The following is a 144,179-nucleotide window of genomic DNA, read 5'->3' as shown; positions in this document are numbered from 1 at the left end:
CCACAAAGAATAAGGCACTCCTGATGTGGTGCTGTCCAGTCCGATATCAAGATAAGAATGGACTCGAAAGCAACACATCATGAATGGAATCAAGAACATAGAATCAAGAACACAAACATAAGGTGCAAGAAATTAAAGGTACAGAGATACAACACATCCTATTGTGCTGCAGCGGTAATTGTCTTGAAATCCAGGGTCAAGGGTTGTGTGTTCCACCCTATTGTGATGCGGCGGCAATCGCCTACGAAACCCAGAGTCTAGGGATATGTGTTCTGCCCTATTATGATGCGGCAGCAATCGCCTTGAAACCCAGGGTCTAGGGTTATGTGTACAGCCCTATTGTGACGTGGCGGCGATCGTCTTCAGACCCAGGATATAGTGATATGTGTTCCGCCCTATTGTGAGGCAGTGGCGTTCGCCTTGAAACTAGGGGTGGGTGGCAAATTCCGTTCTGCTCGCGGAACTTGCGAAATTTCGTCATTTTTGCATTCTGCGCAGAATGCGAAAATGTCGAAACTTCCACGATCCGCAGCCGAACGGAATTCGGGGGGCATGACATGGGCTGTTCCTCATCATAAAACTGTGGTGGGTCCTTGTGGCTATTTCTTTCCCTCATCTCTACCTTGATCTCAATCCTACTAACTTGGTGGCAAACTTCCTCTATTTGTTCCCCAGTGAAATGGATCCAAAATCGAATGAAACTCTGTTGCTGGAAAAGCAGTCTGTTTCTTTCATTTTTCTCTTTCAAAGTACAGAATCTGGATGGAGACACTTGCAGAAGCCCGAGTGTCCATTTCTCTGCCTTCCACCTCCCTCCCTCTATCCGTCCCTCCCACTCTATCTTTTCTCCCCTCCATCTCTACCTTGATTTCGATCCTACTGACTTGCTGACAAGCTTCCTCCATTTGTTCCCCAGTGAAATGGATCCAAAATCGCATGAAACTCTGTCGCTGGAAAAGCATTCTGTTTTTTTCTTTTTTCGCTTTCAAAGTGCAGTGTCTGGTTGGAAAAGGTGAAAAGGGCGGGGAAAAAAATGGCGGCTGGTGAAGCCAACTTCTAATCACGGTGGCCAAGAATGTAAGTAGTAAAGGCAGTTATAAAAGATCTCTTGTGAAGTACTTTCATGACGTGTCAAGCAACCACGAACCCCCAAAGTGGCATGAGGGTCAAAACAATGAAAACACTGTTATGTGTTGTATTGGTATTATTCATAAATCACTTTTCTACTTCATGCAATGCCAAAAAATGGTCGAACACAGTACGGTTTAGTAAGGTTTTCTTAAAAATTGTTTGAAGTGCCATAGGTTTCTACAAATAATTTGGGTCTGTAAATCTGACAAGACATTCTACCATTTTTTAAACACAGTAGCGCCACTTTACAGGCGATAATTTAGCTCCCTACCCTTTATAAACAAGAGGCATGTAAACTCCTAAACTGAACAGCAAAATTTCCGCGAGCACGCAAACTTTTGCGAGCTCGCAGGGATTTCTGCCGTTTCGCGGAATTTTGTGAAAGGCATCTACGTAAATTTCGCCCACCCGTAATTAATAGTAGCGTATTCTATGTTGCCAAAAATCTCGGGGTGTTCCTGGACAATGAACTTCCGCTTGATGGGCAGGCCTAACATACAGTTATCACTGACTTCTGGCTAATAAGAAGATTGTAGAAAACCTTCACGTTTATTCCCTTTTCGGCCTGGAAGTAGGTCGCTCTGACGTAGGTAATTCCAGAATTGACCACTGCAACTCCCTCTACCTGGATACGAATAGGTGCACCGTGGCAAAATTGCAGCTAGCGCAGAATGCTCTCCCCAGGGCCCTCCTCGAGATTCCCAGGCATCCGTCGGCCTCTAGGGCTCTGCGAGTTGCACTGCCTACCTATTAAATAGCGAGTCATTTTTAAGGTCCACTATATAATACACAACGCTCTCCATCAAGTCCAGCTGGGATAAAGGAGATATTCCATGGAAAAAACCCACCTAGAAATCTCCAATCAGCCCATCTGAATCTGGTCAGTTTGCTCAGAAACCAAAAGACGAGATGGGGTGGTAGTGCTTTCTCAGTCGCTGTGGCCAGACTGTGGAACTCGCTTTCCCGCTCTCAGACTTCGATGACAGGGCACCTGTCCTTCAGAAAGTCCTTAAAGACATGGGGGCAGATTTATGAAGGCCTTGAGCCGCCGGTGCATCATTTTTAACATGGGAAAAAGTGACGCACCGGCGGCACAAGGCCTTCATAAATAAGGCCCCTGGGGCCTCATTTATGAGAAATGACGCATCGCTGCGTGAAAGCAGTGATGCGTCACTTCTCAGTGCACACTCCTTGTGACATGATTGTCACATGTCGCAAGGAGTTACAGATACGTCAGTATTTCTGACGTATCTGTAGTTACAAAAGTGACGCATTGCTGGAGTGTGTCACAAAAGTGACGCAACTCCAGCAATGCGTCCTTTCACATGGGGAAAGCCCCATGTGAAAGGGCTTGTGTCAGTCTTACGCCTGCTGTGAGGCAGGCGCAAGATTTTGACGCAACAGCGTCCTAAAAGTGATGCAGTGAAATCTCATAGATTTCACTGCGTCACTATTACGAGGCTTTTTGCGGGGGAACACCCCCTCTGCATACATTATACCTGACGCAGGTATAATGTAGCGCAGGGGTTTACAAAGTGACGCATCTGCTTAGATGCGTCACTTTGTAAATAGTGCGCAACAGGAGGCATGTTTTACGCCGCCGATGCGTCACAAAAAGTGACGCATCGGAAGCGCAAAACTGACGCAAGGCCTCATAAATGAGGCCCCAGGCTCTTTACCTTATAGACTGACCCCCTTAGATGTGTGTGCAAGTGTCTAAGCCACTGCTGGACTGAATCTACGTGACTACAGCTCCTTGATGTCTCTGGGTAGTTGTCTCGCTTCATAAATTCTGCTCTATTCAATTCAATTTAATATATAGCTCTTGATATGTAAAGGGCAGCTGGTAGGGTGACCTGGTTTCTTGTCACTCAGTTTACAAGTAAATGAAACACTGACGTTCTGTTTTTAGAATTCAAACTTGTGACCTGCAGATTACAGCAGAATCCAGCAATGTTTTCTTTTTTTTCAAATTTACTGACTATCTTTCCATTTACCCAGCAGAATGGCACACAATAAAAAAAGGTCCCTTAAAAAGCTGCTAACACTAATATTCTAGGTCAGCGGTTCCCAAAATGTGCGCCGCGGCACCCTGGTGTGTCTCCAGAACTTGCTTGGGGCGCCGCGCACTTCTTGAGAATGTAGGAAAGTTAGCGGGTTCTATCAGTTAGCCTCAGTTCTAAAACATAGTAGTTGCATGTTTGAAATGTGCATTTGAGGACCCCATTAATGGCATGTGCCGAGTGGGTATGTCTTGCAGGGGAGTCGCTTGTCAGCGCCTAGAATGGGTTGGACCACCGTGTGACGTGTTGCAGGGCCAGGCACAATCAGGACAGGAATGCCGAGCGTTATTTCGGCCTGTTTTTTGCACTGATTGTAGCAATGGCTTCTACCAGAAAAACCAGGGAATCATTACAAATATGAAATTGCTTCATTAAAATTTCTTGTGTAGTTCCAGAACAGCAAATGACTTCTTCGCCCCTTCACTCCCACAACGGGTTCTTCATGTGTATCTTAAGACATGCAGTGTGTTCTCCTTGAAACCCAAGGTCTAGAGTTATGTGTTCCGCCCTATTGTGATGCGTTGGCATTCGCCTTGAAACCCAGGGTCTAGGGTTATCTGTTCCACCCTTTTGTGAAGCGTCGGCAATCGCCTTGAAACCCAGGGTCTAGTGTTATGTGTTCCTATTGTGACGTAGTAGCGATCGCCTTTAAACCCAGGGTCTAGTGTTATGTGCTCCACCCTATTGTGATGCAACGGCAATCACCTTGAAACCCAGGGTCTAGGGTTATGTGTTTCGCCCTTTTGTGATGCGGCGGCGATCGTCTTCATACCCAGGGTCTAGGGATATATGTTCGGCCCTATTGTAATGCGTTGGCAGTAGCCTTGAACCCAGGGTCTAGAGTTATGTGTTCCGCCCAATTGTGATGCAATGGCGTTCACCTTAAAACCCAGGGACTAGGATTATGTGTTCCTAACAACTTGTTGTGGAGAGGAGTATTTAGATTCGCCCTTATTTACTTTTGTTTGTTTTTTTAATAATAACCCAATATCCCGTTTCAAATTCTTTCTTTTCCACAATGGGTGTGTTTGTTGCAAGTTTGTATTTCTTTTCAATAATTTTCCTAACACAATTATCAACGGAATTTTGAGATTTATTTTCAACAATTCTTGAAAATTAGTCTAATCTGTTATCAAAACAGGTTTCAAAACAGTTTTTGCCTCCCTACCTTTCAAAAAGAAAAGAAGAAAGGTGAAAAACCAGTAATAGAGTGTGGAGTATTAAGATAACTCCACACTTTCTCTTTTATATGTCTTCTCACATCCAAGCCAGATGATAAAGCTGTTTGAATACCTTCCTTGAAGAACCTATTTGCTCTCTCAACTAAACCATTGGCAGCTGGAAAATATAAAGGAGTTCTCTCAAGTTTAATATCATATTTTTTAAGAACATCCACCATTTTCTTTGAAATAAAATGGGTGCCATTGTCTGAAACAAATTTTTGGGGAAATCCTTCAATATGGAAGTTTTTTTCCAAAAAATCAATGACCACATCAGTTGTTAGAAAACTAACAAAATCATACACAATCCATTTGGAATAGTAATCTCTGAAAACAATAAGATATTTCATGTCACTATTCAAAATATTATATGGTCCAGAAAAATCTATAGCTAATTTCTCCCAAGGCTGATTTGGCAATATATTAGTAGAAGTTGATGTTTTTGTGTTTTTCCACTGTTTTTCTGAAAGTAAACATTCTGGACATTTATTAATGAATGTATCTACATATGAACCCATACTAGGCCACCAGTAGTACTTTCTAAGTAATTTGTTTGTTCCTGACATACCTGATTGGCCAATATGTGCTTTTTACACAAATTATCAACAAGATTCAATGGCGGAACAAAAGGACCATTTCTAGTGACAATACCATTTTCTATACTTAATTCTGAAGAAGCTAGATGGAAAGGTACTAAACATTTTTCTAAATATTCCTAATGGTGGCCAACCATTGATAACATACTTCATGACTTTTTTAAGTACATCATCATTCTTATATCCATGAATCCCATCATCTTCAGAAATTACACCATTGAATTTTTTGATGCATCAATAGCAGAAACGAAAACACATTCATCTTCATTAAAATCTGATTGCTCTTTAGAGTTTTTAACAGGTAATCGAGACAAGCAATCAGCTCTAAGGTTAGCACAACCAGATATGTGCTTTATATCAAAGTTGTATTCCTGCAACCTTGATATAATTCTCACCAATCTAGAAGATGCCAATCCAGTTCCATTTCCATTCATCAAAAATATTAAAGGTTTGTGGTCGGTTAGTAAATCATAGTAACTACCCCATAAATAACTTTTGAACTTCTCAACAGCCCAAGAGCAGGCCAACGCTTCCCTCTCTATAGTGCTGTAATTTGACTCTGCTTTGCTAAAAGTACATGAAATAAAAGCAATGGTATTTTCTTTTCCATTAAAAGTTTGAGTTAGCACACCTCCAAGTCCTTCTGAACTAGCATCCACAGTAACAGTACATTTTTGACCACATGTAAATGGTTGTAGAGCTGGAGCATTTTTAATCATATTCTTTAAATTTTTTAAAAGCATCTTCATGTTCATCTCTCTAAATGAACTTCTCATTCTTGCGAGTTAAATATCTAAGAGGCTCAACTGAAAATGTATACCCTTGCACAAAACGTGCATAGTACTCACTAAGTCCTAAAAAAGACTTGAGTGAGTCTTTATCAACAGGTGCTGGTGCATTGTAATTGAAGCAATAAGATTTTTTGGGGGTTTGATACCATCCTAAATACTCTAATTCATTTACTTGACACTTCTCTTTCGAAACGGTCATTCCTTTCTCATGCAGAATTTCAAGAACTTTTCCAGGTACTTTATTATGTTCCTCAATGCCTTTTCCAAAAATAAGTAAATCATCTTGGAAAGCTTGTACCCCTTTCATGTCTCCAAATAAGAGTCCATTAGCCTCTGAAAAACACTAGCTGCAGAACCTAATACAAATGGGAGCCTCATATATTTAGAGGCACCAATGGGAGTTACAAAAGTAGTGAGATCCTGTGACTTTTCAGAAAGAGAGCCCTGATGGTAAGCTGATTTTGGGTCGATAAGAGAAAAATGAGTTGCTTGTCCAATTGCCATTAACATTTCCTGAATGAGTGGCAAAGGGTGGCAATCCACCAAAATGTTCTTATTTAAAGAACCTAAATCCACGCACAAATGCAATTTTCCATTTTTTTTATTAGCCAAAACGACTGCCGAAACCCACTCAGAAGAATTTAATCTGGTGCTCAACCCCTTTTACACAACCAATTTTGTCTTAGAAAACATCTTTATACTTACTGATAATCTCATCTAATTGATAATAATTAATGTTTTCACTGGACACTTCAACTGATGAAATTGGCATTTCTCCAAGAATTATTGGAGTATCACTTCCAGGTTTTAGTATGATGTCCATCCTACCTAAATCACGCCAACCAATTATATCACAACCTTTCTTTGCCACATATAAATTAGTGGTTATCATCCTACCGAAAAGTTCAACTTTTTCATTAAAATAAACTACCATGTCAGTGTCCTGTCCTCCAAACGCTTTAGGATTAACGTCTGTAATAAAAAGATCATTAGGAAAAGAATACTTATAATAAGTAATATCAGTCAGTATAGTTATAGGCGATCCAGAATCTGCCATAACCTCTAATTTTACATTTCCTATAGTTGTTTCACCTAAAGGTGCTTTAAAAGAGACATCAGAATCAACAATATTTACATTTACAATTAAATTATTAATCATGTCTTCTTCCAAATCTTCTATAGCATTAAAGTGGTTTGAGTTATATTTTTGTCCTTGAAATTGGTTTTGCAAGAAGTCTCCAAATGTCCTATTTTTTTACATCTCGTACATTTTTTTCCATGAGCTGGACAACTGAGATTGTTACCAATATGCGTCTTTGAACCACAACAATAGCATATCAAATCTTTCTTGACGATGAAATTGCCTTTATTTTTACTATTTTCATAAACTTTAGTTTTGTTTGAAACAGAACAAATTGAATCAGAATTGCTATCAGATCCGGTAATGACTTTAGTAGAAAAAGATGATCTTTCTATGCTTGTAGCAATGTCAATCACTTCATTTAAAGTCATATTTCTACAAGTTAAAAGACGTTCTTGAACTTTTTTTGAGAAGCAATGAAACACAAGCTGATCACGTAGATATGTATACAACATTTCTCCAAATTCACATTTTGATGCTAATATACGTAAACTAGAGACATAATCCTCAATGCTTTCATCTGCCAATTATTTCCATTTGGTAAAACTATGTCTCTCAACCATAATGTTTGGTTGTTCATAATATCTTTATTCCAGCCATTTTACTGCTTCTGTGTAAACATCCCATGGTATAAATTGTCCACGTGGAGGTTCACTCTCTGGAATGTTATAAAAAATGTCTCTCCTACCTACATCTCCTAATTAACCATAGAGTACTGCTTATTTTCTTTCATCTGAATAAGCTTTTCCATCTATTGCAATAATATAACTTTCAAAAGATTTAAATCATTGCTGCCATTTTACTGGTGGCTTACCTGGGTTTTGTAAGAAGAGATTAATTTGATATGGCTGAATCTGGAAAGCCATATTCTATTTTGTTTTTAGTCAAGTAAATTGTTTATTTAACTTATAAATGCAAATTCTCACCTTCAGGGTTGACTCTTTTCTTCTTATATTTCAAAACATATATATATCCTTTTTTTTCTTGGACTATTACCATAAATAAGATTATCCGTTTTTAATTTGTTAACTTTCAAATTCCTTTTAATTTTTCAAAAACTAAGCATTTCGGTAACAATCCCTGCGTGACCTAACATGCTGAAGCTTTATTCATCATGCGCTCAATCGTACGATTCCTGTTTCATGCGCACTATGCTTCTCTCGCGCGTTTTGCTTCAGAACCTTTTCATACAGTTGAACAATTGTAACTGGGTAACGGCACGTCATACGGTCTTCCGAAACGTCAAATATAGGTAAAATATTCTTACCCTTTGTTTCTCGACCGTGATGAAAGTATCTTTGTTACTGTCTTCTGATTTACTTAGTCTGTTATTTTTCTCCTATGGGTTATCTTCTGTTTATTCAATAAAAATAACTTTCCAAGAATAAATCCACAAAGAATAAGGCACTCCTGATGTGGTGCTGTCCAGTCCGATATCAAGATAAGAATGGACTCGAAAGCAACACATCATGAATGGAATCAAGAACATAGAATCAAGAACACAAACATAAGGTGCAAGAAATTAAAGGTACAGAGATACAACACATCCTATTGTGCTGCAGCGGTAATTGTCTTGAAATCCAGGGTCAAGGGTTGTGTGTTCCACCCTATTGTGATGCGGCGGCAATCGCCTACGAAACCCAGAGTCTAGGGATATGTGTTCTGCCCTATTATGATGCGGCAGCAATCGCCTTGAAACCCAGGGTCTAGGGTTATGTGTACAGCCCTATTGTGACGTGGCGGCGATCGTCTTCAGACCCAGGATATAGTGATATGTGTTCCGCCCTATTGTGAGGCAGTGGCGTTCGCCTTGAAACTAGGGGTGGGTGGCAAATTCCGTTCTGCTCGCGGAACTTGCGAAATTTCGTCATTTTTGCATTCTGCGCAGAATGCGAAAATGTCGAAACTTCCACGATCCACAGCCGAACGGAATTCGGGGGGCATGACATGGGCTGTTCCTCATCATAAAACTGTGGTGGGTCCTTGTGGCTATTTCTTTCCCTCATCTCTACCTTGATCTCAATCCTACTAACTTGGTGGCAAACTTCCTCTATTTGTTCCCCAGTGAAATGGATCCAAAATCGAATGAAACTCTGTTGCTGGAAAAGCAGTCTGTTTCTTTCATTTTTCTCTTTCAAAGTACAGAATCTGGATGGAGACACTTGCAGAAGCCCGAGTGTCCATTTCTCTGCCTTCCACCTCCCTCCCTCTATCCGTCCCTCCCACTCTATCTTTTCTCCCCTCCATCTCTACCTTGATTTCGATCCTACTGACTTGCTGACAAGCTTCCTCCATTTGTTCCCCAGTGAAATGGATCCAAAATCACATGAAACTCTGTCGCTGGAAAAGCATTCTGTTTTTTTCTTTTTTCGCTTTCAAAGTGCAGTGTCTGGTTGGAAAAGGTGAAAAGGGCGGGGAAAAAAAATGGCGGCTGGTGAAGCCAACTTCTAATCACGGTGGCCAAGAATGTAAGTAGTAAAGGCAGTTATAAAAGATCTCTTGTGAAGTACTTTCATGACGTGTCAAGCAACCACGAACCCCCAAAGTGGCATGAGGGTCAAAACAATGAAAACACTGTTATGTGTTGTATTGGTATTATTCATAAATCACTTTTCTACTTCATGCAATGCCAAAAAATGGTCGAACACAGTACGGTTTAGTAAGGTTTTCTTAAAAATTGTTTGAAGTGCCATAGGTTTCTACAAATAATTTGGGTCTGTAAATCTGACAAGACATTCTACCATTTTTTAAACACAGTAGCGCCACTTTACAGGCGATAATTTAGCTCCCTACCCTTTATAAACAAGAGGCATGTAAACTCCTAAACTGAACAGCAAAATTTCCGCGAGCACGCAAACTTTTGCGAGCTCGCAGGGATTTCTGCCGTTTCGCGGAATTTTGTGAAAGGCATCTACGTAAATTTCGCCCACCCGTAATTAATAGTAGCGTATTCTATGTTGCCAAAAATCTCGGGGTGTTCCTGGACAATGAACTTCCGCTTGATGGGCAGGCCTAACATACAGTTATCACTGACTTCTGGCTAATAAGAAGATTGTAGAAAACCTTCACGTTTATTCCCTTTTCGGCCTGGAAGTAGGTCGCTCTGACGTAGGTAATTCCAGAATTGACCACTGCAACTCCCTCTACCTGGATACGAATAGGTGCACCGTGGCAAAATTGCAGCTAGCGCAGAATGCTCTCCCCAGGGCCCTCCTCGAGATTCCCAGGCATCCGTCGGCCTCTAGGGCTCTGCGAGTTGCACTGCCTACCTATTAAATAGCGAGTCATTTTTAAGGTCCACTATATAATACACAACGCTCTCCATCAAGTCCAGCTGGGATAAAGGAGATATTCCATGGAAAAAACCCACCTAGAAATCTCCAATCAGCCCATCTGAATCTGGTCAGTTTGCTCAGAAACCAAAAGACGAGATGGGGTGGTAGTGCTTTCTCAGTCGCTGTGGCCAGACTGTGGAACTCGCTTTCCCGCTCTCAGACTTCGATGACAGGGCACCTGTCCTTCAGAAAGTCCTTAAAGACCTGGGGGCAGATTTATGAAGGCCTTGAGCCGCCGGTGCATCATTTTTAACATGGGAAAAAGTGACGCACCGTCGGCACAAGGCCTTCATAAATAAGGCCCCTTGGGCCTCATTTATGAGAAATGACGCATCGCTGCGTGAAAGCAGTGATGCGTCACTTCTCAGTGCACACTCCTTGTGACATGATTGTCACATGTCGCAAGGAGTTACAGATACGTCAGTATTTCTGACGTATCTGTAGTTACAAAAGTGACGCATTGCTGGAGTGTGTCACAAAAGTGACGCAACTCCAGCAATGCGTCCTTTCACATGGGGAAAGCCCCATGTGAAAGGGCTTGTGTCAGTCTTACGCCTGCTGTGAGGCAGGCGCAAGATTTTGACGCAACAGCGTCCTAAAAGTGATGCAGTGAAATCTCATAGATTTCACTGCGTCACTATTACGAGGCTTTTTGCGGGGGAACACCCCCTCTGCATACATTATACCTGACGCAGGTATAATGTAGCGCAGGGGTTTACAAAGTGACGCATCTGCTTAGATGCGTCACTTTGTAAATAGTGCGCAACAGGAGGCATGTTTTACGCCGCCGATGCGTCACAAAAAGTGACGCATCGGAAGCGCAAAACTGACGCAAGGCCTCATAAATGAGGCCCCAGGCTCTTTACCTTATAGACTGACCCCCTTAGATGTGTGTGCAAGTGTCTAAGCCACTGCTGGACTGAATCTACGTGACTACAGCTCCTTGATGTCTCTGGGTAGTTGTCTCGCTTCATAAATTCTGCTCTATTCAATTCAATTTAATATATAGCTCTTGATATGTAAAGGGCAGCTGGTAGGGTGACCTGGTTTCTTGTCACTCAGTTTAGAAGTAAATGAAACACTGACGTTCTGTTTTTAGAATTCAAACTTGTGACCTGCAGATTACAGCAGAATCCAGCAATGTTTTCTTTTTTTTCAAATTTACTGACTATCTTTCCATTTACCCAGCAGAATGGCACACAATAAAAAAAGGTCCCTTAAAAAGCTGCTAACACTAATATTCTAGGTCAGCGGTTCCCAAAATGTGCGCCGCGGCACCCTGGTGTGTCTCCAGAACTTGCTTGGGGCGCCGCGCACTTCTTGAGAATGTAGGAAAGTTAGCGGGTTCTATCAGTTAGCCTCAGTTCTAAAACATAGTAGTTGCATGTTTGAAATGTGCATTTGAGGACCCCATTAATGGCATGTGCCGAGTGGGTATGTCTTGCAGGGGAGTCGCTTGTCAGCGCCTAGAATGGGTTGGACCACCGTGTGACGTGTTGCAGGGCCAGGCACAATCAGGACAGGAATGCTGAGCGTTATTTCGGCCTGTTTTTTGCACTGATTGTAGCAATGGCTTCTACCAGAAAAACCAGGGAATCATTACAAATATGAAATTGCTTCATTAAAATTTCTTGTGTAGTTCCAGAACAGCAAATGACTTCTTCGCCCCTTCACTCCCACAACGGGTTCTTCATGTGTATCTTAAGACATGCAGTGAAAAAAGGTGACTCGGGTGTATAAATAGAGATTGTCGGATGCGAATGAGAGATAGGCCTTAGAAGAGGGACGCAGCTGCTTATTAAATTTAAACCTTCCTCTGAATACATATCATAATAATATCCTAATCATGTATTGCGCTAATTTGTAAATCTCTGAGTAAGCACTGTGCGGTTCACTCAGGTTTATCCCTTGAAACCGAACACCGGACCTGCCAATTTCAATCACTGAAAGAAACACACAATTAAATATAATTCACTCCCTGCTCTGATAACAGCAGGAGGATAACGCCAATTTTCTATCACCTTGTTACAATAATTACCTCAACAATAATATAAACTAAAATGATGGTGGTGCTTAGCAAATGGGGAGGTACATCACATGTGTGATATATCTTTTTTTTATTTGGGCATGAAAACCATTATAATTCTCATAATTTGAGATATCTGGGTAACACTACCAAGCCCTTGCAGCTACTTCTCTGTTGCACTTGGAAACTAACAGGGACATGCATCAAAGGAAAAACCGTTCGCAAGCGGGAAGATTCTCAGAATCTGCCCCTTTGTGACAGGTATTTTTGCATTTGGGATGTATCATCCCAAATGCAAAAATCGCAATTTAAGGAATCTCTAAATTGTGATTACTTAATTGTGATTGCATTTAAGGAATCCCAAATTGAGATCCCTTAACTGCAATGCATTAAGGTAAAAAAAAAATTGTGATTTTGCGATAGGGGGTGCAAATTACTATGAAGTAATACTTCATAGTAATTTGCAAAACCTTTGAAAAACGCACTTTTGCGCATTTTTCAAAGTTTCATGTTGCGCACACACATGCCCTTAGGCATGTGTGTGCGCAGCATATGTGCACAAGCCAATTCCAGGGGTGCAACAATAGCGATTCCTACACATTCCTTATTTGCGACTAGCAAATTGCGAGTCACATATAAGAAATAGCTTCCCATTCAATCCTATGGGCCTATGGGACTTTTGACACCCTTGCAACCTGAAATTGCATGAGCAATTTGCGAGTACTATTGGGACTCGCAAATTGCGCTTCCAATTTCCCATTCATTTCTATGGGCCTTTAGACCCATAGGAATGAATGGGAAGCTATTCCTTATTTGCGACTCGCAATCTGCGAGTCGCATATAAGGAATGTGTAGGAATCGCTATTATTATAGCAATTCCTATATGCATAGGATTTTGGGGGTCCTTAATTGCGAATCCCTTATATTCGCAAGTAAGGACTCGCAAAATCCTAGCTAGATGTATGTGCCAGTAAGAGCGCTCCGAGAAGCCTTCAGCTGGCATGGCTTAGAAATGAGAGATATATTTTTCTAACAAACTATTCGGATCATGTCATGTTCAGCGGTGAGTGGTCGTGGAGGTTTGTAGGGTGTTTGAAATTACTGGAGAACTATGTTGCGTGAGTGGAAATCTTTTCTACCAATACAAACAAAATACTACATTGACAGTTGGCTTCTCCTAAACAATTAAGACTCCAACCTGCTTACGCTCCCTCCCTATTCTTTCAAATATTCACCACTCTTTAAATGTTTTGGAATGTGGTGGCACAAGTGTGTGCATAAACCCGACTCATCTATAATAAAATTGGCTTACATGTGTGACTCATGAACAGCCGCGGGCCGTGGAGGGAGTTACGGTGGGGCAGGGAGGCGGGGAGGGGGAGGGGCAGGGTGGAGGAACCTAAAAACCGGCATATGGATAATTGCAGGTAAGTACACAATTTAATTAATAAAACGAAATTTGTAGCGCGCACTGCATTGCAAAATGCGATGCTGTGCGCGCTACGAAATTCGTTTTAATAATTAAATTGTGTACTTACCTGCAATTATCCATATGCCGGTTTTTAGGTTCCTCCACCCTGCCCCTCCCCCTCCCCGCCTCCCTGCCCCACCGTAACTCCCTCCACGGCCCGCGGCTGCTCATGAATCAGCATGAGTCTCTTCGAAAATTAGCGCACATCGCTGATGGGTTGACTGTTCACACTGGGAATGTTCGTGAAGAAGGCCTGCTCCTGTGTCAGCTACAGGGCTCAACAGACAGCAGCACTGCATGATAGGGCTTACTGGAGGTATTAGTCACAGATCATTAACACAGCTCTAGAATACATTTAAAAGTGTTCTCAATTTATATATGGCGTGTTGGACTTTTTTGCAGGGTCATCACTGAACTGTTTGCCTTCCTCCTGTATTTAGTCAAACCTGTTTTTGTTGGTTCTATGACTCTGGGCACTTTACCAATGCTGATCAGTGCTAAAGTGCATATGCTCTCCCTGTTATAAATTGATTTATGGATTTGTGATTCCATGATTGGTTTGTATGGTTTACTTGTCAGACCCAAGTATAGTGCACTGAGTGTGCCCAGGGTGTTTAAATCCAAATGCTGCTGGTGGGCTTGCATTTTTTATTTATTTATTTATTTATGCATTTTTATATAGCGCAGACTTTACCCGAAGGCGTCAGAGCGCTTCACAATAGGAAAACAAGTGAAACATGATGAGAACATTACACAGGAACCGATTACAAAAGTAGACGTTACATTACATACGGTAAAAGTGACAATTGTGAGCAAATAAAACACATGAGGTAGTAAAAATTGTGAGCAACCAAAAATACATGAGGTAGTAAAGAGTGCACAAGAGGAAAAAGTGACAAGTGTGCAGGATATAAGAGAAAACAAGGTATAGTTAGAGGTATAATACTGCAATATGAGCTAGACACTCAGGCACAAGAACAGGCGTTAAATAGGCAAAGGAGGCCCTTGTGCAAGTATCTAAGGCAGGTAGCAAACCGTGTGTTACAAGGGCCAAGTGGAGTGTGCATGTTACAAAAGGGTACCAAACACAAGTATATGGAAAATACTGCATAAAAAAGGCAGGCATTCCAACCACAAGAACACACAGGGAAAGCACTACCATGGTCATGGAGAGTAGAGTTTTCAGTAGTGGGAGGTCTTCCTTCAAATAACAAAGAGGACATGAATTACTTTTGGAGGTGTCTCTGGAGGAGGAGAACTTTGAGGTCCCTTTTGAAGGCCTGGGAGGAGGCGGTGGTCCGGAGCTGAGGCGGTAAGGAGTTCCAGATTCTCACTGCGTTGCCTGAGAAGGATTGGGCCATCGTTCTTTCCTTCTTGAAAGTGGGAGGTTTAAGCAGTAGGATCTCCGCATTGCGTGAAGGTCTAGAGCCTCCAGAGAGTTTCAGTTTATTCGCCAGGTAGCGAGGAGAGGAGGAGTGCAAGGCTTTGTGGGTGATACAAGCGGTCTTGTAGATAGCTCTAGCCTCGAAGGGAAGCCAGCGGAGGGTGGATAACATCGGTGTGATGGGATTGCTTCTTTTGGCCCCATAGATGAACCGAGCTGCTGAGTGGAAAACAGACTTAAGTGGAGACAGGTGAGATTTGGGGAGGCCAGTAAGAAGAGAATTGCAGTAGTCTAGTCTGGAGAGGACCAGCGTTACAAGGTCCTGCTCCGGGAAGAAGCGACGGATTCCCCAAAGAAGGCGCAGTTGGTATCGAGCAGATTTTGCAATGGAATTGATGTGGGGAGTTAGATTGAGTTTTTTGTCTAGTATGACACCAAGGGATTTTGCGCTGTCAACAATGATGGGTTTATTGTTTAGTAGATTCATCTGATCCATCCATGATTGAACCGGGGGAGGAGAGAGTGAGGAGGAGAAGAGGATGAATTCAGTTTTGGAGGGATTCAGAATCAGTTGATGCGTTGACATCCAGTTTTGAATGGAGTCGAGAGTTGAACTTAGGATGGAGAGGTCATGAGTGGAGGCAACCTTGAGGTAGAGTTGAGTGTCGTCTGCATAGAGATGATAGTGAATCCCGGATTTGCTTAGGAGATTTCCCAGTGGTTCTAAATAGAGATTGAACAAAGTGGGTGCAAGAATAGAGCCTTGGGGGACACCTTGACCTACCGCCACAGGAGAAGAAAGACCTGCTCCCAGGACACCCCCGCACCGCACGGCCACCAGCTGCTGCGTGTGCCCCTTCATCCCGCTGCTGCACTCAGCCTCGCTGAGCCTGCCGCCACGACCCCGCCCCCCGCTGCCCCAGCAGGATCGCATTGACTGCATTGACTGTTTGTTTGTTTTTCTCCCCTCGTGCTAACACTTATTTCCACCCCTGTATTTTCTGCCATTTTCCCCCCCTTGGGATTCTGTTTATTCTGTACTTGTTTCTTCCGTGTCGTTTTTTGCTACTTGTGCCCCTGTAACTTGTGCCCCTGTGCCCCCCGCCCCGCTCCCTGCTTCCCGCCGCCGTGTTCACGGCCACGCCCCCTTTCTCTTCTGTACCCAGCCCGCTCCCGCCTCCCAGCTCCTCCCTCCCTCCCACTTCACCATAAATGGCGACCGTGCACACGCGCACTCGTTGACGCGCAGCGGGCGCGCCGATTGTGCGCCGAAAGGCGCGCCAAAGGTAAGCCCGTCTGCACCCGTCCGCGCCTGGACCGCGCCCAGTGCCAGGACCCCTAAGGATGATTGCATTATTTCAACAAGTTAATTGAAATTTTCTTGCAAGATTAGGGAGAGTTGATGCCTAGAAAGACATTTTTTAAAAATTAGTAGAATGTTTCAGAGAGTGGATTCCTGAAAAATAATGTGTTCGCTTCATGAAAAATGTGAGTGTGTTGCTGCAAAAAAGTTGATTTAAATTTAATTTTAGGATAAGGGTGATTGCATTATTTCAGTAAATTAATTGAAATATTCTTGCAAGATTAGGGAGAGTGCATGCCTAGAAAGACATTTTTTAAAAATGAGTAGAATGTTTCAGAGAGTGGATTCCTGAAAAATAATGTGTTTGTTTCATGAAAAATGTGAGTGTGTTGATGCAAAAAAACTTGATTTAAATTTAATTTTAGGATAGGTGTGAATGCATTATTTCAATAAGTTAGTTGAAATTTTCTTGCAAGATTAGGGAGAGTTGATGCCTAGAAAGACATTTTTTTTAAATTAGTAGAAGGTTTCAGCGAGTGGATTCCTGAAAAATAATGTGTTTGTTTCATGAAAAATGTGAGTGTGTTGCTGCAAAAAAGGTGATTTAAATTTAATTTTATGATAAGGGTGATTACATTATTTCAACAAGTTAATTGAACTTTTCTTAGAAGATTAGGGGGAGTGGATGCCTAGAAAGAAGTTTTGAAAAATATAGTTTTCGCTTTCAGAGAGTGGATTCCTGAAACCACAAATTGTTTGATTCTTGAAAAATGTGAGTGTGTTACTGCAAAAAAGTTGATTTAAATTTAGTTTTAGGTTAATGGTGATTGCATTATTTCAACAAATTAATTGACATTTTCTTGCAAGATTAGGGAGAGTTGATGCCTAGAAAGACATTTTTTCAAAATTAGTAGAAGGTTTCAAAGAGTGGATTCCTGAAAAATATTGTGTTCGTTTCATGAAAAATTTGAGTGTGATACTGCAAAAAAGTTTATTTCAATTTAGTTTTAGGATAAGGATGATTGCATTATTTCAACAAGTTAATTGAAATTTTCTTGCAAGATTAGTGAGAGTTGATGACTACAAAGACATTTTTTAAAAATTAGTAGAAGGTTTCAGAGAGTAGATTCCTGGAAAAATGTGTTTTTGTTTTATGAAAAATGTGGGTGTGTTACTGCAAATAGTTGATTTAAATTTAGTTTCAGGATAAGGGTGATTGCATTATTTCAACAAGTTAATTGAACTTTTCTTAGAAGATTAGGGGGAGTGGATGCCTAGAAAGAAGTTTTAAAAAATATAGTTTTCGCTTTCAGAGAGTGGACTCCTGAAAACAAAAATTGTTTGATTCATGAAAAATGTGAGTGTGTTACTGCAAAAAAGTTGATTTATATTTAGTTTTAGGTTAAGAGTGATTGCATTATTTCAACAAGTTAATTGACATTTTCTTGCAAGATTAGGGAGAGTTGATGCCTAGAAAGAAATTTTTTTAAAAATTAGTAGAAGGTTTCAAAGAGTGGATTCCTGAAAAATATTGTGTTCTTTTCATGAAAAATTTGAGTGTGATACTGCAAAAAAGTTTATTTAAAATTAGTTTTAGGATAAGGATGATTGCATTATTTCAATATGTTAATTGAAATGTTCTTGCATGATTAGGGAGAGTGCATGCCTAGAAAGAATTTTTTTTAAATGAGTAGAATGTTTCAGAGAGTGGATTCCTGAAAAATAATGTGTTTGTTTCATGAAAAATATGAGTGTGTTGCTGCAAAAAAGTTGATTTAAATGTAATTTTAGGATAAGGGTGATTACATTATTTCAACAAGTTAATTTAAATTTTCTTAGAAGATTAGGGGGAGTGGAGGCCTAGAAAGAAGTTTTAAAAAATATAGTTTTTGGTTTCAGAGAATGGATTCCTGAAAAAAAATTCTTTGATTTATGAAAAATGTGAGTGTGTTACTGCAAAAAAGTTGATTTAAATTTTGTTTTAGGTTAAGGGTGATTGCATTATTTCAACAAGTTAATTGAAATTTTCTTGCAAGATTAGGGAGAGTTGATGCCTAGAAAGACATTTTTTTAAATATAGTAGAAGGTTTCAGAGAGTGGATTCCTGAAAAACTAATGTGTTCGTTTCATGAAAAATGTAAGCGTGTTGCTGCAAAAAAGTTGATTTAAATTTAATTTTAGTATAAGGGTGATTACATTATTTCAACAAGTTAATTGAAACTTTCCTAGAAGATTAGGGGGAGTGGATGCCTAGAAAGAAGTTTTAAAAAATATAGTTTTCGGTTTCAGAGAGTGGATTCCTGAAAAAAAAATGATTTGATTTATGAAAAATGTGAGTGTGTTACTACAAAAAAGTTGATTTAAATTTAGTTTTTGAATAAGGGTGATTACATTATTTCAACAAGTTAATTGAAATTTTCTTGCAAGATTAGGGAGAGTTGGTGCCTAGAAAGACATTTTTAAAAAATTAGTAGAATATTTCAAAGAGTGGATTCCTGAAAAATAATGTGTTTGTTTCATGAAAAAATTGAGTGTGTTACTGCAAAAAAGTTTATTTAAATGTAGTTTTAGGATAAGTATAATTGCATTATTTTAACAAGTTAATTGAAATTTTCTTGCAAGATTAGGGAGAGTTGCTAGCTAGAAAGACATTTTAAAAAAATTAGTAGAAGGTTTCAGAGAGTGGATTCCTGAAAAATAATGTGTTTGTTTCATGAAAAATGTGAGTGTGTTGATGCAAAAAAGTTGATTTAAATTTAATTTTAGGATAAGGGTGATTGCATTATTTCAATAAGTTAATTGACATTTTCTAGCAAGATTAGGGAGAGTGCATGCCTAAAAAGACATTTTTTTAAAATTATTAGAAGGTTTCAGAGAGTGGATACCTGAAAAATAATGTGTTCGTTTCATGAAAAATGTGAGCTTGTTGCTGCAAAAAAGTTGATTTAAATGTAATTTTAGTATAAGAGTGATTACAATATTTCAACAAGTTAATTGAAATTTTCTTAGAAGATTAGGGGGAGTGGATGCCTAGAAAGAAGTTTAAAAATATATAGTTTTCGGTTTCAGAGAGTGGATTCCTGAAAAAAAAATTGTTTTATGAAAAATTTGAGAATGTGATGTTAGTGCAAAAAGTTGATTTACATGTAGTTTTTTTTTTAGAACAAGATTTTATTTTGGTGTTGTTAAGTTGCACATCAAGCACAGCACCCCGAAAATCAGAGGAGTTGTGAGCATTATAGTAGTAATCACAGTCAAGCAATTCAATCAACAGTACAAGAAGAAGAAATGTAACCAAGGCCCCCCTCCCTCCACCCTTCCACTCCCCCAACCCTGAACCCCCCCCACCCCTTGCACAGCGTCTAAACAAATTCCAAACACAAATACAGTAAGAAGCGTACAGTGCGTATGACTCATGGCCCGGATTCAGCGTACAAATGCCCTTCCACTGGCCGATCCGGTGCTGGCGGATCCAGCCACAGTCCACGATAGTCCGCCCATCTCTTCCAAATTTTATAGTGTTTCTGAGGGCAGCCTCTAGCTACGAAGATCGGGCGTTCCAGTCCCATGTAAAAATCCAATCCCCTTTTCCACACACCCACCAGAGGGGCCCTAGGGTCTTTCCAGGCACGGGCAACATCTCTCTTGGCCACAGTGAGGCCCAACAATAGCAGATGTCGTTTGTAAATATTCCCCCCACCTGTTCCATGACATGTAGAAGACCCAACTGTATCAAACGGGGGAGCTCCCAGCCCAGCACCTCAGAGAGGCAGTCCCACACTCCAGACCAGAACCTATGCAGCCCGGCACACGACCACACAGTATGAAGAAAGGTGCCCACCTCACTACCACATCTCAAACAATCTGGGGACACAATCAGGCCTGCCTTCCACAACCGTTCCCTTGTGTAGTAGGCCCTGTGGAGATACTTGAATTGAATGAACCGTATACGCACTGCAATGGCAGCTCCTCTCGGGGCCTCAAGCGCTTCCCTCCAGTCCTCCTCCTCAAATGAACCAACATCCCTCTCCCATCTATTCCTTAGGCCATCTAGGGAAGTTGAGCAATGTGTCACTAATGTTTGATAAATAGTGGATATCTTTTTACTTTCCAATTCCCCCATGAAGACTTTGGCCTCCAATGGGCTGAATTCCGGTAAGGAGTCTAGGCTCCTCAGGGTGGACTCAATGGCGTGTCTAAGCTGCAAATATCTAAAGAACTGGGTCTGGGCATATCATACTCCTCGCGTAGTTCCTGGAGCGACTTGAGGGTCGTGCCTCTAACAACTTGTCCCAGGGCTGATATTCCAATCGCGTCCCAGCCCTGAAACCCCGGCAGGGACGCCGATGACGGCAGTAGCCCATTTCGCCACAGGGAGTCTCTTTCGCCTACTGGCTGAGTAAAGTATGGTATGTAGCGTGTCCGGGTCCATCAGGTGCCTCTCCAGGGCATACGCCGGGTCACCTCTGTCCCCATACCACCACTCGTTCAATATCAGAAGATGGGAGGCCTGGTAATAGGACAGAATATCTGACGTCGCTAGGCCGCCACAGTATGTGGAAAGGAAGCATGTGCGTAGCGCCACTCTCGCTATTCCCCCGGCCCAAAGGAACTGACTAAGTGCCGAATTGACTTGTCTGAACCACTGCGGTGAAATGGGGTACGGGTGGTTTTGTAGTTGGTACAACAGGCGCGGGAGGGCCACCATCTTAAAAATGGCCGAGCGGCCATACACATTAAGCGGCATGCGGGAATAGGTGGCCATATCCGAGCGGACACGGTCCCACACTGACACAACATTGCGCGACCAGGAGACCCCACACAAATCAGTCAGAAACACACCTAGGCATTGAAGGCCACCCTTTGCTTTCTGCAATGTCTCCGCCCAGGGCCCCAGGCCGCTGCGCTCCCCCAACACCCACAGCACGGATTTACGTTGGTTCAGGCGGAGGCCGACACCTCTCCAAATATCCGCATTATATCCAGGACCCGCGGCCCGATCTGTTCAGGTCAGTAAGGAAGAATAGGACATCATCCGCATATAGTGCGATTCTATCGGAGGGTCCAGCCTGCCACTCGACCCCCCGCATCTGAGCGTCAATTCTCACCCATGCCGCCAACGCCTCCATGGCCAGGGCGAATAAGTAGGCCGACAGAGGGCATGCCTGCCTGGTGCCCCGACCTATAGGGAAGGGGGCGGACACCGCCCCAGCTACTCTCACCGACGCTGTTAGGTCCGTATATAGTAGATGCAGATATGACAGAAAGCGGGGCCCGAGGTTTAGACGGGACAGGAGTGCGCAAAGGTAGACCCAGCTCACAGAGTCGAAAGCCTTATCTATGTCGGCCAGCAATAGGGCAGCAGGAATCCCTGCTGCTCGGGCCGCCTCCACCACCACCTGGACACGCCTAATATTATGTCGTGTTGCCCTATGGGGCATGAACCCGGCATGATCGGGGTGAACAAGGTTGGTTATGTACGGGAGAAGACGATTGGCCAGCGCCTTCGCCAATATTTTCGATTCAGTGTTTAAGAGTGATATTGGCCTGTAGGACTCGGGCAGATCAGGGGGCTTACCGGGCTTGCAAAAAACCACAATCTCCGCATGCCGCCAGTCCCTTGGGAGTCGGCCTCTCTCCCTGGCCGGCTCCAGGGCTCTGCCGTAGTATGTGCTGAGCTGGAGATGGAATTTCTTGAAAAATTCACAGGGGAACCCATTGGGTCCAGGGGCCTTGTCGGCATTTAACTCTCCAAGGGCCGTTCCCAGCTCCTCCGCCGAGACCGGGAGGTCAAGTCGAGTGTGCCCCTCGTCCGAAATTGTCCGTGGCGGGAGGTCAGCGAGAAATTTGTCCACTTCCTCCGCCTGAAGATGCTCCCGGGGGGCATATTGGGCCGCATAGTATCGTGCAAAACTGGACGCCAGGGCCGCCGGGGCTGTCATGGGCGTACCCTCCTCATCACAAAGACACGGCAGGTGCTGCGCACGGAAGGTGCTCTGGCAGAGTCTGTATAATATCGAGCTGGACTTATTGCCCCATTGGTAGATCCTGCTTTGGGTCGCCAGCCACAGCTGCCTAGGTTCATCTATCTGCAGGGAGGCGTATGACTGCTGCAGCAGCAGCAGTTGACCCACGTCTTCCTCACTCCCACCCTCACTGCAACGTTCTTCCTGGTCTCGAACCTGGTCTGCAGCACTTACTATATTTTCCCTACGTGCCTTACGGGCAGCCGCACACCAAGCGATGTCTACCCCTCGAAGTGTAGGCTTCCGGGCTTCCCAGAGAGTCATGGCATCTATGTCAGGGTTATCATTCTCGTTCCAGTAGTATGCAATAGCCTCCCTCATGTGGGCCTGATAGGGTTCTTGCTGCAAATGCCACGTAGAGAGACGCCATGTGAACGGCTGTCGTCGTTTGTCTAGGAGTAGTTCCATCACTACTGGGGAATGGTCAGACAGACCCGGAGGATATATGGATGTAGAGGCCACCCTCCCAACCCAGGCGTGGAGGACAAATAGACAGTCGATCCTAGAGAAGGACTTATGCACCGGCGAGACATAGGTGTACTCCAGATTTTGGGCGTGCTGGTGTCGCCACACGTCTACCAATCCCATTCCTCTCACCATGCCGTTCAGTTTAGTGGGTGTGTCTGGGGGCAACTCACCCCCCAACCTGCGCCTATCCATCCGCACATTCATCACATCGTTCCAGTCACCACCAATTACTGTCATTGCTTCAGGTATCACGGCCCACACACTGAACAGCTGTTCAATAAGGGCTCCTTGCAGTGGAGGCGGGGCAAGACTATGGGTTCAGTGCCTATCTTACCCCGGATGAACGCATACCTGCCTTGTGTGTCAAGCCATTGAGTTTCGTGAACATAGGACAGCCTACGGTGTACCAAGATTGCCACTCCACGTGATGCCCTCGTAAACCCGGCATGGTATACCTGCTGAAAGCCGTACCGCTACAGGCTAAGGGTTTTAGTGCCCATGAGGTGAGTCTCCTGTAACAGTAAGACATCCGCCCCATCTCTCTTCCCACGTCTTAGGACCGCCCCTCTCTTAATTCTGTCTAACATCCCCCGCACATTCCAGCTCACAACACGCATCGACGCCCTCTGTAGGTCTGATTCTGGGGTGTTAACCGCCATCGAAGAGCAGAAAAATGAATAGTTCGAGCATACGAGACCACACACACATACCTCGCCTCAATAGTACATGAAAGAACACTGTGCAATTCAACACCTCCCACACGCCCGTACCCCCCTCCTGCAAACCCCCAACAAGCCCCCTAACCCCTACTCCCTCTCAAGTCCCTCCAACAACAGCCCCACTCCCCCCACCCCATACCTCAAAAACGTTGAAGTACCTGTCGCGGTAGAGGTCAACCCTGGTTCTCAACAGGAGGCCAGATATCCACTATCCCAATGGATCCCCATAAACTACCAACTCCGTGCCCTCTCTACCCCGCCTAACAAGACTCCTCTAACAGGAGGGGTTGCCGCCTTGTAGTCCATCCCCCCCACCCAACCCGCATCCCGTGACTGTAAATCCACCAAACAGTTGCCAGTGTTAGAGTTTCCGGAGGCGTAGATCAGCTCCATTTAGGTCTGCAATAGCCGCCACATAGTCTGTACCACAATTGACAAATCAAACAGGTACCCCTCGTCTCTCAACTCCTCACGGATCCACTGTCGGAGAGCCTGGGGGTTCAGTTACTTCTGTGGTCCCCTTCTTGGCCGGGGAGCTTTTCGTGGAGCGAGATCTCCAGTTGCCACTGCTGCGTGAGCGCCTGGGCATCCGCGGCGGCGCCGCCGAAGAGGACGAGTCAGAGTCTCTAGCTGGCGGCGTGTGTGGGCGGACATGTACAGTTTCATCTGTCCATGCAAAGACTTCCTCAGGGGAATTAAAGAAGGGGGTGCGGGATTGAAAAATCACTCGTAGCCGAGCCGGATAGAGTAGAGCATATTGGATCTTGAGGCCCCGCAGGCGGGCTTTAGCAGCCGTGAAGGACTGCCGCTGCTGCTGCACCAACCGTGTTGTGAGTAGTTGGCCTGGTAGGGGATGTTTCCAATTCTGGAACCACCTACTACCTGACCAAACAATCCCTTATGGTGTCTGGTTGTAAGTCAACCTTATTAGACAAGCTATCCTAGGGGTAGCATGGACTAAGCAGCCTAAAGGCTTAACTTAAGAGGTTGTGTTAAGCGAGCTGTTTTACCACATACAATCCTGTAATACCAAATGAAAGGACACCACACAAGTATATATTATAAAAATATATGTATTTATTACTAAAAACAATCCCCAGTATTCTTAATGAATAAAGGGGCACAAGCGTTAAATCAAAAAGCACTGTTTAAACATACAAGTTGCACAATTATGGATGAGGGCGGGTGGCCACTCAAACCATATACTAAACAAGTGGTATAAGAGATGCCACTCGAGCAGTGGTTAGGCCTAGGGCCTAGGGAATCGCTGGGAGCAGTCAGGACAAGCAATGCTGAAGTCGGGAATGGCCCTCGGGATTCGGGAGATGTGCGGAAAGCGCACGCATGCACCAATGTTAACCAATGGTGCGTAAAAGTCAAAGAGTTAAAGTTTAAGGACACTTCCGCTGAACCTAGAGGAACAAAACTTAACACACAGACCCTAGAGGTGTGCACCAGTGTGGGAACACTGGCGGAGCAAAGTTACCTCACCCACAGGAAGTGGGTGCACAGGGTCGAAGTGGCGTCGGGTTTTGACACGCAGGCTCTTGGTGCTTGGAGCTGAAAGGGCTGCAGGTGGGTTAAAGATGAAGTGTCCGGTGGAGTCCAAGGGTGGACTCAAGTTGTAGAGTACCTGAAAGCAGAGGGGACAGAGTCTGGGTCACTCAGCAGTGACCAGGGTGGAACCAGGACGGAACCAGGCAATGTCGGGCGCAATCAGGTGGTCGTCGAGGAGCTTCTCTCCGCTGTCACGTGGGCTCTGGGGCATCTGCGACGTCCAGGAGCAGGTCACGATCTGTCCCACGCAGGCTCTCACCGTCGGTGCAGTCGGCTTCAAGTTTGGAGCAAACAAGCCTTGGTAAGAGCAATCCACGCAGGATCGAAAGATTGCTTCTCACTCGGACCAGGAAGGTCAGAGTCGGGGCTCCTTTTCAGGGGAGCTGGTGTGGATCTGGAGCAACCAGAATCACAAGTTTTCTTAGGTAGTTCGTTGGCACAGGGACCACAAGCCAGCTGGCAAGTGACCGGGCCAACGCGTTGAGCCAAATCGTGCCAAAGGGCCCCACGCAGCACTCGTCGAGTGTGGAGGGCTGAACTTCGGCTCAGGAGTAGCTCAGGGTGGGGGCTTCTCAAACCCCGGTGTACAGCTTCGAGGGTCACTCGTGGGCTGCACGGTCAGCGTCTCATGGTCACTTCAAGATGGCGTGCCCCACGCTTCTGGTCGCCTCCACGGGTCTCAGCTTTGCAGGGACTGTGGATCGGGCTGTTAGAAGCTGGGCAGGCTTGATCTCGTTGATCTCAGTCGCTCGAGTTCCGGCGGGAACTGCAACTAAGTAGATGTCGAGGGCTGGATGGTGCCTGCTGCTGCAGGGTGGTCACTCCTTGACCACAAGGGAGATTCTTCGGGCTTCCACGTTGAGATGGAGGGCGAAGGGTCCAGAATATCGTTTCAAATGTTTCTTCCAGGAAATCTGATGTGCATTGGCACTGCTCCCACTCTTATTCGAATCTGGTGGGCGTGATTACCTGCTAGGTCCCCTCCTATGGGTGGGACCCAGGAAGTGGGTGGATACACCCCCTTCCTTTGATCCAGGCCGCCCTGGCACGAGGGCTGGAGTGCCCCAGAACCGGTTTGGCCGGATTATGCAAGGGGCAGCCTTGTGCGCCCCAGGCAGTGTCTGGTTTCTTTCAAACCTCCCTGCTACAATACACTATCTCCTGTCTGGAGGGCGGTGACACCCTCCTGTGACAGGAAACCCTTTGTCCAGGACCCCCTTGACTGAGTTTCGGTCAGCTCCAGGGGTCCAGACATTTGTCTGTGGCAGAGGCATCCATTTTGTGGATCTTAAGGCCTTTGGAGAAATCAACCGCATTAAAGTGAAGCAACATGTCTTACCCCTCTAGAGGGGTGGAATGCCATCCCCGTCGCCAGAACTGGCGAGGGGATGGTATTCCAAAGCGTATGACACCTTACACGACATGTTTTGATAAAGCCAAACCAAAGTTGCTAAATAACCGCGAGGATTATAAGGCACTTAATAGTATATGGTATGGCATTATCCGGAAACAGCTTAGGGATTTGTTCCCGACGGCTGCAGACAGGCTCAGCTCATGCTAGAGCTCCATCTCACATAAAACCATGCACCCAGCCTCCAGGATTGGTGAGGCCTGACTATAGGAGTGGCTCACAGGTTTACATGTGTCCAGATATAGGTTTAGACATAGGTATACTATATCTAAGCAAGGGGTGTGTACACCACCTTACCCCAGCTGAGTGATCAGCCAGTTGTGTCAATTTAAGAACCAGCCAGGGGTGGCAAAAGATATGCTGCAGCCCCTGGTAGGCCTTAGTGGCTCCTAGGCCCTGTGCACCTATAGTGCATTCTACAGGGGCTGACAAGGAGTCCATTTCCAATTGTGGTATGTACCTAGGGTACATGGAATCCATTTTACAGAGAGAGCAGATGGCCTGGGGCCCTGATTAGCAGGGAACCAGGTCAACTAAGTCAAAAAACCAGCTAAACACAGGCAAAAAATCTGGGGTAACCATAGTCAGGTAGCCACCTTCCTACACGTGTGTAGTCTGGGAAGATCATGATCCGCTGATTATTCCACAGAAGGGGCTCTTTCATCCGGGCTTGCTTCATGATCGTATCCCGATCATGATAGTTAAGGAGCTTGGCTATCACCGGCCGCGGTTGTTCACCAGCTGGTGGCTTCTGAGCAAGCACCCTATGAGCCCGCTCGATGATGAAGCAATGGGAGAGGAACTCCGGCGGGATCCAACCCTCCAGCCACTCAGTGATAAAGGCTTCCATGTTACCCTTCTCACAGTCCTCTGGAAAGCCGACAAAGCGCAGGTTATTGCGTCGAGCCCGTCCTTCGGCATCCTCAGCTCGGAGGGCCAGGCCCTTTTGTATGTCCTCCATATTGGTCACTCTTTTCTTCAAGGCCGCCATTTCGCCCTCCACTCCAGTAATCTGGGTTTCTGCCTCTGTGATGCGGGCCACTGCATTTCGCAGATCTTGTCGCAGCAGGGTCACATCAGCCCCAACGGCCCCAATTTTTGAGTCCAATGTATCTCGGGATTGGGTGATTTCCGCCAGGAGAGCGGCATTGTCTGGCCCGGCGGCCTGCTGCTCTCCCGAGGCTCCAGCGTTTCCACTTAGGCCCGTGAATTTGTCGATTGTTCCCTGTTTCGAGGTCCCACCGCCACTCCCACCTCTGGTCATGGTGGACGACAGGGAGGGTAGTCCCCGGGTCACCTCCGCAGCCCCTCCACAGGCCCCGATAGTAGACAGCAGGGAGCCCGAGCCTCGGCAGCCGAACGCGGTCTCAGAGCCTGTCCGCGGCGTCCCACCTCCGGACTCACCCAAATTCGCCACTGACTATTGGGAGCTGGAGTCACGTATCTAGGGCCTCGTGAGTAAGTGGGCACAGGACGCCGCAGATCCGTCCGGTACCTCCTGGCCGCAGCCGCTCAGCTACATTGTCCACAAGATGGCCGTCCTTGGGGCCCGATTCCGGGCGCTTGCCTCAGCCACCCACCACCAGGCGAGGCCTATGCGTCAAAGCCAGGATCCACTGTCTACCGCCAGTGTCGGCCGCCAGTGTGTCAGGCCTCACAGAAAGGGCACCAAGGAACTCCTCCTGCCCCAAGATCAGCTCACTCACGCTTCGATGTCAAGGGCCACCGCGGTCCGATCTGACCGCCGGGTCCCTGCAGTCCTCTCGCAGCTCATGCACGTCTCTGGGCTGCCGCCGTGTACTCCAGCGCGCACCCACCTCAGAGGTCTCTCCGCCGGGCGTCTAGCCTCCCTAGGGACCTTCGCCCCCACCTCCGGTCGAGTGGCCGATGTTGTGTCTGCCGCAGCCGCCCCGCAGCTAGTGGGCCCCCTCGGTGTAGTGCACTGCCCACCACGGTTCCTCTCCAGTATCTATGCCTCAGGAGGGTTCGGGCCGCCACTCAGCCCCGCTCCACCTCTCGCCGTCCGATGGTTCCCGCCGCGGGCGTCCTCAAAATCGAGGTCCCGGCGTCTCCCTGTAGTGCAGGCCGCTCCGCCTCCGGGACCGACTGCTCCCGTTCCAAGTCACCGGAGCGGCCGAAAGTTTCACCATGCCTGCCGGACACCCTCCGCCACTCTTCTCGGTCACGGGACGGGTGCCGGCTAGGGAGGAGGCAGGATAAATTGCTCAGTGAAAGGAACGGCGGGACGGAGCTACTCTAGGCTACGTCCGCCATGTTCGCCGCCTTGGCCACGCCCCGATTTAAATGTAGTTTTATGATAAGGGTGATTGTATTATTTCAACATGTAATTTGAAATTTTCTTGCAAGATTAGGGAGAGTGGATGCCTAGAAAGACATTTTTCAAAAATTTGTAGAAGGTTTCAGAGAGTCGATTCCTGAATGAAAAAAAACATTTTGTTTTATGAAAAATGTGAGTGTGCTACTGCAAAAAAGTTGATTTCAAATTAATTTTAGGATAAGGGTGATTGCATTATTTCAACAAGTTAATTGAAATGTTCTTGCAAGATTAGGGAGAGTTGATGCCTAGAAAGACATTTTTTTAAAATTAGTAGAAGGTTTCAGAGAGTGGATACCTGAAAAATAATGTGTTTGTTTCATGAAAAATGTGAGTGTGTTGATGCAAAAAAGTTGATTTAAATTTAATTTTAGGATAAGGGTGATTACATTATTTCAACAAGTCAATTGAAATTTTCTTAGAAGATTAGGGGGAGTGGATGCCTAGAAAGAAGTTTTAAAAAATATAGTTTTCGGTTTCAGAGAGTGGATTCCTGAAAAAAAAATTATTTGATTTATGAAAAATGTGAGTGTGTTACTGCAAAAAAGTTGATTTAAATTTAGTTTTAGGTTAAGGGTGATTGCATTATTTCAACAAGTTAATTGAAATGTTCTTGCATGATTAGGGAGAGTTGATGCCTAGAAAGAATTTTTTTTTAAATTAGTAGAAGGTTTCAGAGAGTGGATTCCTGAAGAAATAATGTGTTTGTTTCATGAAAAATGTGAGCGTGTTGCTGCAAAAAAGTTGATTTAAATTTAATTTTAGTATAAGGGTGATTACATTATTTCAACAAGTTAATTGAAATTTTCTTAGAAGATTAGGGGGAGTGGATGCCTAGAAAGAAGTTTTAAAAATATAGTTTTCGGTTTCAGAGAGTGGATTCCTGAAAAAAAAATAGTTTGATTCATGAAAAATGTGAGCTTGCTACTGATAAAAGTTGATTTAAATTTAGTTTTTGGATAAGGGTGATTGCATTATTTCAACAAGTTTGACATTTTCGTGTAAGATTAGGGAGAGTTGGTGCCTAGAAAGACATTTTAAAAAAATTAGTAGAATGTTTCAAAGAGTGGATTCCTGAAAAATAATGTGTTTGTTTCATGAAAAATTTGAGTGTGTTACTGCAAAAAAGTTTATTTAAATGTAGTTTTAGGATAAGGATGATTGTATTATTTCAACAAGTTAATTGAAATTTTCTTGCAAAATTAGGGAGAGTTGCTAGCTAGAAAGACATTTTAAAAAAATTAGTAGAAGGTTTCAGAGAGTGGATTCCTGAAAAATAATGAGTTTGTTTCATGAAAAATGTGAGTGTGTTGATGCAAAAAAAGTTGATTTAAATTTAATTTTAGGATAAGGGTGATTGCATTATTTCAACAAGTTAATTGAAATTTTCTTGCAAGATTAGGGAGAGTTGATGCCTAGAAAGACACTTTTTAAAAATTAGTAGAAGGTTTCAGAGAGTGGATTCCTGAAAAATAATGTGTTTGTTTCATGAAAAATGTGGGCGTATTGCTGCAAGAAATTTGATTTAAATTTAATTTTAGTATAAGGGTGATTACATTATTTCAACATGTTAATTGAAATTTTCCTAGAAGATTAGGGGGAGTGGATGCCTAGACAGAAGTTTTAAAAAATATCGTTTTCGGTTTCAGAGAGTGGATTCCTGTAAAAAAAAAAAATGTGTTTTATGAAAAATTTGAAAATGTGATGTTAGTGCAAAAAGTTGATTTAAATTTAGTTTTATGATAAGGGCGATTGCATTATTTCAACATGTTATTTGAAATTTTCTTGCAAGATTAGGGAGAGTTGATGCCTAGAAAGACATTTTTTACAAATTAGTAGAAGGTTTCAGAGAGTCGATTCCTGAAAAAAAATGTTTGTTTTATGAAAAATGTGAGTGTGTTGTTGCAAAAAAGTTGAATTAAATTTAATTTTAGGATAAGGGTGATTGCATTATTTCAATAAGTTAATTGAAATTTTCTAGCAAGATTAGGGAGAGTGCATGCCTAGAAAGAAATTTTTACAAAAATTATTAGAAGGTTTCAGAGAGTGGATTCCTGAAAAATAATGTGTTTGTTTCATGAAAAATGTGAGCGTGTTGCTGCAAAAAAGTTGATTAAAATTTAATTTTAGTATAAGGGTGATTACATTATTTTAACAAGTTAATTGAAATTTTCTTTGAAGATTAGGGGAAGTGGATGCCTAGAAAGAAGTTTTAAAAAATATAGTTTTCGGTTTCAGAGAGTGGATTCCTGAAAAAAAAATAGTTTGATTCATGCAAAAATGTGAGTGTGCTACTGCAAAAAGTTGATTTAAATTTAGTTTTTGGATAAGGGTGATTGCATTATTTCAACAAGTTAATTGAAATTTTCTTGCAAGATTAGGGAGAGTTGATGACTAGAAAGACATTTTTTAAAAATTAGTAGAAGGTTTCAGAGACTCGATTCCTGAAAAAAAAAATGTTTGTTTTATGAAAAATGTGAGTGTGTTACTGCAAAAAAGTTGATTTCAAATTAATTTTAGGATAAGGGTGATTGCATTATTTCAATAAGTTAATTGAAATGTTCTTGCAAGATTAGGGAGAGTGCATGCCTAGAAAGACATTTTAAAAAAATTAGTAGAAGGTTTCAGAGAGTAGATTCCTGAAAAAATGTTTTTTTGTTTTATGAAAAATGTGAGTGTGTTACCGCAAAAAGTTGATTTAAATTTAGTTTCAGGATAAGGGTGATTACATTATTTCAACAAGTTAATTGAACTTTTCTTAGAAGATTAGGGGGAGTGGATGCCTAGAAAGAAGTTTTAAAAAATATAGGGGTATATTATCAAGGGGTTTTATCTCCGCTTTTTTGGCTTTAAAAGCCAAGAAAGCGGAGATAAAATTATCTCCCTATTACCAAGCTGTCGCTAACACCAGTTAGCGACAGCTAATAGGAGATAGCGACCATCATGGGCCCCACTTTGCATGTCAGTGATATTTATCACTAATGATATGCAAAGTGGGCGTGCCAAGATGTTAGCGACTGGAAACAGTCGCTAACATCGCTATCTCCTATTACCAACTTTTGGAGATATTTGCGCTAAGGGCGAATATCTCCAAAAGCTAACACCTGCCCTGAGCAGTTCTTAGCCATGTTATCCAATGGGAGGTGGATAACATGGCTAAGAGCATTTGCTCGATAATGCATGAATATCGCTGACTTTTCAGCGATATTCATGCATTGCGGGCGTTTTTTATCGCATTTGCGATAAACCTTGCTAATAGCAAGGTTTATCTGCGATAAAAATCGCCGATGTGCGGCGATAATTTTTGTCTCTAAACAAGTTAGAGACAAAAATTATCGCTAGTTGTTGATAATATACCCCATAGTTTTCGCTTTCAGAGAGTGGATTCCTGAAAACAAAAATTGTTTGATTCATGAAAAATGTGAGTGTGTTACTGCAAAAAAGTTGATTTAAATTTAGTTTTAGGTTAAGGGTGATTGCATTATTTCAACAAGTTAATTGACATTTTCTTGCAAGAATAGGGAGAGTTGATGCCTAGAAAGACATTTTTTTAAAATTAGTAGAAGGTTTCAAAGAGTGGATTCCTGAAAAATATTGTGTTCGTTTCATAAAAAATTTGAGTGTGATACTGCAAACATTTTTATTTAAATTTAGTTTTAGGATAAGGGTGATTGAATTATTTCAACAAGTTAATTGAAATGTTCTTGCAAGATTAGGGAGAGTGCATGCATAGAAAGACATTTTTTTTAAATTAGTAGAAGGTTTCAGAGAGTATATTCCTGAAAAAAAATGTGTTAGTTTTATGAAAAATTGTAGTGTGTTACTGCAAAAAAATTGATTTAAATTTAATTTTAGGATAAGGGTGATTGCATTATTTCAATAAGTTGATTGAAATGTTCTTGCAAGATTAGGGAGAGTGCATGCCTAGAAAGACATTTTAAAAAAATTAGTAGAAGGTTTCAGAGAGTAGATTCCTGAAAAAAAACATTTTTGTTTTATGAAAAATGTGAGTGTGTTACCGCAAAAAGTTGATTTAAATTTAGTTTCAGGATAAGGGTGATTACATTATTTCAACAAGTTAATTGAACTTTTCTTAGAAGATTAGGGGGAGTGGATGCCTAGAAAGAAGTTTTAAAAAATATAGTTTTCGCTTTCAGAGAGTGGATTCCTGAAAACAAAAATTGTTTGATTCATGAAAAATGTGAGTGTGTTACTGCAAAAAAGTTGATTTAAATGTAGTTTTAGGTTAAGGGTGATTGCATTATTTCAACAAGTTAATTGACATTTTCTTGCAAGAATAGGGAGAGTTGATGCCTAGAAAGACATTTTTTTAAAATTAGTAGAAGGTTTCAAAGAGTGGATTCCTGAAAAATATTGTGTTCGTTTCATGAAAAATTTGAGTGTGATACTGCAAACATTTTTATTTAAATTTAGTTTTAGGATAAGGGTGATTGCATTATTTTAACAAGTTAATTGAAATGTTCTTGCAAGATTAGGGAGAGTGCATGCCTAGAAAGACATTTTTTTTAAATTAGTAGAAGGTTTCAGAGAGTATATTCCTGAAAAAAATGTGTTAGTTTTATGAAAAATTGTAGTGTGTTACTGCAAAAAAATGTATTTAAATTTAATTTTAGGATAAGGGTGATTGCATTATTTCAATAAGTTATTTGAACTGTTCTTGCAAGATTAGGGAGAGTTGATGACTAGAAAGACATTTCTTAAAAATTAGTAGAAGGTTTCAGAGAGTGGATTCCTGAAAAATAATGCGTGCGTTTCATGAAAAATGTTTGTGTTGATGCAAAAAAGTTGATTTAAATTTAATTTTAGGATAAGGTTGATTGCATTATTTCAATAAGTTAATTGAAATGTGCTTGCAAATTTTGGGAGAGTGCATGCCTAGAAAGACATTTTAAAAAAATTAGTAGAATGTTTCAGAGAGTAGATTCCTGACAAAAATGTGTTCGTTTTATGAAAAATGTGAGTGTGTTACTGCAAAAAAGTTGATTTAAATTTAGTTTTAGGTTAAGGGTGATTGCATTATTTCAACAAGTTAATTGAAATTTTCTTGCAAGATTAGGGAGAGTTGGTGCCTAGAAAGACATTTTTTAAAAATTAGTAGAAGGTTTCAGAGAGTGGATTCCTGAAAAATAATGTGCTTGTTTCATGAAAAATGTGAGTGTGTTACTGCAAAAAAGTTGATTTCAAATTAATTTTAGGATAAGGGTGATTGCATTATTTCAATAAGTTAATTGAAATGTTCTTGCAAGATTAGGGAGAGTTGATGCCTAGAAAGAAATGTTTTTAAAATTAGTAGAAGGTTTCAGAGAGTGGATTCCTGAAAAAAAATGTTTGTTTTATGAAAAATGTGAGTGTGTTACTGCAAAAAAGTTGATTTCAAATTAATTGTAGGATAAGGGTGATTGCATTATTTCAATAAGCTAATTGAAATGTTCTTGCAAGATTAGGGAGAGTGCATGCCTACAAAGACATTTTTAAAAAAATTGTAGAAGGTTTCAGAGAGTAGATTCCTGAAAAAATGTTTTTTTGCTTTATGAAAAATGTGAGTGTGTTACTGCAAAAAGTTGATTTAAATTTAGTTTCAGGATAAGGGTGATTACATTATTTCAACAAGTTAATTGAACTTTTCTAAGAAGATTAGGGGAAGTGGATGCCTAGAAAGAAGTTTTAAAAAACATAGTTTTCGGTTTCAGAGAGTGGATTCCTGAAAACAAAAATTGTTTGATTTATGAAAAATGTGAGTGTGTTACTGCAAAAAAGTTGATTTAAATTTAGTTTTAGGTTAAGGGTGATTGCATTATTTCAACAAATTAATTGAAATTTTCTTGCAAGATTAGGGAGAGTTGGTGCCTAGAAAGACATTTTTAAAAAATTAGTAGAAGGTTTCAGAGAGTGGATTCCTGAAAAATAATGTGCTTGTTTCATGAAAAATGTGAGTGTGTTGATGCAAAAAAGTTGATTTAAATTTAATTATAGGATAAGGGTGATTGCATTATTTCAATAAGTTATTTGTACTGTTCTTGCAAGATTAGGGAGAGTTGATGCCTAGAAAGAAATGTTTTTAAAATTAGTAGAAGGTTTCAGGGAGTGGATTCCTGAAAAAAAATGTTTGTTTTATGAAAAATGTGAGTGTGTTACTGCAAAAAAGTTGATTTCAAATTAATTGTAGGATAAGGGTGATTGCATTATTTCAATAAGCTAATTGAAATGTTCTTGCAAGATTAGGGAGAGTGCATGCCTACAAAGACATTTTTAAAAAATTTGTAGAAGGTTTCAGAGAGTAGATTCCTGAAAAAATGTTTTTTTGCTTTATGAAAAATGTGAGTGTGTTACTGCAAAAAGTTGATTTAAATTTAGTTTCAGGATAAGTGTGATTACATTATTTCAACAAGTTAGTTGAAATTTTCTGAGAAGATTAGGGGGAGTGGATGCCTAGAAAGAAGTTTTAAAAAATATAGTTTTCGGTTTCAGAGAGTGGATTCCTGAAAAAAAAATTATTTGATTTATGAAAAATGTGAGTGTGTTACTGCAAAAAAGTTGATTTAAATTTAGTTTTAGGTTAAGGGTGATTGCAATATTTCAACAAGTTAATTAACATTTTCTTGCAAGATTAGGGAGAATTGATGCCTAGAAAGAATGTTTTTTAAAAATAGTAGAAGGTTTCAGAGAGTGGATTCCTTAAAATCAATGTGTTCGTTTCATGAAAAATGTGAGCGTGTTGCTGCAAAAAAGTTGATTTAAATTTAATTTTAGTATAAGGGTGATTCCATTATTTCAACACGTTAATTGAAATTTTCTTAGAAGATTAGGGGGAGTGGATGCCTAGAAAGAAGTTTTAAAAAATATAGTTTTCGGTTTCAAGGAGTGGATTCCTGAAAAATAATGTGTTTGCTTCATGAAAAATGTGAGTGTGTTGCTACAAAAAAGTTGATTTAAATTTAATTTTAGTATAAGGGTGATTACATTATTTCAACAAGTTAATTGAAATTTTCTTAGAAGATTAGGGGGAGTGGATGCCTAGAAAGAAGTTTTAAAAAATATAGTTTTCGGTTTCAGAGAGTGGATTCCTGAAAAAAAAAATATTTGATTTATGAAAAATGTGAGTGTGTTACTGCAAAAAAGTTGATTTAAATTTAGTTTTAGGTTAAGGGTGATTGCATTATTTCAACAAGTTAATTAAAATGTTCTTGCAAGATTAGGGAGAGTGCATGCCTAGAAAGACATTTTTAAAAATTAGTAGAAGGTTTCAGAGAGTGGATTCCTGAAAAATAATGTGTTTGTTTCATGAAAAATGTGAGTGTGTTGATGCAAAAAAGTTGATTTAAATTTAAATTTTAAAGTAAGGGGGATTACATTGTTTCAACAAGTTAATTGAAATTTTCTAACAAGATTACGAGGAGTGGATGGCTAGAAAGAAGTTTAAAAAATATAGGTTTCGGTTTCAGAGAGTGGATTCCTGAAGAAAAAAATAGTTTGATTCATGAAAAATGTGAGTGTGTTACTGCAAAAAAGTTGATTTAAATTTAGTTTTTGAATAAGGGTGATTGCATTATTTCAACAAGTTAATTGAAATTTTATTGCAAGATTAGGGAGAGTTGGTGCCTAGAAAGACATTTTTAAAAAATTTGTAGGTTTCAGAGAGTGGATTCCTGAAAAATAATGTGCTTGTTTCATGAAAAATGTGAGTGTGTTGATGCAAAAAAGTTGATTTAAATTTAATTTTAGGATAAGGGTGATTGCATTATTTCAATAAGTTATTTGAACTGTTCTTGCAAGATTAGGGAGAGTTGATGCCTAGAAAGACATTTTTTTTAAATTAGTAGAAGGTTTCAGAGAGTGGATTCCTGAAAAATAGTGTGTGCGTTTCATGAAAAATTTGAGTGTGTTGATGCAAAAAAGTTGATTTAAATTTAATTTTAGGATAAGGTTGATTGCTTTATTTCAATAAGTTAATTGAAATGTGCTTGCAAGATTTGGGCGAGTGCATGCCTAGAAAGAAATTTTTTAAAAATTAGTAGAATGTTTCAGAGAGTAGATTCCTGAAATAAAAGTGTACGTTTTATGAAAAATTTGAGTGTGTTAATGCAAAAAAAATTATTTAAATTTAGTTTTAGGATAAGGATGATTGTATTATTTCAACAAGTTAATTGACATTTTCTTGCAAGATTAGGGAGAGGTGATGCCTAGAAAGACATTTTTTTTAAATTAGTAGAAGGTTTCAGAGAGTGGATTCCTGAAAAATAATGTGTTCGTTTCATGAAAAATGTGAGCGTGTTGCTGCGAAAAAGTTGATGAATGAATGAAATGAAATTTATAAACGCGCAACTAAGCCCGAAGGCATCAAGACGCCTAACCAAAGAAGATCATAAAAGGCAAATCCAAAACTAAGGGTAGGCTTTGGCAAATAGCCACGTCTTAAGAGCCCTCCTAAAGGTTTGCTTAGAGGGGAGGGATTTCGTCTCAGTCGGCAGCGTATTCCACAGCCTTGGAGCCAAAGTTGAAAAAGCTCTACCTCCCCACTTGGCTCTACGAACACGGGGGACTGAGAGCAAAGATGTATTGGCGGAACGCAGAGTTCTGGAAGGAATATAAGGAGCCAACAGGTCCCTAAGGCCTCCAGATCTGTTTGTAGCCAAAGCTCCATAGATCAAACATAGGGATTTAAAAGAAATCCTGGCCTCGATTGGAAGCCAATGCAGTGTCTTTCTGGCAGCCGATGCAGAAGCCCGCTTGGGTAGATCCAACACAAACTTGGCGGCGGCATTCTGCACCATTTGAAGTCGCATTAACAGACCCTTGTTAATGCCTAAATATAAGGCATTACAATAATCAAGTCTTGAGCCAATTAATGCCATAACAATTTGCTTTCTGGCTTTAGGGGATAGGTAATGTTTGATCTTCCGCAGGATGTTTATTATGCCCCAACATGTGGAAATAGTCCTCTTTACTTGCTGACCCATCCCCAGGGTAGGGTAAATCATGACTCCTAAGTTCCTGGCCAGGGTAGTGAGTGTTGGACACACGCCCAACGATGTAGGCCACCATTCCGCCGACCAAAAGTCCTCCTTTCCTCCGAACACTAGAATTTCTGTCTTCTCGCCATTAAGCTTCAATGAATTACAAATCATCCATTGAGCAACTGCCTCCATACAGTGTCTAAAATTGGAGGCAGCAGAGCTGGCAGGTTGGGCGAGAGACATCAATATCTGTGTGTCGTCGGCATAGGAGACTACCTCCATCCCATAAGATCTAATAAGTCTGGCCAGTGGGGTCACATAGATGTTGAAAAGGGTTGGACTTAATGCCGACCCCTGGGGGACCCCACAATGCACAGGAAGGGATGGAGATAGGAACTCCCCCAGCTTAACTCTCTGTTCCCTCTGGCCGAGAAAAGAGGCCAGCAAACTAAGTGCGGGCCCCTCCACCCCATCTCCCTCAGTCGAGAAGTTAACACTGAGGGAGACAGGGTATCAAACGCAGCCGTAAGATCTAGCGGGATAAGGAGAGTGGTCTGGCCCTTATCTACTCTTGTGCAGATGTTATCAAGCACAATTGTAAGGGCCGACTCCGTGCTATGTTCTCTCCGAAATCCATGCTGCGAGTGATCCAAAAGGCCAGAGGTTTCCAGAAAGGCTGCAAGATGCTGGTTTAGATGGGTTTCCAGCATCTTTGCAGGTGCTGGGAGCAGCGAAATGGGGCGGAAGTTTTTGAGAACCCCTGGGTCTAATGTGGGCTTTTTTAACAATTGTTTAACCACCGCTTTTTTCCATAGTGAGGGGAAAATCCCATCCCTCATTGCCCTGTTCATGATCTCTAATAACGGGGGATGAAGAATCTCCTTACATTGTTTAAGGAGTTTCAGAGGGCAAGGGTCTAGAGGAGACCCCGACCTAGTCTTGATTAAGAGGACTTCAAGTTCCTGGAGGGAAAGGGATGGAAAGCTGGACAAACACCCTGGGAGCACCTCCTCAGATGATGTTAGCGATGGACCAGGTGAGCATGCGGAGGTATGTAGCGCCACCCTCTGAAGCTCTAGTACCGAATATATGTCCACAATTTTAGATTGAAAAAATTGTGCAACATTATTACAGAGCTGCTGTGAGCTGATAACCGGATCAGGCACCTTCAATGATGTAAGCGTGTCTACAATCTTGAACAGCTCTTTCGGCGAAGAGAGTGAGGAAGTAAGAGAGGTAAAATACTCTTGCTTGGTTCTTATAACCTCAGTCTTATAGTTCCTTAGGAGGATTTTATGACTATCCCTCTCATGCAAATCCCAACTCGTCCTCCAGAGACGTACCTGTCTCCGTACTCCCTGCCTAAGAAGTCTTAGCGATTCCGAGAACCATGGGGCCGATGGACTTTTCCTCGCGGAATAGCGCTGTTTTAAATTTAATTTTAGGATAAGGGTGATTACATTATTTCAACAAGTTAAGTGAAATTTTCTTAGAAGATTAGGGGGAGTGGATGCCTACAAAGAAGTTTTAAAAAATATAGTTTTCGGTTTCAGAGAGTGGATTCCAGAAAAAATTAATTGTTTGATTTATGGAAAATGTGAGTGTGTTACTGCAAAAAAGTTGATTTACATTTAGTTTTAGGTTAAGGGTGATTGCATTATTTCAACAAGTTAATTGAAATTTTCTTGAAAGATTAGGGAGAGTTGATGCCTAGAAAGATATTTTTAAAAAATTAGTAGAAGGTTTCAGAGAGTGGATTCCTGAAAAATAATGTCTTTGTTTCATGAAAAATGTGAGTGTGTTGATGCAAAAAAGTTGATTTAAATTTAGTTTTTGGATAAGGGTGATTGCATTATTTCAACAAGTTAATTGAAATTTTCTTGCAAGATTAGAGAGAGTTGATGCCTAGAAAGACATTTTTTTAAAATTAGTAGAAGGTTTCAGATAGTGGATTCCTGAAAAATAATGTGTTTGTTTCATGAAAAATGTGAGTGTGTTGATGCAAAAAAGTTGATTTAAATTTAAATTTTAGGATAAGGGTGATTGCATTATTTCAACAAGTTAATTGAAATTTTCTTGCAAGATTAGAGAGAGTTGATGCCTAGAAAGACATTTTTTAAAAATTAGTAGAAGGTTTCAGAGAGTGGATTCCTGAAAAATAATGTGTTTGTTTCCTGAAAAATGTGAGTGTGTTGATGCAAAAAAGTTGATTTAAATTTAAATTTTAGGATAAGGGTGATTGCATTATTTCAATAAGTTAATTGAAATTTTCTTGCAAGATTAGGGAGAGTGCATGCCTAGAAATACATTTTTTTAAAATGAGTAGAATGTTTCAGAGAGTGAATTCCTGAAAAATAATGTGTTCGCTTCATGAAAAATGTGAGTGTGTTGCTGCAAAAAAGTTGATTTAAATTTAATTTTAGGATAAGGGTGATTACATTATTTCAACAAGTTAATTGAAATGTTCTTAGAAGATTAGGGGGAGTGGATGCCTAGAAAGAAGTTTTAAAAAATATAGTTTTCGGTTTCAGAGAGTGGATTCCTGAAAAAAAAAATTGATTTATTAAAAATGTGAGTGTGTTACTGCAAAAAAGTTGATTTAAATTTAGTTTTAGGTTAAGGGTTATTGCATTATTTCAACAAGTTAGTTGAAATTTTCTGAGAAGATTAGGGGGAGTGGATGCCTAGAAAGAAGTTTTAAAAAATATAGTTTTCGGTTTCAGAGAGTGGATTCCTGAAAAAAAAATTATTTGATTTATGAAAAATGTGAGTGTGTTACTGCAAAAAAGTTGATTTAAATTTAGTTTTAGGTTAAGGGTGATTGCAATATTTCAACAAGTTAATTAACATTTTCTTGCAAGATTAGGGAGAATTGATGCCTAGAAAGAATTTTTTTTAAAAATAGTAGAAGGTTTCAGAGAGTGGATTCCTTAAAATCAATGTGTTCGTTTCATGAAAAATGTGAGCGTGTTGCTGCAAAAAAGTTGATTTAAATTTAATTTTAGTATAAGGGTGATTACATTATTTCAACACGTTAATTGAAATTTTCTTAGAAGATTAGGGGGAGTGGATGCCTAGAAAGAAGTTTTAAAAAATATAGTTTTCGGTTTCAAGGAGTGGATTCCTGAAAAATAATGTGTTTGCTTCATGAAAAATGTGAGTGTGTTGCTACAAAAAAGTTGATTTAAATTTAATTTTAGTATAAGGGTGATTACATTATTTCAACAAGTTAATTGAAATTTTCTTAGAAGATTAGGGGGAGTGGATGCCTAGAAAGAAGTTTTAAAAAATATAGTTTTCGGTTTCAGAGAGTGGATTCCTGAAAAAAAAAGATATTTGATTTATGAAAAATGTGAGTGTGTTACTGCAAAAAAGTTGATTTAAATTTAGTTTTAGGTTAAGGGTGATTGCATTATTTCAACAAGTTAATTAAAATGTTCTTGCAAGATTAGGGAGAGTGCATGCCTAGAAAGACATTTTTAAAAATTAGTAGAAGGTTTCAGAGAGTGGATTCCTGAAAAATAATGTGTTTGTTTCATGAAAAATGTGAGTGTGTTGATGCAAAAAAGTTGATTTAAATTTAAATTTTAAAGTAAGGGGGATTACATTGTTTCAACAAGTTAATTGAAATTTTCTAACAAGATTACGAGGAGTGGATGGCTAGAAAGAAGTTTAAAAAATATAGGTTTCGGTTTCAGAGAGTGGATTCCTGAAGAAAAAAATAGTTTGATTCATGAAAAATGTGAGTGTGTTACTGCAAAAAAGTTGATTTAAATTTAGTTTTTGAATAAGGGTGATTGCATTATTTCAACAAGTTAATTGAAATTTTATTGCAAGATTAGGGAGAGTTGGTGCCTAGAAAGACATTTTTAAAAAATTAGTAGGTTTCAGAGAGTGGATTCCTGAAAAATAATGTGCTTGTTTCATGAAAAATGTGAGTGTGTTGATGCAAAAAAGTTGATTTAAATTTAATTTTAGGATAAGGGTGATTGCATTATTTCAATAAGTTATTTGAACTGTTCTTGCAAGATTAGGGAGAGTTGATGCCTAGAAAGACATTTTTTTTAAATTAGTAGAAGGTTTCAGAGAGTGGATTCCTGAAAAATAGTGTGTGCGTTTCATGAAAAATTTGAGTGTGTTGATGCAAAAAAGTTGATTTAAATTTAATTTTAGGATAAGGTTGATTGCTTTATTTCAATAAGTTAATTGAAATGTGCTTGCAAGATTTGGGCGAGTGCATGCCTAGAAAGAAATTTTTTAAAAATTAGTAGAATGTTTCAGAGAGTAGATTCCTGAAATAAAAGTGTACGTTTTATGAAAAATTTGAGTGTGTTAATGCAAAAAAAATTATTTAAATTTAGTTTTAGGATAAGGATGATTGTATTATTTCAACAAGTTAATTGACATTTTCTTGCAAGATTAGGGAGAGGTGATGCCTAGAAAGACATTTTTTTTAAATTAGTAGAAGGTTTCAGAGAGTGGATTCCTGAAAAATAATGTGTTCGTTTCATGAAAAATGTGAGCGTGTTGCTGCGAAAAAGTTGATGAATGAATGAAATGAAATTTATAAACGCGCAACTAAGCCCGAAGGCATCAAGACGCCTAACCAAAGAAGATCATAAAAGGCAAATCCAAAACTAAGGGTAGGCTTTGGCAAATAGCCACGTCTTAAGAGCCCTCCTAAAGGTTTGCTTAGAGGGGAGTGATTTCGTCTCAGTCGGCAGCGTATTCCACAGCCTTGGAGCCAAAGTTGAAAAAGCTCTACCTCCCCACTTGGCTCTACGAACACGGGGGACTGAGAGCAAAGATGTATTGGCGGAACGCAGAGTTCTGGAAGGAATATAAGGAGCCAACAGGTCCCTAAGGCCTCCAGATCTGTTTGTAGCCAAAGCTCCATAGATCAAACATAGGGATTTAAAAGAAATCCTGGCCTCGATTGGAAGCCAATGCAGTGTCTTTCTGGCAGCCGATGCAGAAGCCCGCTTGGGTAGATCCAACACAAACTTGGCGGCGGCATTCTGCACCATTTGAAGTCGCATTAACAGACCCTTGTTAATGCCTAAATATAAGGCATTACAATAATCAAGTCTTGAGCCAATTAATGCCATAACAATTTGCTTTCTGGCTTTAGGGGATAGGTAATGTTTGATCTTCCGCAGGATGTTTATTATGCCCCAACATGTGGAAATAGTCCTCTTTACTTGCTGACCCATCCCCAGGGTAGGGTAAATCATGACTCCTAAGTTCCTGGCCAGGGTAGTGAGTGTTGGACACACGCCCAACGATGTAGGCCACCATTCCGCCGACCAAAAGTCCTCCTTTCCTCCGAACACTAGAATTTCTGTCTTCTCGCCATTAAGCTTCAATGAATTACAAATCATCCATTGAGCAACTGCCTCCATACAGTGTCTAAAATTGGAGGCAGCAGAGCTGGCAGGTTGGGCGAGAGACATCAATATCTGTGTGTCGTCGGCATAGGAGACTACCTCCATCCCATAAGATCTAATAAGTCTGGCCAGTGGGGTCACATAGATGTTGAAAAGGGTTGGACTTAATGCCGACCCCTGGGGGACCCCACAATGCACAGGAAGGGATGGAGATAGGAACTCCCCCAGCTTAACTCTCTGTTCCCTCTGGCCGAGAAAAGAGGCCAGCAAACTAAGTGCGGGCCCCTCCACCCCATCTCCCTCAGTCGAGAAGTTAACACTGAGGGAGACAGGGTATCAAACGCAGCCGTAAGATCTAGCGGGATAAGGAGAGTGGTCTGGCCCTTATCTACTCTTGTGCAGATGTTATCAAGCACAATTGTAAGGGCCGACTCCGTGCTATGTTCTCTCCGAAATCCATGCTGCGAGTGATCCAAAAGGCCAGAGGTTTCCAGAAAGGCTGCAAGATGCTGGTTTAGATGGGTTTCCAGCATCTTTGCAGGTGCTGGGAGCAGCGAAATGGGGCGGAAGTTTTTGAGAACCCCTGGGTCTAATGTGGGCTTTTTTAACAATTGTTTAACCACCGCTTTTTTCCATAGTGAGGGGAAAATCCCATCCCTCATTGCCCTGTTCATGATCTCTAATAACGGGGGATGAAGAATCTCCTTACATTGTTTAAGGAGTTTCAGAGGGCAAGGGTCTAGAGGAGACCCCGACCTAGTCTTGATTAAGAGGACTTCAAGTTCCTGGAGGGAAAGGGATGGAAAGCTGGACAAACACCCTGGGAGCACCTCCTCAGATGATGTTAGCGATGGACCAGGTGAGCATGCGGAGGTATGTAGCGCCACCCTCTGAAGCTCTAGTACCGAATATATGTCCACAATTTTAGATTGAAAAAATTGTGCAACATTATTACAGAGCTGCTGTGAGCTGATAACCGGATCAGGCACCTTCAATGATGTAAGCGTGTCTACAATCTTGAACAGCTCTTTCGGCGAAGAGAGTGAGGAAGTAAGAGAGGTAAAATACTCTTGCTTGGTTCTTATAACCTCAGTCTTATAGTTCCTTAGGAGGATTTTATGACTATCCCTCTCATGCAAATCCCAACTCGTCCTCCAGAGACGTACCTGTCTCCGTACTCCCTGCCTAAGAAGTCTTAGCGATTCCGAGAACCATGGGGCCGATGGACTTTTCCTCGCGGAATAGCGCTGTTTTAAATTTAATTTTAGGATAAGGGTGATTACATTATTTCAACAAGTTAAGTGAAATTTTCTTAGAAGATTAGGGGGAGTGGATGCCTACAAAGAAGTTTTAAAAAATATAGTTTTCGGTTTCAGAGAGTGGATTCCAGAAAAAAATTAATTGTTTGATTTATGGAAAATGTGAGTGTGTTACTGCAAAAAAGTTGATTTACATTTAGTTTTAGGTTAAGGGTGATTGCATTATTTCAACAAGTTAATTGAAATTTTCTTGAAAGATTAGGGAGAGTTGATGCCTAGAAAGATATTTTTAAAAAATTAGTAGAAGGTTTCAGAGAGTGGATTCCTGAAAAATAATGTCTTTGTTTCATGAAAAATGTGAGTGTGTTGATGCAAAAAAGTTGATTTAAATTTAGTTTTTGGATAAGGGTGATTGCATTATTTCAACAAGTTAATTGAAATTTTCTTGCAAGATTAGAGAGAGTTGATGCCTAGAAAGACATTTTTTAAAAATTAGTAGAAGGTTTCAGATAGTGGATTCCTGAAAAATAATGTGTTTGTTTCATGAAAAATGTGAGTGTGTTGATGCAAAAAAGTTGATTTAAATTTAAATTTTAGGATAAGGGTGATTGCATTATTTCAACAAGTTAATTGAAATTTTCTTGCAAGATTAGAGAGAGTTGATGCCTAGAAAGACATTTTTTAAAAATTAGTAGAAGGTTTCAGAGAGTGGATTCCTGAAAAATAATGTGTTTGTTTCCTGAAAAATGTGAGTGTGTTGATGCAAAAAAGTTGATTTAAATTTAAATTTTAGGATAAGGGTGATTGCATTATTTCAATAAGTTAATTGAAATTTTCTTGCAAGATTAGGGAGAGTGCATGCCTAGAAATACATTTTTTTAAAATGAGTAGAATGTTTCAGAGAGTGAATTCCTGAAAAATAATGTGTTCGCTTCATGAAAAATGTGAGTGTGTTGCTGCAAAAAAGTTGATTTAAATTTAATTTTAGGATAAGGGTGATTACATTATTTCAACAAGTTAATTGAAATGTTCTTAGAAGATTAGGGGGAGTGGATGCCTAGAAAGAAGTTTTAAAAAATATAGTTTTCGGTTTCAGAGAGTGGATTCCTGAAAAAAAAAATTGATTTATTAAAAATGTGAGTGTGTTACTGCAAAAAAGTTGATTTAAATTTAGTTTTAGGTTAAGGGTTATTGCATTATTTCAACAAGTTAATTAACATTTTCTTGCAAGATTAGGGAGAATTGATGCATAGAAAGAAATTTTTTAATAATTAGTAGAAGGTTTCAGAGAGTGGATTCCTGAAAATCAATGTGTTCATTTCATGAAAAATGTGAGCGTGTTGCTTCAAAAAAGTTGATTTAAATTTAATTTTAGTATAAGGGTGATTACATTATTTCAACAAGTTAATTGAAATTTTCTCAGAAGATTAGGGGGAGTGGATGCCTAGAAAGAAGTTTTAAAAAATATAGTTTTCGGTTTCAGAGAGTGGATTCCTGAAAAAAAAATGGTTTGATTTATGAAAAATGTGTGTGTGTTACTGCAAAAAAGTTGATTTAAATTTAGTTTTTGAATAAGGGTGATTGCATTATTTCAACAAGTTAATTGACATTTTCTTGCAAGATTAGGGAGAGTTGGTGCCTAGAAAGACATTTTTTAAAAATTAGTAGAAGGTTTCAGAGAGTGGATTCCTGAAAAATAATGTGTTTTTTTCATGAAAAATGTGAGTGTGTTGATGCAAAAAAGTTGATTTAAATTTAAATTTTAGGATAAGGGTGATTGCATTATTTCAAGAAGTTAATTGAAATTTTCTTTTAAGATTAGGGAGAGTGCATGCCTAGAAAGACATTTTTTTAAAATTAGTAGAAGGTTTCAAAGAGTAGATTCCTGAAAAAAATGTATTTGTTTTATGAAAAACTTGAGTGTGTTACTACAAAATTTTTTTATTTAAATGTAGTCTTAGGATAAGGATGATTGCATTATTTCAACAAGTTAATTGAAATTTTCATGCAAGATTAGGGAGAATTGATGCCTAGAGAGACATTTTTCAAAAATTAGTAGAAGGTTTCAGAGAGTGGATTCCTGAAAAAAAATGTTTGTTTTATTAAAAATGTGAGTCTGTTACTGCAAAAAAGTTGATTTAAATTTAGTTTCAGGATAAGGGTGATTGCATTATTTCAACAAGTTAATTGAAATTTTCTTGCAAGATTAGGGAGAGTTGATGCCTAGAAAGACATTTAAAAAAAAATGATAGAAAGTTTCAGAGAGTGGATTCCTGAAAAATAATGTGTTTGTTTCATGAAAAATGTGAGTGTGTTGATGCAAAAAAGTTGATTTAAATTTAATTTTTGGATAAGGGGGATTGCATTATTTCAACAAGTTAATTTAAATTTTCTTGCAAGATTAGGGAGAGTTGGTGCCTAGAAAGACATTTTTTTTAAATTAGTAGAAGGTTTCAGAAAGTGGATTCCTGAAAAATAATGTGCTTGTTTCATGAAAAATGTGAGTGTGTTGTTGCAAAAAAGTTGATTTAAATTTAATTGTAGGATAAGTGTGATTGCATTATTTCAATACGTTATTTGAACTGTTCTTGCAAGATTATGGAGAGTTGATGCCTAGAAAGACATTTTTTTTAAATTAGTAGAAGGTTTCAGAGAGTGGAGTCCTGAAAAATAATGTGTGCTTTTCATGAAATATGTGAGTGTGTTGATGCAAAAAAGTTGATTTAAATTTTATTTTAGGATAAGGTTGATTGCATGATTTCAATAAGTTAATTGAAATGTACTTGCAAGATTAGGGAGAGTTGATGCCTAGAATGACATTTTTTTAAAATTAGTAGAAAATTTCAGAGAGTCGATTCCTCAAAAAAAAATGTTTGTTTTATGAAAAATGTGAGTGTGATACTGCAAAAAAGTTTATTGAAATTTAGTTTTAGGATAAGGATGATTGCATTATTTCAACAAGTTAATTGACCTTTTCTTGCAAGATTAGGGAGAGTTGATGCCTAGAAAGACATTTTTAAAAAATTAGTAGAAGGTTTCAGAGAGTGGATTCCTGAAAAATAATGTGTTCGTTTCATGACAAATGTGAGTGTGTTGCTGCAAAAAAGTTGATTTAAATTTAATTTTAGGATAAGGGTGATTACATTATTTCAACAAGTTAATTGACATTTTCTTAGAAGATTAGGGGGAGTGGAAGCCTAGAAAGAAGTTTTAAAAACTATAGTTTTCGGTTTCAGAAAGTGGATTCCTGAAAAAAAATTATTTGATTTATTAAAAATGTGAGTGTGTTACTGCAAAAAAGTTGATTTAAATTTAGTTTTAGGTGAAGGGTTATTGCATTATTTCAACAAGTTAATTAACATTTTCTTGCAAGATTAGGGAGAATTGATGCATAGAAAGAAATTTTTTAATAATTAGTAGAAGGTTTCAGAGAGTGGATTCCTGAAAATCAATGTGTTCATTTCATGAAAAATGTGAGCGTGTTGCTTCAAAAAAGTTGATTTAAATTTAATTTTAGTATAAGGGTGATTACATTATTTCAACAAGTTAATTGAAATTTTCTCAGAAGATTAGGGGGAGTGGATGCCTAGAAAGAAGTTTTAAAAAATATAGTTTTCGGTTTCAGAGAGTGGATTCCTGAAAAAAAAAAATTTGATTTATGAAAAATGTGTGTGTGTTACTGCAAAAAAGTTGATTTAAATTTAGTTTTTGAATAAGGGTGATTGCATTATTTCAACAAGTTAATTGAACTGTTCTTGCAAGATTAGGGAGAGTTGATGCCTAGAAAGACATATTTTAAAAATTTGTAGAAGGTTTCAGAGAGTGGATTCCTGAAAAATAATGTGTTTTTTTCATGAAAAATGTGAGTGTGTTGATGCAAAAATGTTGATTTAAATTTAGTTTTTGAATAAGGGTGATTGCATTATTTCAACAAGTTAATTGAAATTTTCTTGCAAGATTAGGGAGAGTTGGTACCTAGAAAGACATTTTTTAAAAATTAGAAGGTTTCAGAGAGTGGATTCCTGAAAAATAATGTGCTTGTTTCATGAAAAATGTGAGTGTGTTGATGCAAAAAAGTTGATTTAAATGTAATTATAGGATAAGGGTGATTGCATTATTTCAATAAGTTATTTGAACTGTTCTTGCAAGATTTTGGGAGAGTTGATGCCTAGAAAGACATTTTTTAAAAATTAGTAGAAGGTTTCAGAGAGTGGATTCCTGAAAAATAATGTGTTTTTTTCATGAAAAATGTGAGTGTGTTGCTGCAAAAAAGTTGATTTAAATTTAAATTTTAGGATAAGGGTGATTGCATTATTTCAAGAAGTTAATTGAAATTTTCTTTTAAGATTAGGGAGAGTGCATGCCTAGAAAGAAATTTTTTTAAAATTAGTAGAAGGTTTCAAAGAGTAGATTCCTGAAAAAAATGTATTTGTTTTATGAAAAATTTGAGTGTGTTACTACAAAAATAATTTATTTAAATGTAGTCTTAGGATGAGGATGATTGCATTATTTCAACAAGTTAATTGAAATTTTCATGCAAGATTAGGGAGAATTGATGCCTAGAGAGACATTTTTCAAAAATTAGTAGAAGGTTTCAGAGAGTGGATTCCTGAAAACAAATGTTTGTTTTATTAAAATTGTGAGTCTGTTACTGCAAAAAAGTTGATTTAAATTTAGTTTCAGGATAAGGGTGATTGCATTATTTCAACAAGTTAATTGAAATTTTCTTGCAAGATTAGGGAGAGTTGATGCCTAGAAAGACATTTAAAAAAAATTGATAGAAAGTTTCAGAGAGTGGATTCCTGAAAAATAATGTGTTTGTTTCATGAAAAATGTGAGTGTGTTGATGCAAAAAAGTTGATTTAAATTTAATTTTTGGATACGGGGGATTGCATTATTTCAACAAGTTAATTTAAATTTTCTTGCAAGATTAGGGAGAGTTGGTGCCTAGAAAGACATTTTTTTTAAATTAGTAGAAGGTTTCAGAAAGTGGATTCCTGAAAAATAATGTGCTTGTTTCATGAAAAATGTGAGTGTGTTGTTGCAAAAAAGTTGATTTAAATTTAATTGTAGGATAAGTGTGATTGCATTATTTCAATACGTTATTTGAACTGTTCTTGCAAGATTATGGAGAGTTGATGCCTAGAAAGACATTTTTTTTAAATTAGTAGAAGGTTTCAGAGAGTGGAGTCCTGAAAAATAATGTGTGCTTTTCATGAAATATGTGAGTGTGTTGATGCAAAAAAGTTGATTTAAATTTTATTTTAGGATAAGGTTGATTGCATGATTTCAATAAGTTAATTGAAATGTACTTGCAAGATTAGGGAGAGTTGATGCCTAGAATGACATTTTTTTAAAATTAGTAGAAAATTTCAGAGAGTCGATTCCTCAAAAAAAAATGTTTGTTTTATGAAAAATGTGAGTGTGATACTGCAAAAAAGTTTATTGAAATTTAGTTTTAGGATAAGGATGATTGCATTATTTCAACAAGTTAATTGACCTTTTCTTGCAAGATTAGGGAGAGTTGATGCCTAGAAAGACATTTTTTAAAAATTAGTAGAAGGTTTCAGAGAGTGGATTCCTGAAAAATAATGTGTTCGTTTCATGACAAATGTGAGTGTGTTGCTGCAAAAAAGTTGATTTAAATTTAATTTTAGGATAAGGGTGATTACATTATTTCAACAAGTTAATTGACATTTTCTTAGAAGATTAGGGGGAGTGGAAGCCTAGAAAGAAGTTTTAAAAACTATAGTTTTCGGTTTCAGAAAGTGGATTCCTGAAAAAAAATTATTTGATTTATTAAAAATGTGAGTGTGTTACTGCAAAAAAGTTGATTTAAATTTAGTTTTAGGTGAAGGGTTATTGCATTATTTCAACAAGTTAATTAACATTTTCTTGCAAGATTAGGGAGAATTGATGCATAGAAAGAAATTTTTTAATAATTAGTAGAAGGTTTCAGAGAGTGGATTCCTGAAAATCAATGTGTTCATTTCATGAAAAATGTGAGCGTGTTGCTTCAAAAAAGTTGATTTAAATTTAATTTTAGTATAAGGGTGATTACATTATTTCAACAAGTTAATTGAAATTTTCTCAGAAGATTAGGGGGAGTGGATGCCTAGAAAGAAGTTTTAAAAAATATAGTTTTCGGTTTCAGAGAGTGGATTCCTGAAAAAAAAAAATTTGATTTATGAAAAATGTGTGTGTGTTACTGCAAAAAAGTTGATTTAAATTTAGTTTTTGAATAAGGGTGATTGCATTATTTCAACAAGTTAATTGAACTGTTCTTGCAAGATTAGGGAGAGTTGATGCCTAGAAAGACATATTTTAAAAATTTGTAGAAGGTTTCAGAGAGTGGATTCCTGAAAAATAATGTGTTTTTTTCATGAAAAATGTGAGTGTGTTGATGCAAAAATGTTGATTTAAATTTAGTTTTTGAATAAGGGTGATTGCATTATTTCAACAAGTTAATTGAAATTTTCTTGCAAGATTAGGGAGAGTTGGTGCCTAGAAAGACATTTTTTAAAAATTAGAAGGTTTCAGAGAGTGGATTCCTGAAAAATAATGTGCTTGTTTCATGAAAAATGTGAGTGTGTTGATGCAAAAAAGTTGATTTAAATGTAATTATAGGATAAGGGTGATTGCATTATTTCAATAAGTTATTTGAACTGTTCTTGCAAGATTTTGGGAGAGTTGATGCCTAGAAAGACATTTTTTAAAAATTAGTAGAAGGTTTCAGAGAGTGGATTCCTGAAAAATAATGTGTTTTTTTCATGAAAAATGTGAGTGTGTTGCTGCAAAAAAGTTGATTTAAATTTAAATTTTAGGATAAGGGTGATTGCATTATTTCAAGAAGTTAATTGAAATTTTCTTTTAAGATTAGGGAGAGTGCATGCCTAGAAAGAAATTTTTTTAAAATTAGTAGAAGGTTTCAAAGAGTAGATTCCTGAAAAAAATGTATTTGTTTTATGAAAAATTTGAGTGTGTTACTACAAAAATAATTTATTTAAATGTAGTCTTAGGATGAGGATGATTGCATTATTTCAACAAGTTAATTGAAATTTTCATGCAAGATTAGGGAGAATTGATGCCTAGAGAGACATTTTTCAAAAATTAGTAGAAGGTTTCAGAGAGTGGATTCCTGAAAACAAATGTTTGTTTTATTAAAAATGTGAGTCTGTTACTGCAAAAAAGTTGATTTAAATTTAGTTTCAGGATAAGGGTGATTGCATTATTTCAACAAGTTAATTGAAATTTTCTTGCAAGATTAGGGAGAGTTGATGCCTAGAAAGACATTTAAAAAAAATTGATAGAAAGTTTCAGAGAGTGGATTCCTGAAAAATAATGTGTTTGTTTCATGGAAAATGTGAGTGTGTTGATGCAAAAAAGTTGATTTAAATTTAATTTTTGGATAAGGGGGATTGCATTATTTCAACAAGTTAATTTAAATTTTCTTGCAAGATTAGGGAGAGTTGGTGCCTAGAAAGACATTTTTTAAAAATTAGAAGGTTTCAGAGAGTGGATTCCTGAAAAATAATGTGTTTGTTTCATAAAAATGGTGAGTGTGTTGATGCAAAAAAGTTGACTTAAATTTAGTTTTAGGTTAAGGGTGATTGCATTATTTCAACAATTTTATTAAAAAAAATGTGAGTGTGTTACTGCAAAAATGTTGATTTAAATTTCGTTTTAGGTTAAGGGTGATTGCATTATTTCAACAAGGCATTATTTCAATGAGGTAATTGAACATTTCTTGCAAGATTAAGGACAGTGGATGCCTAGAATGAAATTGATTAAAAATGTGTTTAATTTTCAGAGAGTTGATTTCTGGAAAAAAATGTACTTGTTTTATAAAAAAAATGTGAGTGTGTTACTGCAAAAATGTTGATTTAAATTTAGTTTTAGGTTAAGGGTGATTGCATTATTTCAACAATTTTATAAAAAAAATGTGAGTGTGTTACTGCAAAAATGTTGATTTAAATTTCGTTTTAGGTTAAGGGTGATTGCATTATTTCAACAATTTTATAAAAAAAAATGTGAGTGTGTTACTGCAAAAATGTTGATTTAAATTTAGTTTTAGGTTAAGGGTGATTGCATTATTTCAACAATTTAATTGAAATTTTCTTGCAAGATTAGGGAAAGTATAAGACTTAAATGACGTTTTAAAAAAAGAGTTACTTTTAGATTTCAGAGAGTGGATTGCTGGAAAAAATGTACTTGTTTTATAAAAAAAAAATGTGAGTGTGTTACTGCAAAAATGTTGATTTAAATTTAGTTTTAGGTTAAGGGTGATTGCATTATTTAAACAATTTAATTGGAATTTTCTTGCAAGATTAGGGAGAGTGGAAGCCTAGAAAGACGATTTAAAAAAATTACTTTTAGGTTTTAGAGAGTGGATTCCTGAAAAAACAAATGTACTTGTTTTATAAAAAAAATGGGTGTGTTACTGCAAAAAGTTTGATTGAAATGTAGTTTTAGGTTAATTATTATTTATATTATTATTATTATTATTATTCTTATTATTATTATTATTATTATTATTATTATTATTATTAATATTATTATTATTATTATTATTATTATTATTATTAATGTTATTTTATTATTAAGGCATTATTTCAACAAGGTCATTGAACATTTCTTGCAAGATTAAGGACAGTGGATGCCTAGAATGAAATTGATGAGTGTGTTACTGCAAAAATGTTGATTTAAATTTAGTTTTAGGTTAAGGGTGGTTACATTATTTCAACAATTTTATAAAAAAATGTGAGTGTGTTACTGCAAAAATGTTGATTTAAATTTAGTTTGAGGTTAAGGGATTATTTTCATTATTATTATTATTATTAGTATTATTATTATTATTTTTTTTATTATTATTATTATTATTATTATTATTTTATTATTAAGGCATTACTTCAACAAGGTAATTGAAAATGTCTTGCAAGATTAAGGACAGTGGATGCCTAGAATGAAATTGATTAAAAATTAGTTTAATTTTCAGAGAGTTGATTTCTGGAAAAAAAATGTACTTGTTTTCTAAAAAAGAAATGTGAGTGTGTTACTGCAAAAATGTTGATTTAAATTTAGTTTTAGGTTTAGGGATTATTTTTATTATTATTATTATTATTATTATTATTATTATTATTATTAATTTTTTTATTATTATTATTATTATTATTATTATTATTATTCTTTTATTATTAAGGCATTATTTCAACAAGGTAAGTGAACATTTCTTGCAAGATTAAGGACAGGGGATGCCTAGAATGAAATTGTTTAAAAATTAGTTAAATTTTCAGAGAGTTGATTTCTGAAATTTTTTTTTTACTTGTTTTATAAAAAAAATGTGAGTGTGTTACTGCAAAAATGTTGATTTAAATTTAGTTTTAGGTTAAGGGTGATTGCATTATTTCAATAATTTTATATAAAAAAATTTGAGTGTGTTACTGCAAAAATGTTGATTTAAATTTAGTTTTAGGTTAAGGGTGATTGCATTATTTCATCAAGGCATTATTTCAATGAGGTAATTGAACATTTCTTGCAAGATTAAGGACAGTGGATGCCTAGAATGAAATTGTTTAAAAATTTGTTTAATTTTCAGAGAGTTTATTTCTGAATTTTTTTTTTACTTGTTTTATAAAAACAACATGTGAGTGTGTTACTGCAAAAATGTTGATTTCAATTTAGTTTTAGGTTAAGGGATTATTTTTATTATTAGTAGTAATATTATTATTATTATTATTTTTATTATTATCATTATTATTATTATTATTACTTTTAAGGCATTATTTCAACAAGGTAAGTGAAAATTTCTTGCAAGATTAAGGACAGTGGATGCCTAGAATGAAATTGTTTGAAAATTAGTTAAATTTTCAGAGAGTTGATTTCTGAAAAAAATGTGTTACTTGTTTTATAAAAAAAAAATGTGAGTGTGTTACTGCAAAAATGTTGATGTAAATTTAGTTTTAGGTTAAGGGTGATTACATTATTTCAACAATTTAATTGAAATTTTCTTGCAAGATTAGGGAGAGTGGAAGACTTGAATGACGTTTTAAAAAAAGAGTTACTTTTAGATTTCAGAGAGTGGATTGCTGAAAAAAAATGTACTTGTTTTATAAAAAAGAAAATGTGAGTGTGTTACTGCAAAAATGTTGATTTAAATTTAGTTTTAGGTTAAGGGTGATTGCATTATTCCAACAATTTTATTAAAAAAAATGTGTGTGTTACTGCAAAAATGTTGATTTAAATTTAGTTTTAGGTTAAGGGTGATCGCATTATTTCAACAATTTAATTGAAATGTTCTTGCAAGATTAGAGAGAGTGGAAGCCTAGAAAGACGTTTTTAAAAAAATACTTTTAGGTTTTAGAGAGTGGATTCCTGAAAAAAAAAATGTACTTGTTTTAAAAAAAAAATGTGAGTTTGTTACTGCAACAATGTTGATTTAAATTTAGTTTTAGGTTAAGGGTGATTACATTATTGCAACAATTTTATTAAAAAAATGTGAGTGTGTTACTGCAAAAATGTTGATTTAAATTTAGTTTGAGGTTAAGGGATTCTTTTTATTATTATTATTATTATTATTATTATTATTATTTTATTATTAAGGCATTATTTCAACAATGTAAGTGAAAATTTCTTGCAAGATTAAGGACAGTGGATGCCTAGAATGAAATTGTTTAAAAATTAGTTTAATTTTCAGAGAGTTGATTTCTGAAAAAAAATGTACTTGTTTTATAAAAAAAATGTGAATGTGTTACTGCAAAAATGTTGATTTAAATTTAGTTTTAGGTTAAGGGTGATTGCATTATTTCAATAATTTTATTTAAAAAAATGTGAGTGTGTTACTGCAAAAATGTTGATGTAAATTTAGTTTTAGGTTAAGGGTGATTGCACTATTTCAACAATTTTATAAAAAAAAAGATGTGAGTGTGTTACTGCAAAAATGTTGATTAAAATTTTGTTTTAGGTTAAGGGTGATTGCATTATTTCAACAATTTAATTGAAATTTTCTTGCAAGATTAGGGTTGAGTGGAAGCCTAGAAAGACGTTTTAAAAAAATTACTTTTAGGTTTTAGAGAGTGGATTCCTGAAAAATAAATGTACTTGTTTTCTAAAACAAAAATGCGAGTGTGTTACTGCAAAAATGTTGATTTAAATTTAGTTTTTGAATAAGGGTGATTGCATTATTTCAACAAGTTAATTGAAATTTTCTTGCAAGATTAGGGAGAGTTGGTGCCTAGAAAGACATTTTTTAAAAATTAGAAGGTTTCAGAGAGTGGATTCCTGAAAAATAATGTGCTTGTTTCATGAAAAATGTGAGTGTGTTGATGCAAAAAAGTTGATTTAAATGTAATTATAGGATAAGGGTGATTGCATTATTTCAATAAGTTATTTGAACTGTTCTTGCAAGATTTTGGGAGAGTTGATGCCTAGAAAGACATTTTTTAAAAATTAGTAGAAGGTTTCAGAGAGTGGATTCCTGAAAAATAATGTGTTTTTTTCATGAAAAATGTGAGTGTGTTGCTGCAAAAAAGTTGATTTAAATTTAAATTTTAGGATAAGGGTGATTGCATTATTTCAAGAAGTTAATTGAAATTTTCTTTTAAGATTAGGGAGAGTGCATGCCTAGAAAGACATTTTTTTAAAATTAGTAGAAGGTTTCAAAGAGTAGATTCCTGAAAAAAATGTATTTGTTTTATGAAAAATTTGAGTGTGTTACTACAAAATTTTTTTATTTAAATGTAGTCTTAGGATAAGGATGATTGCATTATTTCAACAAGTTAATTGAAATTTTCATGCAAGATTAGGGAGAATTGATGCCTAGAGAGACATTTTTCAAAAATTAGTAGAAGGTTTCAGAGAGTGGATTCCTGAAAGAAATTGTTTGTTTTATTAAAAATGTGAGTCTGTTACTGCAAAAAAGTTGATTTAAATTTAGTTTCAGGATAAGGGTGATTGCATTATTTCAACAAGTTAATTGAAATTTTCTTGCAAGATTAGGGAGAGTTGATACCTAGAAAGACATTTAAAAAAAATTAGTAGAAAGTTTCAGAGAGTGGATTCCTGAAAAATAATGTGTGCTTTTCATGAAATATGTGAGTGTGTTGATGCAAAAAAGTTGATTTAAATTTTATTTTAGGATAAGGTTGATTGCATGATTTCAATAAGTTAATTGAAATGTGCTTGCAAGATTAGGCAGAGTTGATGCCTAGAAAGACATTTTTTTAAAATTAGTAGAAAATTTCAGAGTCGATTCCTCAAAAAAAAAATGTTTGTTTTATGAAAAATGTGAGTGTGATACTGCAAAAAAGTTTATTTAAATTTAGTTTTAGGATAAGGGGGATTGCATTATTTCAACAAGTTAATTTAAATTTTCTTGCAAGATTAGGGAGAGTTGATGCCTAGAAAGACAATTTTTTAAAAATTAGTAGAAAGTTTCAGAGAGTGGATTCCTGAAAAATAATGTGTTCGTTTCATGACAAATGTGAGTGTGTTGATGCAAAAAAGTTGATTTAAATTTAGTTTTAGGTTAAGGGTGATTGCATTATTTCAACAATTTTATTAAAAAAGATGTGAGTGTGTTACTGCAAAAATGTTGATTTTAATTTCGTTTTAGGTAAAGGGTGATTGCATTATTTCAACAAGGCATTATTTCAACAAGGTAATTGAAAATTTCTTGCAAGATTAAGGACAGTGGATGCCTAGAATGAAATTGTGTAAAAATGTGTTTAATTTTCAGAGAGTTGATTTCTGAAAAAAAAATATTTAACTTGTTTTATAAAAAAAAATGTGAGTGTGTTACTGCAAAAATGTTGATTTAAATTTAGTTTTAGGTTAAGGGTGATTGCATTATTTCAATAATTTTATATAAAAAAATTTGAGTGTGTTACTGCAAAAATGTTGATTTAAATTTAGTTTTAGGTTAAGGGTGATTGCATTATTTCAACAAGGCATTATTTCAATGAGGTAATTGAACATTTCTTGCAAGATTAAGGACAGTGGATGCCTAGAATGAAATTGTTTAAAAATGTGTTTAATTTTCAGAGAGTTTATTTCTGAATTTTTTTTTTTACTTGTTTTATAAAAAAAAATGTGAGTGTGTTACTGCAAAAATGTTGATTTCAATTTAGTTTTAGGTTAAGGGATTATTTTTATTATTATTAGTAATATTATTATTATTTTTATTATTATTATTATTATTATTATTATTATTATTATTATTATTATTAATATTAAGGCATTATTTCAACAAGGTAAGTGAAAATTTCTTGCAAGATTAAGGACAGTGGATGCCTACAATGAAATTGTTTGAAAATTAGTTAAATTTTCAGAGAGTTGATTTCTGAAAAAAATGTGTTACTTGTTTTATAAAAAAAAATGTGAGTGTGTTACTGCAAAAATGTTGATGTAAATTTAGTTTTAGGTTAAGGGTGATTGCACTATTTCAACAATTTTATAAAAAAAATGTGTGTGTGGAAGACTTGAATGACGTTTTAAAAAAAGAGTTACTTTTAGATTTCAGAGAGTGGATTGCTGAAAAAAAAATGTACTTGTTTTATAAAAAAAATGTGAGTGTGTTACTGCAAAAATGTTGATTTAAATTTAGTTTTAGGTTAAGGGTGATTGCATTATTCCAACAATTTTATTAAAAAAAAGTGTGTGTTACTGCAAAAATGTTGATTTAAATTTAGTTTTAGGTTAAGGGTGATTGCATTATTTCAACAATTTAATTGAAATTTTCTTGCAAGATTAGAGAGAGTGGAAGCCTAGAAAGACGATTTAAAAAAATTTCTTTTAGACTTTTGAGAGTGGATTCCTGAAAAAAAAATTCACTTTTTTTTATAAAACAAGTACGTGTGTTACTGCAAAAATGTTGATTTAAATGTACTTTTAAGTTTAGGGTGATTGCATTATTTCAACAATTTTATAAAAAAAAATGTGAGTGTGTTACTGCAAAAATGTTGATTTAAATTTAGTTTTAGGTTAAGGGTGATTGCATTATTTCAACAATTTAATTGAAATTTTCTTGCAAGATTAGGGAGAGTGGAAGCCTAGAAAGACGTTTTTACAAAATTACTTTTAGGTTTTAGAGAGTGGATTCCTGAAAAAAATATGTACTTGTTGTATAAAATAAAATGGGTGTGTTACTGCAAAAATGTTGATTTAAATTTAGTTTTAGGTTAAGGGATTATTTTTATTATTATTATTATTATTATTATTATTTTTATTATTATAATTATTATTATTATTAATGTTATTTATTATTAAGGCATTATTTCAACAATGTAATTGAAAATTTCTTGCAAGATTAATGACAGTGGATGCCTAGAATGAAATTGATCAAAAATTAGTTGAATTTTCAGAGAGTTGATTTCTGGAAAAAAAAATGTACTTGTTTTAAAAAAAAAAATGTGAGTTTGTTACTGCAACAATGTTGATTTAAATTTAGTTTTAGGTTAAGGGTGATTACATTATTGCAACAATTTTATTAAAAAAATGTGAGTGTGTTACTGCAAAAATGTTGATGTAAATTTAGTTTTAGGTTAAGGGTGATTGCACTATTTCAACAATTTTATAAAAAAAAGATGTGAGTGTGTTACTGCAAAAATGTTGATTAAAATTTTGTTTTAGGTTAAGGGTGATTGCATTATTTCAACAATTTAATTGAAATTTTCTTGCAAGATTAGGGTTGAGTGGAAGCCTAGAAAGACGTTTTAAAAAAATTACTTTTAGGTTTTAGAGAGTGGATTCCTGAAAAATAAATGTACTTGTTTTCTAAAAAAAAAATGCGAGTGTGTTACTGCAAAAATGTTGATTTAAATTTAGTTTTTGAATAAGGGTGATTGCATTATTTCAACAAGTTAATAAAAAATTTTCTTGCAAGATTAGGGAGAGTTGGTGCCTAGAAAGACATTTTTTAAAAATTAGAAAGTTTCAGAGAGTGGATTCCTGAAAAATAATGTGCTTGTTTCATGAAAAATGTGAGTGTGTTGATGCAAAAAAGTTGATTTAAATGTAATTATAGGATAAGGGTGATTGCATTATTTCAATAAGTTATTTGAACTGTTCTTGCAAGATTTTGGGAGAGTTGATGCCTAGAAAGACATTTTTTTAAAATTAGTAGAAGGTTTCAGAGAGTGGATTCCTGAAAAATAATGTGTTTTTTTCATGAAAAATGTGAGTGTGTTGATGCAAAAAAGTTGATTTAAATTTAAATTTTAGGATAAGGGTGATTGCATTATTTCAAGAAGTTAATTGAAATTTTCTTTTAAGATTAGGGAGAGTGCATGCCTAGAAAGACATTTTTTTAAAATTAGTAGAAGGTTTCAAAGAGTAGATTCCTGAAAAAAATGTATTTGTTTTATGAATTTTTTTTTATTTAAATGTAGTCTTAGGATAAGGATGATTGCATTATTTCAACAAGTTAATTGAAATTGTCATGCAAGATTAGGGAGAATTGATGCCTAGAGAGACATTTTTCAAAAATTAGTAGAAGGTTTCAGAGAGTGGATTCCTGAAAAAAAATGTTTGTTTTATTAAAAATGTGAGTCTGTTACTGCAAAAAAGTTGATTTAAATTTAGTTTCAGGATAAGGGTGATTGCATTATTTCAACAAGTTAATTGAAATTTTCTTGCAAGATTAGGGAGAGTTGATGCCTAGAAAGACATTTAAAAAAAATTAGTAGAACGTTTCAGAGAGTGGATTCCTGAAAAATAATGTGTTTGTTTCATGAAAAATGTGAGTGTGTTGTTGCAAAAAAGTTGATTTAAATTTAATTGTAGGATAAGTGTGATTGCATTATTCAATACGTTATTTGAACTGTTCTTGCAAGATTATGGAGAGTTGATGCCTAGAAAGACATTTTTTTTAATTAGTAGAAGGTTTCAGAGAGTGGAGTCCTGAAAAATAATGTGTGCTTTTCATGAAATATGTGAGTGTGTTGATGCAAAAAAGTTGATTTAAATTTTATTTTAGGATAAGGTTGATTGCATGATTTCAATAAGTTAATTGAAATGTGCTTGCAAGATTAGGGAGAGTTGATGCCTAGAAAGACATTTTTTTTAAATTAGTAGAAAATTTCAGAGTCGATTCCTCAAAAAAAAAAATTTTTGTTTTATGAAAAATGTGAGTGTGATACTGCAAAAAAGTTTATTTAAATTTAGTTTTAGGATAAGGATGATTGCATTATTTCAACAAGTTAATTGACCTTTGCTTGCAAGATTAGGGAGAGTTGATGCCTAGAAAGACATTTTTTAAAAATTAGTAGAAAGTTTCAGAGAGTGGATTCCTGAAAAATAATGTGTTCGTTTCATGACAAATGTGAGTGTGTTGCTGCAAAAAAGTTGATTTAAATTTAATTTTAGGATAAGGGTGATTACATTATTTCAACAAGTTAATTGAAATTTTCTTAGAAGATTAGGGGGAGTGGAAGCCTAGAAAGAAGTTTTAAAAACTATAGTTTTCGGTTTCAGAAAGTGGATTCCTGAAAAAAAATTATTTGATTTATTAAAAATTTGAGTGTGTTATTGCAAAAAAGTTGATTTAAATTTAGTTTTAGGTTAAGGGTTATTGCATTATTTCAACAAGTTAATTAACATTTTCTTGCAAGATTAGGGAGAGTTGGTGCCTAGAAAGACATTTTTAAAAAATTAGATGGTTTCAGAGAGTGGATTCCTGAAAAATAATGTGCTTGTTTCATGAAAAAGGTGAGTGTGTTGATGCAAAAAAGTTGATTTAAATGTAATTATAGGATAAGGGTGATTGCATTATTTCAATAAGTTATTTGAACTGTTCTTGCAAGATTAGGGAGAGTTGATGCCTAGAAAGACATATTTTAAAAATTTGTAGAAGGTTTCAGAGAGTGGATTCCTGAAAAATAATGTGTTTTTTTCATGAAAAATGTGAGTGTGTTGATGCAAAAAAGTTGATTTAAATTTAAATTTTAGGATATGGGTGATTGCATTATTTCAAGAAGTTAATTGAAATTTTCTTTTAAGATTAGGGAGAGTGCATGCCTAGAAAGACATTTTTTTTAAATTAGTAGAAGGTTTCAAAGAGTAGATTCCTGAAAAAAATGTATTTGTTTTATGAAAAATTTGAGTGTGTTACTACAAAAAAAATTATTTAAATGTAGTCTTAGGATAAGGATGATTGCATTATTTCAACAAGTTAATTGAATTTTTCATGCAAGATTAGGGAGTATTGATGCCTAGAGAGACATTTTTCAAAAATTAGTAGAAGGTTTCAGAGAGTGGATTCCTGAAAACAAATGTTTGTTATATTAAAAATGTGAGTCTGTTACTTCAAAAAAGTTGATTTAAATTTAGTTTCAGGATAAGGGTGATTGCATTATTTCAACAAGTTAATTGAAATTTTCTTGCAAGATTAGGGAGAGTTGATGCCTAGAAAGACATTTAAAAAAAATCAGTAGAAAGTTTCAGAGAGTGGATTTCTGAAAAATAATGTGTTTGTTTCATGAAAAATGTGAGTGTGTTGATGCAAAAAAGTTGATTTAAATTTAATTTTTGGATAAGGGGGATTGCATTATTTCAACAAGTTAATTTAAATTTTCTTGCAAGATTGGGGAGAGTTGGTGCCTAGAAAGACATTTTTTAAAAATTAGTAGAAGGTTTCAGAGAGTGGATTCCTGAAAAATAATGTGTTTGTTTCATAAAAAATGTGAGTGTGTTGATGCAAAAAAGTTGATTTAAATTTAGTTTTAAGTTAAGGGTGATTGCATTATTTCAACAATTTTATTAAAAAAAATGTGAGTGTGTTACTGCAAAAATGTTGATTTAAATTTCGTTTGAGGTTAAGGGATTCTTTTTATTATTATTATTATTATTATTATTATTATTATTATTATTATTTTTTTTTTTATTATTATTATTATTATTATTATTATTATTTTATTATTAAGGCATTATTTCAACAATGTAAGTGAACATTTCTTGCAAGATTAAGGACAGTGGATGCCTAGAATGAAATTGTTTAAAAATTAGTTTAATTTTCAGAGAGTTGATTTCTGAAAAAAAATGTACTTGTTTTATAAAAAAAAATGTGAATGTGTTACTGCAAAAATGTTGATTTAAATTTAGTTTTAGGTTAAGGGTGATTGCATTATTTCAATAATTTTATTTAAAAAAATGTGAGTGTGTTACTGCAAAAATGTTGATGTAAATTTAGTTTTAGGTTAAGGGTGATTGCACTATTTCAACAATTTTATAAAAAAAAGATGTGAGTGTGTTACTGCAAAAATGTTGATTACAATTTTGTTTTAGGTTAAGGGTGATTGCATTATTTCAACAATTTAATTGAAATTTTCTTGCAAGATTAGGGTTGAGTGGAAGCCTAGAAAGACGTTTTAAAAAAATTAATTTTAGGTTTTAGAGAGTGGATTCCTGAAAAATAAATGTACTTGTTTTCTAAAAAAAAAATGCGAGTGTGTTACTGCAAAAATGTTGATTTAAATTTAGTTTTTGAATAAGGGTGATTGCATTATTTCAACAAGTTAATTGAAATTTTCTTGCAAGATTAGGGAGAGTTGGTGCCTAGAAAGACATTTTTTAAAAATTAGAAGGTTTCAGAGAGTGGATTCCTGAAAAATAATGTGCTTGTTTCATGAAAAATGTGAGTGTGTTGATGCAAAAAAGTTGATTTAAATGTAATTATAGGATAAGGGTGATTGCATTATTTCAATAAGTTATTTGAACTGTTCTTGCAAGATTTTGGGAGAGTTGATGCCTAGAAAGACATATTTTAAAAATTAGTAGAAGGTTTCAGAGAGTGGATTCCTGAAAAATAATGTGTTTGTTTCATGAAAAATGTGAGTGTGTTGTTGCAAAAAAGTTGATTTAAATTTTATTTTAGGATAAGGTTGATTGCATGATTTCAATAAGTTAATTGAAATGTGCTTGCAAGATTAGGGAGAGTTGATGCCTAGAAAGACATTTTTTTAAAATTAGTAGAAAATTTCAGAGAGTCGATTCCTCAAAAAAAAAAATGTTTGTTTTATGAAAAATGTGAGTGTGATACTGCAAAAAAGTTTATTTAAATTTAGTTTTAGGATAAGGATGATTGCATTATTTCAACAAGTTAATTGACCTTTTCTTGCAAGATTAGGGAGAGTTGATGCCTAGAAAGACATTTTTTAAAAATTAGCAGAAGGTTTCAGAGAGTGGATTCCTGAAAAATAATGTGTTCGTTTCATGACAAATGTGAGTGTGTTGCTGCAAAAAAGTTGATTTAAATTTAATTTTAGGATAAGGGTGATTACATTATTTCAACAAGTTAATTGAAATTTTCTTAGAAGATTAGGGGGAGTGGAAGCCTAGAAAGAAGTTTTAAAAACTATAGTTTTCGGTTTCAGAAAGTGGATTCCTGAAAAAAAATATTTGATTTATTAAAACTGTCAGTGTGTTACTGCAAAAAAGTTGATTTAAATTTAGTTTTAGGTTAAGGGTTATTGCATTATTTCAACAAGTTAATTAACATTTTCTTGCAAGATTAGGGAGAGTTGGTGCCTAGAAAGACATTTTTTAAAAATTAGATGGTTTCAGAGAGTGGATTCCTGAAAAATAATGTGCTTGTTTCATGAAAAAGGTGAGTGTGTTGATGCAAAAAAGTTGATTTAAATGTAATTATAGGATAAGGGTGATTGCATTATTTCAATAAGTTATTTGAACTGTTCTTGCAAGATTAGGGAGAGTTGATGCCTAGAAAGACATATTTTAAAAATTTGTAGAAGGTTTCAGAGAGTGGATTCCTGAAAAATAATGTGTTTTTTTCATGAAAAATGTGAGTGTGTTGATGCAAAAATGTTGATTTAAATTTAAATTTTAGGATAAGGGTGATTGCATTATTTCAAGAAGTTAATTGAAATTTTCTTTTAAGATTAGGGAGAGTGCATGCCTAGAAAGACATTTTTTTAAAATTAGTAGAAGGTTTCAAAGAGTAGATTCCTGAAAAAAATGTATTTGTTTTATGAAAAAGTTGAGTGTGTTACTACAAAAATAATTTATTTAAATGTAGTCTTAGGATAAGGATGATTGCATTATTTCAACAAGTTAATTGAAATTTTCATGCAAGATTAGGGAGTATTGATGCCTAGAGAGACATTTTTCAAAAATTAGTAGAAGGTTTCAGAGAGTGGATTCCTGAAAACAAATGTTTGTTTTATTAAAAATGTGAGTCTGTTACTGCAAAAAAGTTGATTTAAATTTAGTTTCAGGATAAGGGTGATTGCATTATTTCAACAAGTTAATTGAAATTTTCTTGCAAGATTAGGGAGAGTTGATGCCTAGAAAGACATTTAAAAAAAATCAGTAGAAAGTTTCAGAGTGGATTCCTGAAAAATAATGTGTTTGTTTCATGAAAAATGTGAGTGTGTTGATGCAAAAAAGTTGATTTAAATTTAATTTTTGTATAAGGGGGATTGCATTATTTCAACAAGTTAATTTAAATTTTCTTGCAAGATTGGGGAGAGTTGGTGCCTAGAAAGACATTTTTTTAAAATTAGTAGAAGGTTTCAGAGAGTGGATTCCTGAAAAATAATGTGTTTGTTTCATAAAAAATGTGAGTGTGTTGATGCAAAAAAGTTGATTTAAATTTAGTTTTAGGTTAAGGGTGATTGCATTATTTCAACAATTTTATTAAAAAAAATGTGAGTGTGTTACTGCAAAAAAGTTGATTTAAATTTCGTTTCAGGTTAAGGGATTCTTTTTATTATTATTATTATGATTATTATTATTTTTATTATTATTATTATTATTATTATTATTATTTTATTATTAAGGCATTATTTCAACAATGTAAGTGAACATTTCTTGCAAGATTAAGGACAGTGGATGCCTAGAATGAAATTGTTTAAAAATTAGTTTAATTTTCAGAGAGTTGATTTCTGAAAAAAAATGTACTTGTTTTATAAAAAAAATGTGAATGTGTTACTGCAAAAATGTTGATTTAAATTTAGTTTTAGGTTAAGGGTGATTGCATTATTTCAATAATTTTATTTAAAAAAATGTGAGTGTGTTACTGCAAAAATGTTGATGTAAATTTAGTTTTAGGTTAAGGGTGATTGCACTATTTATACAATTTTATAAAAAAAAGATGTGAGTGTGTTACTGCAAAAAAGTTGATTTAAATTTAGTTTCAGGATAAGGGTGATTGCATTATTTCAACAATTTAATTGAAATTTTCTTGCAAGATTAGGGTTGAGTGGAAGCCTAGAAAGACGTTTTAAAAAAATTACTTTTAGGTTTTAGAGAGTGGATTCCTGAAAAATAAATGTACTTGTTTTCTAAAAAAAAAATGCGAGTGTGTTACTGCAAAAATGTTGATTTAAATTTAGTTTTTGAATAAGGGTGATTGCATTATTTCAACAAGTTAATTGAAATTTTCTTGCAAGATTAGGGAGAGTTGGTGCCTAGAAAGACATTTTTTAAAAATTAGAAGGTTTCAGAGAGTGGATTCCTGAAAAATAATGTGCTTGTTTCATGAAAAATGTGAGTGTGTTGATGCAAAAAAGTTGATTTAAATATAATTATAGGATAAGGGTGATTGCATTATTTCAATAAGTTATTTGAACTGTTCTTGCAAGATTTTGGGAGATTAGGGAGAGTGCATGCCTAGAAAGACATTTTTTTAAAATTAGTAGAAGGTTTCAAAGAGTAGATTCCTGAAAAAAATGTATTTGTTTTATGAAAAATTTGAGTGTGTTACTACAAAAATGTTTTATTTAAATGTAGTCTTAGGATAAGGATGATTGCATTATTTCAACAAGTTAATTGAAATTTTCATGCAAGATTAGGGAGAATTGATGCCTAGAGAGACATTTTTCAAAAATTAGTAGAAGGTTTCAGAGAGTGGATTCCTGAAAGAAATTGTTTGTTTTATTAAAAATGTGAGTCTGTTACTGCAAAAAAGTTGATTTAAATTTAGTTTCAGGATAAGGGTGATTGCATTATTTCAACAAGTTAATTGAAATTTTCTTGCAAGATTAGGGAGAGTTGATACCTAGAAAGACATTTAAAAAAAATTAGTAGAAAGTTTCAGAGAGTGGATTCCTGAAAAATAATGTGTGCTTTTCATGAAATATGTGAGTGTGTTGATGCAAAAAAGTTGATTTAAATTTTATTTTAGGATAAGGTTGATTGCATGATTTCAATAAGTTAATTGAAATGTGCTTGCAAGATTAGGCAGAGTTGATGCCTAGAAAGACATTTTTTTTAAATTAGTAGAAAATTTCAGAGTCGATTCCTCAAAAAAAAAATGTTTGTTTTATGAAAAATGTGAGTGTGATACTGCAAAAAAGTTTATTTAAATTTAGTTTTAGGATAAGGGGGATTGCATTATTTCAACAAGTTAATTTAAATTTTCTTGCAAGATTAGGGAGAGTTGATGCCTAGAAAGACAATTTTTTAAAAATTAGTAGAAAGTTTCAGAGAGTGGATTCCTGAAAAATAATGTGTTCGTTTCATGACAAATGTGAGTGTGTTGATGCAAAAAAGTTGATTTAAATTTAGTTTTAGGTTAAGGGTGATTGCATTATTTCAACAATTTTATTAAAAAAGATGTGAGTGTGTTACTGCAAAAATGTTGATTTTAATTTCGTTTTAGGTAAAGGGTGATTGCATTATTTCAACAAGGCATTATTTCAACAAGGTAATTGAAAATTTCTTGCAAGATTAAGGACAGTGGATGCCTAGAATGAAATTGTGTAAAAATGTGTTTAATTTTCAGAGAGTTGATTTCTGAAAAAAAAATATTTAACTTGTTTTATAAAAAAAAATGTGAGTGTGTTACTGCAAAAATGTTGATTTAAATTTAGTTTTAGGTTAAGGGTGATTGCATTATTTCAATAATTTTATATAAAAAAATTTGAGTGTGTTACTGCAAAAATGTTGATTTAAATTTAGTTTTAGGTTAAGGGTGATTGCATTATTTCAACAAGGCATTATTTCAATGAGGTAATTGAACATTTCTTGCAAGATTAAGGACAGTGGATGCCTAGAATGAAATTGTTTAAAAATGTGTTTAATTTTCAGAGAGTTTATTTCTGAAATTTATTTTTTACTTGTTTTATAAAAAAAAATGTGAGTGTGTTACTGCAAAAATGTTGATTTCAATTTAGTTTTAGGTTAAGGGATTATTTTTATTATTATTAGTAATATTATTATTATTTTTATTATTATTATTATTATTATTATTATTATTATTATTATTATTATTAATATTAAGGCATTATTTCAACAAGGTAAGTGAAAATTTCTTGCAAGATTAAGGACAGTGGATGCCTACAATGAAATTGTTTGAAAATTAGTTAAATTTTCAGAGAGTTGATTTCTGAAAAAAATTTGTTACTTGTTTTATAAAAAAAAAATGTGAGTGTGTTACTGCAAAAATGTTGATGTAAATTTAGTTTTAGGTTAAGGGTGATTGCACTATTTCAACAATTTTATAAAAAAAATGTGTGTGTGGAAGACTTGAATGACGTTTTAAAAAAAGAGTTACTTTTAGATTTCAGAGAGTGGATTGCTGAAAAAAAAATGTACTTGTTTTATAAAAAAAAAATGTGAGTGTGTTACTGCAAAAATGTTGATTTAAATTTAGTTTTAGGTTAAGGGTGATTGCATTATTCCAACAATTTTATTAAAAAAAAGTGTGTGTTACTGCAAAAATGTTGATTTAAATTTAGTTTTAGGTTAAGGGTGATTGCATTATTTCAACAATTTAATTGAAATTTTCTTGCAAGATTAGAGAGAGTGGAAGCCTAGAAAGACGATTTAAAAAAATTTCTTTTAGACTTTTGAGAGTGGATTCCTGAAAAAAAATTCACTTTTTTTTATAAAACAAGTACGTGTGTTACTGCAAAAATGTTGATTTAAATGTACTTTTAAGTTTAGGGTGATTGCATTATTTCAACAATTTTATAAAAAAAAATGTGAGTGTGTTACTGCAAAAATGTTGATTTAAATTTAGTTTTAGGTTAAGGGTGATTGCATTATTTCAACAATTTAATTGAAATTTTCTTGCAAGATTAGGGAGAGTGGAAGCCTAGAAAGACGTTTTTAAAAAAGTTACTTTTAGGTTTTAGAGAGTGGATTCCTGAAAAAAAAATTTACTTGTATAAAATAAAATGGGTGAGTTACTGCAAAAATGTTGATTTAAATTTAGTTTTAGGTTAAGGGATTATTTTTATTATTATTATTATTATTATTATTATTTTTATTATTATAATTATTATTATTATTAATGTTATTTATTATTAAGGCATTATTTCAACAAGGTAATTGAAAATTTCTTGCAAGATTAAGGACAGTGGATGCCTAGAATGAAATTGATCAAAAATTAGTTTAATTTTCTGAGAGTTGATTTCATTAAAAAAAATGTACTTGTTTTATAAAAAAAATGTGAGTTTGTTACTGCAACAATGTTGATTTAAATTTAGTTTTAGGTTAAGGGTGATTACATTATTGCAACAATTTTATTTAAAAAAATGTGAGTGTGTTACTGCAAAAATGTTGATTTAAATTTAGTTTGAGGTTAAGGGATTATTTATTGCACTATTTCAACAATTTTATAAAAAAAAGATGTGAGTGTGTTACTGCAAAAATGTTGATTAAAATTTTGTTTTAGGTTAAGGGTGATTGCATTATTTCAACAATTTAATTGAAATTTTCTTGCAAGATTAGGGTTGAGTGGAAGCCTAGAAAGACGTTTTAAAAAAATTACTTTTAGGTTTTAGAGAGTGGATTCCTGAAAAATAAATGTACTTGTTTTCTAAAAAAAAAATGCGAGTGTGTTACTGCAAAAATGTTGATTTAAATTTAGTTTTTGAATAAGGGTGATTGCATTATTTCAACAAGTTAATAAAAAATTTTCTTGCAAGATTAGGGAGAGTTGGTGCCTAGAAAGACATTTTTTAAAAATTAGAAAGTTTCAGAGAGTGGATTCCTGAAAAATAATGTGCTTGTTTCATGAAAAATGTGAGTGTGTTGATGCAAAAAAGTTGATTTAAATGTAATTATAGGATAAGGGTGATTGCATTATTTCAATAAGTTATTTGAACTGTTCTTGCAAGATTTTGGGAGACTTGATGCCTAGAAAGACATTTTTTTAAAATTAGTAGAAGGTTTCAGAGAGTGGATTCCTGAAAAATAATGTGTTTTTTTCATGAAAAATGTGAGTGTGTTGATGCAAAAAAGTTGATTTAAATTTAAATTTTAGGATAAGGGTGATTGCATTATTTCAAGAAGTTAATTGAAATTTTCTTTTAAGATTAGGGAGAGTGCATGCCTAGAAAGACATTTTTTTAAAATTAGTAGAAGGTTTCAAAGAGTAGATTCCTGAAAAAAATGTATTTGTTTTATGAAATTTTTTTTATTTAAATGTAGTCTTAGGATAAGGATGATTGCATTATTTCAACAAGTTAATTGAAATTGTCATGCAAGATTAGGGAAAATTGATGCCTAGAGAGACATTTTTCAAAAATTAGTAGAAGGTTTCAGAGAGTGGATTCCTGAAAAAAAATGTTTGTTTTATTAAAAATGTGAGTCTGTTACTGCAAAAAAGTTGATTTAAATTTAGTTTCAGGATAAGGGTGATTGCATTATTTCAACAAGTTAATTGAAATTTTCTTGCAAGATTAGGGAGAGTTGATGCCTAGAAAGACATTTAAAAAAAATTAGTAGAACGTTTCAGAGAGTGGATTCCTGAAAAATAATGTGTTTGTTTCATGAAAAATGTGAGTGTGTTGTTGCAAAAAAGTTGATTTAAATTTAATTGTAGGATAAGTGTGATTGCATTATTCAATACGTTATTTGAACTGTTCTTGCAAGATTATGGAGAGTTGATGCCTAGAAAGACATTTTTTTTAATTAGTAGAAGGTTTCAGAGAGTGGAGTCCTGAAAAATAATGTGTGCTTTTCATGAAATATGTGAGTGTGTTGATGCAAAAAAGTTGATTTAAATTTTATTTTAGGATAAGGTTGATTGCATGATTTCAATAAGTTAATTGAAATGTGCTTGCAAGATTAGGGAGAGTTGATGCCTAGAAAGACATTTTTTTTAAATTAGTAGAAAATTTCAGAGAGTCGATTCCTCAAAAAAAAAAAATTTTGTTTTATGAAAAATGTGAGTGTGATACTGCAAAAAAGTTTATTTAAATTTAGTTTTAGGATAAGGATGATTGCATTATTTCAACAAGTTAATTGACCTTTGCTTGCAAGATTAGGGAGAGTTGATGCCTAGAAAGACATTTTTTAAAAATTAGTAGAAAGTTTCAGAGAGTGGATTCCTGAAAAATAATGTGTTCGTTTCATGACAAATGTGAGTGTGTTGCTGCAAAAAAGTTGATTTAAATTTAATTTTAGGATAAGGGTGATTACATTATTTCAACAAGTTAATTGAAATTTTCTTAGAAGATTAGGGGGAGTGGAAGCCTAGAAAGAAGTTTTAAAAACTATAGTTTTCGGTTTCAGAAAGTGGATTCCTGAAAAAAAATTATTTGATTTATTAAAAATTTGAGTGTGTTATTGCAAAAAAGTTGATTTAAATTTAGTTTTAGGTTAAGGGTTATTGCATTATTTCAACAAGTTAATTAACATTTTCTTGCAAGATTAGGGAGAGTTGGTGCCTAGAAAGACATTTTTAAAAAATTAGATGGTTTCAGAGAGTGGATTCCTGAAAAATAATGTGCTTGTTTCATGAAAAAGGTGAGTGTGTTGATGCAAAAAAGTTGATTTAAATGTAATTATAGGATAAGGGTGATTGCATTATTTCAATAAGTTATTTGAACTGTTCTTGCAAGATTAGGGAGAGTTGATGCCTAGAAAGACATATTTTAAAAATTTGTAGAAGGTTTCAGAGAGTGGATTCCTGAAAAATAATGTGTTTTTTTCATGAAAAATGTGAGTGTGTTGATGCAAAAAAGTTGATTTAAATTTAAATTTTAGGATATGGGTGATTGCATTATTTCAAGAAGTTAATTGAAATTTTCTTTTAAAATTAGGGAGAGTGCATGCCTAGAAAGACATTTTTTTTAAATTAGTAGAAGGTTTCAAAGAGTAGATTCCTGAAAAAAATGTATTTGTTTTATGAAAAATTTGAGTGTGTTACTACAAAAAAAATTATTTAAATGTAGTCTTAGGATAAGGATGATTGCATTATTTCAACAAGTTAATTGAATTTTTCATGCAAGATTAGGGAGTATTGATGCCTAGAGAGACATTTTTCAAAAATTAGTAGAAGGTTTCAGAGAGTGGATTCCTGAAAACAAATGTTTGTTTTATTAAAAATGTGAGTCTGTTACTGCAAAAAAGTTGATTTAAATTTAGTTTCAGGATAAGGGTGATTGCATTATTTCAACAAGTTAATTGAAATTTTCTTGCAAGATTAGGGAGAGTTGATGCCTAGAAAGACATTTAAAAAAAATCAGTAGAAAGTTTCAGAGAGTGGATTTCTGAAAAATAATGTGTTTGTTTCATGAAAAATGTGAGTGTGTTGATGCAAAAAAGTTGATTTAAATTTAATTTTTGTATAAGGGGGATTGCATTATTTCAACAAGTTAATTTAAATTTTCTTGCAAGATTGGGGAGAGTTGGTGCCTAGAAAGACATTTTTTAAAAATTAGTAGAAGGTTTCAGAGAGTGGATTCCTGAAAAATAATGTGTTTGTTTCATAAAAAATGTGAGTGTGTTGATGCAAAAAAGTTGATTTAAATTTAGTTTTAAGTTAAGGGTGATTGCATTATTTCAACAATTTTATTAAAAAAAATGTGAGTGTGTTACTGCAAAAATGTTGATTTAAATTTCGTTTGAGGTTAAGGGATTCTTTTTATTATTATTATTATTATTATTATTATTATTATTATTATTATTATTTTTATTATTATTATTATTATTATTATTATTATTATTATTTTATTATTAAGGCATTATTTCAACAATGTAAGTGAACATTTCTTGCAAGATTAAGGACAGTGGATGCCTAGAATGAAATTGTTTAAAAATTAGTTTAATTTTCAGAGAGTTGATTTCTGAAAAAAAATGTACTTGTTTTATAAAAAAAATGTGAATGTGTTACTGCAAAAATGTTGATTTAAATTTAGTTTTAGGTTAAGGGTGATTGCATTATTTCAATAATTTTATTTAAAAAAATGTGAGTGTGTTACTGCAAAAATGTTGATGTAAATTTAGTTTTAGGTTAAGGGTGATTGCACTATTTCAACAATTTTATAAAAAAAAGATGTGAGTGTGTTACTGCAAAAATGTTGATTACAATTTTGTTTTAGGTTAAGGGTGATTGCATTATTTCAACAATTTAATTGAAATTTTCTTGCAAGATTAGGGTTGAGTGGAAGCCTAGAAAGACGTTTTAAAAAAATTAATTTTAGGTTTTAGAGAGTGGATTCCTGAAAAATAAATGTACTTGTTTTCTAAAAAAAAAATGCGAGTGTGTTACTGCAAAAATGTTGATTTAAATTTAGTTTTTGAATAAGGGTGATTGCATTATTTCAACAAGTTAATTGAAATTTTCTTGCAAGATTAGGGAGAGTTGGTGCCTAGAAAGACATTTTTTAAAAATTAGAAGGTTTCAGAGAGTGGATTCCTGAAAAATAATGTGCTTGTTTCATGAAAAATGTGAGTGTGTTGATGCAAAAAAGTTGATTTAAATGTAATTATAGGATAAGGGTGATTGCATTATTTCAATAAGTTATTTGAACTGTTCTTGCAAGATTTTGGGAGAGTTGATGCCTAGAAAGACATATTTTAAAAATTAGTAGAAGGTTTCAGAGAGTGGATTCCTGAAAAATAATGTGTTTTTTTCATGAAAAATGTGAGTGTGTTGATGCAAAAAAGTTGATTTAAATTTAAATTTTAGGATAAGGATGATTGCATTATTTCAACAAGTTAATTGAAATTTTCATGCAAGATTAGGGAGTATTGATGCCTAGAGAGACATTTTTCAAAAATTAGTAGAAGGTTTCAGAGAGTAGATTCCTGAAAACAAATGTTTGTTTTATTAAAAATGTGAGTCTGTTACTGCAAAAAAGTTGATTTAAATTTAGTTTCAGGATAAGGGTGATTGCATTATTTCAACAAGTTAATTGAAATTTTCTTGCAAGATTAGGGAGAGTTGATGCCTAGAAAAACAATTTAAAAAAATCAGTAGAAAGTTTCAGAGAGTGGATTCCTGAAAAATAATGTGTTTGTTTCATGAAAAATGTGAGTGTGTTGATGCAAAAAAGTTGATTTAAATTTAATTTTTGGATAAGGGGGATTGCATTATTTCAACAAGTTAATTTATATTTTCTTGCAAGATTGGGGAGAGTTGGTGCCTAGAAAGACATTTTTTAAATATTAGTAGAAGGTTTCAGAGAGTGGATTCCTGAAAAATAATGTGTTTGTTTCATAAAAAATGTGAGTGTGTTGATGCAAAAAAGTTGATTTAAATTTAGTTTTAGGTTAAGGGTGATTGCATTATTTCAACAATTGTATTAAAAAAAATGTGAGTGTGTTACTGCAAAAATGTTGATTTAAATTTCGTTTTAGGTTAAGGGCTTATTTTTATTATTATTAGTAATATTATTATTATTTTTATTATTATTATTATTATTATTATTATTATTATTATTAATATTAAGGCATTATTTCAACAAGGTAAGTGAAAATTTCTTGCAAGATTAAGGACAGTGGATGCCTAGAATGAAATTGTTTGAAAATTAGTTAAATTTTCAGAGAGTTGATTTCTGAAAAAAATGTGTTACTTGTTTTATAAAAAAAAATGTGAGTGTGTTACTGCAAAAATGTTGATTTAAATTTAGTTTTAGGTTAAGGGTGATTGCATTATTTCAATAATTTTATATAAAAAAATGTGAGTGTGTTACTGCAAAAATGTTGATTTAAATTTAGTTTTAGGTTAAGGGTGATTGCATTATTTCAACAAGGCATTATTTCAATGAGGTAATTGAACATTTCTTGCAAGATTAAGGACAGTGGATGCCTAGAATGAAATTGTTTAAAAATTTGTTTAATTTTCAGAGAGTTTATTTCTGAATTTTTTTTTTACTTGTTTTATAAAAAAAAATGTGAGTGTGTTACTGCAAAAATGTTGATTTCAATTTAGTTTTAGGTTAAGGGCTTATTTTTATTATTATTAGTAATATTATTATTATTTTTATTATTATTATTATTATTATTATTATTATTAATATTAAGGCATTATTTCAACAAGGTAAGTGAAAATTTCTTGCAAGATTAAGGACAGTGGATGCCTAGAATGAAATTGTTTGAAAATTTGTTAAATTTTCAGAGAGTTGATTTCTGAAAAAAATGTGTTACTTGTTTTATAAAAAAAAATGTGAGTGTGTTACTGCAAAAATGTTGATGTAAATTTAGTTTTAGGTTAAGGGTGATTGCACTATTTCAACAATTTTATAAAAAAAAATGTGTGTGTTACTGCAAAAATGTTGATTTAAATTTAGTTTTAGGTTGAGGGTGATTGCATTATTTCAACAATTTAATTGAAATTTTCTTGCAAGATTAGGGAGAGTGGAAGCCTAGAAAGACGTTTTTAAAAAAGTTACTTTTAGGTTTTAGAGAGTGGATTCCTGAAAAAAAAATTTACTTGTTGTATAAAATAAAATGGGTGAGTTACTGCAAAAATGTTGATTTAAATTTAGTTTTAGGTTAAGGGATTATTTTTATTATTATTATTATTATTATTATTATTTTTATTATTATAATTATTATTATTATTAATGTTATTTATTATTAAGGCATTATTTCAACAAGGTAATTGAAAATTTCTTGCAAGATTAAGGACAGTGGATGCCTAGAATGAAATTGATCAAAAATTAGTTTAATTTTCTGAGAGTTGATTTCATTAAAAAAAATGTACTTGTTTTATAAAAAAAATGTGAGTTTGTTACTGCAACAATGTTGATTTAAATTTAGTTTTAGGTTAAGGGTGATTACATTATTGCAACAATTTTATTTAAAAAAATGTGAGTGTGTTACTGCAAAAATGTTGATTTAAATTTAGTTTGAGGTTAAGGGATTATTTTTATTATTATTATTATTATTATTATTATTATTATTATTATTATTATTTTTATTATTATTATTATTATTATTATTATTATTATTATTATTATTTTATTATTAAGTCATTATTTCAACAATGTAAGTGAAAATTTCTTGCAAGATTAAGGACAGTGGATGCCTAGAATGAAAATGTTTAAAAATTAGTTTAATTTTCAGAGAGTTTATTTCTGAAAAAAAAAATGTACTTGTTTTATAAAAAAAAAATGGAGTGTGTTACTGCAAAAATGTTGATTTAAATTCAGTTTTAGGTTAAGTAATTATTATTATTATTATTATTATTATTATTGTTATTATTATTATTATTATTATTATTATTATTATTATTATTATTATTATTATTATTATTATTATTTAATTATTAAGGCATTATTTCAACAAGGTAAGTGAAAATTTCTTGCAAGATTAAGGACAGTGGATGCCTAGAATGAAATTGTTTAAAAATTTGTTTAATTTTCAGAGTTTATTTCTGAATATTTTTTTTTACTTGTTTTATAAAAAAAAAAATTGAGTGTGTTACTGCAAAAATGTTGATTTAAATTTAGTTTTAGGTTAAGGGATTATTTTTATTATTATTAATAATATTATTATTATTATTATTTTTATTATTATTATTATTATTATCATTATTTTATTATTAAGGCATTATTTCAACAAGGTAAGTGAAAATTTCTTGCAAGATTAAGGACAGTGGATGCCTAGAATGAAATTGTTTAAAAATGTGTTACATTTTCAGAGAGTTGATTTCTGGCAAAAATGTGTTACTTGTTTTATAAAAAACAAATGTGAGTGTGTTACTGCAAAAATGTTGATTTAAATTTAGTTTTAGGTTAAGGGTGATTGCATTATTTCAATAATTTTATAAAAAACAAATTGAGTGTGTTACTACAAAAATGTTGATGTAAATTTAGTTTTAGGTTAAGGGTGATTGCACTATTTCAACAATTTTATAAAAAAAAAATGTGAGTGTGTTACTGCAAAAATGTTGATTTCAATTTAGTTTTAGGTTAAGGGTGATTGCATTATTTCAAAAATTTAATTGAAATTTTCTTGCAAGATTAGGGAGAGTGGAAGCCTAGAAAGACGATTTTAAAAAATTACTTTTAGGTTTTAGAGAGTGGATTCCTGAAAATAAAATGTACTTGTTTTATAAAAAAAACATCTGAGTGTGTTACTTCAAAAATGTTGATTTAAATTTAGTTTTAAGTTTAGGGTGATTGCATTATTTCAGCATTTTTATAAAAGAAAATGTGAGTGTGTTACTGCAAAAATGTTGATTTAAATTTAGTTTTAGGTTAAGGGATTATTATTATTATTATTATTATTATTATTAATATTATTTTATTATTAAGGCATTATTTCAATGAGGTAATTGAAAATTTCTTGCAAGATTAAGGACAGTGGATGCCTAGAATGAAATTGATAAAAAATTAGTTTAATTTTCAGAGAGTTGATTTCTGAAGAATAAAAATGTACTTGTTTTATAAAAAAAAATGTGAGTGTGTTACTGCAAAAATGTTGATTTAAATTTAGTTTTAGGGTAAGGGTGATTGCATTATTTCAACAATTTTATTAAATAAATGTGAGTGTGTTACTGCAAAAATTTTGATTTAAATTTAGTTTTAGGTTAAGGGTGATTACATTATTTCAAAAATTTTATAAAAAGAATGTGAGTGTGTTACTGTAAAAATGTTGATTTAAATTTAGTTTGAGGTTAAGGGATTATTTTTATTATTATTATTATTATTATTATTATTATTATTATTATTATTTTATTAAGGCATTATTTCAACAAGGTAAGTGAACCTTTCTTGCAAGATTAAGGACAGTGGATGCCTAGAATGAAATTGTTTAAAAATTTGTTTAATTTTCAGAGAGTTGATTTCTGAAAAAAAATTACTTCTTTTATAAAAAAACAAATGTGAGTGTGTTACTGCAAAAATGTTGATGTAAATTTAGTTTTAGGTTAAGGGTGATTGCACTATTTCAACAATTTTATAAAAAAAAGATGTGAGTGTGTTACTGCAAAAATGTTGATTTAAATTTAGTTTTAGGTTAAGGGTGATTGCATTATTTCAACAATTTAATTGAAATTTTCTTGCAAGATTAGGGAGAGTGGAAGACTTTAATGACGTTTTAAAAAAAGAGTTACTTTTAGGTTTTAGAGAGTGGATTCCTGAAAAAAAAATGTACTTGTTGTATAAAAAAAATGGGTGTGTTACTGCAAAAATGTTGATGTAAATTTAGTTTTAGGTTAAGGGTGATTGCACTATTTCAACAATTTTATAAAAAAAAGATGTGAGTGTGTTACTGCAAAAATGTTTATTAAAATGTTGTTTTAGGTTAAGGGTGATTGCATTATTTCAACAATTTAATTGAAATTTTCTTGCAAGATTAGTGTTGAGTGGAAACCTAGAAAGACGTTTTAAAAAATATTACTTTTAGGTTTTAGAGAGTGGATTCCTGAAAAATAAATGTACTTGTTTTATAAAAAAAATGCGAGTGTGTTACTGCAAAAATGTTGATTTAAATTTAGTTTTAGGTTAAGGGTGATTGCATTATTTCAACAATTTTATAAAAAAAATGTGAGTGTGTTACTGCAAAAATGTTGATTTAAATTTAGTTTGAGGTTAAGGGCTTATTTTTATTATTATTATTATTATTATTATTATTTTTATTATAATTATTATTAATATTATTATTATTATTATTATTATTAGGGCATTATTTCAACAAGGTAAGTGAACATTTCTTCCAAGATTAAGGACAGTGGATGCCTAGAATGAAATTGTTTAAAAATTAGTTTAATTTTCAGAGTTGATTTCTGAAAAAAAATGTACTTGTTTTATAAAAAAAAATGTGAGTGTGTTACTGCAAAAATGTTGATTTAAATTTAGTTTTAGGCTAAGGGTGATTGCATTATTTCAATAATTTTATTAAAAAAATGTGAGTGTGTTACTGCAAAAATGTTGATGTAAATTTAGTTTTAGGTTAAGGGTGATTGCACTATTTCAACAATTTTATAAAAAAAAATGTGAGTGTGTTACTGCAAAAATGTTGATTTAAATTTCGTTTTAGGTTAAGGGTGATTGCATTATTTCAACAAGGCATTATTTCAATGAGGTAATTGAACATTTCTTGCAAGATTAAGGACAGTGGATGCCTAGAATGAAATTGATAAAAAATTTAAAAAATTAGTTTAATTTTCAGAGAGTTGATTTCTGGAAAAAAAATGTACTTGTTTTATAAAAAAAATGTGAGTGTGTTACTGCAAAAATGTTGATTTAAATTTAGTTTTAGGTTAAGTGATTATTTTTATTATTATTATTATTATTATTATTATTATTATTATTATTATTATTAAGGCATTATTTCAACAAGGTAAGTGAAAATTTCTTGCAAGATTAAGGACAGTGGATGCCTAGAATGAAAATGTTTAAAAATTAGTTTAATTTTCAGAGAGTTTATTTCTGAAAAAAAAATGTACTTGTTTTATAAAAAAAATGTGAGTGTGTTACTGCAAAAATGTTGATGTAAATTTAGTTTTAGGTTAAGGGTGATTGCACTATTTCAACAATTTTATAAAAAAAAGATGTGAGTGTGTTACTGCAAAAATGTTGATTTAAATTTAGTTTTAGGTTAAGGGTGATTGCATTATTTCAACAATTTAATTGAAATTTTCTTGCAAGATTAGGGAGAGTGGAAGACTTTAATGACGTTTTAAAAAAAGAGTTACTTTTAGGTTTTAGAGAGTGGATTCCTGAAAAAAAAATGTACTTGTTGTATAAAAAAAATGGGTGTGTTACTGCAAAAATGTTGATGTAAATTTAGTTTTAGGTTAAGGGTGATTGCACTATTTCAACAATTTTATAAAAAAAAGATGTGAGTGTGTTACTGCAAAAATGTTTATTAAAATGTTGTTTTAGGTTAAGGGTGATTGCATTATTTCAACAATTTAATTGAAATTTTCTTGCAAGATTAGTGTTGAGTGGAAACCTAGAAAGACGTTTTAAAAAATATTACTTTTAGGTTTTAGAGAGTGGATTCCTGAAAAATAAATGTACTTGTTTTATAAAAAAAAATGCGAGTGTGTTACTGCAAAAATGTTGATTTAAATTTAGTTTTAGGTTAAGGGTGATTGCATTATTTCAACAATTTTATAAAAAAAATGTGAGTGTGTTACTGCAAAAATGTTGATTTAAATTTAGTTTGAGGTTAAGGGCTTATTTTTATTATTATTATTATTATTATTATTATTTTTATTATAATTATTATTAATATTATTATTATTATTATTATTATTAGGGCATTATTTCAACAAGGTAAGTGAACATTTCTTCCAAGATTAAGGACAGTGGATGCCTAGAATGAAATTGTTTAAAAATTAGTTTAATTTTCAGAGTTGATTTCTGAAAAAAAATGTACTTGTTTTATAAAAAAAAATGTGAGTGTGTTACTGCAAAAATGTTGATTTAAATTTAGTTTTAGGCTAAGGGTGATTGCATTATTTCAATAATTTTATTAAAAAAATGTGAGTGTGTTACTGCAAAAATGTTGATGTAAATTTAGTTTTAGGTTAAGGGTGATTGCACTATTTCAACAATTTTATAAAAAAAAATGTGAGTGTGTTACTGCAAAAATGTTGATTTAAATTTCGTTTTAGGTTAAGGGTGATTGCATTATTTCAACAAGGCATTATTTCAATGAGGTAATTGAACATTTCTTGCAAGATTAAGGACAGTGGATGCCTAGAATGAAATTGATAAAAAATTTAAAAAATTAGTTTAATTTTCAGAGAGTTGATTTCTGGAAAAAAAATGTACTTGTTTTATAAAAAAAATGTGAGTGTGTTACTGCAAAAATGTTGATTTAAATTTAGTTTTAGGTTAAGTGATTATTTTTATTATTATTATTATTATTATTATTATTATTATTATTATTATTATTATTATTATTATTATTATTAAGGCATTATTTCAACAAGGTAAGTGAAAATTTCTTGCAAGATTAAGGACAGTGGATGCCTAGAATGAAAATGTTTAAAAATTAGTTTAATTTTCAGAGAGTTTATTTCTGAAAAAAAAATGTACTTGTTTTATAAAAAAAATGTGAGTGTGTTACTGCAAAAATGTTGATTTAAATTTAGTTTTAGGTTAAGGGATTATTTTTATTATTATTATTAATATTTTTATTATTATAATTATTATTAATATTAATGTTATTTATTATTAAGGCATTATTTCAACAAGGTAATTGACAATTTCTTGCAAGATTAAGGACAGTGGATGCCTAGAATGAAATTGATCAAAAATTTGTTTAATTTTCAGAGAGTTGATTTCTGGAAAAATAAAATGTACTTGTTTTATTTAAAAAAATGTGAGTTTGTTACTGCAAAAATGTTGATTTAAATTTAGTTTTAGGTTAAGGGTGATTACATTATTTCAACAATTTTATAAAAATAAATGTGAGTGTGTTACTGCAAAAATGTTGATTTAAATTTAGTTTGAGGTTAAGGGATTATTTTTATTATTATTAATATTATTATTATTATTATTAATATCTTTATTATTATTATTATTAAGGCATTATTTCAACAAGGTAAGTGAAAATGTCTTGCAAGATTAAGGACAGTGGATGCCTAGAATGAAATTGTTTAAAAATTAGTTAAATTTTCAGAGAGTTGATTTCTGAAAAAAATGTGTTACTTGTTTTATAAAAAACAAATGTGAGTTTGTTACTGCAAAAATGTTGATTTAAATTTAGTTTTAGGTTAAGGGTGATTGCAATATTCCAACAATTTAATTGAAATTTTCTTGCAAGATTAGGGAGAGTGGAAGCCTAGAAAGACGATTTTAAAAAATTTCTTTTAGGCTTTCAAGAGTGGATTCCTGAAAAATAAAATGTACTTGTTTTATAAAAGAAATGTGAGTGTGTTACTGCAAAAATGTTGATTTAAATTTCGTTTTAGGTTAAGGGTGATTGCATTATTTCAACAAGGCATTATTTCAACAAGGTAATTGAACATTTCTTGCAAGATTAAGGACAGTGGATGCCTAGAATGAAATTGTTTAAAAATTAGTTCCATTTTCAGAGAGTTGATTTCTGAAAAAAAATTTTGTACTTGTTTTATAAAAAAAAATGTGAGTGTGTTACTGCAAAAATGTTGATTTAAATTTAGTTTTAGGTTAAGGGTGATTGCATTATTTCAATAATTTTATATAAAAAAATTTGAGTGTGTTACTGCAAAAATGTTGATTTAAATTTAGTTTTAGGTTAAGGGTGATTGCATTATTTCAACAAGGCATTATTTCAATGAGGTAATTGAACATTTCTTGCAAGATTAAGGACAGTGGATGCCTAGAATGAAATTGTTTAAAAATTTGTTTAATTTTCAGAGAGTTTATTTCTGATTTTTTTTTTTACTTGTTTTATAAAAAAAAATGTGAGTGTGTTACTGCAAAAATGTTGATTTCAATTTAGTGTTAGGTTAAGGGCTTATTTTTATTATTATTAGTAATATTATTATTATTTTTATTATTATTATTATTATTATTATTATTATTATTATTATTATTATTATTATTATTATTATTAATATTAAGGCATTATTTCAACAAGGTAAGTGAAAATTTCTTGCAAGATTAAGGACAGTGGATGCCTAGAATGAAATTGTTTGAAAATTAGTTAAATTTTCAGAGAGTTGATTTCTGAAAAAAATGTGTTACTTGTTTTATAAAAAAAAATGTGAGTGTGTTACTGCAAAAATGTTGATGTAAATTTAGTTTTAGGTTAAGGGTGATTGCACTATTTCAACAATTTTATAAAAAAAATGTGTGTGTTACTGCAAAAATGTTGATTTAAATTTAGTTTTAGGTTGAGGGTGATTGCATTATTTCAACAATTTAATTGAAATTTTCCTGCAAGATTAGGGAGAGTGGAAGCCTAGAAAGACGTTTTTAAAAAAGTTACTTTTAGGTTTTAGAGAGTGGATTCCTGAAAAAAAATGTACTTGTTGTATAAAATAAAATGGGTGAGTTACTGCAAAAATGTTGATTTAAATTTAGTTTTAGGTTAAGGGATTATTTTTATTATTATTATTATTATTATTATTATTATTATTTTTATTATTATAATTATTATTATTATTAATGTTATTTATTATTAAGGCATTATTTCAACAGGGTAATTGAAAATTTCTTGCAAGATTAAGGACAGTGGATGCCTAGAATGAAATTGATCAAAAATTAGTTTAATTTTCAGAGAGTTGATTTCATAAAAAAAAAATGTACTTGTTTTATAAAAAAAATGTGAGTTTGTTACTGCAACAATGTTGATTTAAATTTAGTTTTAGGTTAAGGGTGATTACATTATTGCAACAATTTTATTTAAAAAAATGTGAGTGTGTTACTGCAAAAATGTTGATTTAAATTTAGTTTGAGGTTAAGGGATTATTTTTATTATTATTATTATTATTATTATTATTTTTATTATTATTATTATTATTATTATTTTATTAAGTCATTATTTCAACAATGTAAGTGAAAATTTCTTGCAAGATTAAGGACAGCGGATGCCTAGAATGAAAATGTTTAAAAATTAGTTTAATTTTCAGAGAGTTTATTTCTGAAAAAATAAATGTACTTGTTTTATAAAAAAAAATTTGAGTGTGTTACTGCAAAAATGTTGATTTAAATTTAGTTTTAGGTTAAGTAATTATTATTATTATTATTATTATTATTATTATTATTATTGTTATTATTATTATAATTATTATTATTATTATTATTATTATTATTATTATTATTATTATTATTATTATTATTATTTAATTATTAAGGCATTATTTCAACAAGGTAAGTGAAAATGTCTTGCAAGATTAAGGACAGTGGATGCCTAGAATGAAATTGTTTAAAAATTAGTTAAATTTTCAGAGAGTTGATTTCTGAAAAAAATGTGTTACTTGTTTTATAAAAAACAAATGTGAGTTTGTTACTGCAAAAATGTTGATTTAAATTTAGTTTTAGGTTAAGGGTGATTGCAATATTCCAACAATTTAATTGAAATTTTCTTGCAAGATTAGGGAGAGTGGAAGCCTAGAAAGACGATTTTAAAAAATTTCTTTTAGGCTTTCAAGAGTGGATTCCTGAAAAATAAAATGTACTTGTTTTATAAAAGAAATGTGAGTGTGTTACTGCAAAAATGTTGATTTAAATTTCGTTTTAGGTTAAGGGTGATTGCATTATTTCAACAAGGCATTATTTCAACAAGGTAATTGAACATTTCTTGCAAGATTAAGGACAGTGGATGCCTAGAATGAAATTGTTTAAAAATTAGTTCCATTTTCAGAGAGTTGATTTCTGAAAAAAAATTTTGTACTTGTTTTATAAAAAAAAATGTGAGTGTGTTACTGCAAAAATGTTGATTTAAATTTAGTTTTAGGTTAAGGGTGATTGCATTATTTCAATAATTTTATATAAAAAAATTTGAGTGTGTTACTGCAAAAATGTTGATTTAAATTTAGTTTTAGGTTAAGGGTGATTGCATTATTTCAACAAGGCATTATTTCAATGAGGTAATTGAACATTTCTTGCAAGATTAAGGACAGTGGATGCCTAGAATGAAATTGTTTAAAAATTTGTTTAATTTTCAGAGAGTTTATTTCTGATTTTTTTTTTTACTTGTTTTATAAAAAAAAATGTGAGTGTGTTACTGCAAAAATGTTGATTTCAATTTAGTTTTAGGTTAAGGGCTTATTTTTATTATTATTAGTAATATTATTATTATTTTTATTATTATTATTATTATTATTATTATTATTATTATTATTATTATTATTATTATTATTAATATTAAGGCATTATTTCAACAAGGTAAGTGAAAATTTCTTGCAAGATTAAGGACAGTGGATGCCTAGAATGAAATTGTTTGAAAATTAGTTAAATTTTCAGAGAGTTGATTTCTGAAAAAAATGTGTTACTTGTTTTATAAAAAAAAATGTGAGTGTGTTACTGCAAAAATGTTGATGTAAATTTAGTTTTAGGTTAAGGGTGATTGCACTATTTCAACAATTTTATAAAAAAAATGTGTGTGTTACTGCAAAAATGTTGATTTAAATTTAGTTTTAGGTTGAGGGTGATTGCATTATTTCAACAATTTAATTGAAATTTTCCTGCAAGATTAGGGAGAGTGGAAGCCTAGAAAGACGTTTTTAAAAAAGTTACTTTTAGGTTTTAGAGAGTGGATTCCTGAAAAAAAAATGTACTTGTTGTATAAAATAAAATGGGTGAGTTACTGCAAAAATGTTGATTTAAATTTAGTTTTAGGTTAAGGGATTATTTTTATTATTATTATTATTATTATTATTATTATTATTATTATTTTTATTATTATAATTATTATTATTATTAATGTTATTTATTATTAAGGCATTATTTCAACAGGGTAATTGAAAATTTCTTGCAAGATTAAGGACAGTGGATGCCTAGAATGAAATTGATCAAAAATTAGTTTAATTTTCAGAGAGTTGATTTCATAAAAAAAAAATTTACTTGTTTTATAAAAAAAATGTGAGTTTGTTACTGCAACAATGTTGATTTAAATTTAGTTTTAGGTTAAGGGTGATTACATTATTGCAACAATTTTATTTAAAAAAATGTGAGTGTGTTACTGCAAAAATGTTGATTTAAATTTAGTTTGAGGTTAAGGGATTATTTTTATTATTATTATTATTATTATTATTATTTTTATTATTATTATTATTATTATTATTATTATTATTATTTTATTAAGTCATTATTTCAACAATGTAAGTGAAAATTTCTTGCAAGATTAAGGACAGCGGATGCCTAGAATGAAAATGTTTAAAAATTAGTTTAATTTTCAGAGAGTTTATTTCTGAAAAAATAAATGTACTTGTTTTATAAAAAAAAATGTGAGTGTGTTACTGCAAAAATGTTGATTTAAATTTAGTTTTAGGTTAAGTAATTATTATTATTATTATTATTATTATTATTATTATTGTTATTATTATTATAATTATTATTATTATTATTATTATTATTATTATTATTATTATTTAATTATTAAGGCATTATTTCAACAAGGTAAGTGAAAATTTCTTGCAAGATTAAGGACAGTGGATGCCTAGAATGAAATTGTTTAAAAATTTGTTTAATTTTCAGAGTTTATTTCTGAATATTTTTTTTTACTTGTTTTATAAAAAAAAAAATTGAGTGTGTTACTGCAAAAATGTTGATTTAAATTTAGTTTTAGGTTAAGGGATTATTTTTATTATTATTAATAATATTATTATTATTATTATTTTTATTATTATTATTATTATTATTATCATTATTTTATTATTAAGGCATTATTTCAACAAGGTAAGTGAAAATTTCTTGCAAGATTAAGGACAGTGGATGCCTAGAATGAAATTGTTTAAATATTTTTTACATTTTCAGAGAGTTGATTTCTGGCAAAAATGTGTTACTTGTTTTATAAAAAACAAATGTGAGTGTGTTACTGCAAAAATGTTGATTTAAATTTAGTTTTAGGTTAAGGGTGATTGCATTATTTCAATAATTTTATAAAAAACAAATTGAGTGTGTTACTACAAAAATGTTGATGTAAATTTAGTTTTAGGTTAAGGGTGATTGCACTATTTCAACAATTTTATACAAAAAAAATGTCAGTGTGTTACTGCAAAAATGTTGATTTCAATTTAGTTTTAGGTTAAGGGTGATTGCATTATTTCAAAAATTTAATTGAAATTTTCTTGCAAGATTAGGGAGAGTGGAAGCCTAGAAAGACGATTTAAAAAAATTACTTTTAGGTTTTAGAGAGTGGATTCCTGAAAAGAAAATGTACTTGTTTTATAAAAAAAAACATCTGAGTGTGTTACTTCAAAAATGTTGATTTAAATTTAGTTTTAAGTTTAGGGTGATTGCATTATTTCAGCATTTTTATAAAAGAAAATGTGAGTGTGTTACTGCAAAAATGTTGATTTAAATTTAGTTTTAGGTTAAGGGTGATTGCATTATTTCAACAATTTAATTTAAATTTTCTTGCAAGATTAGAGAGAGTGTAAGCCTAGAAAGACGTTTAAGAAAATGACTTTTAGGTTTTAGAGAGTGGATTCCTGAAAAAACAAATGTACTTGTTTTATAAAAAAGAAAATGGGTGTGTTACTGCAAAAATGTTGATTTAAATTTAGTTTTAGGTTAAGGGATTATTATTATTATTATTATTATTATTATTATTAATATTATTTTATTATTAAGGCATTATTTCAATGAGGTAATTGACAATTTCTTGCAAGATTAAGGACAGTGGATGCCTAGAATGAAATTGATAAAAAATTAGTTTAATTTTCAGAGAGTTGATTTCTGAAGAATAAAAATGTACTTGTTTTATAAAAAAAAATGTGAGTGTGTTACTGCAACAATGTTGATTTAAATTTAGTTTTAGGTTAAGGGTGATTACATTATTGCAACAATTTTATTTAAAAAAATGTGAGTGTGTTACTGCAAAAATGTTGATTTAAATTTAGTTTGAGGTTAAGGGATTATTTTTATTATTATTATTATTATTATTATTATTTTTATTATTATTATTATTATTATTATTATTATTATTTTATTAAGTCATTATTTCAACAATGTAAGTGAAAATTTCTTGCAAGATTAAGGACAGCGGATGCCTAGAATGAAAATGTTTAAAAATTAGTTTAATTTTCAGAGAGTTTATTTCTGAAAAAATAAATGTACTTGTTTTATAAAAAAAAATTTGAGTGTGTTACTGCAAAAATGTTGATTTAAATTTAGTTTTAGGTTAAGTAATTATTATTATTATTATTATTATTATTATTATTATTATTATTGTTATTATTATTATAATTATTATTATTATTATTATTATTATTATTATTATTATTATTATTATTATTTAATTATTAAGGCATTATTTCAACAAGGTAAGTGAAAATGTCTTGCAAGATTAAGGACAGTGGATGCCTAGAATGAAATTGTTTAAAAATTAGTTAAATTTTCAGAGAGTTGATTTCTGAAAAAAATGTGTTACTTGTTTTATAAAAAACAAATGTGAGTTTGTTACTGCAAAAATGTTGATTTAAATTTAGTTTTAGGTTAAGGGTGATTGCAATATTCCAACAATTTAATTGAAATTTTCTTGCAAGATTAGGGAGAGTGGAAGCCTAGAAAGACGATTTTAAAAAATTTCTTTTAGGCTTTCAAGAGTGGATTCCTGAAAAATAAAATGTACTTGTTTTATAAAAGAAATGTGAGTGTGTTACTGCAAAAATGTTGATTTAAATTTCGTTTTAGGTTAAGGGTGATTGCATTATTTCAACAAGGCATTATTTCAACAAGGTAATTGAACATTTCTTGCAAGATTAAGGACAGTGGATGCCTAGAATGAAATTGTTTAAAAATTAGTTCCATTTTCAGAGAGTTGATTTCTGAAAAAAAAATTTGTACTTGTTTTATAAAAAAAAATGTGAGTGTGTTACTGCAAAAATGTTGATTTAAATTTAGTTTTAGGTTAAGGGTGATTGCATTATTTCAATAATTTTATATAAAAAAATTTGAGTGTGTTACTGCAAAAATGTTGATTTAAATTTAGTTTTAGGTTAAGGGTGATTGCATTATTTCAACAAGGCATTATTTCAATGAGGTAATTGAACATTTCTTGCAAGATTAAGGACAGTGGATGCCTAGAATGAAATTGTTTAAAAATTTGTTTAATTTTCAGAGAGTTTATTTCTGATTTTTTTTTTTACTTGTTTTATAAAAAAAAATGTGAGTGTGTTACTGCAAAAATGTTGATTTCAATTTAGTTTTAGGTTAAGGGCTTATTTTTATTATTATTAGTAATATTATTATTATTTTTATTATTATTATTATTATTATTATTATTATTATTATTATTATTATTATTATTATTATTATTATTAATATTAAGGCATTATTTCAACAAGGTAAGTGAAAATTTCTTGCAAGATTAAGGACAGTGGATGCCTAGAATGAAATTGTTTGAAAATTAGTTAAATTTTCAGAGAGTTGATTTCTGAAAAAAATGTGTTACTTGTTTTATAAAAAAAAATGTGAGTGTGTTACTGCAAAAATGTTGATGTAAATTTAGTTTTAGGTTAAGGGTGATTGCACTATTTCAACAATTTTATAAAAAAAATGTGTGTGTTACTGCAAAAATGTTGATTTAAATTTAGTTTTAGGTTGAGGGTGATTGCATTATTTCAACAATTTAATTGAAATTTTCCTGCAAGATTAGGGAGAGTGGAAGCCTAGAAAGACGTTTTTAAAAAAGTTACTTTTAGGTTTTAGAGAGTGGATTCCTGAAAAAAAAATGTACTTGTTGTATAAAATAAAATGGGTGAGTTACTGCAAAAATGTTGATTTAAATTTAGTTTTAGGTTAAGGGATTATTTTTATTATTATTATTATTATTATTATTATTATTATTATTATTATTTTTATTATTATAATTATTATTATTATTAATGTTATTTATTATTAAGGCATTATTTCAACAGGGTAATTGAAAATTTCTTGCAAGATTAAGGACAGTGGATGCCTAGAATGAAATTGATCAAAAATTAGTTTAATTTTCAGAGAGTTGATTTCATAAAAAAAAAATTTACTTGTTTTATAAAAAAAATGTGAGTTTGTTACTGCAACAATGTTGATTTAAATTTAGTTTTAGGTTAAGGGTGATTACATTATTGCAACAATTTTATTTAAAAAAAATGTGAGTGTGTTACTGCAAAAATGTTGATTTAAATTTAGTTTGAGGTTAAGGGATTATTTTTATTATTATTATTATTATTATTATTATTTTTATTATTATTATTATTATTATTATTATTATTATTTTATTAAGTCATTATTTCAACAATGTAAGTGAAAATTTCTTGCAAGATTAAGGACAGCGGATGCCTAGAATGAAAATGTTTAAAAATTAGTTTAATTTTCAGAGAGTTTATTTCTGAAAAAATAAATGTACTTGTTTTATAAAAAAAAATGTGAGTGTGTTACTGCAAAAATGTTGATTTAAATTTAGTTTTAGGTTAAGTAATTATTATTATTATTATTATTATTATTATTATTATTGTTATTATTATTATAATTATTATTATTATTATTATTATTATTATTATTATTATTTAATTATTAAGGCATTATTTCAACAAGGTAAGTGAAAATTTCTTGCAAGATTAAGGACAGTGGATGCCTAGAATGAAATTGTTTAAAAATTTGTTTAATTTTCAGAGTTTATTTCTGAATATTTTTTTTTACTTGTTTTATAAAAAAAAAATTTGAGTGTGTTACTGCAAAAATGTTGATTTAAATTTAGTTTTAGGTTAAGGGATTATTTTTATTATTATTAATAATATTATTATTATTATTATTTTTATTATTATTATTATTATTATTATCATTATTTTATTATTAAGGCATTATTTCAACAAGGTAAGTGAAAATTTCTTGCAAGATTAAGGACAGTGGATGCCTAGAATGAAATTGTTTAAATATTTTTTACATTTTCAGAGAGTTGATTTCTGGCAAAAATGTGTTACTTGTTTTATAAAAAACAAATGTGAGTGTGTTACTGCAAAAATGTTGATTTAAATTTAGTTTTAGGTTAAGGGTGATTGCATTATTTCAATAATTTTATAAAAAACAAATTGAGTGTGTTACTACAAAAATGTTGATGTAAATTTAGTTTTAGGTTAAGGGTGATTGCACTATTTCAACAATTTTATACAAAAAAAATGTCAGTGTGTTACTGCAAAAATGTTGATTTCAATTTAGTTTTAGGTTAAGGGTGATTGCATTATTTCAAAAATTTAATTGAAATTTTCTTGCAAGATTAGGGAGAGTGGAAGCCTAGAAAGACGATTTAAAAAAATTACTTTTAGGTTTTAGAGAGTGGATTCCTGAAAAGAAAATGTACTTGTTTTATAAAAAAAAACATCTGAGTGTGTTACTTCAAAAATGTTGATTTAAATTTAGTTTTAAGTTTAGGGTGATTGCATTATTTCAGCATTTTTATAAAAGAAAATGTGAGTGTGTTACTGCAAAAATGTTGATTTAAATTTAGTTTTAGGTTAAGGGTGATTGCATTATTTCAACAATTTAATTTAAATTTTCTTGCAAGATTAGAGAGAGTGTAAGCCTAGAAAGACGTTTAAGAAAATGACTTTTAGGTTTTAGAGAGTGGATTCCTGAAAAAACAAATGTACTTGTTTTATAAAAAAGAAAATGGGTGTGTTACTGCAAAAATGTTGATTTAAATTTAGTTTTAGGTTAAGGGATTATTATTATTATTATTATTATTATTATTATTAATATTATTTTATTATTAAGGCATTATTTCAATGAGGTAATTGACAATTTCTTGCAAGATTAAGGACAGTGGATGCCTAGAATGAAATTGATAAAAAATTAGTTTAATTTTCAGAGAGTTGATTTCTGAAGAATAAAAATGTACTTGTTTTATAAAAAAAAATGTGAGTGTGTTACTGCAAAAATGTTGATTTAAATTTAGTTTTAGGGTAAGGGTGATTGCATTATTTCAACAATTTTATTAAAAAAATGTGAGTGTGTTACTGCAAAAATTTTGATTTAAATTTAGTTTTAGGTTAAGGGTGATTACATTATTTCAAAAATTTTATAAAAAGAATGTGAGTGTGTTACTGTAAAAATGTTGATTTAAATTTAGTTTGAGGTTAAGGGATTATTTTTATTATTATTATTATTATTATTATTATTATTTTATTATTATTATTATTATTATTATTATTATTATTATTTTATTAAGGCATTATTTCAACAAGGTAAGTGAACATTTCTTGCAAGATTAAGGACAGTGGATGCCTAGAATGAAATTGTTTAAAAATTTGTTTAATTTTCAGAGAGTTGATTTCTGAAAAAAATGTACTTCTTTTATAAAAAAACAAATGTGAGTGTGTTACTGCAAAAATGTTGATGTAAATTTAGTTTTAGGTTAAGGGTGATTGCACTATTTCAACAATTTTATAAAAAAAAGATGTGAGTGTGTTACTGCAAAAATGTTGATTTAAATTTAGTTTTAGATTAAGGGTGATTGCATTATTTCAACAATTTCATTGAAATTTTCTTGCAAGATTAGGGAGAGTGGAAGACTTTAATGACGTTTTAAAAAAAGAGTTACTTTTAGGTTTTAGAGAGTGGATTCCTGAAAAAAAAATGTACTTGTTGTATAAAAAAATGGGTGTGTTACTGCAAAAATGTTGATTTAAATTTAGTTTTAGGTTAAGGGATTATTTTTATTATTATTATTATTATTATTATTATTTTTATTATTATAATTATTATTATTATTAATGTTATTTATTATTAAGGCATTATTTCAACAAGGTAATTGAAAATTTCTTGCAAGATTAGGGACAGTGAATGCCTAGAATGAAATTGATCAAAAATTAGTTTAATTTTCAGAGAGTTGATTTCTGAAAAAAAATGTACTTGTTTTATAAAGAAAAATGTGAGTTTGTTCTGCAAAAATGTTGCTTTAAATTTAGTTTTAGGTTAAGGGTGATTACATTATTTCAACAATTTTATAAAAATAAATGTGAGTGTGTTACTGCAAAAATGTTGATTTAAATTTAGTTTGAGGTTAAGGGATTATTTTTATTATTATTTATTATTATTATTATTATTATTATTATTATTATTATTATTATTATTATTATTATTATTATTATACATTATTTCAACAAGGTAAGTGAAAATTTCTTGCAAGATTAAGGACAGTGGATGCCTAGAATGAAATTGTTTAAAAATTAGTTAAATTTTCAGAGAGTTGATTTCTGCAAAAAATGTGTTACTTGTTTTATAAAAAACAAATGTGAGTGTGTTACTGCAAAAATGTTGATTTAAATTTAGTTTTAGGTTAAGTGTGATTGCATTATTCCAACAATTTAATTGAAATTTTCTTGCAAGATTAGGGAGAGTGGAAGCCTAGAAAGACGTTTTTAAAAAATTACTTTTAGGTTTTAGAGAGTGGATTCCTGAAAAAAAAATGTACTTGTTGTATAAAAAAAAAATGGGTGTGTTACTGCAAAAATGTTGATTTAAATTTAGTTTTAGGTTAAGGGTGATTACATTATTTCAACAATTTTATAAAAAAAATGTGAGTGTGTTACTGCAAAAATGTTGATTTAAATTTAGTTTTAGGTTAAGGGATTATTTTTATTATTATTAATAATATTATTATTATTATTATTTTTATTATTATTATTATTATTATTATCATTATTTTATTATTAAGGCATTATTTCAACAAGGTAAGTGAAAATTTCTTGCAAGATTAAGGACAGTGGATGCCTAGAATGAAATTGTTTAAATATTTTTTACATTTTCAGAGAGTTGATTTCTGGCAAAAATGTGTTACTTGTTTTATAAAAAACAAATGTGAGTGTGTTACTGCAAAAATGTTGATTTAAATTTAGTTTTAGGTTAAGGGTGATTGCATTATTTCAATAATTTTATAAAAAACAAATTGAGTGTGTTACTACAAAAATGTTGATGTAAATTTAGTTTTAGGTTAAGGGTGATTGCACTATTTCAACAATTTTATACAAAAAAAATGTCAGTGTGTTACTGCAAAAATGTTGATTTCAATTAAGTTTTAGGTTAAGGGTGATTGCATTATTTCAAAAATTTAATTGAAATTTTCTTGCAAGATTAGGGAGAGTGGAAGCCTAGAAAGACGATTTTAAAAAATTACTTTTAGGTTTTAGAGAGTGGATTCCTGAAAAGAAAATGTACTTGTTTTATAAAAAAAAACATCTGAGTGTGTTACTTCAAAAATGTTGATTTAAATTTAGTTTTAAGTTTAGGGTGATTGCATTATTTCAGCATTTTTATAAAAGAAAATGTGAGTGTGTTACTGCAAAAATGTTGATTTAAATTTAGTTTTAGGTTAAGGGTGATTGCATTATTTCAACAATTTAATTTAAATTTTCTTGCAAGATTAGAGAGAGTGTAAGCCTAGAAAGACGTTTAAGAAAATGACTTTTAGGTTTTAGAGAGTGGATTCCTGAAAAAACAAATGTACTTGTTTTATAAAAAAGAAAATGGGTGTGTTACTGCAAAAATGTTGATTTAAATTTAGTTTTAGGTTAAGGGATTATTATTATTATTATTATTATTATTATTAATATTATTTTATTATTAAGGCATTATTTCAATGAGGTAATTGACAACAATTTCTTGCAAGATTAAGGACAGTGGATGCCTAGAATGAAATTGATAAAAAATTAGTTTAATTTTCAGAGAGTTGATTTCTGAAGAATAAAAATGTACTTGTTTTATAAAAAAAAATGTGAGTGTGTTACTGCAAAAATGTTGATTTAAATTTAGTTTTAGGTTAAGGGTGATTACATTATTTCAAAAATTTTATAAAAAGAATGTGAGTGTGTTACTGTAAAAATGTTGATTTAAATTTAGTTTGAGGTTAAGGGATTATTTTTATTATTATTATTATTATTATTATTATTATTATTATTTTATTATTATTATTATTATTATTATTATTATTATTATTATTATTATTATTATTATTATTATTAAGGCATTATTTCAACAAGGTAAGTGAACATTTCTTGCAAGATTAAGGACAGTGGATGCCTAGAATGAAATTGTTTAAAAATTTGTTTAATTTTCAGAGAGTTGATTTCTGAAAAAAATTTACTTCTTTTATAAAAAAACAAATGTGAGTGTGTTACTGCAAAAATGTTGATGTAAATTTAGTTTTAGGTTAAGGGTGATTGCACTATTTCAACAATTTTATAAAAAAAAGATGTGAGTGTGTTACTGCAAAAATGTTGATTTAAATTTAGTTTTAGGTTAAGGGTGATTGCATTATTTCAACAATTTAATTGAAATTTTCTTGCAAGATTAGGGAGAGTGGAAGACTTTAATGACGTTTTAAAAAAAGAGTTACTTTTAGGTTTTAGAGAGTGGATTCCTGAAAAAAAAATGTACTTGTTGTATAAAAAAATGGGTGTGTTACTGCAAAAATGTTGATTTAAATTTAGTTTTAGGTTAAGGGATTATTTTTATTATTATTATTATTATTATTATTATTATTTTTATTATTATAATTATTATTATTATTAATGTTATTTATTATTAAGGCATTATTTCAACAAGGTAATTGAAAATTTCTTGCAAGATTAAGGACAGTGGATGCCTAGAATGAAATTGATCAAAAATTAGTTTAATTTTCAGAGAGTTGATTTCTGAAAAAAAATGTACTTGTTTTATAAAGAAAAATGTGAGTTTGTTCTGCAAAAATGTTGCTTTAAATTTAGTTTTAGGTTAAGGGTGATTACATTATTTCAACAATTTTATAAAAATAAATGTGAGTGTGTTACTGCAAAAATGTTGATTTAAATTTAGTTTGAGGTTAAGGGATTATTTTTATTATTATTTATTATTATTATTATTATTATTATTATTATTATTATTATTATTATTATTATTATTATTATTATACATTATTTCAACAAGGTAAGTGAAAATTTCTTGCAAGATTAAGGACAGTGGATGCCTAGAATGAAATTGTTTAAAAATTAGTTAAATTTTCAGAGAGTTGATTTCTGCAAAAAATGTGTTACTTGTTTTATAAAAAACAAATGTGAGTGTGTTACTGCAAAAATGTTGATTTAAATTTAGTTTTAGGTTAAGTGTGATTGCATTATTCCAACAATTTAATTGAAATTTTCTTGCAAGATTAGGGAGAGTGGAAGCCTAGAAAGACGTTTTTAAAAAATTACTTTTAGGTTTTAGAGAGTGGATTCCTGAAAAAAAAATGTACTTGTTGTATAAAAAAAAAATGGGTGTGTTACTGCAAAAATGTTGATTTAAATTTAGTTTTAGGTTAAGGGTGATTACATTATTTCAACAATTTTATAAAAAAAATGTGAGTGTGTTACTGCAAAAATGTTGATTTAAATTTAGTTTGAGGTTAAGGGCTTATTTTTATTATTATTATTATTAAGGCATTATTTCAACAAGGTAAGTGAAAATTTCTTCCAAGATTAAGGACAGTGGATGCCTAGAATGAAATTGTTTAAAAATTAGTTTAATTTTCAGAGTTGATTTCTGAAAAAAAATGTACTTGTTTTATAAAAAAAAATGTGAGTGTGTTACTGCAAAAATGTTGATTTAAATTTAGTTTTAGGCTAAGGGTGATTGCATTATTTCAATAATTTTATTAAAAAAATGTGAGTGTGTTACTGCAAAAATGTTGATGTAAATTTAGTTTTAGGTTAAGGGTGATTGCACTATTTCAACAATTTTATAAAAAAAAAGATGTGAGTGTGTTACTGCAAAAATGTTTATTAAAATGTTGTTTTAGGTTAAGGGTGATTGCATTATTTCAACAATTTAATTGAAATTTTCTTGCAAGATTAGGGTTGAGTGGAAACCTAGAAAGACGTTTTAAAAAATATTACTTTTAGGTTTTAGAGAGTGGATTCCTGAAAAATAAATGTACTTGTTTTATAAAAAAAAATGCGAGTGTGTTACTGCAAAAATGTTGATTTAAATTTAGTTTTAGGTTAAGGGTGATTGCATTATTTCAACAATTTTATAAAAAAAAATGTGAGTGTGTTACTGCAAAAATGTTAATTTAAATTTCGTTTTAGGTTAAGGGTGATTGCATTATTTCAACAAGGCATTATTTCAATGAGGTAATTGAACATTTCTTGCAAGATTAAGGACAGTGGATGCCTAGAATGAAATTGATAAAAAATTAGTTTAATTTTCAGAGAGTTGATTTCTGGAAAAAAAATGTACTTGTTTTATAAAAAAAATGTGAGTGTGTTACTGCAAAAATGTTGATTTAAATTTAGTTTTAGGTTAAGTTGCTACTGGACCTAAGGCCGTGGGACCACAGGGGCCAGAGAGCTGTGCAGGCCGCTGTAATAATGAGACTTGAGACACCAGATTGTGTAATAGTAGGAGAGCAGAGGGTTGCTACGGGACCTCAGGCAGTGGGACCACAGGGGTGAGAGAGCTGTGCTGGTCGCTGTAATAATGAGACTTGTGACATCAGAATCGTTTATAGTGGGAGAGCAGAGGGTTGCTACGGGACCTTAGGCAGTGGAACTACAGGGGCCACACAGCTGTGCAGGCCGCTGTAATAATGAGACTTGTGACATCAGATTGTGTTATAGTGGGAGAGCAGAGGGATGCTACAGGACCTCAGGCCGTGGGACCACAGGGTCCAGACATCTGTGCAGGCTGTAGGAACACAGGGGCCAGAGAGCTGTTCAGGCCACTGTAAAAATTAGACTTGTGACATCAGATTGTGTAATAGTGGAAGAGCAGAGGGTTGCTACGGAACCTCAGGCCGCTGGACCACAGGGGTGATAGAGCTGTGCAGGCCGCTGTAATAATGAGACTTGTGATATCAGTTTGTGTAATAGTGGGAGAGCAGAGGGTTGGTACGGGACCTCAGGCCGTGGGACCACAGGGGCCAGAGAGCTGTGCAGGCTGCTGTAATAATAAGACTTGTGACATCAGATTGTGTAATGGTAGGAGAGCAGAGGGTTGCTATGGGACCTCAGGCAGTGGGACCACAGGGGTGATAGAGCTGTGCAGGCCGCTGTAATAATGAGACTTGTGAAATCGGATTGTGTAATAGTGGGAGTGCAGAGGGTTGCAACGGGACCTCAGGCAGTGGGACCACATGGGCCAGAGAACTGTGCAGGCAGTTGTAATAATGAGACTTGTGACATCAGATTGTGTAATAGTGGGAGAGCAGGGGGTTGCAATGGGACCCCAGGCTGTGGGACCACAGGGGCCAGAGAGCTGTGCAGGCCACTGTAACAATGAGACTTGTGACTTCAGATTGTGTATTAGTGGTAGAGCAGAGCGTTGCTACGGGACCTCCGGTAGTGGGACCACAGGGGCCAGAGAGCTGTGCAGGCCGCTGTAATAATGAGACTAGTGACATCAGATTGTGTAATAGTAGGAGAGCAGAGGTGTTAGACGGACCGGGAGGGTCGGCCGAGGATAAGGGGAGAGGTCTCCGGGGAGATCCGTCTCCAGCAATCGTACAGACCAATAACTTCCCCCCCACTGACGTACACCACACAAGGATAGGGTTCAACGTTTTTATAAGCAATTCTTTAAGTACGGTGAGGTGGTACAAGGAGGTCTGGACTCCGGGGTCCCCTCTATTCTAGTCTCTTGGTTGGGTAAGGGGGTAGCGGGACAGTCTCGTTACCACTCTGGGGGATGTGGTTGTAGATGAATTAGCTCACAATCCTCGAGCTCGGCGTTCTAGATGATCGGGCCGCGGCGGAGCCAGCAGGTCCCGGGATGGTTGAAGGTAGTGACGGTCCGCGGCGGAGCCAGCAGGTCCCGATGAAGATGGGTGCAGAGAGCCGCGGCAGCGCCAGCAGGCAGGTCGGTAGTTCGCAAGGCAGGGCTACGGCAGCGCCAGTAGTCCGTCAAGGATGAGTTCTTCACTGCGTCTCTCGACTCCAGGATACAACTGCCTTCCTGCTCTGGAGCTGCGCCAGTTATAGGTCTGGCGCCCTTTGATGTCCGGACCCTCGCACTGGGAGGTCGGGAGGTCCGGGATGAGGGAGTCCAGACACCCAGCAGGGGGGTGGAGCCAGCGCCTGGGGGAGCTGGGGGCGATCGGCACCTGGCGGGGGAGAGCCATCGACACCTCTTTCTCCCATTGACCTGCCAAGTAGTCCGCTCACCTCCTGGGTGAATGGTGGTGCCGGGATGTCGGGGCCTGGCCAGGCCCAGGGTCAGAGTTGATCGGAGGCCACGCGGCCTCGTGGTGCTGTGTCCAAGATGGCGCCCAGGCCGGGCGAGAGAGCCGGTAGGGAATCGGGCCCACGATGTGGAGATGTTCAGGGGCAGGGGCCCTATAGGAGACGGGAAACGGGTTGTTGTTGCGTGTAACGCCTGAGGAGCGGGGCTCGGGCCTGGTCGTGCGGGGAGGGAGCAAGCCTTACACGTGGCCTGTCCAACATGCGTCCCCCCCAGCTGAAGGCGGGGAGAGTCACCCATCCTCTTGGGGACTCTCCTCGTCGAGGCGGAAAAAGCGTGACAGGCCATCTGCGTTGGCGTGGTCTTGCCCGGGTCGATGTTCCACAGTGAAGTCCATCCCCTGTAGGGAGATGGACCAACGTAGTAGTTTCGGGTTTTCCCCCCGCATCTGCATTAGCCATTGCAGGGGTCGATGATCGGTCTGGACCCTGAAGTGGGTGCCGAAGAGATAAGGCCGGAGCTTTTTGAGGGCCCACACCACGGCGAAGGCCTCCCTCTCGATGGTGCTCCAGCGTTGTTCTCGGGCCAGGAGCCGTCTGCTGATGAAAGCCACTGGCTGGTCAAGTCCTTCGGGGTTCAGCTGGGAAAGGACTGCCCCAACGCCATGGTCGGAGGCATCTGTTTGGACGATAAATTCCCGACTGTAGTCGGGGGCCTGGAGCACCGGGGCGGAGCACATGGCGGCCTTCAGCTTCTCGAAGGCCGCTTGACAGTCTGGGGTCCAGTTGACCTTCTTGGGTTGGTTTTTGGATGTGAGTTCCGTGAGGGGCCCTACAATGCTGCCATAGTCCCTCACGAACCGCCGGTAGTAGCCTGTGAGTCCCAAGAAGGCGCGGACCTTGGTCTGGGTGATGGGGGGCTGCCACGACTGGATGGCAGCGATCTTGAGTTGCAAAGGGGCCACCAGACCGCTTCCCACCTGGTGCCCGAGATAGGTCACGGACCCCTGGCCAATTTGGCATTTGCTGGCCTTGATCGTGAGGCCAGCTCGTTGGAGGGCCTGTAGCACTTCTCGGAGGTGGTGGAGGTGGTCGGACCAGTGGCGGCTGTACACAGCGATATCGTCCAGGTAGGCGGCGCTGAATTCTTCGAGTCCTGCCAGGACCTGGTTCACTAGCCGCTGAAATGTTGCTGGGGCATTCTTCATGCCGAATGGCATGACCTTGAAGTGATAGTGGCCATCAGGAGTGGAGAATGCAGATCGTTCTTGGGCCCGGGGTGTGAGACCGATCTGCCAGTAGCCCGCTGTCAGGTCGAAGATGCTGAGGTAGCGGGCAGCTCCCATGCGGTCGATTAGTTCATCTGCTCGGGGGATGGGGTGTGCGTCTGTTCTGGTGACCGCATTCAAGCCCCGGTAGTCGACGCAGAACCGAAGCTCCGGCGTGGCGCCGGGGGCGGCCGCTTTGGGGACCAGTACCACTGGGCTGGCCCAGGGGCTGTCTGAGGGCTCGATGACCCCGAGCGTGAGCATCTTGGCCACCTCCTCTTGGATGCAGGCCCGTACCCGATCTGGTACGCGGTAGGCCCGATGGCGGACAGGGGGACTGTCTCCAGTGTCCACGTCGTGTAAGCACCAGGGGGTGACCCCTGGGGTGAGGGAGAACAAGGTGGCGAACTGCAGCAGGAGGTCTCGGCAGCCTTGGCGCTGTTCCAGGGTGAGGGCCTCCGAGAGTCGGACCCCGTCCACGGAGCCGTCCTTCTCCCGAGACCGTAGGAGGTCAGGGAGGGGTTCGGACTCCTCCTCGGTTCCATTGTCGGTTGCCATCAAGAGGCTGAGCTCTGAGCGTATAAAGTGGGGTTTAAGTCTATTAGCGTGGAGGACCCGGAGAGGGTTTCGTGAAGATTCCATATCGATGAGATAGGTGACAGGGCTCTTGCGCTCGATTACTTTGAAGGGCCCCGTCCATTTGTCTTGCAGGGCGCATGGTTCGGTGGGAGACATTACCCACACTTGTTGGCCGGGTTCAAATTCGATGGAGGATGCATTCTGATCGTACCACCTTTTCATGTCCTCCTGACTGGCCTCCAGGTTTGCTTTTGCCATCTCTCTGAACCGTCTGGTCTGGTTGCGGAGGGTTAGGAGGTACTTGAAAACATCTGGAGGGTTCTTTAGAGGGGGCATTTCCCAGCCCTCTTTGACTATGCTGAGCGGCCCCCGCACCGGGTGCCCATACAAGAGTTCGAACGGGCTGAAGCCGAGGGACTTCTGGGGGACTTCTCGGTAGGCAAAGAGAAGGCACGGTAGTAGCACATCCCACTGGCGACGGAGGGGCTCTTCCAACCCCCCAATCATCCCTTTGAGCGTGCGGTTGTACCGCTCAACCAGTCCGTTTCCTTGAGGGTGATAGGGGGTCGTGAATCGGTAGGTGACCCCACACTGTTGCCAGAGGGACTTCATGTATTTTGAAATAAAGTTCGTGCCCCGGTCGCTGACGACTTCTCGGGGGAAGCCCACCCGGGAGAAGATCCCCATCAAGGCCCGGCCGACTACCGGGGCTGTCACAGTTCGCAGGGGAACAGCCTCGGGGTAGCGGGTAGCGTGGTCCACCAGTACTAGGATGAACCGATGTCCTTGTGCTGTACGGGGGTTCAGGGGTCCCACAATGTCTATCCCCACCCTCTCGAACGGGGTGGTGACCACTGGAAAAGGTTGCAGAGGTGCTTTAAGCTTGCGGCCGCTCTTCCCGCTGGCCTGGCACGTGGGGCAAGATCGGCAGTGTTGGAGTACGTCGTTCCTCATCTTGGGCCAGAAAAAGTGGGTCACCAGGCGACTGTAGGTTTTATCCTGACCCAGGTGGCCAGCCAGGGGGACATCGTGGGCCAGGTTTAGCAAGAAGTCTCTAAAGCGGAGGGGCACCACTAGTACTCGACTGGCCCCTAACTCTGCGATTCTCTGTTCGCTGTACAACAGGTCATTGTCCCAATAGACCCAATGGGTTCCGGAGGTATCCCCTGCACTCTGGGCGAGGGCTTGTTGGCGGAGTCCCTCGAGGGAGGGACAGGTCTTCTGCTCGTGGCGAAACTGTTCTTGGGTGGGCCCCCCCTCCTGACGCCACTGATCCAGGCCGGGAAGGTCCTGAGGCTGAACGAGCCCCTCGGGAGTTGGTTCTGGGGTGACGGCACGGTCGGTGTCTGGAGCGACCGGGGGAGGAGGTGCCGGCCATTCAGGTTCTTCGGGTCGGGGGATGGCACGGGCAGCCATGGACCGGGTGGTTACGCACGCCCAATCCGGGATGCCCAACATCCCTAGGTGCTCTCTCCTCTCTACGGCGGCCCACGGGGAACTCTCAAGATCATTTCCCAGGAGACAGTCTACGGGGGCATCATCTCGGACCGTCACTTCCAACATGCCGGAGACTCCTCCCCACTCGAAGGGGACGCAAGCCATCCGACATAGACTCTCCGAATTGTCGGCTGAACGGACCGGGCAGAGGACGTTCGGCAGAATCTGTTCTGGGGTCACCAGGTGACATCGGACGGCCGTTACACTGGCCCCGGTGTCACGTAGGGCTTCGGCCCGGCGTCCATTAATGTTCACCCATTGACTGTACTTCCGGGTGTTGGCGGGTAGGGGGACCCGCGGGACCATGTCTCTTCCCCCTAGGCACGCTAGAACCATGGCGGCTGGTTCCCATTCCTGGCGTTCTTGCTCACATTCCTCATGTTCTTCGTAGGTTTGTTCTTCCCCCAGGGCGGCGGCAGCCATCTGGCGGGGTCTCGGAGTCTGGCTCTGTGGACAATTCGGGTCGTTGGCGTAGTGGCCGACTCGCTGGCATCGGTGACACGTGACATTGGCTCTGTATCCCGGCCGCGCCGGGGTGTTGCCCCGGTTGGCCGGGGGTGGGGTGCTGGTAGCGGGAGCGGCCGGGGCGTTGTCTCTCCCTCGTCCCTGGCCCCCTCCTCCTCCTCGGGGACGGTGCTGACCGTGGTTGTTCCGGGTCGGTTCATGGGGCCCAGTCCGGCCCACTCGGGTAATTTCCCACCGGTCAGCCTCGGCGGCAAGCTGTCGTGGATCAGTTAATTTACTGTCGAGGAGGTGCTGCCTGAGCTCGACGAAGCAGTTGTTCGATAGATGCTCCCATACCATGAGATTGAAGAGTTGCTCGTAAGTCGTTACGTTGCTTCCCTTGATCCACCCCTCGAAGGCCCGGCTAAAATAGTTCACGTATTCCACCCAAGTTGTGCCCGGGATCCGAGTGCAGTTTCGGAACCTCTGGCGGTACATTTCGGGTGTGAGCCCATAGCGGGTGAGGAGGGTAGCTTTCATGTGGTCATAGGAGGTCATCAGATGGTCTGGGAGCTGTAGCAGGGCATCGCGGCCCTCATTGACGAACCTCCCCCATAGACCGGCTCCCCAGTCGCTTCGATCGATCCGGTGGGAGGTCATAGCCATCTCGTAGGCCTTGAACCATTGCTGTATGTCGTCCTCTCGGAAATATTCTCGAACGACATCCTTGGGGATGTGTACCTTCCTTTCTGTCACCCCCGGGGGGCGCGGTTGCTCGGGCACTCCTAATTCTTTGTTCTGCTTGCGTAAGTCTATCTCAGCTAGTTTGCGTTCGTGTTCGTACGCCAGTCTCTTCTCTTCAAGCTCTCTTTGTCTCTGTTTCTCTTCCCGTTCTTCTCGGAGCCGCAGATGTTCCAGATTTAGTTTTTGTTCGGCTAATTTGAGTTCGCCATCCATTTTGAGCCGGGCCATCTCTAGCTCATGTAGTCGGTTTCTTTCTCGTTCTTGGATCTCATCTTGCGAGAGACCCGTTCTTCGCTCCTCGGGAGCCGTGGTGTCTTTCTCTGCTGTTGCGAGATTTTGGTCCGGGGGTCTGACGGCCCCGGTTTCTGCCCATGACTCAATGGCGTGCTTGAAATCGTCTTTAGTATTCAGACCGGTGGTAGTGATACCTAGTTCAATGCAGAATTGTTTCAACTCACGATGGCTGTATTCTTCCAATTTCTCAATCTGGAATTTTTCGGTGGATCCGCTTTCTTTGGTTGACATTGTGGTTTTGTCGTGGGGTGAGCTACTCTCTGTACGATTACGCGTTGATTCGGATCCCGTCGCTGGCCACCAATGTTAGACGGACCGGGAGGGTCGGCCGAGGATAAGGGGAGAGGTCTCCGGGGAGATCCGTCTCCAGCAATCGTACAGACCAATAACTTCCCCCCCACTGACGTACACCACACAAGGATAGGGTTCAACGTTTTTATAAGCAATTCTTTAAGTACGGTGAGGTGGTACAAGGAGGTCTGGACTCCGGGGTCCCCTCTATTCTAGTCTCTTGGTTGGGTAAGGGGGTAGCGGGACAGTCTCGTTACCACTCTGGGGGATGTGGTTGTAGATGAATTAGCTCACAATCCTCGAGCTCGGCGTTCTAGATGATCGGGCCGCGGCGGAGCCAGCAGGTCCCGGGATGGTTGAAGGTAGTGACGGTCCGCGGCGGAGCCAGCAGGTCCCGATGAAGATGGGTGCAGAGAGCCGCGGCAGCGCCAGCAGGCAGGTCGGTAGTTCGCAAGGCAGGGCTACGGCAGCGCCAGTAGTCCGTCAAGGATGAGTTCTTCACTGCGTCTCTCGACTCCAGGATACAACTGCCTTCCTGCTCTGGAGCTGCGCCAGTTATAGGTCTGGCGCCCTTTGATGTCCGGACCCTCGCACTGGGAGGTCGGGAGGTCCGGGATGAGGGAGTCAAGACACCCAGCAGGGGGGTGGAGCCAGCGCCTGGGGGAGCTGGGGGCGATCGGCACCTGGCGGGGGAGAGCCATCGACACCTCTTTCTCCCATTGACCTGCCAAGTAGTCCGCTCACCTCCTGGGTGAATGGTGGTGCCGGGATGTCGGGGCCTGGCCAGGCCCAGGGTCAGAGTTGATCGGAGGCCACGCGGCCTCGTGGTGCTGTGTCCAAGATGGCGCCCAGGCCGGGCGAGAGAGCCGGTAGGGAATCGGGCCCACGATGTGGAGATGTTCAGGGGCAGGGGCCCTATAGGAGACGGGAAACGGGTTGTTGTTGCGTGTAACGCCTGAGGAGCGGGGCTCGGGCCTGGTCGTGCGGGGAGGGAGCAAGCCTTACACGTGGCCTGTCCAACAAGAGGGATGCTACAGGACCTCAGAGGCCAGACATCTGTGCAGGCCGTCGGAACACAGGGGCCAGAGAGCTGTGCAGGCCGCTGTAAGAATGTAACTTGTGACATCAGACAGATTGTGTTATTGTGGGAGAGGGAGGCTACAGGACCTCAGGTCGTGGGACCACAGGGGCCAGACATCTGTGCAGGCCCTCGGAACACAGGGGCCAGATAGCTGTGCAGGCCACTGTAAGAATGAGACTTGTGACATCAGATTGTGTAATAGTGGGAGAGCAGAAGGTTGCTACGGAACCTCAGGCAGTGGGCCCACAGGGGCCACACAGCTGTGCAGGCCGCTGTAATAATGAGACTTGTGACATCAGACTGTGTAATAGTGGGAGAGCAGAGGTTTGTTACGGTACCTCAGGCAGAGGGACCACAAGGGCCAGACAGCTGTGCAGGCCGCTGTAATAATGAGACTTGTGACATCAGATTGTGTTATAGTGGGGGAGCAGAGGGATGCTACAGGACCTCAGAGGCCAGACATCTGTGCAGGCCGTCGGAACACAGGGGCCTGAGAGCTGTGCAGGCCGCTGTAATAATGAGACTTGTGACATCAGATTGTGTAATAGTGGAAGAGCACAGGGTTGCTACGGTACCTCAGGCCGTGGAACCGAAGGGGCCAGAGAGCTGTGCTGGCCGCTGTAATAATGAGACTTGTGACATCAGATTGTGTAATAGTGGATGAGCAGAGACTTGCTATGGGGCCGTGGGACCACAGGGGCCAGGGAGCTGTGCAGGCCGCTGTAATAATGAGACTTGTGACATCAGATTGTGTAATAGTGGGAGAGCAGAAGGTTTCTACCTGACCTTAGGCCGTGGGACCACAGGGGCCAAAGAGCTGTGCAGGCCGCTGTAATAATGAGACTTGTGACATCAGATTGTGTAATAGTGGGAGAGCAGAGGGTTGCTACGGGACCGCAGGCCGTGGGACCACAGGGGCCAGAGAGCTGTGCAGGCCGCTGTTATAATAAGACTTGTGACATCAGATTGTGTAATAGTGGGAGAGCAGAAGGTTTCTACGTGACCTCAGGTCGTGGGACCACAGGGGCCAGAGAGCTGTGCAGGCCGCTGTAATAATGAGACTTGTGACATCAGATTGTGTAATAGTGGGAGAGCAGAGGGTTGCTACGGGACCTCAGGCCTTGGGACCACAGGGGCCAGAGAGCTGTGCAGGCTGCTGTAATAATGAGACTCGTGACATCAGATTGTGTAATAGTGGGAGAGCAGAGGGTTGCTACGGTACCTCAGGCCGTGGAACCGAAGGGGCCAGAGAGCTGTGCTGGCCGCTGTAATAATGAGACTTGTGACATCAGATTGTGTAATAGTGGATGAGCAGAGACTTGCTATGGGGCCGTGGGACCACAGGGGCCAGGGAGCTGTGCAGGCCGCTGTAATAATGAGACTTGTGACATCAGATTGTGTAATAGTGGGAGAGCAGAGGGTTGCTACGGGACCGCAGGCCGTGGGACCATAGGGGCCAGAGAGCTGTGCAGGCCGCTGTTATAATAAGACTTGTGACATCAGATTGTGTAATAGTGGGAGAGAAGAAGGTTTCTACGTGACCTCAGGCCGTGGGACCACAGGGGCCAGAGAGCTGTGCAGGCCGCTGTAATAATGAGACTTGTGACATCAGATTGTGTAATAGTGGGAGAGCAGAGGGTTGCTACGGGACCGCAGGCCGTGGGACCACAGGGGCCAGAGAGCTGTGCAGGCCGCTGTTATAATAAGACTTGTGACATCAGATTGTGTAATAGTGGGAGAGCAGAAGGTTTCTACGTGACCTCAGGTCGTGGGACCACAGGGGCCAGAGAGCTGTGCAGGCCGCTGTAATAATGAGACTTGTGACATCAGATTGTGTAATAGTGGGAGAGCAGAGGGTTGCTACGGGACCTCAGGGGCCAGAGAGCTGTGCAGGCTGCTGTAATAATGAGACTCGTGACATCAGATTGTGTAATAGTGGGAGAGCAGAGGGTTGCTATGGGACCGCAGGCCGTGGGACCACAGGGGCCAGAGAGCTGTGCAGGCCGCTGTTATAATAAGACTTGTGACATCAGATTGTGTTATAGTAGGAGAGCAGAGGGTTGCTATGGGACCTCAGGCAGTGGGACCACAGGGGTGATAGAGCTGTGCAGGCCGCTGTAATAATGAGACTTGTGACATCAGATTGTGTAATAGTGTGAAAGCAGAAGTTTGCTACGTGACCTCAGGCCGTAGGACCACAGGGGCCAGAGAGCTGTGCAGGCCGCTGTAATAATGAGACTTGTGACATCAGATTGTGTCATAGTGGGAGAGCAGAAGGTTGCTACGTGACCTCAGGCCATGGGACAACAGGGGCCAGAGAGCTGTGCAGGCCGCTGTAATAATGAGACTAGTGACATCAGATTGTGTAATAGTGGGAGAGCAGAGGGTTGCTACGGGACCTTAGGCAGTGGAACTACAGGGGCCACACAGCTGTGCAGGCCGCTGTAATAATGAGACTTGTGACATCAGATTGTGTTATAGTGGGGGAGCAGAGGGATGCTACAGGACCTCAGAGGCCAGACATCTGTGCAGGCCGTCGGAACACAGGGGCCAGAGAGCTGTGCAGGCCGCTGTAATAATGAGACTTATCAGATTGTGTAATGTGCAACTGTGCCTTGCCAGGCCGGGTCGCCCCCACGCTCCTCCTGCTCCTGTTCCTGGTTCCTGCCTGTTTGCCGCCACTCGCCGTTTCCCGCCGCTGCCTCCCTGCGGCCCCGCCCCCCGCCAGCCGATTGGCCCCCCCGCTCCCGCCACCCAGCGGACCCTCCCTCCCGGCTCCCTTCTTATGCCGCCTCCACGCACGCGCAGCATTGACGCGCAGCGGGCGCGCCGATTGTCGACAGATATAGAGATGTAAGTTGTAACGTCGATGGTTGTTTGAGGCACGCTGTCATGCGCAGCATGATCAGCTTTGTTGATGGTAGTTGTGTCTGTTGCATCGACGAAGACATAGTGGAAACTGATGACAAAATGATCGTCGCCTTTGCCGTTGATGCCTGTCATAGCCATTGCAGTTGTCGTTGACGAAGATGTGGTCATCAACGACGAGGATGTACACATCATATAGAAAGTCATCATTGACGGAGTCGACATGGTCTACAAGGATGTTGTCGGCAGTGAGGGTACCTTATGCGCCGGTACAGGCATCGTTGGTGGAGCAGCCATCAATGGCGCATCAGAGCCCTTCGTCGACGATGAGTCGTCGATGGCAAAGGAGGGGTAACATGCCCAGGTGGGGATTTCTGTTTTGACAGAGACCCAGATGACGGTGTCGGCGACTACAAGCTTTTTAGAGACTGTAATCTTCACAGATAGCTCTGAATAGGGTGTCTTATGTATTGAGGTCAGATGGGCTTTCTCCTCAGCAGGAAATGGATGCTTTCCTCTTTGTGAGGGACACGCTGCTTCATGACTGGCTTTTTTAGAAGAGTTTATGTTACTCTTATGAGATTGTGACCTCTCTCTCCTTTCAGATTTTTCCAGAGAGGTATGTGAGGTAGAGCTACCCTCATCATCAGAGACGACATCAAATTTAATTTTAAGTCTCTGTAGCCAAATCACCAACCTATCCTCTCTATCTTTAAGGGTTTTGGTTGAGAAAGTTCTATAAATAATCTAGCAGTCCTTTACCTTATGCTGGGGGTACAAACAGTAGCTACAATTCTCATTGGGACATTCGGCATGGAGCCTCTTCTTTCGGCATGCTCCACACGACCTGAATAGACTTTTCTTTGAAGAATCGACATTTTCTAGAAGGTATCTGGTACATTATTGCACTACATGTGAGCTAAAAAACGCTTTCATTTAAAAGAGAATGGTTTAGATGAATTTGAAAAGTCTGTTCAGTTTCATAAAAGTAGCCAGTAACCACTATTCTGTCTACCAATTAAAAAATGTCTGTGCTTCGAGCCAGGGAATCAGATTACTGAAGTGTACTTAGATTTCTTGGTGTGTTTAAGCATGCAGTATCATCTCATGTCTACACAGGCAGAGCTGAGGAAAACATTAAACACACATGATGTAACACAGGCTGTCACAAGGTAAATTTTTAAAAAGTTGTAAAAATCAACACCGATGTTTCTAATTTCGTTTTTGCTCATTTAGAGGACAATGCCTTGTGTGCCTTGGATTCAAATCCTAACAGTGTGAGTGTATTATCACATCCAAGTCCCCACAATGATAGTAACATGACTCCCCTCTCCCCCACCACCCCAGCCGTACAAATGCTAACCATTAGAGGAAAATGAGTGACTATTTCATGCTGTGTCCAACATGGAAAGTGAGGTGGTGGGGAAGAGTTAGAAGGAAGACATGGTTTTAGCTCTCTCTTCCACTAAGCCAGGCTAGAAGACGCTGCTACTGATAGTATGGTGCATGCTACAGCTCCATATCCCACCCACCATTCGCTCCCTATGCGCAGGTAAAGGATACTTAAAATAGTGGCAGCTGTATGCTTCTGAAAATGCTGAGCATGGTGCTGTTGCCTGGATCCTTCTTACACCACTGGTGATCAGTTATGGCATAATGATAGCAAAACTGGTGTATTGGTGGAACCAGTTTTCAGGGCCATTGGGTTTTGATACTTCTACCTCTCCAGGTATCCCACACTTAGGGGCATATCAGCAAGGGCATTATCTCCGCTTTTTTGGCTTTAAAAGCCAAAAAAACGGAGATAAAACTATCGTCCTATTAACAAGAGGGTGCCAACATGCATAATCGCATGTTAGCATCCTTTTTCCCTACGCCTCCCTTTGCACCTCTAATAAGATGCAAAGTGGGTGTTCTTCCCCAAAATAACTGGAGAAATGTCGCTAACCGACATTTCTCCAATTATCAATGGGCACGCTAACAAACATAACGATAAGAAAAGTAGCGCTAACCGCGGTTATCGCTACTTTCCTTACGCCTGCTTTTAGTTTGACTTAGCCATGATATCCAATGGAAGGTGGATATCATGGTTAAGTCTGCCCTGCTAAATCAACAACATAGCGCCAAACGTTGTGCGATTATTGCTGGAATCCCAGTGATAATTGCACATTTGGCAGCTAACTCGGGTATTTTTATCGATCTGGAGATGAGCGTCACTGATAGCGTGTAAACAAGCGATAGCCGGCGATAATTATCCTAGCGCTAAGTGCGCTTAGCGATAATTATGGCCGATTGTTGATAATATGCCCCGTAGTTTCTCCTAACGTTGAGCTATGAGTACCCGTCAGCTGTGAGGATTGGTGCGGTCCATTTCAACAAGACACCTCTGCTGTTACAGGTCCATCTTGATAATGCTGAGCAGGCTGCTCGTAAAAGGTAGTTAAGAGTCATGTTTTGGGAGGTCATGACTCATGTGGTATGTGCATCTTTAGAGTGGGCAGCAGTTGTGGAGTTGTAAGGCTGTTGGATAGCTGCTCCCTGGCGCTCACCTGTTATTCTTTATAACTAATAAATATATATATATCTTACATATATCGGCCTCCTCATTACAATTGGCGACGTTGGGATGTTCTGAAGATGGACCCAGGATTTTTATACAAGTTGGTGCAACATCGTTAACGATTTCGGAATTGCTGTGAATGACCTTGGAAATTGCCAGCTGCTCTCATTTACTGGACTGCAACTACAAAAGCAATTTGCGGTAAGCCGTTTTAAAAAGGGACGTACCTCTTTCAATTTCGACATTAATTTAATTCCGGCGCGTGTCGTCCGTTGAGTCCCTAGTGCTGCGTCGTTTGACCAGACGGTGGGATTCCGGGCAGGGAGTGCGCGAGAAGCAGACACGTTGACCGAGTGCGCGAGAAGCAAGTGCGCAGAGGAGGTGTCGAAGAGGACGTCATTGCGCAAGGTCACGCTGCGTGACCTTACGCGGCGGCCATTTTGATAGACATTCAGGAAGTACACAAGACAGGAGATATAATCGGAGAGCAAAATTAATACTTGTCAAGGAACGAAGTGGGACAGAATGTAATTAACACGGCAAATAAACAGGTGAGGCTGTCGGGGAGTGGAAATAAAAGCGGAGTATTTATATAAAAAAAAAAAAAAAGGAAGAGTATTTTAAGACATAGGAAGTTTATGGAGAAAGGAGACTCGAGTCAGAGTAGTGAATCAAATACTATTGTGGTGAATACAGAGCAAGGCATGGCACAACAAAATTTCAGCATTAGCGCCCCTCAACCATTTTGGGCTACTGGTGCTCAACCAGAAATAAAATGGATTGAGTGGAAGGAGTATTTTATAAATTATATAGAGGCTGTTGATGAGGAGAAAAAAATGAAACCTGAACAGAAAAAGAGAATTTTACTACATTCCTTGGGAGCAATTGGTTAAAAACTCATTCTCGTATGAGTAAAGTGGAGGACGCTAGCCTTGATGTTTTTGAAAACTGCATAAATAGCATAGATAAATATTTCGCACCTAAAGTATGCATGGGGGTGACAAGACACAAGTTCTTTCAAAGGAAAGAAAGTAAGACAGAGACAGTAGATGAATGGGTTGATGACCTGAAGAAGTCAGCTATTGACTGTAAATTTGGCACTATCAATGATGAGTTGATTCGTTTCGTGATCAACTGGTTATGCAAAATAATAATACGACCTTACAGGATAGACTATGGGTAAATGGAGACGCGTCACTGGATGATGTTTTGGCCATAATGAGGAAAGCAGAGATGTCTGGTAGATGTTCTACAGTGATTAAAGAAACGGAACAAGAAAATCCCCAGGTGCTGTTTGCAAGATTTTGCAGCAAAACAAAACACAGACAAGGTATCAACAGAGTCCTAGGGGACAGACTAGTTATCGTCAGGGCACACAAGGAAGATGGAACAACCAACCAATGAGGTTTCACAAGAAAGATACTGGAGGAGAAGAAAGAAGATGCTATCGTTGTGATAGCAAAGAACATTTAGCCTTTAGTAGAACCTGTCCAGCCATTAATAAGAAGTGTGGTATTTGTGGGTTGTTTGGACATTTTTCGAAAATGTGCCGCAAACGCAACAATGTTAAGTATGTTTGGGAGGAAGAAGAAGTGTTGGGTGAAGAGGATGATGAAAATGTGGAATGGGTAAAGAATGTGAGAGGCAATTGTGTCATCAACATTTCAGATGAAGCATTAGAAGGGAAACCTTTATGTAAAGTGTCTTTTGGTGGTGTGGTGGTGGAAGTATATGCGGATTCAGGATCTCCTTATACTATCGTAAAGGAAGAAGTCTGGAAAAAATATTTTATAGAAAAAATTGGAGATCAATTGAATGCATCAGATATCTATCCTGTTGGGTTCACAGGGAAGAAGATAGAGATGTTAGGTTACAGATGGCTAACGTTTTTATTTAAAGGAAGAGACACAAGGGGGAAACTATATGTGTCTAAAGTGGGACCATCAGTATTGGGATGGTGGGATCAAAAAAATTTGAGTATTATTTTAGATCCCAACAGTGGTTGTGGACGATGAAAGCAAATTATGTGATGTTTTGTTCAAAGAGTTTCCGGGAACATTTAGTACTGTGTTGGGAAAGTCGAAAGGTTTCGAACACAGAATAAGACTCAAAACCAATGCACAACCAAAAGTACACAAAGTTAGACCAATACCAATGTTAATTAGAGAGGAAGTAAAGGGAGAATTACAGGGACTGTTGAACAAAGGGATTATTGAGGAAATAGAGGCTTCTGAATGGATCAGTCCTATTGTCGTTGCACGAAAATCTAACGGAAAAATCCGTTTGTGCATAGATTTACGCCATCTCAATAACAACATTATAATAGAGAAGTTTCCTTTACCTAAGATTAATGAGATGGTATCATCGTTTAATGGTGCAGCATGGTTTTCAACCATAGATTTGTCAGCTGCGTACCATCAGGTGGAGTTGGAAAAAGAATCTAGATATCTGACTGGTTTTATTACGCCCTTCGGGTGTTATCAATTTAAACGCATGCCATTTGGGTTAGCGTCGGCAGCGGCGGTATTTCAGAGATTAATGTATAGGTTGTTGGGGAATATGGAAATGATTGCATTTTTCCAGGACGATATTTTAGTGGCAGCTAAAGACAAAGAAGAACATGACTCGAAATTGAGACAGGTTTTAAGTGTTTTACAAAAAGCAGGGTTGACTATAGAGTTGTCAAAATGTAAGTTCTGCAAAAGAAGTGTGTCATATTTAGGGCACATTATAAGTGAGGAAGGAGTGAAACCCAAACCAGCTTTGATTGAGAATATTATGAATTCTGAAGCACCTATCACCAAAGAAGAGATAAGAGCATTCCTAGGAATGGCAGAGTATTGCGCGAAATTCGTGAAGAATTTCGCGTCAAAGGTGTTTAATATTCGAAATTTGCTTAAAAAGAATGTGAAATTTGTTTGGACGAATGAGTGCCAGGAAGAGTTTGACAGAATTAAAGTGGAGTTACAGAGTGTTAATGCCTTGGCGAGTTTTGACCCCAATATAGAATGTTTACTGACAACTGATGCGAGTGTTAAAGGCATAGGTGCTGTCTTATCCCAAAGAGATTCTAAGGGGAAAGAGGTAATAATTATTTTTGCTTCTAGAGCGCTTTCCCCAGCTGAAGTAAGGTACCCTATTATCGAAAGGGAGGCGTTGGCGTGCGCATGGGCGTTGGAACATTTTAGAGCCTTTGTATGGGGGAAACCTGTGACTATTAGGACTGACCATCGCCCATTAGTTAAAATTTTGTCATCAGATGTAATTTCAGGAGCTACGGCCAGGATGGCAAGACTGTCTATGCGAATGAAGGAATTTATTTATGAGATGGTCTATTTGCCGGGAAGAGACAATGTAGTAGCAGATTGTTTATCTAGGCTGCCATCCCCACTTGAGGAATGTGTGGATGACCCTTGGGGTAACGTTAACATTGCTTTGATTCATGATTCAGGTATTCCTGCTATTAGTAATAAAGAGTGGTTAGAAGAACAGGACAAAGATTTAGAGTTAAAGGAGGTTAGGAAATATATATGCAAAGGTTGGCCAAAACAGTGTTTTATAGAAGGGAAGCTTAGAGCCTTTTGGGAGGTAAGGATGGAATTATCTTTAGAAAGAGACTTACTTTTCAGAGGTGACAGAGTGATTCCACCAGTTTCATTGAGAAGGAAAGTTTTGGAGTTATGTCATGAAGGACACTTTGGTATTGGAAGAAGTAAAATGGTGGTGAAGAGTATGTTCTGGTGGCCAGGTGTGGACAAGGACACAGAATCGTTTGTCAGGAATTGTGTGGTATGTAGTTCTGCAGACAAGACCCTTAGAACGTTAAAACCCTGCATGAGTGAAGGACTCATTCCAGAACTACCATGGGAAACAGTTGCTGTAGACATCATTGGACCTATAGGTGAAATGAAGGAGTTTGGTTTGGTGGTTATTGACTTATTTACGAAGTGGCCTGTTGTGAAATTTGTGGATAAGGCGGACACTTGTAGTGTGTTGGAATTTTTGGACAAGATTTTCATTATGGAAGGTTTACCGGTTTGTATCCTTACGGATAATGGAGTACAGTTTTTGTCACATAAAGCTAGTGATTATTTTCAGATGTGTGGCATTAAGCACAAAACCACCTCATTATACAATCCCAGTGGAAATGGCACTGTGGAAAGGTTCAATAGAGTGATCAAAGGAGTTATTCAGGCGGCGGTCAGCAAGAATTTGGATTGGAAGGTTCAGGTACAGAAAGCGGTTTGGTCTTACAGGATTACAACACAAGCGAGTACAGGGTTGTCACCTTTTGTCATGATGAGAGGGAGGTTGCCAAGAAGCAAGTTTAACCCTGGTTGGTTGTTGAGTGGAAATGTTAAACAATGGTCTCCAACGGAAGTGAAGAAAGACTTGGAGTTGGTTCATTCTAAGAGCAAAGAGTTCTATGATAGGCATCATGGCACAAAAACTGTGAATGTGAAGGTAGGTGATTGGGTGCGGGTTAAGAAACCTTTTAAGGTGCCTAAAGGTGAAAGTCGTTTTGACCAACAGAAGCAAGTCATTGAGATCTTAAGGAATGCCGTTAGATTAAGTGATGGTAAAGTATGGAATTTGAAAAGCATTGCGTTTACCCAAGATAAATCTGAGGAGAGGAATGAAGATGTTACAAATAACCAAAATATGTATGATTGGATGGAAGATCATTTTGAGAACAGTTGTCTGCAAGCACAATTTGCTGACTCTGGGGAGAACACAGATGCGATTTTGCATGACTCAATAGTTGCGAGTCCTTCTTCTAGTGAAGAGAGGGGAAGTGCTATTCCTGTTAATCCCAGTATGACTGAACAAGACATTGGTAAAAGAATTCCTATTTTGCCTTGTAGATTCAAGGACTATGTTATGAATTAATTTTTATTGTTCATGCTTATGTTTCTTACTTATTGTTTTTTTTTCTTTTTTGTTATTTAGTTTTTTTTTTATTTTTATGGAAGAGGGGGGATGTGTTATGTTGTGCATTTACCTTTAAGATACACTGCCTCATGGTAGGAATGCTATGAGGTAAGAGAGAACGTGGAATGTGCATCTTTAGAGTGGGCAGCATTTGTGGAGTTGTAAGGCTGTTGGATAGCTGCTCCCTGGCGCTCACCTGTTATTCTTTATAACTAATAAATATATATATATCTTACATATATCGGCCTCCTCATTACAGATAATTATGGCCGATTGTTGATAATATGCCCCGTAGTTTCTCCTAATGTTGAGCTATGAGTAGCCGTCAGCTGTGAGGATTGGTGCGGTCCATTTCAACAAGACACCTCTGCTGTTACAGGTCCATCTTGATAATGCTGAGCAGGCTGCTCGTAAAAGGTAGTTAAGAGTCATGTTTTGGGAGGTCATGACTCATGTGGTATAAAATAGCATTAGGAGACAGAGGAAGCCTGTAGGCTAAACAGCATGTAATTAATAAACTGGTGTTAGTAAGACCCACAGTCATGGTTATTTTATCGTCCAAAGAAAGCTGAAGGTATGAGGCAGCCCCATTGTGCTTGTAACTTGGGAGACCTTCTGACTGCATAAAGATATCTGTTGCAGTTTTAGCAGTGATACGTCTCACCAGCTAGCAAGACGTTCTCAGTATACTGACTGTAGAGTAAAGCTGGCTCCTCCAGGCTGAGTGTTTTCCTTAAAGAGATAAGAGACAAAAGAGGAACAAGTCATAGCCAAAGCCATCAGACCGCGTTTGTGGCCCTGTTGGTTTGCTAATGTCTTCTTGTGATACTGTAGAACATCAGAACAATACATTTTTGCAGATGCTGTGCAGAGTTGGCAAAAGAAAAATAAAGGTGCTATGACATGGACGCTAATGGCTTCATTTCAAGTTGCGCTGTTTCAAGTGTGCACACAAAAAAAGTGCTTAAACGCAGCACACGAGAGAAAGTAGAGCATGGCATGAGAGCAGAGTCACATGAGGGAGAGAACAACAAGGATTGCGGTCAGATATTGGGGGGTGAAAAGACTACGAAGGACAGTGCTGAAAAACACATGCATTCTCATTGAGTGGCATATTATCAAGAACGGCCTTAAAATTATTGCTGCTTAAGCGGCAGGAAACTGCCGCTAAAGCGACGATAATGGGGTTGATAATATACCCTTGTGAATTCCCATAGAAGCCAAGGTTCTGGTGTGAACCTGGGCTTCTATGGAAATTCACAAGGGCATTAATATGCCCATTATCTCCACTTTAGGGGCAGTTTCCTGCCGCTAAAGTGTCGATAATGTTGACGCCGCTCTTGATAATATGGCGCCAAGTGCTTAACCAAAAAGTAAAAAATAGGTACCTCAACATGAGCAGTAAAAAAGGAATACAAGTCAGCGAATCAAAATAAAGGAAAATAAGCTGTACTCCAGAGGAGGAACAAATACAAGATGGGTCAATGAAATCTATTGAATAAGAAGCATACAAATAAGAATAGCAATAAAGCCAAACATCAAGTGTAAGCTCATGGTCAGCCCACAAAAGGTCATTTGCAATGCTGGCTAGTAGGCAGTACTTTATTATATCTCGTTCCTTATATTTTATGTGTGGTTGTATGCACCATTTTCAAGTGTTTTTCATCAAAATTCCCGTTACAGCGTTTATAATACCGTCCCGGCATGCCCCAGCTTTTACCCCAACCCTCTATATATCCTGGTCATGCTGCAGAAAGCTTGGCACACTGCCCCTACTCAGGTGTTCTATCCGGATACACAGTGTGTGCACAGAGCTGTCGCCTACAGACATCCGGGATTCAGCTGTGCTTCAGATGCAATGTAAACATGGCTCAGTGGTGACGAGCCCTTACCATGCCAACTTATGAGGAGCGACGCTTGTGTTTTGATGCCCGATTGTAATGGATGCTTCTGCCAGTCATTCGCTTGAAAGCATCAATAAACATACATATATTTACATTGCTACAAGCAAAATATATTTTATATATATATATATATGTATATCCAGGTTACCTTCCTCGAAGAAAAAGGCAGAGGCCACGGTATGGGGACAAAGTGGAGTCTCTTTATTGCAGAATAGGCAACTGAGCGGGCGTATGCATTTCGGCCGTATGGCCTCATCAGCGCCCAGAATGTAACGGGGGGTGAGTAAAAACGCTGTCACAAGTTGCTGCCTCAGATTAAATAGTGCGGATTGGCTCCACCTGCTTGTAGTTCTTTGATGGTGGAGGCACACTGCAAGTCCCAGCATGCAATAGTTCTGCAAGGACCACCGCGAAAATACGGGAACAGCAGACCCCTCGAGCATTTCTCTCCCAGTGTCCCGCGCTGCCATCCACAAAAACGAAGCTCCTGGCATCCTCTATATGTATATATATATATTTTAAACAAAAATGACGCCGCACTCAGGATTCTTTGTTTGTATTTATTGAACAAACAGTACCAGTCTGTCTGGTTTGACTGTTTGTTCCATAAATACAAACGAAGAATCCTTAGTGCAGTGTCATTTTGGTTTAAAAAATTAACTCAGGCCACGGATTTGGCCTCTAGCTGGGAATCCCACCTATTGTATGCTGCTATATATATATATATATTCACTTAAAAAACCATAGGTTTCAGGCACGTTATAGTTACGAAATTAGCAATTCTGACACTTGGGTGAATAAATCTAACTAGCACGAAAACTGGGTCCGTGTCCTGCTTTGCCTGCATCATATCGCGTGAATCAAGACGGGTGGCTGCGCAGGATTTGAAAATATATATATATATATATATATATTCACTTAAAAAACCATAGGTTTCAGACACATTATAGTTAGAAATTAGCAATTCAAAAACCTTAGAAATTCACTGAAAAAATCATAGGTTTTAGGGAAAGTTGTAGTTAGTTGGACATTTCACTCGTACAAAACCAGAGAAATTCCCCCGTTATAGTTAGTTCACCTAACTATAACTCACGCCCGCGCAATACACTGCTGATGACGTCCCATATTACATCACTCATGACATGGTCAGTGACAGCACTGATGACATCTCAAATGACATCACTGATAACATCATCCAGTGACTGTGTGTTTCTGTAAAAATGAAATATGTTCAATATATATAGGGAAAGGCGTATTGAAGAATGAGTGAGTGTATAAGTGTCTGAATGGATGATTTAGTAGTTGCGTCACTGACTAGAAGTGAGTGGTTAAACCAATCTTACTATCTTACTGAATGCTTGGCTTAGTGACTAAACTGTGTGAATGTCTGTATCCGTCTGTCTGTTGGTTTGTAAGCGGCTGCATGAGTTTACGAATAGCTACATGAGTATATAAATGGTTATAAGTGAGAGTGTGTGATTGTGAGAGTGGCTGTATGGATGAGTGTGTGCTTGTATCAGTAATTGTATAAGAGCATAAGAATGTGCTAGTATTTTTATGAGTAATTGAGCTAGTGTGTGTATAACTGTATAGTTGAGTAAATGGCAGTGTGCTTAATTATTTGTATGATTGACTAGGTGTGTGAGTACCTCTATGGATGAGTGGCGGTGTGTGAGTGTCTATATAGGTGTATGAGTGCATATGATAGTCCTGTACTAAGTGACCATAAGTATAAGTGACTGTAAGGGTGAGTGAGTGGATGTGTGTTTTAAACCAAAGAATCAGTGAGTGGGTATGTAGTTATTGGTGTTGGAGTGTCTATTGTTTTGGGAATGGCAGTTTGTAATTTAGAGTGGTGTTTCAAAGGTTATATTAGATGTGATAACATGCATCTAATTATCAAATGGATGATGTCATCAGTGATGACATTGGAGATGTAATCAGTGAAGTCACTGACCATGTCATGAATGATGTAATTTGTGACGGCATCAGCAGTGCATTGCTGGGGCGCGAGTTATAGTTAGCTGAACTAACTATAACAGGAGACTTTATCTGTTTTATATACGAGTGAAATGTCCAACTAACTATAAATTTCCCTAAAACCTATGTTTTTTTTAGTGAATTACAAAGGTTTTTTAAATGCTAGTTTCTAACTATGCCTACAGAGATAGGACATGTGTAGAAAGAAAAATAAACGCACAGAAAGAAGCAAAAGAAATGCAGAAAGAAGCAACAGAAGTCCACAAAGACGAAGAAAAGTGCAGGAAGAAGCAAGACATGTGCAGAAAGAACCAACAGAGGAGCAGAAAGAGACCTGGTTGCAAAATCATCCTGTGCCCACAACTTTTTCAGATGGGTACTGGTAGTAACTGACTCTGACTAACCAGGCCTAGAGCCAGTGCAATGCTAAAAGACACTTAGAATACAGTGAAAAAACCTACATACAGTAGGGAACACTATGCCTTGGGGTACCCCTGTGATTAGCATGAGTTCCTCTGTAAGGCCCTAGTACATAATAGGGCAGGGGGATTAAAACTACCTCTTAAAAAACGCTACGTGGCGCGTTTGCACAGAGGTGAAGGGAGGGGAGCCTGAGGTGACATGTGTGAAAACATGTCCTGTGGCCGTTTTAAGTTGGGAGATATAGTTCCCTTGAATCCTGACGGTACCTGGGGTCCAACAAGCCAACCAGGTACCTCCAATAAGCGCCACAGAGCTGCGTTGCAGAGAGGTGTAAAAAGGGGCATGGCCTGGACCACCTCTCTGCAACGAAGCGCAGTAGCGCTTACTGGAGGTACCTGGTGGGGTTGTTGGCCCCCAGGGACCCTCTCAGGATTGAAGAGGAATGAATTCCCCAACTTAAAATGCACCACAGGGCGTGTTTGCACACATGTCCCCTCAGGCCCCGCCACATCCCTTAACCACTGTGAAAACGCGTCCTGTGGCGCATTCCTAGTTGGGGCATTAAGTCCCCTTGAATAATGAGGGTGCCTGGGTTCCAACTAGCCCATCAGGTACCTCCAGTAAGTGCCACAGAGCTGCGTTGCAGAGAGGTATAAAAAGGGGCATGACCTGTATCACCTCTCTGCACCGCAGCGCAGTGGCGCTTACTGGAGGTACCTGGTGGGGTTGCTGGCCCCCAGGGACCCTCAGGATTGAAGAGGAATGAATTCCCCAACAGGGCGTGTTTGCACACGTCACCTCAGGCCCGCCCCATCCCTTCACCACTGTGCAAACGCGTCCCGTGGCGCATTTTAAGTTGGGGGATTAAGTCCCCTTGAATACTGAGGGTCCCTGGGGTCCAACTAGTCCACCAGGTACCTCCAGTAAGCACTACAGAGAGGTGTAAAAACGGCATGACCTGGACCACCTCTGCAACGCAGCTCAGTGGCGCTTACTGGAAGCACCTGGTGGGCTAGTTGGCCCCCAGGGGCCCTCAGGATTGAAAGAGAATTAATTCCCCAACTTTAAACGCGCCACATGGCGTGTTTGCACACATGGCACCTCAGGCCCCACCCCCACCCTTCACCACCTTGCAAACGCACCCGTGGCGCATTTTAAGTTGAAAGATAAAATCCCCTTCAATCTTGAGGGACCCTGGAGGCCAACTAACCTACCAGGTACCTCCAGTAAGCCCCACAGAGTTGCTTTGCAGAGAGGTGTAAAAAGGGGCGTGGACCTGGACCACCTCTCTGCAACGCAGCGCAGTGGTACTTACTGGAAGCACCTGGTGGGCTAGTTGGCCCCCAGGGGCCCTCAGGATTGAAAGGGAATTAATTTCCCAACTCTAAACGCGCCACAGGGCGTGTTTGCACACATGTCACTTCAGGCCCCGTCCCCTCCCTTCACCACTGTGCAAACGCGCCTGTGGCGCATTTTAAGTTGGGAGATTAAGTCCCCTTGAATCCTGAGGGTCCGTGGTGTCCAACTTACCTCCTGTAAGCGCCACAGAGCCGCGTTTCAGAGTGGTGTAAAAAGGGGCGTGGCCTGGGCCACCTCTCTGCAATGCAGCGCAGTGACAGTTATTGGAGGTACCTGGTGGGCTAGTAGGCCCCCAGGCAGCCTCAGGATTGAAGAGGAATTAATTCCCCAACTTACAATGTGCCACAGGGCGTGTTTGCACACATGTCATCTCAGGCCCCACCCCCTCCCTTCACTGTGCAAACGCACCCCCTGGCACGTTGTAAGTTGGGGAATTAATTCCCCTTGAATACTGGACCCCAGGGCCTGGCCCCCCCTTTTTAGGTCTCGGCTAGCCGCGCGAAGCGCGTCTCCGCCGAGCCCCTATTGTCGGCATGTGCGCTTCCCAGGAGACAATCCTGGCTGCGCGCATCGCCTTGGAGGCGATTTGAAAGTGGCACGCGCCGACTGGCACGCGCCGTGCTCGGCCTGGCTGTCTCCTGGGAAGCGCACACTCCCCCCTCCCTCCGCTGTACAGAGACACACACACAGGAGCGAACGTACACGCACACACGCGCGCACACACACTCACACACACGAGCGCCCCCCAAGGCCCACTTACCGCTAATCCAGTGTGTTCTGTCGCCTCCGCGGTGCTCTCCGGCATGGGAGCCCCGCATCACGCACTGCTCTTGACCAGGAACTCCGTGGGCGCGGGCTTCGCGCACAAGACGGAAGTCCCGCCCCCACGGTAAGTTTAGTTTTGAATGCGCTCGCAGTAGTCTGCTTCATGTTCGCAAGTATTTTGCAGATTTCTTCACGGACATGGTTGAATTAATTATTTTTTCTAATTGTAGTAGGTGAAGGGAAACACAAAACGGCAAAAAGTTGTTTGATGAAACATATAAAAAAATAAGATGAAATCGCAGAGTCAATTAAAGGGACATCTGTGACATAAAAATACCGTGTGATTAATGGTGTCCCTCCTCCTCCCCCACCACACTCTCTGCTTTTCCGCTCCCTCCCTCAAGTACTATTTGCAGCTCGTTATCTACGTTGACCTCACTGTGCAGAGGATGAACGGGGGAGCGGGTGGAGTTGCCGGCACACTTTGTTTCAGCTTGTTTAAATTTGCCCAGGCATTAAAAGGGGGAGAAGCCTGGTCCTGGCAGAGCGCCGTGCACAGTAAGCACAGGTGTGCAATGCACAAGGAGGGAGCAGCGTGCATGTGCTTAGTCAAGTAAACAGTAAGAAGTGCACGGCGCACAGCTGGTGAGAGGGTGTGCAGTTAGTGTGATGTAAACAACCGGGTGCAGCTCGGGCTACAGGGGGAGGGGCGTCGAGAGATATGACGAGTGAGTGAAGCTTCTGAGCGAGGGTGTTTATGCTCTCTGCACTGTAACTGAGGCGTGCTGTTGTCCAGTACAGTGTCTGTGCACTTGGTGCAACATACACTGCTGGACCGCGTCCTGTGCAGCGAGATCGGATGGGCGCCTTACCTCACTGGCTGCTGTGGCTAACACCTTGACTGTGCGCTTCATGCGAGGGGGTGCTCCTTGCAGACGGTCCCATGAATTACTTAGCTCTGCCTACACAATAAGGGCTCCCATAGCCCGCGCTTCCCCAGCTGTAGTCCGAGTGCTATGCTGGACACCACTGCTCTGGGAACTTTCCTGACCCCTCCATCAGCCCCAAGCAGATCAGGGATTAAAGGGGGAGAAGCCCAGTCCTGGCAGACCACCGAGCACAGTAAGCACGGGTGTGCAATGCACAAGGAGGGAGCAGCATGTGTGTGCTCACTCGTTAGAAGTGCGCAGCGCACAGCTGGTGAGAGGGTGTGCAGTGGGTGTGATGTAACCAACGGGGGTGCAGCGCGGGCTACAGAGGGGTGGAACGTTGTGAGAGATGTGAAGAGTAAGTGACGTTTGTGAACAAGGGTCAGTGTGTTCTCTGCTCTGTGACTGAGGCGTTCTGTTGTCAAGTACAATATCTATGCACTTGGTGCAACGTGCACTGCTGGATAGTGTCCTGTGCAGTGAGATGGGTGCCTTGCAAACAGCGAGAGCGTTGTATTTGGGTGCTCATCGTTCACAATGTGAGCCTGTGCTCAGAAGGCTTCCGTGGTGAGCAAGGTGCGCTTTCTGCACTGTGAGGCGTGTTGGTGCTCAGTGTGTGCGTGTGCACATGTGTACTACAGGTCGGCGTCCTGTGAAGTGAGATGGGATGGGTGCCCTGTAAACAGTGAGAGTGTTGTATTCCGGTGCTCACGGTAAGTGTAAGTGTATGTGCACACGTTTACTCCGGGTTTGGAGTCCTGTGCAGTGAGATGAGCGCTCTGTAGACCGTGAGCGCGTTGTTTGTTCGTGGTACACATTAGGAGTGCGCCGTGAGGCTGAAGTACAGTGAGCAGCCAGAAGGCACTGAGTGTGTGCGGAACAGAACCTCACCAGCAGTGACTCTCTCCCCTCCTTTGCAGGGGGCTGGACTGAGCACATTCCACCATTTGAATAATGCTTCACGAAGGGATAAAAAAAAAAACAATGAACTATTTACAATGCCAATAGCTCAAAACAATGTCATGGCGAGACCTATTGCATTGTAAATGCTTGTTTTAAAATGTAAATGGGAGTGGGGCCACGTGGTCCACCCTCCCGTCGCCAATTCCGGCACCGGGGACTCCATCCCCCGGGACATGGCCACACATATTGATCTTGAGCACAAGATGGGTGCCAACACTTCCTGGTTTGGAGTGTTGACAGCCTATTAGCATTAAACTCGTGGTCGGGAGGGTCGGGAGGGTGCGGGGATCCTCCGTGCCACTAAATTTCGAAACTTTTAATTTTGATTTTTTCAGCAACTACTGAAGGGATTTTTACCATTTAAAAAAAAGGATGATTTCTGAAGCAAGCACTACCTTTTTGTCAAATTTGGTGTAATTCCATTCAGCAGATTCGGCTGTAGCCGTGTCTAAAGTTTCCTATGGAAAAAGCATTTTTCGACCACTTTTTTAAATATTTCTCAGGAACTACTGAACGGATTTACACCATTTAAAACATAGGTCTCTTTCCGAACAAAGGGCTACCTTTTTGCAAAATTTGGTGTAATTCTGTTCAGCAGTTTGGGCTGTAGCCGTGTCTAAAATTTCCTATGGGAATTAACATGGAGAAAACACGTTTTGGGGCCCCCCTTTTTCTCGGCCCTGGCTTTCCGAATCACCCCGAAACTTTCAAGATAGGAGCTGACCGGAGTAGCACAGTAAGAAAATACATTTGTACCTGCCATCGCTATTTGGGTCTGTTTCCCTCTGTTCGCCGCTGCTGTTGCACTGCTCTGGAGGTTCGGAGAGTTCTTGGCTGTATATATATATATATTTCTATGCCTCTCTATATTCGATCTTGGAAACCATCTTGCACCATAGAACAATGATTTTAAATGGAATTTTAAAGCACTATGCTATAATTCTTTCTTTTGCCTCGTTTGCCAACAAACTATGCAAACAGTTATTTTTATGCTTGATTGTATCGTTTTTTACCCATGCGTCCTGTTTCTTTAGCCGCTTGTGCTTTTAATCACTATATATTGCTCTGCCTACTCCTGACGCGTCATGTGATCAAACTCCGCCTGCGGAGCGAAACGCGTCAAGGAGAGCACTTGCTCTGCTATGGAAAGCAATACATTTGCACTGCTGACACTTTAATCGTGTGATGGCGTTTTGATATTATTCAAAATACACTTTGGAGGAGAGGTGGTCTGCGCCCGCTTGTGACCGCGACCAGAAGCGGTCGGGTTTCTTCTGATATATATATATATATTCACTGAAAAAACCATAGGTTATAGACCATATATAGTTAGGAATTAGCATTTACAAAACCTTGAAAATTCACTGCAAAAACCATAGGTTAGAGACCATATATAGTTAGCTGGACATTTTATTGACATAAAACCAATGAAATTCCATATATAGTTAGTTGCACTAACTATATATCGCGCACCCGCAATCCACTGCTGATGATGTCACATATTACATCATTCATGACATGGTCAGTGACATCACTGATGACATCACTGATGACATCTCAAATGACATCACTGATGACATCATCCAGTGACTGTGTGTTTCTGAAAAGTTTAAATATGTTTTACATATTGAAGAATGAGTAGATGTAGAAGTGTCTGGATGAAGGATTTAGTTGGTGCGTGACTGACTGTATGAGTGAGTGATTAAATGTGTCTCACTGAGTGCATGGGTTAGTGACTAAACTGTCTTAATTTGTGCATCATTATGTCTGTTGTTCTGTAAACTGCTGCATGTGTTGATCAGTAGGTATATGAGTAACTATATGGGTTATTGATTGATTGCCCAAGTATTTGTATGGGAGACTGAGTGTGTGTGTGGCTAGCTGGGAGGTGTGTGACTCTGTGCAGATCAATCTGTACTTGTATCAATGATTGTATAAGAAGGTAAGTATGTGTTAGTATATGTTTGAAAATGTAAGGTGCTCTATGTTTAACTGTATAGACAAGAAAATGGAAGTGTCATTGATTCTTTACAGGACTGACTAGGTGTGTGAGTAACTCCATGGATGAGTGGCAGACTGTGAGTGTCTGTATAGGTGTATGAGTGCATATGATAGTGTTGTAAAGATGAGTGATTGTATGTATGAATGATTGTATGGGTGAATGAGTGAAGGTGTGTGTAGACGTAGCAATCAGTGAGTGCGTATGTAGTAACTAGTATTGGTGTGTCAATGGTTTCAAAAATTATACTCTCTTTTTAACACTGGGTGAAACAGAGGTTATATTAAAATGTGAGGAGATGCATTGTATTGTCACATGAATGATATCATCAGTGATGTGGTCATTGATGTCAAATGAGATGTCATCAGTGATGTCATCAGTGATGTCATTTGAGATGTCATCAGTGATTTCATCAGTGATGTCACTGACCATGTCATGAATGATGTAATATGTGACATCATCAGCAGTGGATTGCGGGTGCGCGATATATAGTTAGTGCAACTAACTATATATGGAATTTCATTGGTTTTATGTCAATAAAATGTCCAGCTAACTATATATGGTCTCTAACCTATGGTTTTTGCAGTGAATTTTCAAGGTTTTGTAAATGCTAATTCCTAACTATATATGGTCTATAACCTATGGTTTTTTCAGTGAATTTTCAAGGTTTTGTAAATGCTAATTCCTAACTATATATGGTCTATAACCTATGGTTTTTTCAGTGAATTTCAATGGTTTTTTAATAGCAAATATCATAAGCTGTCGAATGTCAAGTACGTGGTAAGTAAAAACATTTTCGTGTTTATGCACACTGATCTGCTTTGATTGCTGCCCCCCACCCCTCATTTCTATTAGGAGTACTCTCTCTTTGCAGATAGTGAAGGGTAGTTAACGCAGCCCTTTGCCCCCTTTGTAATCCGTCGTGCCTGCTTCTCTCTCCATTTGATTGATTGTTCTCTTTGGTTCATTCTCTATTTACAAACAAGCACAGAGTCGCAATACTCTGTTTAGTCTTTGCAGATAGCGAAAAATCGTGTAAAAAAACAAAAGGAATCGAGCAAAATCAGTAGGCCACTAATGGGATCTCTTTTTGACCTCGCTAAAATAGAAACATTAGGAACAACCTGTTGAAAATAGCAATGCGTATGTACATAAGCGGCGTTCATTTGTGTTCACAGTACCCCTTGTTGATTGTTTGAATCGAGCATTGAATTGTTCGAAGTTGGTTCTCTTAAGGATCTTCTCTGCCTGCAAACGAGGAAGAATAGGAATATTCTCTCTCCCTTTGCAGATAGTGAAGGGTAGGTAACGCAAGCCTTTAACACGTCGTACCTATTTCATTCCTCATTGATTGATTGATTGTCCGAACATTGACTGTTTGGGAATTAGTTCTTTTTGGAGGTATTCCCTGTTTGCAAATAAACGTAGGAAAATCTTTGCAAGTAGTGAAAGGGTACGTAATGCGGACCTTTCTCCCCCGTTGTAATCTGTCATGCCTATCTACTCCCCACTGATTGATGCACCTGTTTCACCCGGACCATTTACTAGAGATACGTCATCTGGCCCGACCAGAGAGCACCCCTAGTGAAAAGGACATATGCAATAATAACAAAGTGATCACTGTATCCTGTTAACAGAAACTTTAGCATGAAACAACCTGGAAAGAAAAGAATAGGAAAACGAAAATCAGTAGGCCACTGATGAACATGAACTTTTATTAAACAACGAACAAAGAAACGATAACATAACGTAATGATAAAACCTATTAATGTCCTAGAAACAAGAAAACGTTAAAATATGCCAGTGGTGAGAGACCAGAAAAACAGTAAGAGAAACCAAATCACCCCTCGCTGTCCCACCGCCTGCCACGCCAAAAAAATCGATAGACTAGGGAAAATGCAAGTCAGTAGAACATCCGCCCCACTCTGGAAACTTCCAAGGTGGGGCAGGGTTGCGGCTACGCCCAGCCGGGAGCAGCCCATATAAGGCAGGTCCTGCTGCCACGCCTCGGCCAGGAGATCCTAACGTAGGGTGTAGCCGGAGGAGAGGCCGAGGCCAGCGGGACCCGGCCAGGGGATTGCCTTTACAACGCTGAACAGTTGCAGGGGGGGGGAATGTCTCCTCGACCCTCCCCTCTCTCTCCCAGTCCGGCCGCGGTGGCCCTTGAGAGTTGCAGGTACTCCCGCCACATGCTCTTCCGGTCCGGCCACCAACGGTCGGGGGGCCGAGGCCGACGGGATCCGGCTGCAGCCGATAAACCAAGAAACCCGTTCATGGGGCCAGAGCCAGGGGCGTCCGGCCGACATCTACCGGAAGCCCGGCCCGAAGACGGACGGGACACTTCTTCTTTCATGAATAATGGCTGCGACAACACTGGGGGGGGATGTCTTGCACATGCCTCCGACCCCCCCCCCTCGTCCTCATCGCCTGGTCCGGCCATAACAAATCTCAAGCGAGACGCCGTGGGGTGCACTGGGAGGGAGAGACGGTGCGAACAGGCCTCTCCCGCCTCCCCAGGTGGAGGCTTCCCAGCTGCACCCTCAGCGCTCCAGGCGCCCGGAAAAGGGTTCTTCCACTGTGGCCATGCTGCAACGTCTCGCCCGGCAGGGTGGAGCCCGTCCGCTCATTTGACCCCGCGATCGCCAGCAGCTACCGAACTCTCAAAATGGCGGTCGACCTGGCAAGAGCGGGCCCAGCATAAAGAAATGGCCCGGTCACTGGTTGACTCCACCACCGTACTCCTCCACGACCTTGAAGATTCTAGAGGAGCCGCGGGAGTCTCCGACCCCCGATGGGGAATGACTGCCATGATCGCCCGTGGAGTGACGAAACTGTATCCGCGGGACGTCGGCGCTCCCATGCTGGCGCCAGCCTCACTTTGAATTACTAGAATCCTGCAGACCTCAGTTCCGGTGAAAGCACAGTGTGACCCGGTAGGAAAAATTGTTGCACCCCCTCCCCTTTTTGACTGATAGTTCAAACCACCGATCCTTTCCTTTGCCCTTTTAACGGAACTTTGGACTGCCTCCCCCTCTTTTACATTTTCTAGAGAAAACAAAACATTAACCACTACATTAGCATAGCAGTTGACACCAGAACTGTTTTCAAATTTAAAACCAACAACATCTTCAAAAGAATCCTTTTTGTTTCTGCTGTGACCCTGCTACAGCACAGGCATTGTCCCCAGCAGTAATTCTGCAATGCCGGTAAGAATAGCTGTGGTGCCTACTGGACTCACTCACCCCCGCGGCGCCCCACGCCGTTATTTGCTGGGCGGCAACTTACTAGACATCACTTTCGTGCCATCTAGATTTCAGCGCGTTCTGCTGCCTTGGAACTATTCGCACAACAGACCGCTACTGACAAGAATATTTCATTATTGGTGCTGTCAATTTCAATAAATCTATTGGATAATTCAAAAGAAATTGCCACGGTCTCTTCGTTGTTTAAATGTTTTTACTGTTTTTGTTTTGTTGTATATATTTATATGTTATTAAAGTTTTATATTCCTACTACTTTGTTGGAGTGCTATATATTTTTAATGTGACACATAATTGTAAAAACTTTGATGTACAAAGAGTCATTGCTGGAATCTTCCGCTTCAGGCTCGGTCCCCTCCCCAATCACAATACAGGATGGTTTTCAGATAGTAGGAACACGTGTGGTGTGACGGATCTCATCGGGTGTGGGCCTTGATCTACTATAACTCCTTTGAAGAGGGGTGATTCTTTACAGCTGGGGCCATAAACTACATCTGCAGGGCTAGGTGATAGCCTGGACAATCGGACACAGAGGAAGAGGAGTGTCAGAGGGTGCGGTAGTGAATAGGGCGAAAGGGAGGTGTCGGGCGGGCACAGAGTGTGATTCTCAGGGAAGAGCAGCGCAGATGGGGGGAGGTTTATTGCCCATGCATAAGACAGAGAGCGGGGGTGACCAGTGCCTGGGGAAGATGCTTGCGAGGGTGAGGAGCCATGCTACGAATCGACAGCGTGCAGAGAGTGGGTCTGGTCAAGGCATCTAAAATGGCTGCCGTGCACGACAAAAGTGTGGCATTTCAAAAAAGGCAAGATGGCGCAGACAATGTTTTTCAACACTTCCTCATTTCCTTCGAATCGAACGTTAACAGACGTTGGGGCATATTACCAAAGTTAAGCGATATTTATCGCTAACGATGCTTACCAACGAATTTTTTACCGCTAAGCATCGTCAGAAATTATCGAAGATAAACCTTGCTATTATCAAGGTTTATCGCAAATGCGATAATAAACGGCCGCAATGCATGAATATCGCTAAAAACTCAGCGATATTCATGCATTACCGAGCTAATGCTCTTAGCCATGTTATCCACCTCCCATTGGATAACATGGCTAAGAACTGCTCAGGGCAGGTGTTACTTTTTGGAGATATTCGCGCTTAGCGCGAATATCTCCAAAAGTTGGTAATAGGAGATAGATATCTTGCATGTTGTAATGCAAGTTATTGTGGTATATGGAACTCATACCATAATCTCTCAGGAAAGCAGAAACTGATCCTTTTGGGACCGCCTAAAAAGGCCTAGGGGGTGAGGAGTACTCTACTTTGCCCCCTTTTCACGTTCCGAACTATTTTATTTTACTCTCTTCTGTAATTACACAAAATAGCAGCGATAAGATGCATCGGAGACACACAGTGAGAGAAAGGAGGCCGGAGATAAAGAAGAGATGTCAAATACACATTGGAGATAATATAGTGGCAGAAGGGAAGTAAATATGAGTAAACTTACCATGTAACATAAAAATTTTGCACTCTATACTATAAGTCTCATTTTATACTACAATCACTTCGCTACAACCTCATAAATTAAAAATAAAAATGAATAATGTCTCAAACAATTTTTGATTTCTAAATATAAATTTATTCTTCAGAATTTTCTAAATTTGAAAGAACTAGTAACATGTCCTCATCAGCAATTTCCTCATGAAAAGTCTGCAATGATGATTCTTCTAACTCTATGGTTTCCAAACATTCGATAAATTCGCCATCAACAGATTGATCAAAAAAATCATTCAAGTCATCTCCTCCTTGTGACAATATTTCATTATTGGTGCTGTCAATTTCAATCAATGTAGTGGAATCATTCAAGTCATCTCCTCGTGACAATATTTCATTATTGGTGCTCTCAATTTTAATCAATGTAGTGGAATCATTCAAGTCATCTCCTCCTTGTGACAATATTTCATTATTGGTGCTGTCCATTTCAATCAATCTAATGGAATCATACAAGTCATCTCCTCCTTGTGACAATATTTCATTATTGGTGCTCTCAATTTCAATCAATGTAGTGGAATCATTCAAGTCATCTCCTTGTGACAATATTTCATTATTGGTGCTGTCCATTTCAATCAATCTAATGGAATCATACAAGTCATCTCCTCCTTGTGACAATATTTCATTATTGGTGCTCTCAATTTCAATCAATGTAGTGGACAATTCAAAAGAAATTGCCACGGTCTCTTCATTGTGAGCCATTTTATTTTGAAATTGCTTGCTGTAAATTGCAGAAAAAAATAATCACTTTCATTTATCGTTTTTAGTAATACATAATATAAAACTAACTTTATCAAGTATTTAGTATAACAGAAGGACTGCAAATAAATAACAGAAAACATTTTTCAAATTATCTTCAAGTGTACAACATAGTTCCCCTTACAAATTAACAACTCACCTTTTTAAAAGTAGGAGAAGTGTTAGTACTGTGTAAATCAAACACCAGAAATTCACCACCAAAAATTCCTCACAAATGTACCTCAGACAGTAGTATCACAAAATGGCTGTGGTTTCCTCTCATTTGACATATATACATAACCAATTAACTTTCATCACACACAAATACAAAACCAAACTAACATTTTAATTGGTTCTAAATTTCAACACTTTCAAATGTGTTTTCCCCATGCAATTTTCCATAGGACATTTACATACGTCTACAGCCTGAATGGCTGAACGGAATTACACCAAACTTGGCAAAATGGTACATCAAACCTAAGAGGTCAGGAAGGATCTACTATGCCCCCTTATGGTCATTTCCCCCTTCGCTTTGGCCTCCTCTTGTCTCTCAATCCTACAGAGAGACAAGATGGCGGCCGCTACGGACTGTTTGGAATGTTGACAGACGCCGGAGAACCAATCAGCTTCGCAAAGCTCCGTAACGCGAAAAGTACGCGAAGCGGAGCGCTGTTACAGATATATATCTTTTTTTGAACGTTAATTTCTCAAAATCCACTGGAGCACATATATTGAGACCTAGCAAAGGCACATCGGGCTACCAGTCCCTAATATTTTGCCAAGTTTCGTGCAAATCCTTTCAGCCGTTCGATTATTATTATTATTTTTTTTTTTTGCCCCGCGGGGCCCTTTTAAAACCTCCACATCAAACGTAGGGGGTCAGCGAGGATCTACTATTCCCCCTTATGGTCATTTGCCCCTTCGCTTTGGCCTCCTCTTGTCTCTCGATCCTACCGAGAGACAAGATGGCGGCCGCTACGGACTGTTTGGAATGTTTACAGACGCCGGAGAACCAATCAGCTTCGCTTCACAAAGCTCCGTTGCGCGAAAAGTACGCGTACTGGAGCGCTGCCCGGTCCGCTGTTACAGATATATATCTTTTTTTAAACGTTAATTTCTCAAAATCCACTGGAGCACATATATTGAGACCTACAAAAGGCACATCGGGCTACCAGTCCCTACAATTTTGCCTAGTTTCGTGCAAATCCATTCAGCCGTTCGGGCTAAAAGTGAGGCCAACCGCCCTATGGAAAACTCAATGTTAAAAACACGTTTTGGGACCCCCCTTTTTTCTCGGCCCCCCCTTGACGAAACCCCCCAAATTTTCAAGGGCTGCTCAGAAACAAAATGTGCCATTTTCCTGAAAATTTCAGCCAATTCCGTCCACAAACGCCAAAGTTATTAGACATAGAATTTTCAAAAATCCCATAGAGAAAAAATCCTAACTATATATACCTACTGGCGACCGCCAGTAGGTAATATATATATATATATATATATATATATATATATATGTTTATATATATATATATATATATGATCAAGGCAGGGGATCCTGGCGAAATGCGTCGTAGCCCTCAGAAAATGCCAATCAAATAATTCTGGAGCGAGATACCTTGATTGCTGTGTTGCATTCCGGTGTGAGAAGGATACGCGCTGGTATATGTACAGATATATATAAACATCATACTCGGATTTGAGTTCAGCCTCCGAAAGTGAGGCGGAAAATGTACCAGTTCAGGCATCTACAAGTGGAGGGCGCCCAAAACCATGGCCAGCAGAAGAGCTTGATTTTCTTAGCAGAGGAGCGGATGCAATCACTCCGCCCGAGGACACAAAGGAAGCAAGCAGGAAGAGGAGAAACCGCCGCCGTCGGCAGAGGCGAAAGGGAAGAAGGAAAGCCAACCTCGGACAAAAACGGGATCTCGGCTGGTGGAACCGCAAGTAATCACGGAAGAGGAAATAGAAAAGACTCTGATAAACTTAACGGACATTAATTTAAACAGAGCGGAGAAGCACATTTTAGCACTTGGTCTATCCTACTGTCCAGAGTCCAATTTTGATTACGCTAACACAAGAATGGACATATATAAATTAATTTGCAAGCTCAAATTAAAAAAGCATCACGTTTTATTACATCAACAAAAAACAAGTAAAAATGCCCCCTCTGATAGAATTTCTATTTCAGAAAAAGAAAAAACTACTGAACAAACCTTCCTGGAAACTCTTCTTGCTCTACAAGAGGAATGATGAGACTGAAAATCCGAGCCTAAACCTGTCGGTAACATCACAACCCTTTCAAGAAAAAATCAACTTTTACTCCAGTTATGATTAGCGACAGAATTGACATTTTTAACGAGAATGTAATACATGATATCAAGAAACTAAATTTCAAAATACAAAATCAAAAAAGAAAAATTAAAAATAAAAATATGCAATATCAACTAATATCTAAGCTGAAAAAAATGACAATATCATCATCCGAGGCTCAGATAAAGGTGGCAATGTTGTTTCATGTAGGAGACAAGAATATGTGGAGGAGGCATAATTCCAATTGAATGACAGGGAGTGCTACCGCACAAGCAACTTCCTGCCATTTAGGGGAATATACAACAAGTTTTATGGTAAATTGGTAGCCTGGAAAAGTGCGGGGCTACTGACAACCAATTAATACAAGTTTATCAGGAGCGACAACCCCAAGGTACCCAACATCTATTTTATCCCGAAAATCCACAAAAATGCAGCAAAGCCACCAGGAAGGGCGATCATATGAGCACAGAACCGTCTACTGGAAAATGCTTCAGTGTATGCAGACTATTTTCTACAAGATCTCGTGAAAAAAACTACCATCCTACATAAGAGATACTAGTGATTTCATCTTGAAAATAAAAGATTTAGGGGCATATTACCAACAAGTAGCGATATTTATCACTAAATAGGCTTAGCGACGATTTTTTTATCGCTGCCTATCGTTGGATATATTAGCGGAGAAAACATGCTATTAGCAACGTTTTTCTCCATTGTGCTAAAATATCCAGCGATAGCGGCGAAATGCGTGAATATCGCTGAGAATACAGCGAAAGTCACGCATTAGCGATGAAATGCTCTTAGGCATGTTATCCACCTCCCATTGGATAACAGGGCTAAGAACTGGTCTGAGCAGGCGTTGGTTTTTGGCGATAGCGGGAATATTTCCATCGCTACGCCTGCCTTGCTAATAGGCGATAGCGACGTTAGCGACTGCTTTCAGTCGCTAACAGGTTGGGTACGCCCACTTTGCATGTCATTAGCGATAAATATCGCTGACATGCAAAGCGGGCCCCAAACCACTCGCTATCGCCTAAAAGCTGTCGCGAACATCAGTTAGCGACAGCTTGCTAATAGAGCGATAGAATTATCGCCGCTTAGCGGCAGAAGCCGGCCACTAAACCGGCGATAATTGCCTATCGCCACCCTTGGTAATATGCCCCTATATTTGGAAGGGGAATTATTTGTTAACGACTTGATGTGGTGTCATTACATACATGTATAAATCGCAAAGATGGACTATGTGTCCTTGAATTTTATCTAAGAACTAATGAGACCAATAAATCCCCACATAGCACAATGTAGACAAGTATGATTAGTTTTTGCCTTTATAATAATGTATTTTTATTTGACAAAACGTATTATCAGCAAATGCACGGAGGAGCAATGGGAGCCAGCTTCTCCCCCAGCTATGCCTGTTTATTTATGGGCTGGTGGGAGTGGCTGGTCCTGGGGGGGGCACACAAGAATACATGTTAAAGCATGTTTTCGTTTCATAGATGACTGGTTCATTGTATGGGATGGAATTGTGGAAAAAGCAAATTAGTTTGTAGCTGCTATAAACAAAAACAATATGAACCTAGAATTCTCCTCGACCATCTGTGAGAAAAATATTCACTTTTTGGATGTAGAAATGTATATAGCACATAACAACATCGAAACTAGAATTTACAGAAAAGAGACAGCGGGTAATTCGGTGTTGCATTCTACTAGCCTCCATCCCTAATTCAGAGCATTCCCCATGGAGAAATGACCAGACTAGAGAGAGTATGTAGTAACCCATCAGATTTAACTGCCGCACAACTAGAAAGTAAAAAGAGATTTCTGGAACGAGGTTACTCTAGGAAGACAATAGAGGCAGCTATTACAAAAACCAATACTAAAGATAGTACATACTAAAACGACAAGAGAGGAAAATGTAGAGCAACAGGTCCCAGAAGTTGGGTTGACTCAAACGTACAATGCCCAACAACGAGAAATGAAGATCATGCAACGTAACTGCAAACCATGAGAAGTGACCCAGTAATTGGTGATATTTTACCATGTAATTTGGGGGTGACCTTTGAAAGAGCTCCGTCCATGCAAAACAGCTTAGTAAGTAGCAGCCCAGAATTTAAGAAGCAAAGAAAACGGTGGCTACAAAATGGGTTCACAAAATGTAAGTGCTGTAAGGCATGCCAATATGGCGTCAACACTAAGACCTATAGGTCAGCATTTAATGGTAACATTTTGTCATTAACAAACCAGTAAATTGCAAAACAGAATGCGGCATCTACATCTTAAAGTGTTCTTGCAACCTAAAATAAGTGGGCTGCACTAAGCTCCCTGCCCACAAGGGAATTTTGCAACATATCAGAGCGATCAATAACAACGATCACACTTACCCTGTTGCAAGACACTTTAAGGAAACACATTAAAATAACCTTAAAGATTTCTCGTATTACCTGATTGACACTAACACCCTAAATAGGAGAGGAGGAGATAGAGAAGGGCAGCTGAGAAAGTTGGAAACAATATACATACTCAACTTTGACAGCAAGACCCCGGGAGGTCTGAACACGACCGAAGACCTGTATGCATGTCTGTAAATTAAATGTCGGGTTTATGCTCAAATCAATCAAATGCCCTATTTAATATGTAAATGGAGGGTGATATAAAATGACTTTCTGAACCTACTGAGGCCGCCTGACCACCCTAAACCACAGGTATAGTGTTTTTTTCATTTACACTCCAAAAGCAATTTTACTAAAAAAAACAACTAAACAAACAAGGTTTTAGTTCCATTAACTTTGGTTATGGGATGTGCACATTTTTCTTGTTTCATTAGTATCACGTAGCATTTGCACTTTATTGAAACAATCCTAAGAGACGGCAATAGACAGACTCCAGGTCAGTCCGGATTGGCTTCCATTTATGCCAAGATAAAGGGGAAGTAGGAAATTGTCAATGTTTCGCGAACTATGCATTAATGCACAAATTCTAACTGCCAAAATGAGTTTTGCTTACCTCAAAAAATCATATTGATCAACCAATAATTGATTTTAAAGTGAATAAGTATGTATTTATATATTTATTCAATTGCATTGTATGAGAATTAAGTGTTTTAATCATACTTTTTATTGACACTGTTTTTACTCATGAATGAAACATTTTAGACTTTTATTATGAAGTTACAAATGTTGAACTATGTTGAGGGCCATTGAATTATGCATTGGACCAAGCAACCAACTGGGGTCTTCCTTTTGCCTTTCCTTTAACCATTTAAGGAGATCAAATCTTTTAGAAATAAATAGATGTATAAAACATTATTTATATAAACACCGTATTTTTTCTATGTCTATTGCAATTCTTCAATTGAATTCTGCACCTTTCACTTTAAAAGGGGTGAAATAAATTACGAGCGTTGTCATGTGATCAAGTTCCGGCTGGACCAGAACGCTTTATGGCCGACAACGAATAAATGAATTAAGCACTCATCTTGTAGTCTGGGCCTGCTTTTCAATGACATGAAGCGGTTGGGAGAGATGGCAGTAGAATTGGATTTATAAATCGACCTTTACAACGCGGTCAAAACACCGCAATACATTAACATTGCTGTTTTTACAACGCAAGTTGTTACAACGACTTGCACTGGAGGGCCCTCTATACTAAGGAATAGTGTGAGTTACTATTCCAACACCTTGGAATAGTAAATCACACTATTTCTAAGTGCAGCGTCCTCCAGTGCGTAATAAAAACATCGATGTAAGGTACCGAGATCTAAATGATCGTGTTGTATTGTCATACATCCCCTACTGGTGGTCGCCAGTAGGTAGTTATAGTTAGGACCTTGTTTCTATTCAAACACCGTTTTTTTTCCAATATCTTTGGCGCCGTTTGACGAATCCTCGCAAAATTTTCCAAACTAGTGATTCACTCAGGTCTGCTCCTGTTTGTAAAGTTTCGGGGTGATTCATCATTTGGGGGCCGAGAAATAAGGGGGGTCCCAAACACGTTTTCCCTATGATAATCGCCTAAGGAAACTTTAAACACTGCTACAGCCTGAACTGCTGAACGAATTACACCAAATTTGGCAAAAAGGTAGCTTTTCATCCACAAAGCAAGCTATTCTCTAAACAGTGTAAATCCCTTCAGTAGTTTTTGAGTTATTTAAAGATTTACAGATATAGGGGCATATCAGCAAGGAACGGCGATGAATAACACAACATAACACTTAGCGCTTTGTTATTCATCGCGTCTATCTCTGGAATTTATCACCCTCGTAGCGCGTTATCAACAACGGGTTGCTCCAGGGTGATAAAAATTCCAGAGATAGTGGGGAAAATCGCTGTTTTGCAAGGAACATCGCTGGTTTTACAGTGATGTTCCCTGCAAAAGGGCGCTAACCTTGCTGAAACGACCCTGTGGTCGTAGCAGCATAATCCACCCCCTATGTTAGAGACGGGTAAGTCAGGATTTTAGCAGACTTTAATTTTTGGAGAAAACAGCAGTTTTCTACAAAAACTAACGTGTGCTAAAATGCTGGGGAAGCCTTGTAAATATCGCGATGTGCACATCAGCGATATTTGCAAGGCTGTACTGCCCAGTGACGCCCACTTTGCATCTCATTAGAGATGCAAAGAAAGGCGTCGGGAAAAAGGGTGCTAACATGCGATTATGCATGTTAGCACCCTCTTGTAAAGAGGGCGATAGATAAAGCCCTTGTTAATATGCCCCATCAATATTTGAGAATTTTGAGATCTGATTGGCTGAACCCTCCCGACCACAAGCTTGTTTCTAATTGACTGCCAACACTTCAAACCAGGAAGTGTTGGCAGCCATCTTGTGACTTGGTACTGAGTCACAAGCATTAAAAAACAAGTAAAGGGAGTAAAAATACCCTGAACACATAGGCCTTGTGAGGGGGTCGCACAGGGACGTGCAGGGCCATAAAAAGCATTTGTTTTTTTAAATTTTCGTCCAGAGTGGCCCCAGGGGCGCGAATCCGGGCAGACTTTTTTTAAACAAAAAGCGCTTTCTTCAATGCTTCATTTTTTTACAGCCCCAGAGTGGGTCAGGTCTCAGGAGCAATGTTCTATTATGGTATGGGGGCCCGCGGGAGCACCCACAGGCCAGGGGATCGCCACCTCCCTGGGGCTTTATCAATCATGTGTGGGGGGCACACAGCCCCCCACAGCCTTGGGGACCACCACCACCCCGGGGTATAACAAATTACATGCAGGGGGCCTCGCAAGACCCCCAAACCCCTGGAACAGCCACCTCCCCAGAGCTTAAATTTAAATAAACAAATATGGGGGGCCTCTGCCCCCCCCCCACACTTCCCTGAATACCACCTCCTCCCCGGGGTATTCAGTAAATTAAATACGTGGTCCGTAGCGGACATCCGGTCATGGGGACCACCACCTCCCCGGGGCTTTAAATCTGTTGGAGGATGGCCACGCGGCCCCCCTCATGGAGCCATCCTTGGCCCCACAGGGCCGGCTCCATCAGTGTCCCAGTGTGCCCACACCCGGTATATTGCAGTTTCCTATGGCAGCGCGGGAGCACGGCTCCCGCCCTGTCATAGAAAACACTGCTTTGCTTCATGGAAGCAAGCACAGGAAACCTGCTATCTCTTCTACGAAGCAAAGCATGTTTGCAGCTCCCTTTGCCCAAAAGCAATGCCGGATTCCGCAGGATGCAGGGAGCCAGCTGGGAAACTTTAAACACTGCTACAGCCTGTACTGCTGAACGGAATTACACCATATTTGGCAAAAAGGTAGCTTTTCTTTCAAAAACATTAAAAAACAAGAAAAGGGAGTAAAAATACCCTGCTCCCTAGGCCTTGTGAGGGGGTCCCAATGTGACCCTCAGGGCCATAAAAAGCATTTTTTTTTCAATTTTCGTCCGGAGTGGCTCCAGGTGCGCGAATCCGGGATACCTTTTTTTAAACAAAGCGCTTTCTCCCACACTTTGTTTTTTTAAAGCCCCTGAGTGGGCCAGGTCCCAGGACCAATGTTCTATCATGGTACTGGGGCCCACGGGTGCCCCCACAGGCCCGGGGGCTCGCCACCTCCCTGGGACTCTATCAATATTGTGTGGGGGGCACGCAGCCCCCCTCAGCTTCGGGCACCGCCACCTCCCCGGGGTATAACAAATTACATGCAGGGGGCCTCGCAGGACCCCCAAGCCCCTGGGACAGCCACCTCCCGGGATTTAAATTGCATGGGTTAGAGACTTAACTGTGTGAATAAACTAAGCGGACCACGAGCTCACCAGAATCATTACTCCTGAGGCTCAGCCGGGAGGTAGACTTTAGCGCAAAAACTATTTTAAGAAACTTGATTTTTAAACTGTGTGATAATTTGTTTTTTTAAAACTGCTCACTCTTACCTCGATTGAAGAGGTCCTGTCGCCATCCCTGACCCCGTGCAGCCGAGCTAAACGCTGCCAGAGATAGGCTTCGTTTCCCCTTCGTGCTGCCATCGGCGAGCCTGATTATAGGCCACGCCCACTGCATGAGGCCACGCCCCCCTCCTTCTCGGTATAAGCATGTGTCTCACACGTACGCGCAGCGGACGGGCGCAGCGGGCGCGCCGTCAGCGCGCCGAAGGCGCGCCTAAGGCAAGCCCGTCTGGGCCCGTCCGGGCCCAGCCGGACCCAGGCCCAGGAACTCTGCCGGTTTCGTCGCAGGATCGTGTGGTTTATACAAGTGAAACACTTTGGGCCCTTTACCAGAAAAAGAATCAGGACTGTCACTACGTCCACGCCGTAGGTAAACCCTTTGTCAACTGCGCTTGTTGTAACCCAGCTGTACTCTGCTCGGGAAAGCCGGGATTACAGAGTGGCCTCCTTAACTGCCGCTCCCTCCCCAAACATGCGCATGAAATCAACTTGCTGATACAGGACCATGGCCTGGACGTCCTGTTCCTCACAGAAACTTGGCTTTCTGCTAGCACGGACTCGGATATTGTCAATGCCCTTCCCCCAGGCTATCTTATCCAAACCTTACATAGACCTAAAGGGAGGGGAGGGGGGTTGGCAATTATCCACAGAGAACATCTTGCCTGCCGGACCAGCAATGCCAACATCACAGATTGCGAAAGCTGTCATTTCGCACTCCAAATTTCCCCGGCACACTCCATCTCAGGACTGCTGATTTACCGCCCTCCGGGAACATCAGGGAAGTTCCTCAACGCCCTCACTGACTTGGTGTCACAATTAGCCTCCTTCGCTTCGAACTTTCTCCTCGTAGGTGATCTCAACCTTCACCTTAATGACCCCACAGACTCCTTAGCTTCGGATTTTCTTCAGGACCTTAGGTCATTCAATATCCGACTGGTCAACAACGAACCTACCCATGATAAGGGTCACCTCTTGGACCCTGTCCTGACCAGCACTGGGTGGGTGCTAGCCCTCCCTTTTGTCGATGCCCTGTCTGTCCGGCCCCTTACAGTGGGGAGTCGGTCGGTAAGAAGTTGGGTAGAACTCTGCAGATGGCTCTCCTGAACTGCAGATCGCTTCCGAAGCATGCGGTCGAGATCCACCTGCTGTTAGAAGACAGCAAGTTCGACCTGCTCTTCTTGACGGAGACTTGGTTATCCCCTCACTCAGACTTCGATATTGTATCGGCGCTCCCCAGTGGTTTCAATATCCAATGTTTGAACCGAGACAAAGGTAGGGGGGGGGGACTTGCCATAATCCATCGGGAGTCTTTGACCTGTAGATTGAAGGAGGGTGGAATTTTAGATGCCGAAAGTGCTAGTTTTAACATTCAGCTCTCACCCACCCACTCCCTGTCAGGTCTTCTCATCTATAGACCCCCGGGGAGTCTAAAACACTTCCCTGACTCCCTGTTAGAAATCTCCCTATCAGCTGCCTCTCAGGCCCCGAATTTTTTGATTCTGGGCGACTTGAATATACACTTCGACGATCCCAAGGATAACTCTGGGGCTGAACTGATTACCAACCTTAGCTCTTTTGATCTTGAACTGACAAATAAGGAAGCCACCCATAATAAAGGTCACTTGTTAGACCCGATCTTTTCCAACATCCCCCAGATTACAGCCAAACCCCTCTTGCCTTATTATGGTCAGACCACTTCCTAGTTCCTTTTTCATGGGAATTTCACCAAGGAGGAATCAAGGTCCCTTGTTCCCGTACGCTTCAAAGGCCATGGCCAAGGCTGTCAGTAGACAATTTGTCAACTGCTCTCGAAAAATCTGCCCCCCCTACAGAATCCGATGTTCTACAGGCAGACATAAATTTTCGAGACTGGCTCACTAATTCCCTGGATTCGGTTCTGCCTCTTAAGCTCTGCACAAAAAAGAGCAATACGTTCAAATCTCCCTGGTTCTCGCCCGAACTAAGAGAACTCAGGAAAGAGTGCAAAAGAGCCGAGCGCGCCTGGCGCAAAGACTGGGCACCTATTCACAAAATCGCATATAAAGCAGCCCTTAAACTTTACAAACTAGGACGACAAAAATCTAAAGCTGCCTTTTTTGAAGAAAAAATTCGTCTCTCTTCTAATTCTTCCAGAGAAACATTCAAAATTATGAACATGCTTCTTAAAGTCCCAGCCCACTCTTTGGTCCAGAATGACCCAGTACTGAGATGCAATCAGTTAGCAGAATTTTTCGACACCAAAATTCGGAAAATTCTAGATAGCCTCCCTCAATCCTCCATCACTGAATTCGTCGAGATCCCTTCCCCTGACCCTACCTGTCCCCAACTTGAGGCTTTCAGTCCCATATCCAAAGAAGATTTTTGTAATATCTTTTCCACTATTATAAGCGGCTCTCCCTCAGACCCAGTCCCGATGCACATTCTAAAGCAAACTTTAAACATCATTGCCCCGGTAGCCACGGAGTTACTCAACTCGTCGCTATCCTCGGGCATAGTGCCCCCGAGCTGGAAACAGGCCAGAGTCAAAACACTTTTAAAGAAACCAGGACTAGACATCTCCGATCTGGCCAACTTTCGCCCGATCTCGCTTCTACCTGGACTGAGCAAAGTGGCCGAAAAAGTGGTGAATAAGCAGATCTCCGAGTACCTAGAGGTTAACCATCTCCTCAGTGACTCTCAGACTGGTTTTCGCCCGGGTCAGGGCACAGACACCGCCCTTTTGGCGGTGACTGAAGAGGTAAGATGCATCTTGGATTCAGGGGGATCAGTAGCTCTGATCCTCCTGGATCTGAGTGCCGCATTCGATACCGTGGATCATGCTGTCCTGGCCCAACGCCTGGCTCTGCTGGGCATTACAGGATCAGCCCTCAAATGGTTGCAGTCCTACCTGGAGGAGAGATCCTTCAGGATCTGGGAAAATGGGTCCATGTCAGAGCCCTTCCCTCTTCAGTGTGGGGTGCCGCAGGGCTCCTCCCTCAGCCCCACACTGTTTAATGTCTACATGGCCCCGTTGGAGAAGGTGATAGCCCCATTCGGGGTTAAAGCTATAAGTTATGCCGACGACACGCAGCTTGTCGTCTCGCTGTCGCAACATGAGGGCAGCCCGGTTGATCTCCTAGATTGTCTTACAGCCATTTCTTCCTGGATGTCCAGTTCAAAACTTAAACTAAATGGATCTAAGACGGAGATCATGCTCCTAGGCAATCAATTCACCTCTCTGCCCCCTGAGATGTGGCCTGCCTGTATGGGAGATCTTCCACCCCCTAAGCAGCAAATAAAAAGCCTAGGGATTTGGTTCGAACCCCAACTGACCTTCAAGACCCATGCACAGAAAGTGGTTGGAGGCTGCTTCGGCCTGCTCCGGGTGGCCCGGAAGGTACTTCCTCTCCTTCCGTTTCAATCTAGAAAGCTGTTAATCCAGGGTTTGATTTTGTCCAAACTGGATTATGGTAACTCCCTTTTCCTCGCAGCCCCTCTTGCTACCATCAAGACTCTTCAGCGAGCTCAGAATGCCGCAGCCAGGCTGCTGATGGGGGCGCCGAGACGGGCCTCAGCCAAACCATTGCTGAAAGCCCTACACTGGCTCCCCATCCAAGAGCGGGTCTCATTCAAGTCCCTCTGTATTGCACATAAGACCTTGCAAGGTAAAGGCCCTCCAGCCTTGAGAGGATTGATCCGACCTTACAAGTCGACCAGGGCCCTCCGCTCGGATGGAGAAAATCTGGCCATTGTTCCACGAGTGAGGAAAGCACGAACAGGAGGCCGACGGTTCTCACTGAATGTGTCAAACAAATGGAATGCTCTCCCTAGAGAACTCCGAATGGAACCGGATCACCTGAAATTCAGAAGAGCACTTAAAACCTTCTTGTTCCCTACCACCCTCTAACCTTGCTTTCGCTTGAGTTCACCAGGTTCAGATCAGGATTAGCGCTGGGACGCTCCAGGGCAGCCATGCGCTCTACAAGTCCAAATCAAATCAAATCAAATCAAATCAAATCAAATCATCGGGGATATTACCTCAGATCCCCCCATTTCTCTTCCGTGGTCAGATCACTGTCTGGTTCCCTTTTCCTGGCCCCGTGCCATAGCACTCCCCCAACCGCCCAAAATCCGAGTGACGGGCCGACGTTGGCACAAGCTGGATTCGGTTAAATGGGCCAGCCTGCTCTCAGACTCCACACCTGTCCTCTCCACGGACCCGGCCACGGCCGACGAACAGATCAACTCCTGGGTCACATCCTCTCTGGATAAACTCCTCCCTAATACCACCACTCAAACATTCAAAAAGAGTGGCCCCTGCTCCCTGGTACACTCCGGCGCTTAAATCTTTGCGTCAGGAAGGCAAGAGAACGGAACGCTCTTGGAGGAAGGACAAATCTAATGAAAACAAGGAAGTCTATCAAATCGCATTACAAAACTATAAAACTGCCCTCCGCAAAACCAAAAGTCTATTCTTCCAAGAAAGAATAGAACACTCCACGAGTTCCAGTAAGGAATCTTTCACCATTCTAAAAGAACTCCTCAAAATCCCTGACCCGGGATCAAGAGATCC

This window comes from Lissotriton helveticus, chromosome 3_2, assembly GCF_964261635.1.
Source record: "Lissotriton helveticus chromosome 3_2, aLisHel1.1, whole genome shotgun sequence".
Lineage (NCBI taxonomy): Eukaryota > Metazoa > Chordata > Amphibia > Caudata > Salamandridae > Lissotriton > Lissotriton helveticus.
The sequence above is the reverse complement of the archived record's forward strand: the minus strand, read 5'-3'. Positions refer to the sequence as shown.